At 39.1% G+C, this 144179-nt stretch overlaps 1 protein-coding gene and 2 pseudogenes across 26 annotated transcripts; all 3 read right to left on the reverse strand.

Moving 5' to 3' along the window:
- Positions 1–2500: 2500 nt before the first annotated feature.
- On the reverse strand, positions 2501–119985 carry MIA2 (MIA SH3 domain ER export factor 2). 26 transcript variants are annotated; one of them, XM_019010068.4, is made up of 30 exons: positions 119671–119985; positions 116843–116976; positions 113225–113311; positions 105724–106954; positions 100950–101168; positions 100745–100845; positions 76804–76935; positions 74595–74616; positions 74416–74504; positions 62806–62883; positions 61203–61229; positions 60529–60639; positions 59838–59909; positions 58879–58983; positions 54125–54247; positions 51748–51868; positions 50476–50522; positions 49621–49711; positions 45414–45552; positions 40555–40656; positions 39191–39251; positions 38275–38310; positions 35979–36046; positions 34700–34782; positions 32933–33061; positions 26954–27112; positions 7133–7255; positions 5385–5443; positions 4178–4412; positions 2501–3051 (listed from the first exon to the last, which is right to left on the reverse strand). In XM_019010068.4, the coding sequence occupies exons 1-30, from the start codon at positions 119783–119785 to the stop codon at positions 2885–2887; spliced, it is 4266 nt and encodes a 1421-aa protein (XP_018865613.4). In that variant the 5' UTR covers positions 119786–119985; the 3' UTR covers positions 2501–2884. The 26 variants fall into 26 exon arrangements, with proteins under 26 accessions (XP_018865613.4, XP_018865615.4, XP_055217946.2 ...); XM_019010070.4 differs by lacking the exon at positions 61203–61229; XM_055361971.2 differs by lacking the exons at positions 100745–100845; positions 100950–101168; positions 105724–106954; ... (1 more) ...; positions 116843–116976; positions 119671–119985 and adding an exon at positions 88440–88565.
- Positions 119986–138384: 18399 nt separating this feature from the next.
- LOC115930574 (YTH domain-containing family protein 2-like) lies at positions 138385–140289 on the reverse strand (annotated as a pseudogene).
- Positions 140290–142469: 2180 nt separating this feature from the next.
- On the reverse strand, positions 142470–143480 carry LOC115930595 (transmembrane protein 92-like; annotated as a pseudogene).
- Positions 143481–144179: the final 699 nt, after the last annotated feature.

Here is a 144179-nt window from a genome sequence, read left to right on the forward strand (position 1 = left end):
TGACTTGATCATTACACAGTCTATGCAAGTAACACTCACATGTACCTCACTAATACGTAAAATATTATGTGCCAATAAAAGAAAAAGAATCAGTGGAAGACGATGGGGTGGGGTGAAGGGGGACTGGGGAGATACTGGTCAAAGGATACAAAATTTCAGTCACGCAGGAGGAATAAGTTCAAGAGATCTATTGTACAACTTGAAGACCCTAATAACAATATCTTAATACTTGAAAAATCACTAAAAGATTAAATTTGAAGTATTCTCAATATAAAAAATGAGTATCCAAGGTAAAATATATGTTAACTAGCTCAACTTAGTCATTCTACATGCATACATACTTCAAAATATCGTTCTGTGTACAACATATACACTTCTAGTCAATTTAAATAACCTTAAATATGTAATTTTAAAATACAGTATAACAACTATTTATATAGCATTAATAAGTAAACTAGACGTGATTTAAAATATATGGGAAGAAGTACAGTTATAGGCAAATACTAAGCCATTTTATATAAGAGACTTGAGCACCCATGGATTTTGGTATCTGTGGGGGTCCTGGAACCAATCCCCCACAGATACCAAAGAGGTGACTATACTCCAAATTCTGACCTACAATTTCATACCCTGATAAACTAACACCAATAAAAGGAAGAAGGGGAATTGAGATTTTCAGACAAAGGATTCACATTTTTTATTGCATATATCCTTTTTTAGGATTTTACTTGAGAGTGAACTCCAACAAAACCAAAGACAAAATAAATAAAATAGAAAAAAGAAATAAAAACACCAAGATAGATGATTCACATGGAACAGAGAAGCAATCCCAAGAAATTAGTAAAAAGGCAGGCTCTGTTCACCGGCCAAGAGAGCAACCAGTATGGTTTGCAGCAGGCCTCCATGATGAAAGTATTCAACCAAAAAAAAAAAAAAAAAGCCAAAAACAATATTGAAGAGAATTTTTTTAAAATCTGGATATAATAAAGGTTAATTTGAGGAGACAAAAAAGAAGAAGAAAATTCATCAGAACAGTAAGAAGGGGAAATTGTATACCTGGCCTAAGTATAAAGCAAACTAAATGTATCATTAGCCTATTACTGCCAAATGAGGGAAGAATAAAATAAAAGGCAAAAAAAAAATCGGTCATTTGACTTTGATGTTTAAGAACATTCCCTTCTGAGTGACTCAGGAATTACGACACTGGATTTACTGAGAAAGAAATATAAACTGGCCAGGCGCGATGGCTCACGCCTGTAATCCCAGCACTTTGGGAGAACGAGGCAGGCAGATCATGAGGTCAGGAGATTGAGACCATCCTGGCTAACATGGTGAAACCCTGTCTCTACTAAAAATACAAAAAAACTTCGCCAGACGTGGTGGCGGGTGCCTGCAGTCCCAGCTACTTGGGAGGCTGTGGTGAGGTTTCTAGCTCCCTGCCTCAGAGATGGAACCTTCTTGCTGCATACTCCTACAAGGTGGAAGGGGTGAACAAGCTCCCTTGAGCCTCTTTTATAAGGGCAGAAATCCCATTCATGAAGTCTCCACCCCCATAACTTAATCACCTCCCAAAAGGCTACTTCCTAATACATCACACCTTGGGGGTTAGTATTTCAACATAAGAATTATGGGGAACACATTCAGACCACGGTAAGCACTAAATGTAATCACATTTTCACAGTCTTCATTTTACTTAATATTTTAACCAAGCATTCATTTCAAGTATTTCTTTTTAGTTTTTTGTTTGTTTGTTTGTTTGTTTTGAGGTGAGGGTTAGAATAGAAAGGGAGCAAAAGTACTTCACAAGATCAGTGTTCCAAACAACACCTGGGGAAATGCTGGCGTGAAGTGTTCCAGTTACAAATGTATCACTGCTTTATTCAAGAATATTTAATCTTCTATCTTTTGGCATTGAAAAAAAAGTCTAATACTAAAACAACCAACTGGGCAACGCAAGTATTGTGATGTTTATTAGTTATGCTTCACTGCCTTTCCTTCCACAATCATATTAATGTGCAAGAAGCTTAACATGACCTACAAATCTGATTTAGGGAAACACTAAAGATATTGAGTCCAAAGCTCAAACTGATGACACATCATTCACTACAGTTATCCTGTAGTAAATCTCAATATCCTCCACAGAAAATAGTAAATACCTTACAAAAGAAGAGGCGGGGAAAAAAAGCAATAAAGAAACCGTGCAAGAAACTCAGTGAATAAGAAGATCAAAATTCTACAATTCACCATTAGATAATATCCTGGTTATCTTTAAAATATAATCAATTTTGACTTTTAAAAGTGTATTAATTTGTTGCTTTGGGCCACTCATGTCTATTTACAAGAAAGAGAGCACATCTGTCATAATATAATTGAACACAAAAGACCCACATAAGTTTGAGTTTTGCACCTCAAAGTTATTGGTAAAAGGAAAAAAGTTAATTAATAGCGCCACAGTTATAGAAAAACTACTGATTTTATTATTATCAATGCCAAACAAATCTTTAAATCAACTAAAATTTATTTAAGCATAAAGTTACTTTCACATTTGTCCACAACCACAGTAAATACAGTTCTTGGCATAAAGACACAGACTTCAGAATTTAAAGCCTCCCCACCTGCAAGATTACATATATAAAACTCCCACTATTGTTTATATAATAGTGGATTAATCAAATTGAAATAGTTATACCGTCTAAAATAAAATTGAAATAATTTACTCATAAGATTCATATTTAAATCATCTTTATTTACAAAATACTATCCTGAGAATTATAATTCCATTAAGCTTCAATTTGAGCAAAAGTGTAATCACTTAAGTAACAGCAGTTACTTAAACTGAAAATGAGATCAGTCAAAATTACTTTTGAAGAGAGCAAAAATATTGTCAGGTTTCTTGCTGTGGTTCTGGATGTTCAGTAGCAGGCTCATTTGAAGGTGGAATCAAACCTGAGGGGAACTCACTTCTACCTTCAGAATGTGGGGGTGGGGGGAAAAATCCAGGTCTTGGGGGAAGGTAAGGAGGAAAACCCCTCGGTGGATAGACATTTCTCACTGTTCAAAGAGATTGGTAAAAGACATTTTTTAACTTTAAGAACCTGTACTGTGCCCTAATAAATCATTAAGTTTATAACTTCCAATACCTATTCTTTTATTTGAAAATTGACACTAGATAATTACTTGATCTAACAAATTAATTTTTACATTGAGAAAAACGTACCTCTTCAAATACAGATGATTAAAGGAAATATCATTAATTTTTTATGTAATTTTTGTCCTATCTTAACACCTGTTTTTTTAAAAAGGGGAATTATTTCAAAATATATAAAACTTACTGTAAAAATCACTTTTTTCTTTCATTATCAAAGTCCTTCTCAAAAAACATTTTCATGTAATATAATTTTCAACAAACTTAAAATTCGTATTAGTGATTCCCAATTCTAATTTGATATTATACTAAAACATTTCCAGTAATATCAAAGGCCACCTTAAAATTTCCCCAAACAAAATTCATTTTAATTCACCTTTAACTTTAAAAAGAGAAGAGAAACAAGGGAAGGAAAGACTATATGAGACATTCATAGGCAAAGCCTAGTATTTGGTAACCACATATTTATTCTGCAGAACCCTATAGTTCAAAACAGTAAAGTATGAATATAAAAGCAACATATTATTCCCTTTTTCTTATGTGAAGCTTTAAAAGAATTCAATAAATCCAAAAATTAGATCAAACGTATTAAATACATTTTAAGTTTTAAATAAGTAGGACTACATCAGAACTACTTATGAAAAAGACTTTAAAAAATATCTTAGCCAGTAATTTTAATGCTAGAATGTAAGTTATTATTTTCACTAACTGCCAGAATAACCAGTTGCTACCAAATAAGGTACAGATAATTTTAGTTTTATCATAAGACCTGCAAAAAGTCAATTATTTTCTTGACTGCCAAAATACAGAAATAATTCTATATTATTAAGATGAATCAAGCTGAAACCTCATTACAGTCCACTTATGGCTGGCTGCCTTCCCAATTCAGAAAAGTAATGGGAATTTTCAGATTCACAGAATGCTAGAAAAATTTTTCCTCCAATGTGTTACTACATTAACAGATAGTAAAATTAAATCTCCAATTAATAAAACACATATTGAGCTTTAAAAAAAAAGTTTAAAAAAGCATACTTGCAAACTGAGCATGTGGTGGACCTGGGAAATCCCTTGGTGGAAAATAATCTCGAGAAGCTCCAAACATGGCTCCTGGAGGAGGTGGGGGGAAAGGAGGTCCTCTTCTCAAGAACGGGCCTCTCGTATCCACTGGAAACAATGGACCTCTGATTGGAGCAAGAGGTGGAGGAACAAAGCCAGGGCCAGTGGCTTCATTTTCAGCGGGGAGAGATGAATCAGGCACATTTAAATTCTACAACAAATTGATATATGGCAGTCACTAAAACAGTAAATTTGCAATCGTTTTCCTGAAAATCTCAGGCTTAGAAGAAATCATCTAGACAGAAAGCATTCCGTGATAGTCTTAGAAAGCTCTAGAGAAAGATTCAAACAGCTTTCCACATTAATGTATCAGCTATCACATTTTAGTTATCATAAATATTTTATTAAGTCAACAGAAAACAGCTTTAACCAACAAAGTAACAGTCTGGCTAAAGATAAAACAGAAATATAACCCAAGAGCACTAAAATATATACTATTTTATCAAATATATACTGGAAAAAAAGAAAAAGCAAGATGTCTATGTTTATATTTTCCAAAAATCAGTATCTTAATAAACAAAAATATACTTTAAAATATTCAAATAAAAATCCAAGGATGGGGAGGGAACTAAAATCTTAAACTAACTCAAACTCCTAGTCTGCAAATTGTATTTTATCACCATAGGTTACCATCTACAAAAGAAACAGCTTTCACGCTAAGTAGAAAGTATATTAATCAAAAAGAGAAAATCAGCTTTATATCAAAACCTAGATTATTAGCTATATTTCTATTCTAGTAAAGCATGAGATTAGAAGGCACAGGCCAGGCACAGTGGCTCAGGGCCGGGCGCAGTAGCTCACACCTGTAATACCAGCACTTTGGGAGGCCAAGGCGAGCGGATCATCTGAGGTCAGGACTTCAAGACCAGCCTCGCCAACAGGGTGAAACTCCATCTCTACTGAATATACAAAAATTAGCTGGGTGTGGTGACACACGCCTGTAGTCCCAGCTACTCAGGAGGCTGAGGCAGGAGAATTGCTTGAACCCGGGTTGCAGTGAGCCGAGATAGCACCACTGCACTCCAGCTTGGGCAACAATAGTGAAACTCCATAAAAAAAAAAAAAAAAAAAAAAAAGAAGGCTTCTGAATACATGCACACAATTCCACTCTTTCAGTACTTACACCAAGATCATCTTTGGTATCATTTCTACCGGATTCCATTTCTGACGGCATTGACCCATCTAGACATAAAAGTTAAACCATGAAAAGTACATGATTTATCACTTTATTCCTAGAGTATCTCCAGATCACAAAATTGGTATTTTCCCACTCCCCTTGTTGGCACATAAACCAGCTGGACACCAATATCCTATATTGCGGCCACAAGAACAGCTTGAGGTCCCTAGAAATTCTGGCAGACTCAGAGTTCTATGATGGCATGTGGCAATGATTTCTCTGGCTAGTTCCTAAGCAATCCTGCTGGAGCAGAATGCTAAGAAGACATCTGGGAGGAAGCATCTCCCTCCTTCCTTCTTTTCCTCCTCCCTCCTTTTATGTTTGCCTCCTATCCTCTTCTCCTTCCTCCTCTTCTTCCTTCTGTCCTTATTCCTCCATTAAGTAAGAGAGACTAGCTACTGGAATTTAGCTACTGTTCCTAAATAAATGTTCCCGAACTTTGTTATCATCAAGAAATGCAATCCTCTCTGACCACAACTACCTCTCCTCTTGTAGCTTTCTCATTTATTCTCACTACATCTGTCCTTGGAAGTCACTGATGCTTCTGACCACTGAGTTTCCTCCCTCACTTCCTTCCCCAATTAACTAGACTCCAAAGTCCATGACTTCAGCCAGTTATAAATGTCCTTGTCTTACTTGTAATTTTTCACTTGTGCTTGACACAAGTGAAACCTCCTGGGTTTCTCTTTAACCCAGGAGGCGGAGGTTGCAGTGGAGCCGAGATGGAGCCACTGGACTCCAGCCTGGGCGACAGAGACTCCGTCTCAAAAATAATAATTAAAAATAAAATAAAATAAAATACTGATTTTCCAGGCTGAGCAAGGTGTCTCACGCCTGTAATCCCAGCACTTTGGGAGACCAAGGCAGGTGGATTGCTTGAGCCCAGGAGTTCAAGACCAGCCTCAACAACATGTCGAAACCTCATCTTTACAAAAAATTAGCCATGTGTGGTGGTGCACACCTGTAGTCCCAGCTATACTATATAGTCTACTATGTCAGAAAATCAATATTATTTTTAAAATTATATAAAACATTATTTATTATATATATTTAATAATATATAAATATATGTCCTTTCCTGAGGAAACCTTTTACCAATACATTTAAATCTTGACTTTAAAAAAAATGTTTATTTTCTTAATGTTGTGTACTTCTGGTTGATACATTGCATACATCTATTTCCGAACTTTAATGGGTTGCTATAAGGTAGTTTAAGTAAAAGACAGCCTGACAAATAGTAGATTGCTCAGTACATGTTAGTTATATCTAAGCATGAAATGTTTAATATAACTGATTACAATATCAACAGAGCATGCATCTAAATTGTTTTCTGGTGGGTTTTTATGTATCCATTCACATTTGCCTGGCTTATTTCCCTGATTACTAAACAGAACACATGTTAAGTGGACTAGAAAAAATTAGAAAATTATTCATAGAACAGAGTAAAATTTATCATCATAGGTATATGGAGTAAAACTATTTCCATGGTGCTCAAACCAACCCACCAACATATATTTGGATGCCATGTCTGTGTACAGTATAACAAGAAACATAAAACCAGGACATTTTCAGGAAAGAGATTTTGGCCTTAGGAACTACTAGAGATAGCAATTATATTGGTCTTTATTCTAACTTCCAGTTCTTTAGTGTGCCACCAAAATTTTTAAAGAAGAAAAGCACAAAGTACTTCTTACCCATTTTATCCAAAGAAGGCATATTAAAACTTCTAAGTTCTGCTGGTCCAGACAGCCTACCAGAATTAGAACAAAATCTGTCTTGCCTTTGTGGAGGAAGGGCTGAATCAGGATATGATTGTCCTAGAAAATAAGTTTTTAAAATGTCTTCATTAATGTAAATATAAATCAAGTTTACTTAAGTTTAACGTATTGAACTTACACTTTCGACCTGTATTCTAACACTTAAACTCATCATCTTCTTGGTTGACAACAGTAGACAATTTCAGAAGAATTGCATATTTTACTATAGGCAATAACTTTTATAGTAAACACAAGCATAATCTGCTACTTTGGATTTTGAAAGTTTCAATTACTATGTGTAAATCAGAATGTGTGAAAACAGAATTTAGTTTTTTATATATGTAAATTAACTTTCCATTTTAATAATGGATGGAAGTAAATACATCAATATATCAAAAAAGACCCAGGAAACATCTACTAACATAAGGAAAAAGTAAAGAGAAAAAATGTAAGCACAGCAAGAAATTTACCAGAACAGGTGATAATTTGTCATCAAAGCAGAAAGAGTATCATTCAGATGTCATCATTGTCAAACTTTCAGTAATATTGACATTTTGGAATTTAGTATCTATTCCAAACCAATGGAAAGAGACGGGTATGGTGGCTCACACCTGTAATACCAGCACTTTGAGAGGCCGAAGCGGGTGGATCACCTAAGGTTGGGAGTTCCAGACCAGCCTGGCCAACATGGTGAAACCCTGTCTCTACTAAAAATATAAAAATTAGCCAGGCATGGTAGTGCACGTCTGTAATCCCAGCTACTCGGGAGGCTGAGGCAGAAGAATCACATGAACCCAGTGGGGCAGAGGTTGCAGTGAGCCGAGATCATGCCACTGCACTCCAACCTGGGTGACAGAGCAAGACTCCATCTCAAAATAAATAAATAAATAAATGAAAATAAATAAAAAACAAACTAAATGGAAAGCTCTCTCTGACTCAACAGATGAGTACCACTGCTGAAACGAAGAACATCTGGAGAGACACAAATTTGGACACCAACTATCTCAAGTGCTTCTACAGCCACCCTCCTTTGTCCCCAGGGGTGATTTATGATGACAATATGGTATCAGGTTGGTGCAAAAGTAATTGCGGTTTAATAATTCCTGGCATGAGTTCCTTGTGGAACTCATCACTCTTGAAAAAGTATAGGTAGTTTCTCATTCTTGAAAGGTGATGGCAGACTGCTAGATTAGGCATGCATATGTCCAACTCCAAAAATAAGGAGAACATCAAAGAAGGTGAATTCTGTAACTTTCCCCTATCCTATTACAGATATACGTAAACAACCCCAAATTGCCTCTAATTGACTTTATAGAATCAGTGTTGGATATATCACTCCTCATCTGACTCTGCCACAGGGGACCTTATTGACACATCACCTCTCCTACACAAAACCAAAGAGACCACCTGGCATCAACCAGAGTCAATAAAGAGAATTATATTTAATGGGCTCCCAATGGTCGGGAGATGTGACTGAGGAGAGAAAGATCCAAATAGTTTGAAGGCTCATTTACACTCCCTTTCAAAATCCTAGGGAGGAGCTGTTTCAAAGGGTTTGAGTTAGCCTAATGAAAGAAAAGGTCAATACCAATCACTGAGATCTAAACTCAGTTTTCCCTTTCTACTTCAAACAAAGGATTAATTAAATGGTGGAGGTGGACAAGGCGATAAAATAAGGAAACCTGAACACCAACTCTTTTTTAATCAGGTCTCAAGATACTACATCATTATTTTGCTTCTAAATTATATCCCCACACATCAACAACCTCAGAAATAAAAAAATTTTGTTATAAATTTACTACTTTATAAACTACATGGCTATGTTGCCCTCCACTGGCAAAAGCAATTCATTCCTTAAATCTTACCAAGGCCTAATATGTGTCAGGCACAAACAATACAATGTTGGTCTTGATAAACCCCATGTCCTTACAGTCTAATTCTGATAGAAACACATAAATACCATGTGATTAATGTCTTAATAAACGGAAATATACATAATGTAAGAGGTAGACTATCTATTTCTGATTGCAGGAATCAGAAATGGAGTCAGAGGCAGTGAAGCTTGCCCTGAAAGAAAAGTAAAGATGAACAAGTAATCAAGGGTATTCTGGTCAAATGCACATATACATATACACACATACACACACACATATACACACACCCTCATATGCACATATACACATACACATATACACATAATAAGTTACAGCTATGTGGAAAGCATATGACCAATTAAAGACTGAACTGAACTACAGAAAGTAAGGACATGAAAGGTCCCTTTCTTTTTTGCTTTCAAACTTTTGTTTTCTATAATAGTATTCTACCCTTATAATAGAGGACATGATTAGAAAGAAAGAATGGAAGAAAAAAAGATAAGAAAAAAATGAATAAGGAGTGGGAATTACTGGGCATTCTGAAGCAGTTTTGCAAACTAAGAATTATACTGCAGAAATCAGCTACTCTCATATACTTCATTCACAGCTTCTGTTGAGGGCGATGGGGAGATATCTATTAAAACCAAAAACAGGCCAGGCATGGTGGCTCATGCCTGTAATCCCAGCACTTTGGGAGGCCAAGGCAGGTGGACTGCTTGAGGCCAAGAGTTCAAGATCGGCCTGGCCAACATGGTGAAATCCCATCTCTACTAAAAACACAAAAAACCAGCCGCCCCGTCCGGTAGGGAAGTGGTGGGGCGTCAGCCCCCCGCCCGGCCAGCCGCCCCGTCCGAGACGGAGGTGGGGGGGTCAGCCCCCCGCCCGACCAGCCGCCCTGTCCGGGAGGGAGGTGGGGGGGTCAGCCCCCCGCCCGACCAGCCGCTCCGTCCGGGAGGTGAGGGGCGCCTCTGCCCAGCCGCCCCTACTGGGAAGTGAGGAGCCCCTCTGCCCGGCCACCACCCCGTCTGGGAGGTGTACCCAACAGCTCATTGAGAACGGGCCATGATGACAATGGCGGTTTTGTGGAATAGAAAGGGGGGAAAGGTGGGGAAAACATTGAGAAATCGGATGGTTGCCGTGTCTGTGTAGAAAGAAGTAGACATGGGAGACTTTTCATTTTGTTCTGTACTAAGAAAAATTCTTCTGCCTTGGGATCCTGTTGATCGGTGACCTTACCCCCAACCCTGTGCTCTCTGAAACACGTGCTGTGTCCACTCAGGGTTAAATGGATTAAGGGCGGTGCAAGATGTGCTTTGTTAACCAGATGCTTGAAGGCAGCATGCTCGTTAAGAGGCATCACCACTCCCTAATCTCAAGTACCCAGGGACACAAACACTGCGGAAGGCCGCAGGGTCCTCTGCCTAGGAAAACCAGAGACCTTTGTTCACTTTTTTATCTGCTGACCTTCCCTCCACTATTGTCCTATGACCCCGCCAAATCCCCCTCTGTGAGAAACACCCAAGAATGATCAATAAAATAAAAAATTAAAATAAAAAAAACACAAAAAAAATTAGCCAGGTGTGGTGGCACAGGCCTGCGATCCCAGCTACTCGGGAGGCTGAGACACAAGAATCACTTGAACCCAGGAGGCGGAGGTTGCAGTCAGCCAAGATCACACGCCACTGCACCCCAGCCTGAGCGACAAAGCAAGATCTTGTCCCAAAAAAATAAAAATTGAAAATAAGACCAAAAGTGTGCATACCCTATTACCTAGGAATTCCATTTCCTGGACAATCTTGAAAGAACATATGTAAAAAAGGGTGCTAGCTGCAGCACTGTTAGTAATGGTGAGGTATTGGAGACACTCTAAATGCTCACCAACAGGAACTGGTTAAACATTTTGTGGTTTCTTATACACTGAAATACCATACCACAATTAAGGTGATAACCTCTCTATATACTAACATGGAAAGAATTCCAGTAGGTAAGGCTGATAAGGAAAGCTGATAAAACAGAACTTTAATTTTTTTTAAATCATTATTAGAACTGAAAGTTTACACACACTAAACTCATAGAATAGCTGCTTCTAGGAAAGGAAGGTAATATGCCCAGGAAAGGAAATGTAATAGTGTTCAATTCATGTATATAGTGTGCTTTTTCTTTTTATGTTTTATTTACACATTTACGCACACAAACACATATATACCTGAAGCAAATATTAGTACGTAAATTCTCAAGGGTGATATCCAGGATTGTGCTATAATATCTCAATTTGTTTCAACCATTGTGGAAGTCAGTGTGGCGATTCCTCAGGGATCTAGAACTAGAAATACCATTTGATCCAGCCATCCCATTACTGGGTATATACCCAAAGGATTATAAATCATGCTGCTATAAAGACACATGCACACATGTTTATTGCGGCACTATTCACAATAGCAAAGACTTGGAACCAACCCAAATGTCCAACAACGATAGACTGGATTAAGAAAATGTGGCACATATACACCATGGAATACTATGCAGCCATAAAAAATGATGAGTTCATGTCCTTTTTAGGGACATGGATGAAGCTGGAAACCATCATTCTCAGCAAACTATCGCAAGGACAAAAAACCAAACACTGCATGTTCTCACTCACAGGTGGGAACTGAACAATGAGAACACATGGACACAGGAATGGGAACATCACACACCGGGGACTGTTGTGGGGTGGGGGGATGGGGGAGGGACAGCATTAGGAGAGATACCTAATGCTAAATGACTAGTTAATGGGTGCAGCACACCAACATGGCAGATGTATACATATGTAACAAACCTGCACGTTGTGCACATGAACCCTAAAACTTAGAGTATAATAATAAAATTTTTTTTTTAAATCTCAATTTGTGTTGTTCACCAAGTTACCCAACCTTTCTGTGGTTTTGTTTCTTCATCTGTAAAATGGGAATAACAGAATAACACTCTTAAGAGTGTTAGAATGATTAATAAAAGGCATTTAGTCTGACATAAATACATTCTATATACAGCTTTATCAATATCTGATGATAAATTAAGCTTATTGTTATGATTATAAACTATATTAAAAATATAGTATTGACTGCTTTTCATTCAAATTTATGACCATAAATTTCAAACTGATGCTCAACAATGCCCTATAATCATACTACACTTTACTAATGTTTGAGTTCTTCCACTCTCCTAAATAGCTACTCAATACCTTTTTTTCTCTTCAGATCTGACAGTCCTCTCCTCTACCACCTGCTTCAGCTGATGATCTTGCCACATCAAGAAAACTGAAACAATTGGACACCTCCACTTACCCTCCACCCAATCGCTACATCTGTACTCACTTGTTCTGCCTTCCTTCTTTTTAGAATGGATAAAGTGACCCAGCTACCACAATTTCTGCAATTACACTCTGGATAGCATCTTTTGTGCTTAATATTCCAGGGTTTCACTTTTATAACCAGACCTTCTCCAAACATCATTAATTTCCCCTTCTAGCCTGAATTATTCCCATCAGCAAATAAATATGTTATATTATCCATCTTTTATTTATTTATTTATTTATTTATTTATTTATTTATTTTTGAGAGGGAGTCTCACTCTGTTGTCCAGGCTGGAGTGCAATGGTGTGGTCTCGGCTCACTGTAACCTCTCCCTCCCAGGGTCAAGCAATTCTCCTGCCTCAGCCTCCTGAGCAGCTGGGACTACAGGCGAGTGCCACCACACCCGGCTAATTTTTGTATTTTTAGTAGAGACGGAGTTTCACCATGTTGGCCAGGCTAGTCTTGAACTTCTGACCTCAGGTGATCTGCCCACCTCAGCTTCCCAGAGTGCTGGGATTATAAGCGTAAGCCACCATGCCCAGCCAATATTATCCATCTTTAAAAACCAAAACACCTCTCCCTCCAGCTACCATCTCTTTTTCATTCAAAGCGAAATTTTTCAAAAAGTTGTTTACATTTGTCCCTGTATCTTAATCTCTCCACAACCTAGTCTCTTCAGGAAGACTGACAAATTAAACACAGATTTTTAAAGTTTATAAAAACACATACAATGGCAATTTATCAACTGAATAATCATTAGAATTTATAAAGGATCATTATATAAGACATAAGTGATTAAGATATATATATTCCTAAAAAAGTGGCAGCCTAAAATTTAGGAACAACTTTAAGTAAATATCATCCTCTGAGAGGATAAAAGCATATATACCACGACTTTAGAACACCTTATTAAGTTTGGGAAGACCACAAGTTTTCATCAAAGAGATCAAAATGAGCCTTAAGACAAACTATAATTCTACTAAATCAGTCTTGTCTGAAAAAACTGTTCAGAATGTAGGACAATGGTCAGCATAAATGTCTATGAATCAGAGTCAGTGAAGTAAAAATCTATGCCTATGAATTCAAAGCTATCCAAGGTATTTTGATCTGCTTAGCACACTCTTGTTTCCCAAGGAAAGAGTCAAAACTGTTCTCATCAATTTAGCTGTACACTATATGTCTCTTATTTGTTCAGCTCTTTAAGAAAAAGAGTTTTTAAACATGCCAGGCTAGCGACCACACTTAACTCATGATTACACCACCAAGGTATGGTTGCTTAGTCTCTTTGCTATGCTTACATAAAATATATTATCCAAATCAGTAAAAGATAAGCACCAACAAAAATAAGGAGAAACCACATACACACTCCTTGTTCTTTTAAACAATGAAAACTAGGAATACTAAAGCTCAAAAAGGTACGGAGGAGGGCGTGGTGGCTCACGTCTGTAATCCCAGCATTTTGGGAGGCCAAGGTGGGAGGACTGCTTGAGCCAAGGATTTCGAAACCTGCCTGGGCAACATAGTGAGGCCCCGTCTCTACAGAAAATTTAAAAATTAGGCATTAGTGGTGCATGCCTATAGTCTCAGCCACTTGGGAGGCTAAAGCAGGAGGATCACTTGAGCCCAGGAGGTCGAGGCTGTAGTAAGCTGTGTTCATGCCACTGCACTCCAGCCTGGATGACAGAGTGAGATTCTGTCTCAAAACAAAACAAAATAATAAAGAAAATTAAATAAATTTTAACTGACAATTAAAATTCAATAAGATTAAAAATTCTGTTTCTCAAGTTGTACTAGACACATTAGGTATTTACTAGCCACATGTGCCTAGTGGCTACTGTACTGGACAGTATAGATATAAAACATTTCTATTATTACAGAAAGCTCTATTGGACAGAGCTGTTGTAGAAAAAGATCTGTTTCAGTATTACATTCATTTCATTATATTAACTCATCATTGAAATACATAACTACACCTTTTTAATAATTTATCCTTTTTTATCCCAACATCTTGAATAAGATGTTCAGTAGAAATTCTTGTAAAAATGAAACAAACTATAGCACATAGATCCTAAAAATATATTTAGAACAAAAAATACAGAGTTAACATTTTAACTCCTTCTCCTTGGGAAAGCTACTAACCCACTGTATCTCTCTATCTAAATATGCCAACAATTTTCAAACTATATATCCCAACCTGAGCTACAGTAGAAGTAGTTATCAATCAGCACCATAAGACAGGGAAATAAATAAATAAATGTATGTAGTCATCTACAGCAGGGGTCCCTAACCCCTGGGCTGCAGGCCAGTACCTTCCCGTGGGCTGTTAGGAACTGTTTGCACAGCAGGTGAGGAGGGCAAGCGAGCATTACCACCTAAGCTCCACCTCCTGTCAGCTGAGGCATTCTATTCTCATAGGAGTGCAAACCCTACTGTGAACTGCGCATGTGAGGGATCTAGCTTGTGCATTCCTTATGAGAATCTAACTAATGCCTGATGATCTGAAGTGAACACTTTCATCCCGAAACCATCCTCCTCCCTGCAACCTCCATGGAAAAACTGGGCTCCATGAAACCAGTCCCTGATGCCAAAAAGGTTAGGGACTGCTGATCTACAGGATAGTGACATTATCTACTTAATAAATTATGATACCTCACTTTCATTTCTAAAAGTGAAGACAAAACAAGCCAACACATACAACTTGAAAGTTTTTATGAGAATCACCTTTGTTACAGTTAACCCTGGCAAAAGAATTACATGGACAATTTAAACTACTTTCTTACCAAGTCTCTTTCATCTGTAATATTCTCATTCTAAATATGAAAACACTTTTGTGTTTTTTCTTAACAACTGAAGTGCGAGCAAGGTAAGTCACATTGATAAATTTTTGTTGCAGGTTAGTATTTATAAAGAATTTATAATGAACTGGTTATTCCCAGGACATATTTCTGTTAAAATTTTAATTGTGATTACTATATGATATGTGAATATTATCAACTCACTTACATTATTCAAGAACATTTTTTCTGCTAAAATTATAAATAAGATTTCTAATTAAACTTATGAAAAACCAAACTGAAAACTATCCCTTTATCTGAATGTTAGTTATATCACTGTGCTCAAATTGTGAAAAAAAAATCACATTATATGCTTAATACTTGTACTTCCCTGTAAGTGTATGATATACAATAAGATTTTTACTTTTTTATTTTAAAATAGATTCACAGAAAGATGCAAAAATACTACAGAGAGATCCTGCACACCCTTTACTCAATGTTTACGTCTTTCATAACTATAGCGTATTGTAACAGCCAGAAAACTGACATTGGTACAACTCGTGTCTAGTTCTACGACATTTTACAGCATATGTAGATTTATGTAATCACTACCACTCTCAAGATACAGAATTATTGTACCACCAAAAACATCTCCCTCGTGCCACCCCTTTATAGTCATACCCACTCCTCTCCCCACTCCTATCTCAAACTCTTGCATCCATCAATCTGTTTTCTGTTTCTATACTGTCATTTCAAGAATGTTATATATGGCCGGGCACAGTGGCTCACGCCTGTAATCCCAGCACTTTGGGAGGCCGAGGTGGGTGGATCACTTGAGGTCAGAAGTTCGAGACCAGCCTGGCTAAAATGGCAAAACCCTGTCTCTACTAAAAATTTTAAAATTAGCCTGGCCGGGCATGGTGGCATGCGCCTGAAGTCCCAGCTACTCGGGAGGCTGGGGCTGAAGGACAGTTTGAACCCAGGAGGCAGAGTTTGCAGTGAGCCGAGATTACACCACAGCACTCCAGCCTGGGTGACAGAGTGAGACTCCATCCCAAAAAAAAAAAGAATGTTATATACATGGAATAACACAGTATGTAAACTTTTGAGACTGGTTTTCTTCACTGAACCACTGAGATACATCCAAATTGTTGCATGTATCAATAGTTTATTATTTATAGTTTGATTCCATTGTGATCAAAGAACATACTGTATATTATTTCACTTCTTTTAAATGTGTTGAGGTTTGTTTTATGGCCCAGGATACAATCTGTCTTGTAAAATGTTCCACTGCTACTTGAAAAGCACGTGTATTCTGCTGCTGTTGGGTAACTTGTTCTATAAATGTCAATTAGGTCTTGTTGGTTGAGGGCACTGTTCAGTTCTTCTATGTACTTGCTGAATTTTCTCTTCAGTTGTTCCATCAATTGCCGAGAGAGGGGTGTTGAAGTCTCCAATTATAACTGGATTTGTCTTTGTTCCTCTCAGTGCTATCACTTTTTGTTTCCCATACTTTGTAGCTGCTGTTGGCATACACACATTTAACATTTGCTATATCTTGTTGACCTCATTTTCTTTCGATTAATGTTTTCATGGTGTATCTTTTCTATCCTTTTACTTTCCACCTACTTATACTATTATATTCGAATGAGTTTCTTATGGACTTATATGGTTATGTCACTATATAATATATAAGGTCCAAAGAAATGAAACAAGTTTTAAAAATCACACTAAAAGCCAGGCACGATGGCTCGTGCCTGTAATCCCCCACTATTCAGGAGGCTGAGGAGGGAGGATCACTTGAGGCCAAGAGTTTGACACCAGACTGGGTAACATAGCAAAACCTTGTCTCCAAAAACAATTTAAAATAAAATAAAAATTACCCAGGCATTGTGGCATGTACCTACAGTCCCAGTTATTTGGGAGGCTGAGAGGGGAGGATTGCTTGAGAACAGGAGTTCAAGGCTACAGTGACCTATAATCACACCACAGCACCCTAGCTGGGTGACAAAGTGAGAACCTGTCTCTAAAAAAAATTTTTAATAAATTTTTAAAATCACACTAAAAGATAAAGGAGTGAAAACCAGAAAGCAAATTTCTTGATTTCCAGTCCAAATGCTTTTTCACCTAAGCCAGTCTTGTTCTAAACATGCAAACTAATTAAAAGCACATATAAGAATGTTAGATGAACAGATACATTGTAGACTGTTCAACACTGTACAAAACTTTGTACACATATTATGCTTCAGCAGAATTAGCTCTTTCCTAATAAGGTAGCCAAATTTGTGTACTAACCTTTAATAACCATTTATATTCCACAGAGTTTTAAAAGGAAACTTAAAAGTTTTAAAATCCTTATTAGTTTATAAGATTGAGTCTGCTACTGAAAATAATGAGAATAAAGTGTTGATTACTTGAAGAAACTAGGTGTATACTTGCTAATAAAACCTTTAAGTAATAAGAATGTTTGGATCAAAACCACAATGAGATTCCACCTCACACTAGTCAGAATGGCTACTACTAAAAAGTCAAAATAACAGATGTTGCCAAGGTTGTAGAGAAAAGGGAATGCTTATACACTGTTGGTGGGAATGTAAATTATTAGGCCACTGTGGAAATCAGTTTGAAGATTTCTCAAAGAACTTAAAACAGAACTACCATTTGACCCAGCAATCCCATTACTGGGTATATATCCAAAAGAAACTAAGTCGTTCTACAAAAAAGGCACAAGCACTCATATGTTTATCGTAACACTATTCACAACAGCAAAGACATGAAATCAACCCAGATACCCACCAACGGTGGACTGGATAAAGAAAATGCAGTACATATACACCATAGAATACTACACAGCCATAAGAAAGAATAAAATTATGTCCTTTGCAACAACATGGATGCAGCTGGAAGGCACTATCCTAAGTGAATTAATGCAGAAACATAAAACTAACACATTCTTACTTGTAAGTGGTAGCTAAACACTAGGTACACATGGATATAAAGATGGTAACAAGAGACACTGGGGACTACCAGAGTAGAGCGAGGAGAGACAAAGGGAGGCAAGGGCTGAAAAACTGTGGGTACTATGCTAACTTTCTGGGTGATGAATTCAATCACGCCCCAAACCTCAGTATCATGCAATACACCCATGTAACAAACCTGCACATGTACCCTGTGAATCTCAACTAAAAGATAACATTATTAAAATATTTTTTAAAAGAATATCTGGAATAGGGCACATGAGAAAAGAGATAAGTTAGAGCAGTTTTTTCTGACTATATAAGCTAAGTAAAGTTTTCTCCTTTTTCAAAGTATTTAACGCTGCAAAAATAAATGATTCCTTGTAAATATGGAACTATTTCAAATCATTTCTGCTAACTCATCTTAAGTCAATGGAAATCTAAAACACTTCTTCCAAGTAGAAACATGTTAAGAAAATATATACATTTTATAAATTATGCCTAACAGACTAAATGACAGATAATCTCAAATGCAGAATCCATATGCTTCAGAAACTTAGTTATTTTAGTTGTCATATTTTTTTAACATAAGTATTTTAAACTAAAATATTTTAAAATTTAAGAAAAATCTTAAAGACAATTATTAGTGAGAAGGACTCTTCATGAGTCCCAATAAGTCAACCTTACATAAAAGAGAGGCAGATTACTTTAGAACATCACCATCTCTGTTTTACAGAAGTCACTATTTTGTTTGTTTTTTTGTGGAGACAGAATCTCACTATTTTGGCCAGCTTGCTCTAGAACTCCTGGCCTCAAGCAATCCTCCTGCCTCATCCTCCCAAAGTGCTAGGATTACAGGCATGAGCCACTGCACCCAGCCAGAAGACCATATTTTGAAAGAGAGAAAACCATGACAGGTAAAATTTATTGCTCAAGGTTACACAAAAAAGTAATAGCAATGATAAGGTTTAAAAAGCCTAGGCCAGGCGTGGTGGCTCACACCTGTAATCACAGCACTTTGGGAGGCCAAGGCAGGTGGATCACCTGAGGTCAGGAGTTTGAGACAAGCCTGGCCAACATGGTGAAACCCCGTCTCTACTAAAAATACAAATATTAGCTGGGCATGGTGGCACATGCCCTGTAATCCTGGGTACTCGGGAGGCTGAGGCAGGAGAATCGCTTGAACCCGGGAGGCAGAGGCTGCAGTGAGCTAAGATGGCACCATTGCACCCCAGTCTGGATGACAAAGGCGAAACTCCACCTCAAAAAAAAAAAAGCCTAAGTCCCCTCATTCATTATCATTTCGTTAATTGAAACACAACATAAAAGAAAAGAACCCTGAAATCTGTTCAGTGACCATTTTTTTATTTTTTTTCTGAGACAGAGCCTCTCTCTGTCGCCAGACTAGAGTGCAGTGGCGCAATCTCGGCTCACTGCAACCTCTGTCTACCAGGTTCAAGCAATTCTCCTGCCTCAGCCTCCCGAGTAGCTGAGATTACAGGCGCCTGCCACCACACCCAGCTAATTTTTGTATTTTTTGTAGGAACAGGGTTTTGCCATGTTAGCCAGGCTGGTCTTGAACTCCTGGCCTCAGGTGATCCACCTGCCTTGGCCTCCCAAAGTGCTGGGATCACAGGCGTGAGTCACCACACCCGGCCTGTTCAGTGACTATTTAAACAGCATGTACCAATGTACCAAGAGCAAACATAGAATATTTTTTAAATTTAGGTAGGAATGAAGCTAACTGAGAAATACATTTATCAGCATTACTCTAATTCATGCTAGAGCCTCAAGAGTCATTTAGCCCTTCTCACTCATCATAAATTTTGGAACAATACTGAAAATTCCTTTACTGTGTCTGTAGAATTACCCTTGTCTATGACATTGAGATTATAGTTGACACAGGTTGGCCCTCTGTCAAACCAAAGGGATCAGGTTCATTATTTGGAGATAACTCTGTAGAATGGACCATATCTCTTCTATGAAGGTATCAATTTAGAAGCTCACAAATTATTGAAAAGTACGGAGACCAGGTTCCATTTCTAGTATGGTAGAGTAAATTCAGACTGACTCTCCTACACATAACTATAAACTCCAGACAATATGCAAAAAAATAACTGCCTGAAGCCCTTAAGCATCAACAAAAGCAGGAGAACTTAGAAAAGAAGAGAGAGCTTGGAAGAAGAAAGGAGTAACAACCAGGTATGGGGTGAGTTTTACATTTTTATGTTTTAGCCTGATGGAAGACCACAGTGAGTTGCAGCACACAGCAGTCAAAACTCGATAAAACTTTCTTGCCTGAAGAACAAGTACACAGAGCCCAAGCCTGAGGCAATGGGATTGGGATATCCTAGAAAGGAGAAAGCCGCAAAGGTAGAGCCCAATATTCTGGGTACAATCTCTGCCCAAGTCTATGGCTGACTCCGGAGCAACACACGTGTATGGCAAATTTAAGCAGTTTTCAGCTAAGGCAAAAATAACTGAACTAATATTTGAGCTGTTCCCCACCACAGAAGGGAAAAGGCTGCAGTCTGAGCCCATCCAAGTTAACGGTCTTCTACAGCAAGACCAGTAACACTCTTAGAGGAATAGAATAGAATCCAGAATTGCCACAATGTCTAGTATCCAATATAAACTCATCAAGAAAGAGAATGTGACCCATCCTTAAGGGAAAATATCATCACTAGAGGCCAACCTCAAGATGACCCTGATGTTAGAATTACCATACAATGACTTTAAAGCAGTTATTATAAAACTAATATACTCAATGGTTTTAAAAAAATGCTTATAATGAATAATAAGATAAAAAACTCAGCAGATAAGTCAAATTATAAAAAAGAAATCAAATGGTAATTTTAGACCTGAAAAATATATCTAAAATAAAACTTTTACTAGATAAGCTTAATAGCAGAATGGAGATGACAAGGAAAGAGTCAGTAAACCTGAAGATAGATCACAAGAAATTGTTGATTCCCAGGCAAGACGTCCAAATAGGAACAGCTCCGGTCTTCAGCTCCCAGTGAGACCAAAGCAGAAGGCGGGTGATGTCTTCATTTCCAACTGAGGTACCTGGTTCATCTCATTGGGACTGGTTAGACAGCGGGTGCAGCCCACGGACTGCAAGCAGAAGCAGGGTGGGTGTCACCTCACCTGGGAAGCACAAGTGTTCAGGAAATTTCCTCCCCTAGCCAAGAGAAGCCGTGAGGGACTGTGCCGTGAAGGACCACGCAAAAACTCCATCTGAAGGTCACCGACAGCAAAGATCAATGGTAAATAAATCCAGGAAGATGAGGAAAAACCAGGCAAAAAGGCTAAAAATTCCAAAAACCAGGATGCCTCGTCTTTCAAAGGATCACAACTCCTTGCCAGCAAGGGAACAAAACTGGACAGACAATGAGTTCGACAAACGGACAGAAGTAGGCTTCAGAAGGTGAGTAATAAACTCCGCCAAGCTAAAGGAGCATATTCTAACCTAATGCAAGGAAGCTAAGAACATTGATAAAAGGTTAGAGGAATTGCAAACTAGAAAAACCAATTTAGAGAAGAACATAAATGACCTGATGCAGCCAAAAAACACAACACGAGAACTTCATGAAGCACACACAAGTATCAATATAGCCAAATTGATCAATAGGAAGAAAGGATATCAGAGATTGAACACCAACTTACTAAAATAAAGCGTGAAGACAAGATTAGAGAAAAAAGGATAAAATGGAATGAACAAAGCCTCCAAGAAATATGGGACTATGTGAAAAGACCAAACCTATGTTTGATTGGTGTACCTGAAAGTGATGGGGAGAATGGAATCAAGTTGGAAAACTCTCTTCAGGATATTAGCCAGGAGAACTTCCCCAACCTAGCAAGATAGGCCAACATTCAAATTCACGAAATACAAAGACACTCTTCCAGAAGAACAACCCCAAGATACATAATCGTCAGATTCACCAACATTGAAATGAAGGAAAAAACGTTAAGGGCAGCCAGAGAGAAAGGTCAGGTTACCCACAAAGGGAAGCCCATCAGACTAACAGCAGATCTCTCTGCAGAAACCCTACAAGCCAGAAGAGAGTGGGGGCCAATATGCAATATTCTTAAAGAATTTTCAACCCAGAATTTCATATCCAGCCAAACTAAGCTTCATAAGTAAAGGAAAAATAAAATCCTTTACAGAAAAGCAAATGCTGAGGGATTTTGGCACCACCAGCCCTGCCTTACAAGGGCTCCTGAAGGAAGCACTAAATATGGAAGGGAAAAACCGGTACCAGCCACTGCAAAAACACACCAAAACGTAAAAGACCATCAACGTGATGAAGAAACTGCATCAACTAATGGGCAAAATAACCAGCTAGCATCATAATAACAGGATCAAATTCACACATAACAATATTAACCTTAAATGTAAATGGGCTAAATGCCCCAATTAAAAGACAGAGACTGGCAAATTGGATAAAGAGTCAAGACCCATCAGTGTACTGTATTCAGGAGACCCATCTCACGTGCATAGACACACATAGGCTCAAAATAAAGGGATGGAGGAAGATTTACCAAGCAAATGGAAAGCAAAAAAAAGCAGGGTTGCAATCCTAGTCTCTGATAAAACAGAATTGAAACCAACAAAGATCAAAAAGTCAAAGAAGGGCATTACATAATGGTAAAGGGATCAATGCAACACCAAGAGCTAACTACCCTAATTATATATGCACCCAATACAAGAGCATGCAGATTCATAAAGCAAGTTCTTAGAGACCTACAAAGAGACTCAGACTCCCACACAATAATAGTGGAAGACTTTGACACCCCACTGTCAATATTAGACAGATCAACGAGACAGAAAATTAACAATATTCAGGACTTGAATTCAGCTCTGGACCAAGCGGACCTAATAGACATCTACAGAACTCTCCACCCCAAATCAACAAAATATACATTTTTCTCAGTGCCACATAGCACTTATTCTAAAATCGCCCACATAATTGGAAGTAAAACACTCCTCAGCAAATGCAAAAGGATGGAAATCATAACAGTCTCTCACACCACAGTGCAATCAAATTAGAACTCAGGATTAAGAAACTCACTCAAAACCGCACAGCTACATGGAAACTGAACAACCTGCTCCTGAATGACTACTAGGTAAATAACAAAATTAAGGCAGAAATAAATAAGTTATTTGACACCAATGAGAACAAAGACACAACATACCAGAATCTCTGGGACACAGCTAAAGCAGTGTTTAGAGGGAAATTTACAGCCCTAAAATGCCCACAGGAGATCAAGTGGGAAAAATCTAAAATCAACACCCAAACATCACAATTAAAAGAACTACAGAAGTAAGAGCAAACAAAGTAAAAAGCTAGGAGAAGACAAGAAATAACTAAGATGAGGGCAGAACTGAAGGAGATAAAGACACAAAAAACCCTTCAAAAAATCCATGAGCTGGTGTTCTGAAAAGATTAACAAAATAAATAGACCACTAGCCAGACTAATAAGGAAGAAAAGAGAGAAGAATCAAATAGATGCAAGGAAAAATGATACAGGGGGTATCACCACTGATCCCACAGAAATACAAACTACCATCAGAGAATACTATAAACAACTCCATGTGAACAAACTAGAAAATCTAGAAGAAATGGATAAATTCCTGGACAAACACACCCTCACAAGACTAAACCAGGAAGAAGTCAAATTCCTGAATAGATCAGTAACAAGTTCTGAAATTGATGTAGTAATTAATAGCCTACCAACCAAAAAAGTCCAGGACCAGATGGATTCACAGCCGAATTCTACCAGAGGTACAAGGAGGAGCTGGTACCATTCCTTCTGAAACTATTCCAATCAACAGAAAAAGAGGGAATCCTCCCTAGCTCATTTTATGAGGTCAGCATCATCCTGATACCAAAACCTGGCAGAGACACAACAAAAAAAGAAAATTTCAGGCCAATATCTCTGATGAACATTGATGCAAAAATCCTCAATAAAATACTGGCAAACCAAATCAAGCAGCACATTAAAAAGCTTACCCACCACGATCAAGTCGGCTTCATCCCTGGGATGCAAGGCTGGTTCAAAATATGCAAATCAATAAACGTAATTCATCACATAAACAGAACCGATGACAAAAACCACATGATTATCTCAATAGATGGAGAAAAGGCCTTTGATAAAATCCAACACCCCTTCATGCTAAAAAAAAAAAACCTCAATAAACTAGGTAGTGATGGAACATATCTCAAAATAATAAGAGCTATTTATGACAAACTCACAGGCAATATCATACTGAATGGGCAAAAGCTGGAAGAATTCCCTTTGAAAACCAGCACAAGACAAGGATGCCCTCTCTCACCACCCCTATTCAACATAGTATTGGAAGTTCTGGCCAGGGCAATCAAGCAAGAGAAATAAATAAAGGGTATTCATATAGGAAGAGAGGAAGTCAAGTTGTCTCTGTTTGCAGATGACATGATTGTGTATTTAGAAAACCCCATCATCTCAGCCCAAACACTCCTTAAGCTAATAAGCAACTTCAGCAAAGTCTCAGGATACAAAATCAATGTGCAAAAATCACAAGCATTCCTATACACCAATAACAGAGAGCCAAATCATGACCAAACTCCCATTCGCAATTACTACAAAGAGAATAAAATATCTAGGAATACAACTTACAAGGGATGTGAAGGACCTCTTCAAGGAGAACTACAAACCACTGCTCAAGGAAATAAGAGAGGACACAAACAAAAGAAGAAACATTCCATGCTCATGGATATGAAGAATCAATATTGCGAAAATGGCCATACTACCCAAAGTAATTTATAGATTCATTGCTATTCCCATCAAGCTACCACTGACTTTCTTCAAAGAATTAGAAAAAACTACTTTAAATTTCATATAGAAGCAAAAAAGAGCCCATATATCCAAGACAATCCTAAGCAAAAAATACAAAGCTGGAGACATCACACCACCTGACTTCAAGCTATACTACAAGGCTACAGTAACCAAAACAGCATGGTACTGGTACAAAAACAGACATATAGAACAATGGAACAAAACAGAGGCCTCAGAAATAACACAACACATCTACAACCAGCTGATCTTTGACAAACCTGACAAAAACAACCAATGGGGAAAGGATTCCCTATTTAATAAATTGCATTGGGAAAAACAGCTAGCCTTATGCAGAGAACTGAAACTGGACCCCTTCCCTGCACCTTATACAAAAATCAACTCAAGATGGATTAAGGATTTAAATGTAAGAACTAAAACCATAAAAACCCTACAAGAAAACCTAGGCAATACCATTCAGGACACAGGCATAGGCAAAGACTTCATGACTAAAACAACAAAAGCAATGAACAAAAGCCAAAATTGACACGAGATATAATTAAACTGAAGAGCTTCTGCACAGCAAAAGAAACTACCATCAGAGTGAACACGCAACCTACAGAATGGGAGAAAATTTTTGCAATCTATCCATCTGAAAAAGGGCTAATATCCACAATCTACAAGCAACTTAAATTTACAAGAAAAAAGCAAACAACCCCAACAAAAAGTGGGCGAAGGATATGAACAGACACTTCTCAAAAGAAGACATTTATGCAGCCAACAAACATATGAAAAAAAGCTCACCATCACTGGTCATTAGAGAAATGCAAATCAAACCACAATGAGATACAATCTCACGCCAGTCAGAATGGTGATCATTAAAAAGTCAGGAAACAACAGATGCTGCAGAGGATGTGGAGAAATAGGAACGCTTTACACTGTTGGTGGGAGTGTAAGTTAGTTCAACCATTGTGGAAGACAGTGTGGCGATTCCTCAAGCATCTAGAACTAGAAATACCATTTGACCCAGCCATCCCATTACTGGGTATATACCCAAAGGATTATAAATCATTCTACTATAAGGACACATGCACATGTATATTTATTGCGGCACTGTTCATGATAGTAAAGACTTGGAACCAACCCAAATGCCCATCAATGTCAGACTGCATAAAGAAAATGTGGCACATACACACCATGGAATACTAGGCAACCATAAAAAAGAATGAGTTCATGTCCTTTGCAAGGGACATGGATGAAGCTGGAAACCATCATTCTCAGCAAACTAACACAGGAACAGAAAACCAAACACTGCATGTTCTCACTCATAAGTGGGAGTTGAATAATGAGAACATATGGGCACAGGGAGGGGAACATCACACACCGGGGCCTGTCTGGGGGTGGGGGGCCAGGGGAGGATAGCATTAGGAGAAACACCTAATGTAGATGATGCAGCTGTTGAATGGCAGTTATTATCTTATTTCAAGATATTCTGTTGTGACTCTTCTGGTAAATATATTTATTTTGGTGAGATAAAATGGTCAGTGAAAAAAGACAATTACAAAAGAGGATGAATGGTACAACTGCACAGAGTGATTAAAAGAATTTGAACAGCTATGTGTATAAATGTATACCCAAAAAAATCTCTAAAAGATATATACCTACAACTAAATTCTGGGAAGGACACGCTAATATGACAAAAGGGATTTTTCACTTCTTTACACATTTCTGTGTTGTTTGGATTTTCTAAAGTAAACATGCATTATTACCTCTATAAGCAACAAAAACAATAAAAACATTCCATTTAGGGAGAAAACAGCTTTCTATAATATGAACAATTATCTCAAATCATTCTGTTTAGATTATTTATCATTGTTGTTTTCAAAAATGTACGATGATTTTTCTTAAGAGAGAACAAACATATACTCCTCTCTTCTTCCATTCCTGTGTATTCCACATCCCAGCTGCCTTTCAAAGAGAAATAATAACTATTGTCTTTACATACCTGGCGGAGGAAACATCATCCTACGGTCCTGGTCCCATGGAGGTGACAGAGACCCAGTGTCAGAGGGAGCCCTATGAGGATCGGTTAACCTATCACAGCTTGATTCTCCTCTTTCATTGGTAATCTGATGGTCCAGAGGATTCCCTGGGCCTCGTGAGCCTAATTAAAGAAAAAAACATACAAATCTGTTTCATCTTAAAAAGTCTTACATACTTGTTTTACACATAAAATCAGTGGTTAAATCATAAATTATAAATACAAAGTCTGAAAAATAACAGTGTAGAAAGTAAATTGCTATGATTCCTATGCCTGATGTAACAGGATAATTATAAAGTAATTATAAGAACTGATTAAATAAAAAATATAATATAAAATATAAAATATTTTAAATATAAAATAAATAAATGATTAAATAAAAAACATAAATGATTTTGTTGCTTAAACTAATATATCAATAGTCCAAATGCGCATGATTCCTTTAAAACAGTCATTTTAGCAGTTCTATATCTATTCTACTAATTTTGCTACTAAAGTATTTTTCAGAAAAACTCTTTCGGAAATGTACTCAGATTAACTTAAGAGCCATGTAAAAAACTGCATCTCAAAGTTAAAACATGACTCTCTACTTCTGCCCAAATTCACTGAATAGTGTTACGAGTCAATGAGAAGATAAAAAAGATAAATACTTCTACCCCAAAATGATTTTAAATAGCCTGATTTAAAACATTATGTACAACAGATAAACTGGCACTAAATGGCTTTTAGTAATTTCTAAATATCATATTCACATTCAAAAGAAGAATTCATAAGTTCTGAAGACAAGTCTAAAACGATAGTTTCAAAAACAACAGCACTGTTGAAATAATCACTTTAAATGAGCTAACATTCATTTGGATAAGAAAATCTGGTATGTTTACGTTTACAAACAGGAGTAATTTTAAAGTTCCCTTCTTACGACCACAGAAAAGATAGTACCTTAATTAAAAACCCATATACAGGGCTGGGCGCAGTGGCCCACGCCTGTAATCCCAGCCCTTTGGGAGGCTGAGGAGGGTGGACCACCTGAGATCAGGAATTTGAGACAAGCCTGGCCAACATGGTGAAACCCTGTCTCTACTAAAAGTACAAAAGTTAGCCAGGCGTGGTGGCAGGTGCCTGAAATCCCAGCTACTAGGGAGGCTGAGGCAGAAGAATGGCTTGAACTCAGGAGGTGGAGGTTGCAGTGAGCCAAGATCGTGACACTGCACTCCAGCCTGGGTGACAGAGTGAGACCCCATCTCAAAAAAAAAAAACAAAAAACAAAACCCATATTCAATTAAAATGGAAAAGACAAATATAAAAAAATTTTGGCCAGGCGCAGTGGCTCACGCCTGTAATCCCAGCACTTTGGGAGGTCAAGGCGGGCGGATCACAAGGTCAGGAGATCGAGACCATCCTGGCTAACAAGGTGAAACCCCATCTCTACTAAAAATACAAAAAATTAGCCGGGCATGGTGGCAGGCGCCTGTAGTCCCAGCTACTCAGGAGGCTGAGGCAGAAGAATGGCTTGAACTCAGGAGGAGGAGGTTGCAGTGAGCCAAGATCACGCCACTGCACACCAGTCTGGGGGATAGAGCGAGACTCCATTTCAAAAAAAAAAAAAAAAAATTTAACATTCAATAAAATATATTAATACCTCATTTATCTGTCATTGAGAGGGAAAAGAGGGGTCTTCTCAAAATTATATTGTCCAGAAAACAAAAGCTTATTATTCTCAAGGAATAGCTTAAAAAAAAAATTTTTTTTTTTGAGACAAGGTCTCACTCACTCTGTTACCCAGACTGGAGTGCAGTGGTGCGATTCTCAGCTCACTGCAACCTCCGCCTCCTAGGCTCAAGCAATTCTCCCACCTCAGCCTTACAAGTAGCTGGGACAACAGGCATGTGCCACCACGCTTTGTTAATTGTTGTATTTTTTGTAGATACAGGGTTTTGCCATGTTGCCCAGGCTGGTCTTGAACTCCTGGGCTCAAACAATCCCACCACCTTGACCTCCCAAAGTACTAGGGAGGTACTTGTTCACTGCACCCAGTGAACAATTTTTTTTCAATAGAAGCCTAACTAAAATAGCCAGGCGTGATGGCTCATGCCTGTAATCCTAGCACTCTGGGAGGCCGAGGTGGGCGGATCACCTGAGGTGAGGAGTTCGAAACCAGGCTGGCCAACATGGTGAAACCCCATCTCTACTGAAAATACAAAAATTAGCTGGGTACAGTGGCACGTGCCTGTAATCCCAGCTACTCGGGAAGCTAAGGAACAAGAATCGTTTGAACCTGAGAGGAAGGGGTTGCAGTGAACCGAGATCGTGCCACTGCACTCCAGCCTGGGCAACACAGTGAGACTCTATCTCAAAAAAAAAATAAAAAAAAAAGAAGTCTAACAAAAATGCTTACTCTATTTCAGTACCTCCTTTAAGAGAACAAAATTAATTTTAATTATTCTTGGTAACTTGTACAAATCAGCATAAGCATTCACATTTAATATATAGTAATCTTTAAAACAAATTTTCCATCTACTCCCTTTAGTAGAATCAGATCAACTGGCTTTTACATCGGGAGGTAAACTATCATTTTTCCTTATGAGTATACATTCTATTATTCCCCAAATCTTTCCTTCTCGCTTCTTCATCCTAATAATTAGCTCATTAGAAGAAGAAGGCTGGGAAAGCAGAAAATGTGCAAGTCGTCATTTAGGCTGAGTTCATCTGGAATGAAGCACAGAGATTTAAAGGAGACATTCAAAGGCTTTCCTTCCTGATTGCTTACTTCCAGAAGACCAAAGCTACAGGCCAACTGACTACCCAGTGAATATTACAAACCTAAAAGTTCTAATCGTTAAAGTTTTCTATTCAAACCCAGTTACATACAATTTACTCTAAGAAGAAATTGTTTTACTTGTACTCAATATTATTCAAATATACCACTCATCCAAACTTCAAATTAAAAAGATAATAAAAGTAAGGAAAAACAACAGGTACTCTCCATCCTCCTTTGGTGGATCACAGAAACTTTTAGTTCGGATCAACTCTGTAAGACCCGATGACAACTTACCTAGAACTTCTGTAGCTTTTTAAACAAATGGTAAAACACCCTTGCAGATAATCTAAACACACTGTATCTTTAAATTAAATAGGAGAGGAAATAGAAGAGGAGAAATCAAATGTAAATTTTAATCATTCCAAATATTCAATTGACTACAAGCAATCCTTGACTTATGTAATTCAATTTCCAGTAACTCATATTTGCAGTTTAGCCAATTATACCCTTATTTCTAGGGCATTGTTTTTTCAGACTGCTAGCTCCTACTCATTTGTGATGTGTGAAGTTTAAAAAATAATGCTAATTAAGATTAAATTAATGAAACAGGATAAAACTGAATAGAAAGCATCAAAACTGTAATGGTAAGTACTATTTCATGTAGCTGGTTTCAATTATATTTCAATCATATTTATGTTAGTGTACAATATGACATGATACAAAATACATTTCTTAGTGTAAGCCAAGGTAAAAAATGGAGGGGTGGGGGTGGACTTAGAGAACTAAGTCATAAGCTTGCAGCAGACATGTCAATGTCAAAATCAGTCTCTTTCCTGAAGTGCTCAATGCAAAGCCTCCCTAAGGCTCTACGTATCAGTCTATAGGGCAGTCCCTTTCCCTAGGAGCTTCCAGTTCAAAATCAACACAAGCAGAGGCTCTGTAGGGACCCCAGGCTGTGGCCCAATCTACTGGGGGGACTGGGAGGTGGACAGGAACAGTTCTAAGTGAAGCAAAATGAGGGTGGAGAAAGAGGATACAAACAGGATATGGGCAAAGAGAGAATATCTCATGACCATACAGTAGTAAGTTGATTTTCTCGTATTCTTTGAAAGCAATTCCAAAGGAAGAGTTCCAAAAATATTTGGAATAATGGCAGCTTCAACTAACAAGTACACAGACTTCCTGAGATATTGTTTAGATGAGTAATATCCATCTGAGTATATGAACTTTGATTTGTTGGATTTAATTTGGTGTTTTTATTTAGATTCATTACTTTATGTTCCTATCTCAAATTCAATCTGTTAAAATCACTGATACAAAGGGTGGGAATGTTTCACTGGTGAAGAATGCCATCAGCTCTTATAAAACACATACTTGGAACTGAAAATGTAAGACTTTTGATTTTGAAATAAATAGGGCCATATATCTTTGAATTTCGCCAGAAATTAAGAGAAAACTTTAAAGGAACTTGACAAAGAAAATATGGTGAGAGATCAAAAAAGGAAAACTCCAGGTACACAGGAGTTTTCAAAGGTACTAGGGCCTTTTGTAACACCAGCGTGATGCTGATGAGATAAATGTAGAATAGCTAATGATTAGGCCTGAGGTACCTATAAGGGGGTAACAGCAGACAATTGTGGCTTGGTTTCCCAATGTATTTTTTTTTTTTTTTTTTGAGACGGAGTCTCGCTCTATTGCCAGGCTGGAGTGCAGTGGCACTATCTCGGCTCACTGCAATCTCCGTCCCCCGGGTTCAAGCAATTCTCCTGCTTCAGCCTCCCAAGTAGGTGGGACTACAGGCGCCCACCACCACACCCAGCTGATTTCTGTATTTTTAGCAGAGACAGGGTTTCACCATGTTGGCCAGGATGGTCTTGATCTCTTGACCTCATGATCTGCCCCCCTCGGCCTCCCAAAATACTGGGATTACAGGCATGAGCCACCACGCCCAGCCCCCAGTGTATTAACAAATGATGTAGACCACAGTAAAGGTTCCCATCAAAAATCTGCCTACAAGAGCACTACTGATTTCCTTGAGTCTATAAAAAGATTATTTCACTGTCTAATTTTCTACAATAAAAAGATCATGATACTAATGTGAATTTTTTTAATTCCAAATTCTAATGCTTCATCAAAATATAATTTTATGGTGTTTCACACTTGTAATCCCAGCACTTTGGGAGGCTGAGGCAGGTGGATCACCTAAGGTCAGGAGTTCGAGACCAGCCTGGCCAGCCAATGTGGCAAAACAACCTTTTGTATTTTCTACTAAAAATACAAAAAAAAATTAGCTAGGTGTGGTGGCATGTGCCTGTAATCCCAGCTACTTGGGAGGCTGAGGCAGGAGAATCCCAGCTACCTGGGAGGCAGAGGTTGCAGTGAGCCAAGATCGCGCCACTGCATTCCAGCCTGAGCAACAAGAGTGAAAACAGTCTCCAAAAAAAAAAAAAAAATTACATATATATATATATATATATATATATACACACATACACATAGATAATTTTTATGCTAGGTTATACTGTTACTGTATTTCATGCAGTCTTATAAAATTTTATATTACATCATGTAATATATAGTTTTTAAGAAGTCAAAAATACGGTTTAAAAAGATACGGTATCAGGCCGGGCGTGGTGGCTCACGCCTGTAATCCCAGCACTTTGGGAGGCCGAGGAGGGTGGATCACGAGGTCAGGAGATCGAGACCATCCTGGCTTACATGGTGAAACCCCGTCTCTACTAAAAATACAAAAAAAAATTAGCCGGGCGTGGTGGTGGGTGCCTGTAGTCCCAGCTACTCAGGAGGCTGAGGCAGGAGAATGGCATGAACCCGGGAGGCGGAGCTTGCAGTGAGCCAAGATAGCGCCACTGCACTCCAGCCTGGGTGACAGAGCAAGACTCCGTCTCAAAAAATTAAAATTAAAATTAAAAAGAAAAATAAATAAAAAGATACACATCAAGTCCTTGATCAAAATGTTATCTAATATAGCACAGTTTCTAAGAGAAAAATACATCAAAATGAGATGTCATAGAGCTCCTTTTCCAAATAAAAGTTATCTACAGTAAGTGCAAGGAATGCCTGTATTTTCCAAATGTTTATTTTACAGATCATTTTTAAGGTAAGTTGAGATGAAAATATAAAGTAAGGAAGAAATCTAGAGTAATAAAGATGTTTAAACAATATACCTCTTCCTCCTCCCCCTGGAAGCAAAGGTGAGAGTCTGAGTGGACCCTCCAACAAAGTTGGAGGAGAGAGAAAAGCTCTTGTTTCAGATGAAGGCCAACCCAATGGTGAGGGACCATATGGGGAATGCTCTGGAATAATTAAAACAGCATATTTAAATTCATAGTTTCACTTAGCTACACTATAGAGTTAGAATCCCATTTCGACAATTACCATCAGGTCATCCTATTGCCAATTTAAGTTTAATCTATGTCCTGAATGTATCCTTTGATTTTGCTAATATAGAACAGAATTAAATACAGACCCTGGTGTTTTCAATATTTGTCTATCAAATAGACACTTTAAGCAATAAAAACATCAACGAACTGGGAATTAATAAAAAGATCATGATAAATAATCATTTATATTAAGCAAAGGATATTGGAGATATATCTTAAGAGTTATAGGAGCATAAAGTTAGATTTTTTTTTGGTTAGTTTTTACTGGCAGTATGCACCCAGACATTTCAGCTGGTGAGAGTTGCAACATAGAAGTACTCAGTTTAAATCAGGGCCAGATAGGCTGTATTGGGCCATGAATTGTTTAAATAATGCTCAGATTATGAAGAGGAGAAAAATGCATAAAATACTCTGAAGCAAGATCACAATTTACTTTTGATTCATTACCAGTAAAAAGTCAGTTTACAAATACTAATTTATCAACTAAATCACTTTATCTATAATCTATACAGCCAAGACACCTACCACTTTACAAACTTCACAACTCTCAAATAATGGTTTTGTTTCCAAAGTCAAAAATCAAAAACAAAATACAAACAAAAACCACCAAAATAACATTTTTAAAACATGTTAAATTTAAAACATGAGTGTAGCTGGTATAATATTCAAACCAGCTACAAGAAAAGATCAAAGCATTAGTTACCCTTCTTGAAATTTTGTGTTGGATTCAGACAAAAAAAAATCCTTCTATATACTTCACCCCAATCCAAACTTTGTTACTACCTGAAATTCGTAATAATCTATTATTTTTTAAATGTAGAAATAGACTTTCATTTTAATGAAATTTTACTCTCAAAAGTGATTTTTATAACTTTCCAAGGTTATTAAAATGGAATTCTACCTATATATAGATTTTTCACTACCTTAGAAGCTTAATTCCAATTCAACCAAAATTATTATGAAAAAATTTAAACTGTTTGCAATAGTTTGAGATCACTGCAGACCCTAACTCAACAATGGACAGAAATATTAAATATATCTTACAAAAAAAATTGGTCCTCCCTTGAGGGTAATTAAAGCAATCAAACCTCAGACTGAGTTTTTCCCACATTTTAAATTGATACTTTTAAATAATTAGAAACTATTTTTTAATTATTAAACAAGCAAATTCCAAAGTATAGTTAATATATAAACAGTCACAATGCTAGTCCATGTAAGCACTCCTTATTCATTCAATCTCACAGAAAATTGTTAATGAGTACCTTACTATGTGCCAAGCACCTAGCTTTTCAAGGAGCTCAAGGTACTAAATTTGTATCATCTTACAAAATCCCACTGAGAAATAAAAGCAACAATAATTTTCATTATTGCACAGGAAACAAAACCTAGAAACTTGTGAGTCTATGAGAAAGCTTAGTCTAGAACCTTGGTTCTAAAATCTAAAATATTTATATAAATCACAGTGTTAACTTACACTAATAGAAACTATATGTGCAATATATATATATGTAAAATATGTATTTTAAATGAGGGGTAAAAAAAAAAGACTACCTCTGCCAAATGCTGTATTTGGAACATCGAGTGCATAAGGATCTTTTTCTAAAAGTTCAAATTTAAGCTCTGTTTCAGTTAATCTGCAAATAAAGAACAAACATCTCTAAGTTACTCATCCAAGAGAAGCACCACAAGAAAAAACGCCTCTACCAACTACAAGCTACTCTTCACTATTTTAATATCTACACAGAACAAACAGATCCTCTAAAATTATTCTGACCAAAACACCTTTATCTCCCACTGCTTATTAACTAGGGTAATCAGTTTCTTGCTGCCCTAGAGATAGTGATGTTATGTGGAGCCTTACAATTGTTTTATTTCTTCTTCAAAACTAGACTACCATGAGTACTATATCACAGAATCCAAATTTTTGAAATACAAGAGTCCTCCAAGGTCAACCAGTCTATCATTTTACAACTAAGGAAACTGAGGCTAGGAGTTTAAATGATTTATTCACAATGAAAGTGCCTGGATTAAGACACAGGGTTCCTGGCTTTGAGTCATGTATGCTTTCCATTGTAACGTGACTCATGATTCCAGTTACAACACTGGAAATCCCATTAATTTGTCCTACTATCTTACTCATAAACTTTTTATCCTACAAACGTGACATTTTAAAAGAATCTTATTTCTAGTTCTTAATCATGAGATATAAAACATTTAATAATTTGATTTTAATTTCTGAGACTAGAAAAGACAAGCAAGAGCACTAAAAACTAATATTGGATAATGTTAACAGTACATTGTGACAAGAAATTATAACACTCTAGGAAGACTGTTATCATCTTCACAGAAAAGCACTTATTCTTCCCTGCTGTTGTACATTGTAGACTTTTATTCTACCTTTCATTTTATTATTGTAAAACAATGTCACCCAATACTACAAAACCAGGAAATGAGAGAAATTAATCAATATTATCCTATCTACTTATCCATTAAAAGAGGCTGATATTCTGGGCATTACTATGTCAGAGAGATTCACCCTTTCTCTTTCCATCCATTTTTACCTCCATCCATCTACACTGGTTTAAAAAAAATTCTAGTTATACTTTTTGCAGAATAATCTGTTAACAGTTTCCTCCAAGTGCCACTTCAGTGACCTAAGACAAGTACTTCAACAAACAAAACAAACTAGACATTCCTAGTAAAACTAATAGATATCTCACAAGATATGCTGGATTCACTGCAAGTTTTCTTACTTAACCTTATAAAAGTATTACCTAATTAATGAAATAACAGAATAACTAATTTTAAATGTTCCCGCTAAGATACTTACTTTTGTCTGTTGTGAGCATTTTCTTTCCTTAAATCATTGAGGTTTCTTTCAGCATTCCGAGCTGCCAACTTGAAGAAAATAACACATTTTAAAAATACATTTATATAAACTTTAAAAATAAGCATAAATGTCAGTATAAACATTCATTAAATTTCTTAAAAATATATATATATCACAACAATGGTATACAAATCATAATCACTGAAGTAAGAAAAAGTGTAAGACTTAGACTCTGAAAGATCAGAATTTCTATACCCACTCTTTACCCTCTAGTCACATGACCTTAGGCTGTTTCCTCATCCATAAATCTGGGATTATAGTACCAACTTTACAGAGTTACTGAGTAGATTGAACAAGTAATGTATGTAAAAGGCCTTTAAGTACAGTGCCTAGAACACAAGAGATTTGAATAAACATCCTTTTTGTGTAGTTGAGACTTTATTATCCCCCTACCCTCAAATCTCTAAAGTTGACAGTTTGAGCCATGTCCTTGTCCCCATCCACCCTGGGGTCAAACGTTCAGAACCTCATGGACTCTAAACTCAGCCAGCCTGGGTTCTATCTGATTGGGTGATTAGTTCATTGAAATGAACACTTTTTCCCTAAAAAACAAGTTAAACTCTGTTACCATGTGACTTTTCAGAAACTAATATGAGCCTCTCCTATTAACTGTCTTCTGCCCAGACCCCAGTCTGCTCCTGTGGGTAGCTCAGCTCTGGAGCGTGTGACAAGCTACTGCTCAGTGTCACTTTCATTCCCTCTACCAATCCCAATTCAGCTAAAAACACACCTTGTCTGTGGAGCTTCTCCCAAGTGACCTTCCTGATATATAATTCTTTAGCCTGTGGTTCCTTGGGTTTTCCTGCCTGCCCTGTGCTCTAGAACACATGAGGACAGATATATCCTAGGTGTCATCTGGCTGTCCCGATCTTTATATCCAACTGCTTAACTGTCTCTTTGTAGCCTCTACCCATGTCATCTGAGATAACCTTTATCTACCTTAGAAGACTTCACTAAATACGCAGCGGTGAGGGAGGGATGTGGAATTGTTACCTCTGGGCCTCAGCATATTCCCTTCTTGGCCATTGTTGTTTGTGGTTTTCACTCTAATCTTTACAAGTCAGTGTCTCTGTAAGATCTGTAAGATGTTCCTGCTGCCCTTCCAGAAACAGCCTGGTTACCGTCTTACCCTGGGACTGTGTGTGGACCTCTCCATCTTCAAAGAGTAATCTACATCTAAGTATTTTACAAGTGGTGAGCAGTGGTTAATTAAATTCATCTCTAAGCCCAGCTTAATTTAGTAACACATTTTCATTTGAACCCTCAATACCAAAGCATACAGAATCTTACAACTGAGGAGGACCTAGACATTCACCATACCTAATCTCTCACCCTAGGCTGGAATCTCCACTCCAACATGCCTAAGAAATATCTACCAAGCTTCACTACAACAGTAACAACAGTTAACATTCACTGAATGTATACTGTGTGTCAGGCATTTGGCAACAACCTTACATGAATTTAATCATCACAATAACCCTATGAAATAGGTACTACTGCTATCTCTATCTTACACGTAAGAAAACTGATGATAGGTGATGAAGCCAGGACACGAGCCAAGACAGCCTAATTCCAGACTCCATGTATTCACCCACTGTGCAAACTGCCTACTGTTGAAGACTCCTAGTGACAAGTACTCCAAAGGCCAGCTACTACAACAGTCCTATATGTTACAGTGTCATTCTTATAATTAGTCAAAATCTGCATCCTCATCACTTCCTCACACAGTTAGTTCCTCTGGAGCACAAATACACTATTTCTCATGATGACCCTTTTCTTAATGTGTACCCAGTAATTCAACACTGAGAATCAGGTAACAGAATTTTACGACTTTTAGAACTAGAAGGGGCTTCGAAGATCACTTAATCTAATCCCACTGTTACACAAATGAGGAAATAAGCCCAAAGAATTTTAAGTAGCTTGTCCACAACTAATTAGTGGCAATCCAGTGCCCTGGAACAATCAATCCATGAACATTATATCACCTTCCCCATGGAGTATAAACTCCTTTCAAAGAAGCAATGTGATAAAAGCAAAGAAGGAAAAATCAGATTTTTCTAATAACTGTGTTGGAACAAACTAGTTCACAAGGAACATAATTTCACTACTTGTAAAATTAAAAGAAACTGATTTTTTAGAATACTATATTTATTTTCATCTAATTTAAATAAACAACCTATCTTCTGAAAAAAAAATACAATTTGACAAAAGAGACTTAAGGAAATTTTAAACTTACCCAATTATCATGTGCTTTTTTCTCATGGGAAATAATCTGAAAAAGAAAGTAATTAAAATGCTACTGACCATTATTTTTCTTAAGTAAAAAACATTCACATCTACCACTATTATGTAATGCACAACTCAAAACTATCCCAAGCATCTCTGAAGAGTAGGCAACATTTTTAAAGCAAATTTTCATGTATACATAATCTATTATATTTTAAAACAAAAACTGAATGTAAAGACAATTAAATTTTTTGTCTAGTAAACTTTTACTTTATGTAATAATCAACAGGAATTGCCAGTTAACATATAACTAGCCTGACTGAGTATGAGACCCCACTGTTGATACACATTTATGTGATGCAATCTACCTTCCCAAAGCAGCAGGAGATATGGCAATTTTATTTATTTATTTATTTATTTTGAGACGGAGTCTCACTCTGTCACCCAGGCTAGAGTGCGAGTGACGTGATCTCAGCTCACTGCAACCTCTGCCTCCAGGGTTCAAGTGATTCTCCTGCCTTAGCCTCCCAAGTAGCTGAGATTACAGGCATGTGCCACCATACCCAGCTAATTTTTGTATTTTTTTTTTTTTTTTTTAGTAGAGACAGGGTTTTGCCATGTTAGCCAGGCTGGTCTCGAACTCCTGACCTCAAGTGATCCACCCACTTCGGCTTCCCAAAGTGCTGGGATTACAGGTGTGAGCCACTACACCCAGCCAATATGGCAATTTTAAATAAGATTTCTTATCTCAGAATCTTTGGCTCCTGGGAAATGTCCCACAGCCACATGCAACACCTCAAAAGAGGTATACAACTGGTCAAGTAATTATATTCCTGCATCAATTCAAACAAATCAGAATTGTTTTAAATTATATACACACACACACACACACACACACACACATATATATATATATATATATATACCTGCCCTTGATAAGAATGAATAGTTCTCTCCAATTCTTCTTCAAGATCTTTGGCTCGCTTTCTAAATGGAACGAATAATTATTCTACTATTAACATATAATATGAAATGACAGAACATACTCTTTACTAAAAAAATATTTATTAGAAAACCCAGAATGCTCTACTTCATGAAAAAAAAAAAAAAAAAAAAACTCCAGAACTCCACATTAAGAAATAATCACCTCTGACAGGTTCTACAGTATATTTTTTCCTAAACTAATTTTAACATTGATTACAACTTAATACTACTACTTGAGTTTACCTAAACCCAAAGTCACACAAATATTTACATGGTATATTGTGTTGTTTTTTTTTTTTATTTTTAAAAAGAATGATCCTAGAAGATTTATTCAGATGTTGGTGGTCATTTTTTTTTTTTTTAAACAGTGTCGCTCTTGTTGCCCAGTATGGAGTGCAGTGGCGTAATCTCAGCTCACTGCAACCTCCACCTCCAGGGTTCAAATGATTCTCCTGCACCAGTCTCCTGAGTAGCTGGGATTACAGGCACCCACCACCACGACTGGCTAATTTTTTGTATTTTTAGTAGAGATGGGGTTTCATCATGTTGACCAGGCTGGGCTAGAATTCCTGACCTCAGGTGATCCACCCACCTTGGCCTCCCAAAGTACAGGGATTATAGGCATGAGCCACCATGCCCGGCCAGATGTGGGTAGTCTTAATAGAATTCTAGGAAATTAGCAACCATTGTGAAGTAAAATGTTACTTGGTACTTTTATGAGATTAACAAGATAACTTATTTTGGATAAAACGCAAGCTTGCTCTTTCTGAGGTAAAATGAAGTATCACAACTATTTGGGATACTGCTGAATCTTTTTTTCTCTATATTTTCTATTTACTGGGATCTAGTAAGGATCAAACCAAGGTAAAATCTAGATTTATAGTCTTTTAAATACTTCCGAATGCTCTATGGCTCACTCTTCTTTTTGTGGCACACCTATTGATTCACTAATATTACATACATTCTTCTCAATTTGAACCAATGAGGAAGGACCTTAAAATTAATATCTATTCATATTGACACTAACATAAAATAGAATTGTCCATATTCAACTTTGAGAGATTTTAAAAATCACACAACCTGAAAGAAAAACATTTTTCCTCTTTATATTTTCTGTATAATTGCTCAAGACCAAGAAATCTGAATGAAAAGTGATGAGACAAAAATATATTATTTTTTTGTCTGTACCACCTGTCAGATTTTAAAATGTTTTCTGTTTTCATTTGATTTATTATTTTTTCTGGCATTAAGTTTTTTAGATACTCTTCCCATTCCAAAAAAGAAACCAGGAAAATGTATTTAATACCTATAGGTCTCCAGCTCTTCAGTGGCATGGCTGATCTTTTCATCTACTTTAGAAAGTTTCTCTTCTTTCTCTAACCGATAATTTTCCTCTACTGTTAATTTCCTTAAAAACAAAAAATGTTATAATTCTCTTAATACATGTCAAAAGATAATCAATTCTATATTTTTAATTGTGTCAAAACTGGTGATTCCTGTCAAATGATTTCTAAAATACCACTGAAAACATCACCTACAAGGAAAAAAAAAAGTATCTGTGTAAATATTCCTGGTGTTGAATTTAATATTATAAACCGAAATTGTAAAGCATTGTGTCTAATACAGAACTACTAATAGTTTCAAGAGTTTTCTATATAAATTTATCTTAAAAATAGGATCAAAGATATATTTAATAAAAACTATTATGACTATCACTTATCAAGTCTTTCTGTAGAAACAAGCATTACATTTGCTAGTAAGAAGTCACCAATTAATAAAATGTGTTTCGTTAATTTTTATATTGGTTAGTGATTAGGCTTCCAGGCAAGTAAACACACACACACACACACACACACACACACACACACACACAATTATAATTACAATGAAACCAAAGTAAACAGTAGTAGTAGCAGTCCTATTTACTACATCTAATTCTATTAATAATAATAATAGATAACTTATTGAGCCATTAGTATGTGCCAAAAACTGTTCTCAGACTTCTACATGTATTATTTAATTACCACAACAGCTCTACAAGAAGGGTGGTACTGTTATTCCCATCTTACAAAAACGACAATGAAGCACAGAGAAATAATTAAACCAAAGCCTAGAGCTCATAAGCAGTGACTCTTTTATGCTATAATACCCATGTTGTTTCATTTCACATACTATCATTAATATATCTTGGTCACCCAAGAAATATGTATTGAACACCACAGGAAAACACATTTGGAGTCCTAAATGGATATCTTCCCTTCTTCATGAACTTTGAGAAGAACAAGACAAACTACTGAAGAAGTCTTGCAGTGTGGCAGTAAATATTTTGTATTCTACACACTACATTACCTATTGCTTAGAAAGCATTCCCTAAGGTCAATCACTTTCATGGATGTTATAAAAAAATAAGTCACCTCCTTAGGAAAAGCACGAAAGTGCTACGGGCATGGATATGGAAGAGAGATGTGTTTTTACAGACTGTGTAGACTGAAGATAGCCAGAAATTCTTTGACACCTCTCCTGATAAAAGGTGAGGTTTATGTACCTTCCCATTGAATTTGGGTGGGCCTATTAATAGAAATTACACTGTGAAAGGAGACCTGATGATATGACTTAAAAATATCATATCTTGGCCGGGTGCAGTGGCTCATGCCTATAATCCCAGCACTTTGGGAGGCAGAGGTGGGCAGATCATGAGGTCAGGAGTTCGAGACCAGCCTGGCTAACATGGTGAAACCCCGTCTCCACTAAAAATACAAAAATTAGGCGGGCATGGTGGCGTGCACCTGTAATCCCAGCTACTCGGGAGTCTGAGGCAGGAGAATTGCTTGAACCCAGGAGGCAGAGGTTGCAGTGAGCCGAGATCGTGCCACTGCACCCCAGCCTGGGCGACAGAGCTAGACTCTATCTCAAAAACAAACAAACAAACAAACAAAAAAACCATCATATATATTTAAAGTAACACATCAAGGGCCAGGCACGGTGGCTCATGCCTATAATCCCCACACTTTGAAAGGCCAAGATGGGCAGATCACTAGAGGTCAGGAGTTTGAGACCAGCCTGGCCAACAAGGTAAAACTCCACCTCTACTAAAAATACAAAAAAAAAAATAATAATAAGCCAGGAGTGGTGGCACATGCCTGTAGTCCCAGCTACTCGGGAGGCTGAGGCAGGAGAATGGCGTGAACCCGGGAGGCGGAGCTTGTGGTAAGCCAAGATCGCACCATTGTACTCCAGCCTGGGCATCGCAGCAAGACTTCATCTCACCCCCAAAAAAAAAAAAAAAAAAAAAAAAAGCAACACATCAAGCTTCTAGGTCCTACCATTTCATTTGTTTCCATTATTAAATTTGGGAAAATGGTATATCAGTCATGAAAAACATCATGCCAACATCCAGACTGAACTTAAATTATACTATATGCAGCAAGAATATAAATTTAACACTTCACTGGTACTATCAACTCAATATTCTACTCTGAAGAAGTGCCAATGGCATAATTCATTGAATTTCAGTAATATAAACTACTTGCTAGTTAAATACAAGAAGCGAATGTAAAATATTTTAGGAATTTATAATAATTTTAAACTAACGAATGAAATCCTGTGAACAACACACACAACTAGGGTACTACTCAGTTTCCTATCCTTCCTTTAAAAATCTAAAGAAAATACCTTTTCTTTGAAATGTTAAACATTACTCATCAAAATTCTATAATCAACCATATACTTTTTTTATTCAAAAGATACACTCGAAAATATTTCTTTCACCTCAATCACTTTTATATGCAAGTTTTACTTTAATACCTTTCATTCTAACCTAAAAAGAAGGGCCCATTCCTAGGTATACTGGCTGAAAAACCCTGAAGTTATACTGTAATTCTTCCATTTTGTCAGGTTTAGTCTCTTGCATACCCTGAGCAGTCCCAAAGGGCCAAAGGTCCATAACAAATAACAACTTTTTAATTGTGAACTGAATCCAAATCATGACTGAAGTATAGAACTTGGCAGTGAATGAGCCAAGCACTACCCAGCATCCTGATCTCAAAAAAGCATTAGTACTCTCTACCAGTTTCCAAATATATAAAGTAGATTCTCATTATTTGTGCTAGTTTTGTTCCATAAAGTCACTATACATCGTAAATTAGCAAATACTAGATCACTGCTCCTAAGGGTAATACAGGGTTAGCTTCCTGCTACAGCCTCTGGTCACAACAATTTTATCAACCAATCAATATATAACCTTGTTTTTTTGTGTGCTTCTGTTTAAAGATACTTTAATATATATTGTTAATTTATTGACATTGAACTCACAGCCAAAAGCACTGTAATTCATGCCTAAACAAAGTTAATCTAACACATGTATTTTCTCCGTAACACATATCACAGCATTCTTGTGCTTAAAAACACTACATAGCAGTTCAGCACTATGCTTAGGGGGCATTTTAAACAGCTAAATCACCAGCAAAAAGCATAAAAATGTAAAAAATGAGGCACTAAATATACTGTAAAAAGGACACCTGTTTACAGAATGAGAGCTGAAACAAGAAAGCAGAGTGTCACCTTGTTTGACCTCAGCTGGGAACATGCACATTGGGCAACTCAAATTTTTAATCATTCTGAATATGTCCATGAATGGCTACAAAAGCTTTGCATGTACTGATCTGATTTACAAATAAATTTTAGCTAGTAAATCAATTCACAAATACAGATTCTATAAATAATGAGGAACAACTGTAATAACTATAATTAAGAGCCTAAAGGAACCTGAAAGTCTGTTACATTTTATTACCCTTTATGATAAAAAAAAAAATTACGTGCCATGGCACTATTTGAAAATCTAGAGTCTTCAGATATCTCAAGGGTCTTCAGTGTACTTAGGCATTTAGGCAACAGCATGTACACACACACACTCCTCACTCCAATATATAAAGGCACTGAACATATTTGTACATATATTCAACAAACATGTACTGAACAGTTACCACGCGTCTCGTAGCTTTAGGCACTGGGAATACAGAAGTGAAGAAAATAATTTTCTCTCAGAGCTTGTATTTAACGTAAGGAAGATAAAAGAAAGAAAAGCAATCAATCAGAGGACAATAAGAGCTATGAGGCAAAATAAGGGGATAAAGAGTAGCAGGTATTATTTTAGTTAGAGTAGCCTGGGAAGGATTCTTTGAGGTAACATTTGAACCCAGGCCTAATAAAATGAAGAACTGAGCCATTCAAATATATAAGGAAACATCATTCCAGGCAGAAGGAACAAGCACAAAAGACCCTGAGGTCAATGTGCTAAAGAGCATCAAAAAGGCCAGTGCTGGATGGAGGGTACTGAGAGGAAAAAGAACATGAATAAGCTAAAATTAAGGAGGTGGCCAAGGGTCCAATCCTGTACTGTCTTGTAGGCCAAGATATAAAAGCTGTGGGTTGAGTGTGATATAAAGGCACTCAGGGATTTTGAGCACGAGAGTGACCATACTCACAATTCACATTTTAAGGGTCATCCTGCATGTTGCAGAGAAAACACAGTGCAGGAGAAAGGGCGGAAAGAAGGAGACTACCCATAAGGCTACTATAATAAGCCAGGTATTAACTGTTGATGACTTGGACTAGACTAATATGGAAGATGGTAAAAAGTGGTCAGATTCAGGCTATAAAAAAGCTGACAGGATTTAATGACAGAATAAATAGGAGATATAAAAGCAAGAGAGAAGTCAAAAACGGCTTGAGGTGCCATCCTAAGTAACTAAGTAAAGGACACTGCCATTTACTAAGACAAGGAACACCTGGGCAGAAGCAACTTGCACAGAACAGAAAAATCAGTTTTACATATATCAGAGATGGAATTAATGGGCAGTTTAATCAACAGTGTCCATTCAGATTCCCTGCCAGTATTAGGAAGTTTAAGGCAATAATTTGCTGACTACTTACTAGGAGCTAAAGAGGATTCTGTTAACTAGCTTGGAAATTCCAACATCACTCACAATATTTTCTCTGTTGAAAAAAAGTGTTTCCAGATCAAATACCTTTCTTAAAAATAAGTTGATGAAATACAATCTAATCATAAATTGAGAACTTTCAATAATCACTATAGCTAACTATGTAACATATATCTCTAAAGCTATTTTACTTGCTGTTCAATGGAGTTAACATAATTTTTATTACCTGTGGAGTTTCATTTCATTTTCTTGATATAATTCAGTCATTACTTTAAGTTTCTGTTGAAGCTTCTGATTCTCATTTTCAAAATGTGTGTTTTCTGACTGCAAAGATGCTTGTTCAGTCTGAAGATTTTTAATATGTTCTATATAAAAATTTTAAGTCATAATTAAAGGAGTAAACATTTTGAGTTGCATATTAACATTTCAGAAAGATAAAAATTACCAAAAATAATAAATTATTAATAAACTAAACTCTTTTCAATAACAGAAAATCTATAAGGGATTTTGTTTACCTAAATGCTTTTATTGTTATTAGTTGATTGACACATAAAACTTGTACATATTTATGTGGTACAGTGTGATATTTCAATATAGGTATTCGATGTGTAATAATCCTATCAGGGTAATTAGCATATCCATCACCTCTAACATTTGTCATTTCTGTATGTTATGAACATTCAAAATCCTCTCTTCTAGCTATTCAAAAATAACAATATGACAAATAAAGTAGATCTAAGAAAAAGAAATATAAATATACCGTAAGTTAACTAGCCACTCTACAGTGCTATAGAACATTAGAAATCGTTCCACCTATCTAGTTATAATTTTGTATCTGCTAACTAACCTCTCCCTAACCCCCTACCCTCTATACTTCCCACCCTCATATTACTATTACTATTCCACTCTCTACTTGTATGAGATCAACTTTTTTAGCTCCCATATATAAGTGAGAACATGAGCCATTTCTCTTTCTCGTGTGGCTTATTTCACTTAAAATAGGCTCACTCATGTTGCCACAAAACAGGATCCCATTATTTTTTGATGGCTGAATAGTGCTCCATTGAGTGCATTAATATCTTAATTAAGGAACTATATAAATTGTTTTAATTTTGGCCGGGCATGGTGGCTCACGCCTGTACATCTCAGCACTTTGGAAGGCCGAAGTGGGTGGATCACTTGAGGCCAGGAGTTCAAGACCAGCCTGGCCAACATGGCAAAACCCTGTCTCTACTTAAAATACAAAAATTAGTCAGGCGTGGTGGGGCGTGCCTGTAATCCCAGCTACTTGGGAGGCTGAGGAAGGAGAATTGCTTGAACCTGGGAGGCAGAGCGTGCAGTGAGCCAAGATCACGCCACTGCACTCCAGCCTGGATGACAAAGGGAGACCCTGTCTCCAAAAAAAAAAAAAAAAAATTCTTTTAACTTTTGTTATTATTTATAGGATTCCCAACACCTTCAACATTCTAATTCTAGCATCTAATTTTCAATTTTAGAGCTAAACGCCACTAAAGTTCTCAGGAAGGTTTTGGAGATAAGAGTTTTAAAGGGAGATATTGTAGTTCAACATTCCCTGTAAAACTATTTCCAGGTGATGAATAATGCCTGTTTTTATCTAGTAAAAACTTTCTCTCTTAATAATAGTTAAATTCTACCTAGCCCTCCCTTTTAAGCTAAAATTTTGACATATAAGTCAAGCCAGAAATCTAGATCTTCTCATAACAAATGCCCAAACATACTCCTAGTTTAAAACAGATCAAGACCAGAGAGAAAAATACCAACTTTAAGCATTGTTTCAACCGCTAAGCCATCTTTTAAAAAATCTATAAAATAAAAATGAATCATTCTAAATAATTATGAATGCTTTATAATTTATGCATCAATTTTTTAAAAAACCTTGTTTCTCTTCTAACATAATTACCTCAACTCTGAGCTCCTCTAAAATTGAAGTACCAACTCTGAACATCTCTAACATTAAGGTACCAAGATAATAACCTCAACTCCTCTAAGATGAAGGAAAGCATCATCTCCTGTAACGTGTATATGAATCACCACCACAAATCTTAAAAGACAAAACTCACTTTGCCTAAAGAGGGAAGTTTTGGAAACAGTATTAACAAGCATGAAAATTTCAGTAATTACATGTAATGGTATTTAATTATTCTAAAACCCTCATGATATGGTTTGGCTTTGTGTCCCCATCCAACTTTCATGTTGAATTGTAATTCCCAATGTTAGAGGTGGGGCCAGATGGGAGGTGATTGGACCAAGGGGGTGGTTTCTAATGGTTTATCACCATCCTCCTAGTGCTGTCTCCCCCTAGATGATAGAGTTCTCATGAGATCTGGTTGTTTTGAAGTGTGTAACACCTCCCCCTTCACTCTCTTCCTCCTGCTCCCACCATGTAAGACGTGCTAGCTTCCCCTTCACCTTCCACCATGACTGTAAATTTCCTGACACCTCCCCAGAAGCAGAAGCCTGTACAGCCTGCAAAACCATGAGCCAGTTAAACCTCTTTTCTTTACAAACTTCTCAGTTTCAGGTAGTTCTTTACAGCAATGTGAGAACGGACTAATATAACCCATTAAACATACAAACCAAAAGAACAGTTTACATAAATACCTAAACATTAAATGATTAAATGTATAGGAAATTGTACGTAACTATCTTTCCACAGAAATTTTTTAATCTACATCAGAAAAAAAAAATTCATTGACCTAGGCTTTAAGCCACTGCCAAGAACAATCACGTAAAGAAATTAACATTGGGTATTATCTCTATTAAAATTTAATCATCCCTATTGTAAAACAAACAAGAAAACTACAACCCAACACTTAATTATTTAATATATTTATGTACTTTTTTTTTTTTTTTTTTTTCGAGACAAAGTCTCGCTTGGTTGCCTAGGCTGGAGTGCAGTGGTGCAACCTTGGCTCACTGCAACCTCCACTTCCCAGGTTCAAGCGATTCTCGTGCCTCAGCCTCCCAAGCAGCTGGGATTACAGGCATGTGCCACCACGCCCGACTAATTTTTGTATTTTTAGTAGAGACAGGGTTTCACCATGTTGACCAAGGTGGTCTTGAACTCCCCAGCTCAAGTGATCCACCCACGTTGGCCTCCCAAAGTGCTGGGATTATAGGCGTGAGCCACCGCGCCTGGCCATATTTTTGTACTTCTACTGTGTTTCAAATTGTAACATAAAGACCACTGTAAATGATTACCAGAAAAGGAAGAAACAGTTTACAGGAAAATCTTCATGCTATGAATAAAACATCAATTACAGAAATTTATCTTTCATGATCCATTAAAAAAACAAAGTTAGATTTGAAAGAAGAGTACAAGCAGACATAGGTCTCCAAGTATTAGTCTAAGAAAGAAACAAAGATTTGCCAGGAAACTGTATTAAGGAGTGGGATAACTGGTGAGCAAATTTCCTTGCCACTCTGGCACTTTCTACACACATTTTTTGAAATACAGCTTCCATGAAGGTAAGCTATCTTTTCCTTCTGTATATCTCCCATGGTTTTTAGTACAATGCTTTACATATAGCAACATTCTCTTAAACTAATACTAATGTTTCTTGAAATCCAAAAATAATCCAATTACTATAATCATGTGAGTAGGGATATAATTTTTTAATAACCTCTATCTTTGGTGGTTCAATCTTTTAAAACAGTATTATAAATGCAGTTCACTTACTGTAGAAGTTTTTGAAAATACAGATAAGTAAAAATATAAAAATCTGCCCATAATCCCATATTCAGAGATAATCATTGTTGACATTTGAGTATGTCCTTCCAGTCTTTTCTGATGCAAACGCATATGGTAAATCTTTATATTTTTTATTTTTACAAAATGAGATGCTATTTATCTCTCAACTTTAAAAATTTTCAAACATATTGACAGAACTTGTTTACTTTTTGAAAATACAAACACTATCAGCAAAATAAACATAAATGTTTTCAATTAAAACAAAACCTTCATTTCTACAGGTCTAACATCACTCTCGTATGTACTAATATACTACGTATGTACATTAAAGGAACGAATCATACTGCAAATAGTACCACTATTGAAGATCAATTTTTCAATTAACAAAGACTTTAAACATTAAGTTTCAATTTGCTACTTTTTAACATCTAAAACCATTCAAACACATAACACTGTAATTCGAAGATAAATACGGTTTTACATGTTTTTTAAAAAATTTCCTTATTTTAACTTCACATAAATACAGAGGAAATCGATATGCCTTTAGCAACAACGACAACAAAAACCAGGACTAATGTTTCACAAATACCCAACAAGAACAAAAGTTAAAAAAAAATAAAATTGGATCTTCCCAAAGTTAATTCAATTAATTTTTACCATTCTCTGCAAAGAGATGTACTTACTTAGAAAAACATTAAAAGTATGTATGTCAATGACCAACCTGTAAGCTCTTCCTTTGTTTTATCAACTTCAGATAACTGAATATAAATTTGGTTTCTTTCTCCTTCTAAGGTTTTTAAAGAAGCATTTAACTTTAAAGAAGGGAAGAAGGAAAAAAGTAACATTAATCAGTTATACAAAAAAAAAAAAAAAGACCGTAAAACCTCACTATGACACCCCTAACACTTTTTAAGCGATTTTATCGTTTTGATGAAATTATCACCTGGAATACAGAAACCAATAATGCAGCTTCCGTCTTAAAAAAACCAGCAAAGTCGTCAATGCTTGTAAGTCTCAGAACAAGGGATAGGGAAAAGTAGTGAATGCTTTTCACTGGCTGCTTAAGAAAGTGACTATTTTCATTCTATTTACTTTCAACAAAAGTTTTTATTAAAGCAGCCTTCAAACTACATTACCAAGACTTCACATAGATCAGCAAAAATGAGGATACCACACTACTAGGGTGGAAAAGAGAAGGAATAAACCAGAAAAAAAGGAATCTAGTATTTACTTAAAATAGGATATAGGGCAGAAGGGGTAAGAAAATACTGAGACTAGAAGAAAAAGAATGCACTGAGGGAACTACAAGATAAAATACAGGAAACATTTTAAATATAGTCTTATCTGAAAAATGAGTACAGAACTTGGAATTTTTTATTTTGATAAATTCCAAAAATTATATGAATTTCTAAAGCTAATAATTGAAAGGAAAAAGCAATTGATGAAAATTCTGATAATTTGTAAATATATTTATATGGGAACAATAAAATGGACTTTTTAAACATTTACTGGGACATGAGTAATCCACGTTCTTTTTCTTCCTCCTTATTCTTTTTAAGTATCTAATAGCACAAACCTTAGCAGCATGAATCAGTTTCTTCAAAGCTCCTTTTGGAGGATTATCTGCAGTGAAAACCAAAAGCACAACAATGATTTGGGAAAATAGTACAATACGACAATAGACATCAAAATGATTTTATCAGTTCACTAAACCAGAAACTTATAATCCCTCTTCTTGCTACAATAAAGAATTTGGTATAAAGCAGAATGGCCTTGGACCTGCTCCCAGGAAGCTAAACAATAAAAGCACTGAAGTGTCATACCATTTAACAAGGTTCTTCAGCTCTAACTCCAAGAACAGAGTTATAAGAAGGATTCGATATTCATCTAAATATAGACCACAATCATTAACTATTCTTGGATTCTTACAGCATTCAAAATATGAGTAAAATTATAACCCAAGTTAAAATAACATTAAACAAGCATGAGTTTTCTCAGAGAAAGGATTATTTTATATATAATAAAGTAGAAATGAAAAAGTACAAACAGAACTTTATATACTTATTTTAGGGATGTAATTTTTTCCAACATATTAATGTTGTCACGAAAAAAATTTTTAATCACACTTTTTCCTCCATAATAAATTTGTTAATTATGCAGGGGGCTAGGTAAGAGAACAGAAAAATGACATAAAAGTCTGAAGAACTGCCACTGGGGTAAAATGAGAGAGGGGTACATGGGACCTCTGTACTAGTTTTAGAACTTCCTATGATGCCATATTTCAAAATAAAAAGGTTTTTTTTAGGTCAAAGGAATTGGTGTGAGAATACATTAAGGGGCTATAGTGAAACTAAATTTGGCCACTTTTGCCAACTTCAGAGCACAACCGTCAATGGCAATAATAATTTGAATGGCTAACATTAAAAGTACTGTAACCATCTGAACCTCTGACAAAAGCAAAAGAAGTATCCTGAAGTATTTACAGAACACTTGTTTTTCAAACTAGTCATTCATCCATTTGATTAGCTTACAGTACAGGGAAAAACAGGCATTGAAATGATTATGATGTAATTTTGAAAATGGCTATAATAAAGATATGTATAATACACAAAAAAAAGGGAGGAGGCTGTAAGTGTGTCTGAGCAGCTGGAGAAAGACTTACTGAAAAGGCAGTGCTCCAGCTGAAGCTAAAAACTATAAGGGATGGTGAGAAAGGACAGTGTGTCGCAGACAGACAGAATGTGCCAAAGTAAAAGCATATAAAGAACATGGTGCACACAGGGAACGAAAAGGAAATAGAAGAGCTAGTCACCATTTTAGCAAAAGGAGATGAGTCATGACTTAATACCTAAGTAAGCACCATTTTCCGATTCACTGTTCATTTCTAATTCCAAGTTATCATCATCCGTTATGTCTTCTCCAAGCATAGCAGCCCAATCTTTCATCTTTAACAAGCGTTCAGTCAGAGTCTTGACATTGAACAAAGGGGAAAAATAGAGAGGGTAATGCCTTATGCTAACAGCTTTACAACTTGTGAATGTACAGTTATAGTTTAAAAATCAGTCCACATAAATAACAACACAAGAGCTCTTATTTTCCACCTCTTATTAAGATATTGTAAAGTCTTGAGAAATGGTAACATTTATTGACTATTAAACTCTGCAAGTAAAAACCAAAACTAGTTATTCCCAAATCAAATATAGTACATATTAATATTATGCAACTAAAAAGTAGCAAAATATTTTTGTATATGACATTTCTCACATGCCACAAATAACAGTGCCCTAATTAACATGAGAGTAAATTCTGTGTGACACCAAACACATCTGCAGTGAGATACATAATGTATAAAAAGATCGTAGATTTTTAGTTGATTTATTCAAGGAAACAATTAGCTGAGATAAAGACATTTATAAAAGAGAATTTGAATGGAACATTAGAGGTTTTCCAAAAGTACTTTTTGAATTTTGCTGAATAAAGAAATATTTTCTAACACTACAGATAATCAAATGACGTGTCATGTATTCCTCTGGAGGGACCCACCTAAAAATAATGCACTGATCTACAATTTTCACCCTTCGATCTCCTCCCTCTCTTCAGAGTTCCAGGCACAAATAACACGGCCTATACCTTTGAGCAGAGCTTGAGGTTAGCATCCCATTCTTGTTATCTTTAAAAGAATCCCAAAGCCTTTAGTACAGGAAGTTTAGAAAAAATAAATAAAACAATATGCCACAGCCAGATGCGGTGGCTCATGCCTGTAATCCCAACACTTTGGGAGGCTAAGGTGGGCGGATCACCTGAGGTCAGGAGTTCCAAGACTAGCCTGGCCAAAATGGTGAAACCCCGTCTTTACTAAAAATACAAAAAAAATTAGCCAGGCATAGTGGCACATGCCTGTAGTCCCAGCTACTCAGGAGGCTGAGGCAGCAGAATCACTTGAACCCACGAGGCAGAGGTTGCAATGAGCCGAGATGGTGCCATTGCACTCCAGCCTAGGTGACAAGATTGAAAGTCCATCTCGTATGTATGTGTGTGTGTGTGTGTGTGTGTGTATATATGTGTGTATATATATATGTATATATGTATATATGTGTGTATATATATGTATATATGTATATATGTGTATATATGTATATATATATGTATATATGTGTGTATATATGTATATGTGTATATATGTGTATATATATGTATATATATGTATATATGTGTATATGTATATATATGTATATATGTGTGTATATATATGTATATATATGTGTGTATATATATGTGTGTGTGTATATATATATATGCCAAATTCTGAATAAAACTCAGAAAGCTGGAATTTTGAAAATATTCTTAGAAGCAACATAACTGGCACAAATGTATCACTTTCTTTATACTTTTTATTATATTTTAAGTTCTAGGATACACGTGCACAATGCGCAGGTTTGTTACATATGTATACATGTGCCATGTTGGTGTGCTGTACCCATTAACTAGTCATTTACATTAGGTATATCTCCTAATGCTATGCCTCCCCCCTGCCCCCACCCCACAACAGGTCCCGGTGTGTGATGTTCCCCTTCCTGTGTCCAAGTGTCCTCATTGTTCAACTCCCACCTATGAGTGAGAACATCACTTTCAATATAACAAGATCCACATCACTGTGTAAATTATAGAACGTTAGTTTTACATATCATTATTTGATACACTAGAGTATCTGTATTTATTAGCATTAAGATTTTTTTAAATGAGTAGGAAAAGAAAAAAATCAAAAAATCCTTTTATTCTTACGACTGGAGTCAAGTTTCAATTAAATTTATTTTTTAAAAGTATTCCTCTCCATTAAAGTACATACACCAGTTAAATTAAAGATATTCAATTAATATATATAACTATACGTCCAATTTCTCAAACTCTTCCAACCTCCTAACAGGAGCAGATAGCATCCTGAAGAGAAATGGTAGAAACCATTATTTTTATTTCTTTATTAAATACCTAGGCTAAAATACAGAGAAGAAAAAAGGACACACAGAATATTCATATAAGTACGTGTGTGTGTATGTGTATGTACATATGACAAATCTGTAAGTCTTCAAGAAACATTTGAAAATCTGGCCAAATATGTTATGAAAATATGTTGTGAAAATAAAAGTTGCTAAAAACTAGCTTTCAAATTTCAGAGTTAGTGTAAAATTCTAGCCAACTTTATCACTAAAACCAGTAGAGCCATTTACCTTGATGTGACTTTCTTTATCATTTAGAACTTGTTCTGCATGTACTTTGGAGTCTTCAAATGTTACTTTCTGTTTATTAAGTTCACTCACTTGTTCTTTCCATACTTCAGCTTCTTGCAAAAGCTGAAAATGAAAATTTTAAAAATGCAACTCATCACACAAGTGAATCATTAAAAGATACCAAGAAGGCATTATGTAGCTACTTAAAAAAGAAAAACATGGCTCCTATTTTCAAAGAACTTTCAAAATGGGGTAGTGTAAAATAACACACACATTCTTCAACTAGTTTATATCATATATTTATATCAAATAAAGGTTTCCTGAGATATACTCTTAGATTTGATCATTTCTTACCATTCCTTATATCCCATATAAAATACCATACCTTACTTGCATTAAAATTTATTTTTTAAATCATTGTGCAATTTTGTACTTAAAATAACTAACCTTTAGAAATACCACCATCCTGGCCAACATGGTGAAACCTCGTCTCTACTAAAACACAAAAATTAGCTGGGCATGGTGGCACGCGCCTGTAGTCCCAGCTACTCGGGAAGTTGAGGCAGGAGAATCGCTTGAACCCAGGAGGCAGAGGTTGCAGTGAGCCGAGATTGCACCACTGCACTCCAGCCTGGCAACAGAGCAAGACTCCGTCTCCAAAAAAAAAAAAAAGAAATACCATTAATCTAGAACAGATCAGATTCTGCACAACAGTATTCTACTATATATACTTTTACAGGAAAGGAAAGCCTTTCTGAACATGACAAAAAGTAAAGATCATTATAAAAGGTAGACTTGACTACATAAAGCTTAAAAGCTTCACAAATCAAATATAACACAAATGACATTTAAAGATAAATAACTAGAAAGGAATTATTTCCTTTTTTTTTTCTTTTTTTTTTTTAGAGGCAGGGAGGGTCTCATTCTGTCATCCAAGCTGGACCACAATCTCAAACTACTGGGCTCAAGATATTCTCTCACCTCACCCTCCCAAGCAACTAGACTACAAGCACATGTCACATACTCTGCTAATTTTTTTATTTTTATTTTTTGTAGAGTCAAGGTCTTACTATGTCACCCAGACTGATCTTGAACTCCTGGCCTCAAGTGATCCTCCCACCTGGACCTTCCAAATCACTGAGATTACAGGTGTGACCCACTGCACCCCACCAAGAAAGGAATTCTCATAATATATGTAGCAAAAGGTTAATAACCTTAGCAAGCAAAGAGCTCTTAGATGTCAATAAGAAAAAATAGGCAAAGAAAAAAGAAGACTGAGCAGGCAATTCACAAAAGAAATGGCTCATATATATGAAAAAGTCTAAATTTATTTAGTCTTTAAAACTCTGTTCTGGCTGACTCTTTTCGGACTCAGCCCGCCTGCACCCAGATGAAATAAACAGCCATGTTGCTCACAAAAAAAAAAAAAAAAAAAAAAAACTCTGTTCTATCAAACAGTAATTATTGGATTTCTCCGCAAAACTAAGGCTTCATTAGCGTATTTCCGAACACATGAAAAACTAATCCTTTTATATATATATATATATATATATATATAACAGAATCAGATGATACAGGTAAAAACAAATGAGAATCCAAGAAAAAATTCACATTTGGTGATTAGGTCATCTCTCATGAGTTAGTAAAGAGACTTAAGTACACAGTATACAGTATTAAAACATTAGAGAAGGAGTGCATTAGAACATGGCATCAGTGAATACAGTTTGTTTCAAGAATTTGGATTACTACAAGGGAGTTAGATGAAAACAGTTGTAAAGAGTAAGACTGATCTAGGTGAAATATTTTCCAAGGTGGAAAAGGCCACTTTTGATCATAACATGGCAAATTTAACACAGGGTTTACCACCACCTTCTACTCAAATCTATTAAAATGGCAGAAAACAGATTTTTTTTTCAAAGGCATAAACCTACAAGGAAAAAAGAGAATAGGAGATGAGACAAAAAATAATTGTAGAAGTAGAAAATGGAAAGAAATGGAAGTGTGATAAAAAGACTCAACCAACTAGAGAGAACTTAAATCTAAGCCTGAAGGTAGGAACACTCAAAAGTAGGCTGATTCGATATACCCTAGAAAGTCTCATGATTTGAAGGCACAAATACCAGGGGTATAAGCAGGACTGGAAAAAAGGAGGACTGGCAAAAGTCTGTATAAAAAGCAGCTGGAAAGCCTCCCATGACATAAATATATACACATTCTTATTCTCATTCTCTCTCATTCATTCTCTATCTCCGTCTCTTTCACACACACAAACACACACACACACACACACGCAAAACCCTACAGGGTCATTCTTTGGAGAGGTGGAACCTGAGACTCTGGGACATCTATCCAGGTGAAGGTGGAAGTAACATACTGAAAACATAAAAGTATTAAGAGGAAACTGACTACTGAACAGTCAGACACCAGCACTCTTTACCTAAGTTGCAAGACTGTTGGCAAACAGGCTTACACCTCCCAAATGGGAAATGTGGAGGACTCATCCCTGTGGAAATGCTCTTCAGATACCAACAACTGAGAATCCTCCAATTAGAAACACCCTAACCTGGCCAGGCGTGGTGGCTCATGCGTGTAATCCCCGCACTTTGGGAGGCCGAGGCAAGCAGATCACTTGAGGTCAAGAGTTCAAGACCAACCTGGCCAACATGATGAAACCCCATCTCTACTAAAAACATAAAAATTAGCCAGATGGTGGTACATGCCTGCAATCCCAGCTACTCGTGAGGCTGAGGCAGGAGAATCACTGAAACCCGGGCAGCAGAGGTTATAGTGAGCTGAGATAGCGCCCTGAACTCCAGACTGGGTGACAAAGTGAGACTCTGTCACAAAAAAAATATATATCCTATAGAAAAGCCCACCAATAGCCGGGCGTGGTGGCTCGCGCTTGTAATCTCAGCACTTTGGGAGGCCGAGGTGAGTGGATCACCTCAGGTCAGGAGTTCAAGACCAGCCTGGCCAACACGGTGAAACTCCGTCTCTATTAAAAATACAAAAAATTAGCCGGGCGTGGTGGCAGACACCTATAATCCCAGCTACTCGGGAGGCTGAGGCAGGAGAATCACTTGAACGCGGGAGGTGGAGGTTGCAGTGAGCCAAGATCAGGCCATTGAACTCCAGCCTGATCAACAAGGCAAGACTCCATCTCAAAAACAAAAAAAAAAACAACAAAAAGAAAAGAAAAGAAAACCCCGCCCGTGCCCAGGCGCGGTGGCTCACACCTGTAATCCCAGCACTTTCGGAGGCCGAGGCGGGTGGATCACGAGGTCAAGAGATGTGTAATGATCTGTAATTTCAGAGAAGGGGAAACAATAAAAAGATATTAAAAGCTTCCAGGAGGAAAAAAGCAGATTTCCAAAAATGTCCAATTATCTGAATAGCTTCCGACTTTTTAAAAGCAATATTGGAAAGTCAAGACAATGGAGTGACAGTGTCAAAATTTTGAGGAAAAAAAAAATGCCAACCCAGAATATATTCAACCAAAATATCAACAAGTATGAGAAACAAGACATTTCCAGGCATGTAAGTTCTAAAAAAATTATCTCCTATACCTCTTCCTCAGAAAGTTAACCAAAATTAACCGCAAAAGGGCTCAGATATGGGAAATAAAAGATCTAACACAGGAGAAAGACAAGAGGAATCTTTAGGATGGGGGTGAAGTGAAATCTTAGGACACAGAACAGAACACACACCTACAGAATAAGTTCTTATGAAACCAAGAGAGGCCAAAGAAAAAACTGCTTCAAGAAAAAAAAAATGCAATTAACAGATTAAACAAAGCATTTGAAGGCATGAATAAGATATCTGTATCTCTAGAAGACAGCATACAGATGAACCAGATAAGTATACAAGAAACAAAACAATTATTAACCCTAAGGAAAATATTGAATAAGACAGAATATGTAATAACAAACCATGAGGCCAGGTGCAGTGGCTCACGCCTGTAATCCCAACACTTTAGGAGGCCAAGGCAGGCGGATCACGAGGTCAAGAGATTGAGACCATCCTGGCCAATATGGTGAAACCCTATCTCTACTAAAAATACAAAAATTAGCTGGGCATGGAGGCGTGCGCCTGTAGTCCCAGCTACTCGGGAGGCTGAGGCAGAAAAACTGCTTGAACCTGGGAGGCAGAGGTCGCAGTGAGCCGAGATCACGCCACTGCACTCCAGCCTGGCAACAGAGTGAGACTCTGTCTAAAAAATAAAAAAAAAAAAGAACAAACCATGTGGCTCTGGTGTGAGTAATATTTGGATAATTATAATAATTTAATCACTGAAAAATTTTCCCACTGAAAAGTTACAATTACATTGGCAAAGGAGAAGAAGAAATATACGTGGGAGTATCTATGTATGTGGGGGAGAGAGGGCAAATGTCACATCCTTATGTGATCTGCCACCAGAATTGCTTCTATCTTTAGACCCCAGATCTATAACTTCAATAATCCTCACTCATATTCTCTGTACCCCTTCGGCCTGGCTTTAAGAAGTTGGCTATGATTACCAAAATGCTAAATGCCCTGGCTTACTTTCCCTGCCCTGGGGTAGAGGGTGCCAAAAGTATACACTTTTGTATACTATACAAAAGAGACAGACACTGAAATATGTACGGGAGACTGTCCTGCTCTCATGCTCTCAAGGAAAAGCCTATACTTGTCCCTAGCATGGGTCAGTCATGAGGATGACAGGAACATCTATAATCACGTATTCACAAGTTGAAGAGTCCCTACGGAGCACAAACCTGTTTCTGGCTTTCCTGAAGTTGAGAATTTTCATTCAAAGCATCTTTTATTGCTATCTTCAGTCGTTCTTCATTCATTTGAAATATCTTGAAGGTCATTTTGGCCTAAGTGAAACAAAAAATGTCAAGTTTGTAACAATTAATTTAATATATAGCTCATCTTTACACATACTCCCTAGAACACAGAATTAAACAAAGACAAAACCATGCCAATATTAACAGCAGAGGCAGCATGGTGTAGCAGAAAAAAGGCTTGTCTAGAATCCAGGTCTAGTCCTGCCTTTCCCACTAACTTGCTACGATGTGACCTTGGACAAACCTCTTGTAACTTTCTATGTACCGTGCAGCAAATTTTGATAACTATTTATTCTGCCTCCCCTACTAAAATTTAAACTTCCTGGGGACTTTTTTGTCTATTAATGTTAAGTGTCAAGCAACCAGTCCTCAATATACAGTAATAGCTCAATAAACACTTGTCCATTGAAAAGATGAACTTTTCTGAAGCACTTCACGTAAAACAAAAAGAATACAAGCTGGGTGTGGTGGCTCATGCCTGTAATCCCAGCACTTTGGGAGGCCGAGGTGGGCCGATCACTTGAGCTCAGGAGTTCAAGATCAGCCTGGCCATCATTGTGAAACCCCACCGCTACTAAAAATACAAAACTCAGCCGGGTGTGGTGGCACATGCCTGTAATCCCAGCTATTCAGGAGGCTAAGGCAGGAGAACTGCTTGAACCCAGGAGGTGGAGGTTGCAGTGAGCCAAGATCGTGCTGCTATACTCCAGCCTGGGCAAAACAGCCATGCTAATTCATTTAGGTATTGTTAAAAAAAAAGAAAAATACATATCTGGGATCCCCTATATCCCAAATCCTACTATTGTATCTTATTTCTTAATTTTAAAAAATTAAACTAAAATTATTTCCAAAAGCAACAGACCTACTAGACTAATTCAACTTACTTCAGCTACTTGTGATTTGAGGGATTTTGACTCATCTTCTAGAGACTGTATCCTTTTTGAAATATCCACCATCTAGAAACACAGTATCAGGCAATTAATATTTACTAAACTCTAGTTTCCAAAATGCCATGTTTATTAGATATACTGTTAACCTAACACTTTAGCTCCATAAGTGACAGCTCAAATTAAGAAACCTTCTCAGTTTATTTAGCCATATGCTAAAAGGGATTTTATATGAACATTACATAACAACAGTATCTCATAACTTTAATATTTCATAACATTTAAGTTATATAGGCTCAAGATAAGTCCACTAACATGTTTTACTAAATAATCTCACATACATCAAGATTTTCATTAAGACAGGTTTTTTCAAAAGAAAAAGTTTTAATGTTAATATACATGTTAAGTAATTACAAATATACGCTATGGACATGACTATTCAGTTTTTATTTACATGAGCTACTTCCATAGTGCATACAGAAAATTTCTATAAAAATATGCAAGAAATTTAACACAGTAACATCTGGGGGAAGTGAAAAGAATGGATCTAGAAAATTTTGCTCTCTACAACCTTCTGTATTCTTTATATTTTTTACAATAATGTAATACTTTAACCAGTATCATATTAATTTTTTAAAGCTCAGTAACTTTCTTTTTCTTATATTCTCCTCAAATAAAAAAGCCTTACCAATTCATCTTGTTCAGAATGTTTGGATTTCTCTTCTTTTAACTCTTTTTCTAGACAGAGTATTTCATCCTCAAGTTCAGAATTGGACCTGTTCAGCTTTTCACAGGTTGCCTAAGAGAGAAAGCCAACTTTATTAAACAGATATAAGAATTTTTCATTAGGGAAATCAGACGAGCATAATAAAAAATATGTACTGTAAGTTAAATAACTTTCATTTATACATTTGCTCATTTTTATAATATCAAAATAACAGCAATTGTAGCAGTGGTCAGCAAAGTTCTGTAAAGAGCCAGGGAATAAATATTTTAGGCTCGTAGGCCATGCAGTCTTTGTTGCAATTACTCAACTATGCCACTGCAGTGAGAAACAAAAGCAATACCTACATAAATGAGCATGGCTGTGTTCCAAAACAATTTTTTACAAAAAAAAGTGGAGAGCCCATTAGGCACAGTTTGCCAACCTCTGCTTAAAAGCACTATAAAGAAAAAAATGAGAAATAAAGCTAATTTAATACAATTAAAGGCATGACATAAAAAATCAACTAAAAAAAATCAAGGCTGCTTCATGATAATATTCCATATTGAATTAAGACCTATTTTCTATGACCTTTTTAATTTAAAATGATTAGTTATTGGATTATTCCAACTGGATTTTAAATACTATAATAAACGTACCTCTGATATTTGTGATCCTTCAACAAACTTGTTAAAGAAAAATAAACCAAAAAATTCAAAGATTTTAATACAGGCCAAAATAAAAGCAAAAAAAATACATACTACATTACAGTGATTTAAAAACTTGTTTATACATATTACCCCAAATTTGAATATTTCATTCTAGGAATTCCCTGACCTGAATCAAAATTACTCTATTGGTTTGATTTTATCTACAGATTCAGCTATCATATTTTTTTAAATTGCATCACATTATAGTTTGAATTCAATTATGATTACTATTACTGAAAATACTATGCTAAAAAATTATTGAAATTGAAGAAAAATTTCCAAAATGTTGAATGCAGCTAAAAACTCAGCTAATTTTACTCCTATAATAATTCATTACCTTGAAAATAAATTGATGTGTAATATTTTATCCTCAGTATTACCAAGCTTGAGTAAATGTCTTTGCTACCTACTTTTTGCTCTTCTGATAGCATGCCAAATGCCTCCTAAAATTCTTTTATCAAACATAAATTACTACTGGGAGGGTAGTTAAGACAGAGGGTTAGCAAATAAAATATAATTTCAACAAGTTCTTGAAGATAGTAATAGGCAACAAATGAAGAAAACATTAAGAAACTTATTTGGAATCCAATTTATAGCTTCCTTTGGACTCTACTAGAAAATTCTGAATCATAACACATAGAGTTTCTGATGATTACGGAGAGCAGTGATTGAGAACTGCCACACTGTACTAGACGCTTATCAAAGGTACAAGGTCTACTGTTTTCTGTTTTAGTATCTGCAGACGCAGGTGTCCTCTGCTATCCTTTGTCACTACTGTGCTTTTTACAACACGTCCACATCTAAACAGTAGTAAGGCATTCCCATCACTTACCCTAATCTGTCTTAGTTTAGCTAAATTACAAATTACCATACTTTCCTTCCTTAAAATTAACCAAATCACACTTGGCTCAGGAAAGCCTACTTTAAGCATTATCTTCCCAGACTCCTCATTCAGTGACATCATGTTGGTAGCTTGAAACTGGCCATGGTGGAAGTATTCATACTACAGAACTCAGCAAATGCTACAAATAAGGCTGCTTTTTAAAAAAAAAGTTGTTAAACATTTACCAACATACACCATTACTTATAACGTAAACCTCTGGCCTAATTCTAGTTAGCTCTTAATATCCTCAGGATGAAAATAAAGCAAATACTGTCATAATTTACGTAAGTTATTGTTGCCAACTATTCCTAAGTTTGTAAAAATGAATCTTATTTCTCCTTTCTAGAGCAAACTGAGTCAAAAAAGGAACGATCACCTTAATACATTTCCCAGGAATGATAGAACGAAGTTTCTATACAGCTCCTGATTCCTTGAACATAAACATGCCTGACTCAAAACAAGTTAGCAATAAAAGCTCAAATTTTTATAATATTTTATGCTACCTACTATTGTCCCATTTCCTATATTAATTTTCTTCTTTAAGTTTTAACATCCAGAAATGCTCTTTCACATTTTTTCAAACAGTTTTCAGAAGAATACATTTTTAAAGTTTTTGTTACTTAGTATTTTTTTCCCCAGCTTTTAAAATTATACCATTTGATTTTCTACCTCCAAACTTTGTGCTTCTGTTGCCTCCTTCTCAAAGCTGGCATCCTTTAAAGATGACTCTACTTCATAGCCTTCATACTGAAACAAAGCAACATCACAAGTAAAAACTCTACCAATTGTATTCTAAATCTTATCTGGATAGATGCCTAAGAAGCAGACAGAATCCATTTCCACATAATACATTAAATTTACTTGGATTTACTTAGCTTTAAGTTTTTTAAATCTGACCACTATAACAAACAATGCCAGAGCAGCTAACACATCACAAACCACTAGCTCTGGCAACAAATGCCAGAACTTCACCTCTAAGAGTAAAGTCTGCTTCTCAGAGAACATAGGACTATAACTCATATTAGCATCTTTTACTAAAAATGAAGTAAAAATTCTAATGGTAAGATTGTACTAAAGATTATCCAAAGATTTACTCAAAGAGCGTATTTTTATGTAAGCTGTCTAATTATGCCCCAAACAAGTAAACCTCTTCTTTAAGCCTATTCATTAAAGAGAAATTTATAGCAACTGACCATCAAAACTTTTCACTTTTAATCCATACCATACAACAAATAAAGCAAGTGGGGAATATAAAAATCTTTAAAAGGTAGGGAACAACCATCAAAAAATGAAAAGAACAATAAAACATATAATGCTATAAGATTTGGCAAAATGCACTTCAATTATTCAAAAAAAGTGATTAAATTGAAGACTAGGTTGTTCTGGATCCACCTTTCTGGCAAGAACAAGAAAAGCTTGACGAAAAATACCAAAAAAAAAAAAAATTATCTGTCTGAAAGCCTCAGAGAGCTATCAAAACAGTGAGAATCTGTGAGAGAAGTGGGAATCCCCAGAAAGGCAAGTCTAGTATTTGACATTTCTATTCCCCCTAGAAGAAGAGGCTGATGGGCTAAGAAACTAAGCAGAGATTTCAGGAGAATCAGAAGCTGAGAAAAAAAACTTGGGAGTTCAGGACCTGCCAAGTCAGATGAACCCTGTGCTTGGCTAAACAATGACCTGTCCAAAGATGTCTATGTTCTGCTCCCCAGAATGTCCAGGTGTGATAAAGGATCTTAAGACGGAAAAAGCATCCAGAATTATTTTGGTGGGCCCAATATAAATGCCAAGGGTCCTTAAAAGAAGGAGGCAAGACGACCAAACTTAGAAAAGAATGATATAAGATAGAAGCAGAAATTGGGGTGATGTAGTTATGAGCCAAGAAATGTTGGTAGACTCCATATAAGACACAAGACACAGATTCTCTCCTAGAACATGTATAAGGAAACAGACTTGCTGCTATCTTAACTTTTGCCCCCAAGATTGGTTTTAAGGCTGGGCATGGTAGCTCATGTCTGTAATCCCAGCATTTTGGGAGGCCAACGTGGGAGGATCAGTTGAGGCCAAGAGTTCAAGGCCAGCCTGGGCAACATAGTGAGATCCCATCTCTACAACAAAATATTTTTAAAAAGATTAGTTCTAGACTTCTGACCTTCAAAATTTTAAGACAATAAATGTGTGTTGTTTTACACCACTACGTTGCACTAATTTGTTACAGCAGCAAAACGAAATTAATGTCCTTACCAACCAAAACTGGTACCTTGGATGGGCGCAGTGGCTCACACCTGTAATCCTAGCACTTTAGGAGGCCAGATCACAGGGATCATGAGGTCAGGAGTTCAAGAACAGCCTAGCCAACATGGTGAAACTCTGTCTCTACTAAAAATACAAAAATTAGCCGAGCGTGGTGACGTGTACTTGTAATCCCAGCTATTCGAGAGGCTGAGGCACAAGAATCACTTGAGCCCATGAGGCGGAAGTTGCAGTGAGTCGAGATCATGCACTCCAGCCTGAGTGACATAGCAAGACTGTCTCAAAAAAAAAAAAAAAAAAAGAATGAAAACCTGCCTACCTTACAACAAACTCGAAACTAAAAACAGACTAATCCTCTGAACTGAGGCCCAGCTTCCAAATATCTCAATCTGTTATTAAACTAATCTGACCTCCCAACAAAGAAAAGCCCAGGAAGAGATGGCTTCACGGCTGAATTTTACCAAATTTTCAAAGTAGAATTATTACCAATACTTCTTAAACTCTTCCAAGAAAAACGACAGGAGGGAATATTTCCTAACACATTTTATGAGTCCAGCATCACCTTGATACCTAAGCCAGACCAAGAAACCACAAAAAATAAATAAATAAACAAACAAACAAACCTACAGGTCAATATCTCTGATGAACACTGATGCAAAAATCCTAAATATCAGCAAATTGAAATTAACAATACATCAAAAAGATTATGCATTGTGATCAAGTGGTATTTATCCCTGGCATGCAAAGCCGGTTTAATATATGCAAATTGGCCGGCACAGTGGCTCACGCCTGTAATCCCAGCACTTTGGGAGGCCGAGGCGGACAGATCACAGGGTCAGGAGTTCCAGACCATCCTAGCCAACATGGTGAAACCCTGACTCTGCTAAAAATACAAAAATTAGCCAGGCACCTGTAGTCCTAGATACTCAGGTGGCTGAGGCAGGAGAATCGCTTGAACCCAGGAGGCGGAGGTTGCAGTGTGCTGAGATCACACCATTCCACTCCAGCCCGGGTGACAGAGCCAGACTCCGTCTCAAAAAAAAAAAAAAAAAAAAAAAAAATATATATATATATATATATATATATACACGCTCAAATCAATTAATGTGATATATCACATTCACAGACTGAAAGACAAAAACCACATGATCATACCAATTGACACAGAAAAAACATTCAACAAAGTTGAACATCCATTTTTTTTTTCTTTTGAGAGATAGGTTCTCCTATGTTGCCCAGGTTGGACTTGAATTCCTCGGCTCAAGCTATCCTCCCACCTCAGGCTCCCAAGTAGGTGGGACTATAGGCACACACCCTCACGTCCAGCCCAACATCATCTCTTGATAAAAACCCTTAACAGTTTAAGTACAGAAGTAAAGTTCTGGCCAGGTGTGGTGGCTCACGCCTGTAATCCCAACACTTTGGGAAGTCCGAGGAGTTCGAGACCAGCCTGGGCAACATGGCAAAACCACATCTCTACCAAAGATAGACAAATTAGCCAGGCTTGGTGGCACACACACCTGTAGTCCCAGCTACTCTAGGGAGGCTAAGGTGGGAGAATCACATGACCCCAGGAGGTTGAGGCTGCAGTGAGCCATGAGCATGCCACTGCACTCCATCCTGGGCAACAAAGCGAGACCCTGTCTCAAAAAACTAAATAATAGTGGCTCATGCCTGTAATCCCAGCACTTTGGGAGGCCGAGGCGGGCAGATCATGAGGTCAGGAGATCAAGACCATCCTGGCCAACATGGTGAAACTCCGTCTCTACCAAAATACAAAAAATTAGCCAGCCATGGTGGCGCATGACTGTAGTCCCAGCTACTCAGGAGGCTGACGCAGGAGAACTGCTTGAACCCAGGAGACAGAGTTGCAGTGAGCCGAGATCATGCCACTGCATTCCAGCCTAGTGAAAGAGCAAGACTTCATCTCAAAAAAATAAATAATAAATAATAAAATTTTAAAAATAATGAAAAAAATAAAAAGAAAGTTCCTCAACCTAACAAAAGCCATTTATGAAAAACTTACAGCAAATATCATCATCAGTGGGGAGAAACTGAAACCTTTTCCATTAAGATCTGGTACAAAGCAAGGATGCCCACAACCACCACTTCTATACAAAACAGTACTGGAAGGGCTGGGTGCGGTGGCTCACACCTGTAATCCCAGTACTTTGGGAGGCTGAGATAAGCGGATCACTTGAGCCCAAGTTCGAGACCAGCTTGGGCAACTTGGCCAAACACCATCTCTACAAAAAAAAATACAAAAAATTAACTGGGCGTGGTGGTGCACGCCTGTAGTCCCAGCTACTTGGGAGGCTAAGGTGGGAGAAACACCTGAACCCGGGAGGCTGAGGCTGCAGTGAGCCATGACCATGCCACTGCACTCCAGCCTGGGCAACAGAGTGAGACCTTGTCTCAAAAAACAAAAACAAAATAGTACTGGAAGTACTATCAAAGCAATTAGACAAGAAAAAGAAATAAAAGGCCTGGCATGGTGGCTCACGCCTGTAATGCCAGCACTTTGGGAGGCCAAGGTGGGCAGATCACTTGAGGTCAGAAGTTCGACACCAGCCTGTCCAACATGGTGAGACCCTGTCTCTACCAAAAAATACATACACACACACACACACAAATAGCCAGGCACGGTAGTGCACATCTGTAATCCCAGCAATTTGGGAGGCTGAGGTGGGAGAATCACTTGAACCCGGGAGGCAGAGGTTGCAGTGAGCTGAGATTGCACTGCTGCAATCCAGCCTGGGCAACAGAGTGAGAGCCTGTCTCAAAAAAAAAAAAAAAAAAAAAAAGTAAGAAGGAAGGAAGAGAAGGATAAGGAAAGAAAAGATATCCAAATCAGAGAAGTAAAATTATCTGTTTGCAGATGACATGATCCTATATGTAGAAAACCCAAAAGATGTCATCAAAAATACAGATCTAATAACTGAATTCAGTAAAGATGCAGGATATAATATCAAAACAAAACTATGTCATTTCTATACACAAATAACGACCTAGCCAAAAACGAAATCTAGAAAACAATCTCCCTCTCCCTCTCCCCTCTCCCCTCTTTCCATGGTCTCCCTCTGATGCCGAGCCGAAGCTGGACTGTACTGCTGCCATCTCGGCTCACCGCAACCTCCCTGCCTGATTCTCCCACCTCAGCCTGCCGAGTGCCTGTGATTGCAGGCGCGCGCCACCACGCCTGACTGGTTTTTGTATTTTTTTGGTGGAGACGGGGTTTCGCTGTGTTGGCCGGGCTGGTCTCCAGCTCCTAACCACGAGTGATCTGCCAGCCTCGGCCTCCCGAGGTGCCGGGATTGCAGATGGAGTCTCGTTCACTCAGTGCTCAATGTTGCCCAGGCTGGAGTGCAGTGGTGTGATCTCAGCTAGCTACAACCTCCACCTCCCAGCCGCCTGCCTTGGCCTCCCAAAGTGCTGAGATTGCAGCCTCTGCCCAGCTGCCACCCTGTCTGGGAAGTGAGGAGCGTCTCTGCCTGGCCACCCATCGTCTGGGATGTGAGGAGCCCCTCTGCCCGGCTGCCCAGTCTGGGAAGTGAGGAGCACCTCTTCCCGGCCGCCATCCCATCTAGGAAGTGAGGAGCGTCTCTGCCCGGCCGCCCATCGTCTGAGATGTGGGGAGCGCCTCTGCCCGGCCGCGACCCCGTCTGGGAGGTGAGGAGCGTCTCTGCCCAGCCGCCCCATCTGAGAAGTGAGGAGCCCCTCCGCCCGGCAGCCGCCCCATCTGAGAAGTGAGGAGCCCCTCCGCCCGGCAGCCGCCCCGTCTGAGAAGTGAGGAGCCCCTGCGCCTGGCAGCCGCCCTGTCTGAGAAGTGAGAAGCCCCTCCGCCCGGCAGCTGCCCCGTCTGGGAAGTGAGGAGCGTCTCCACCCGGCAGCCACCCCGACCGGGAGGGAGGTGCGGGGTCAGCCCCAGCCCGGCCAGCCACCCCGTCTGGGAGGGAGGTGGGGGGTCAGCCCCAGCCCGGCCAGCCGCCCCGTCTGGGAGGGAGGTGGGGGGTCAGCCCCCGCCCGGCCAGCCGCCCCGTCCGGGAGGGAGGTGGGGGGTCAGCCCCCGCCCGGCCAGCCGCCCCGTCTGGGAGGGAGGTGGGGGGTCAGCCCAGTGCCTGGCCAGCCGCCCCATCTGGGAGGGAGGTGGGGGGTCAGCCCTCGCCCGGCCAGCCACCCAGACCAGGAGGGAGGTGGGGGGCAGCCCCCACCCGGCCGCCGCCCCGTCCGGGAGGTGGGGGGCGCCTCTGCCCGGCCGCCCCTTCTGGGAAGTGAGGAGCCCCTCTGCCCGGCCACCACCCCGTCTGGGAGGTGTACCTAACAGCTCATTGAGAACGGGCCATGATGACGATGGCAGTTTTGTGGAATAGAAAAGGGGGAAAGGTGGGGAAAAGATAGAGAAATCAGATTGTTGCTGTGTCTGTGTAGAGAGAAGTAGACATGGGAGACTTCATTTTGTTCTGTACTAAGAAAAATTCTTCTGCCTTGGGATGCTGTTGATCTATGACCTTACCCCCAACCCTGTGCTCTCTGAAACATGTGCTGTGTCCACTCAGGGTTAAATAGATTAAGGGCGATGCAAGATGTGCTTTGCTAAACAGATGCTTGAAGGCAGCATGCTCCTTAAGAGTCATCACCACTCCCTAATCTCAAGTACCCAGGGACACAAACACTGCAGAAGGCCGCAGGGTCCTCTGCCTAGGAAAACCAGAGATCTTTGTTCACTTGTTTATCTGCTGACCTTCCCTCCACTATTGTCCTATGACCCTGCCAAATCCCCCTCTGCGAGAAACACCCAAGAATGATCAATAAAAAAAAATAAAATAAAATAAAATAAATAAAACAATCCTATTTACATAGCATCAAAAAAATAAAATACCTAGGAACAAATTCAACCAAGGTGGTGAAAGATCTGTACACTGAAAAGTATAAAACATTGATGAAAGAAATTGAGGAGCACACAAAGAAATGGAAAGGCAGCCAAAATCTCAATGGCATTCTTCACAGAAATTTTTTTAATCTAAATTTAATATGGAATAGCAAAAGATCCCAAATAGTCAAAGCAATTCTGAGAAAAATAGAGTTGGCAGCATCAGACTAACTCATTTTAAATTATATTCCAAAGCTGTAGTCACGAAAACAACGTGGTACTAGTATAAAAACAAATACACAGACCAGTGGAACAGAATAGAGAGCCCAGAAATAAATCCAAATAAATATGGTCAAATTTTCAATAGGGCACCAAGAACACACAATGCAGAAAGAATAGTCTCATCAGTAAATGGTACTGAGAAAACTGGATTTCACATGCAAAAGAATGAAACTGAACTCTTAACTTTATACAACACATAGAAATCAACTCAAAGTGGATAAAAGACCTAAACATAAAACCTGAAACTACAAAACTCCTAGAAGAAAACACAGGGAAAAAGCTCCCTGACACTGGCCTTGGCAATAATTTATTGACTATCACATCAACAACTTAGGCTACAAAAGCAAAAAATAAGTGAACAGGACTACATCAAACTAAAAAGCTTTTGCACAGCAAAAGAAACAATAAAATGAAAGTTCCCTTGAGGTGAAGCTGCAAGGTAAAAAAAAAATAAAAATATACACAAGTAAACACAATAAAAAGGCAACCTACAGATTGAGAAAAAATATATCAGATAAGGGGTTAATATTCAATATTTTAAAAGACCTCATACAACTCAACAGCAAGCAAACATACAATCTGATTTAAAAACAGGCAAAGGACTTAAATAGATATTTCTCTGAAGATGACATAAAAATGGCCAACAGGTATATGAAATGGTGTTCAATATCACCAATCATCAAGGATATGCAAATCAAAAACACAATGAGATACTACCTTGTATCTGTTAGAATAGCTATTATCAAAAAGACAAGAGAGATGACAAGTGAAGGTGTGGAGAAAAGGGAACCCTCTACAACAAACCCCCAGGACGCAAGTTTACCTATGTAACAAATCTGCACTTGTACCCCTGAACTTAAAAGTTACAAAAAAAAAAAAAAAAGGGAACCCTTTTTCTAGACAAGAAAAGAGAAAGGCATAGAGCAGGTCCTTTGTCCTTTGAATAACATTGTTTTCTTCAACATTGTTTCATTATAACATTGATGAGAAAAAAAAACTGAATTCAGTATACACTGTTTCACTTAAAGTCAATTTTCAACCATCTATCAAGGACATTAAGGGCTTACTGTACACTACTGGCAGGGATGTAGATGGGTACAGTCACTACAGAAAGTAGTATGGAGACTCCTAAAGAAATTTAAAATAGAGCTACTATATCCAGCAAACCTTCTTCCAGATATTTATCCGAAAAAAATGAAATTGGCACCTTCTACACACAGCTGCATGCCCATGTTCACTGCAGCATTATTCACAGTAGCCAATATGGAGACAACCTAGGTATCTATCAATGAACAAATGAATAAAGAAACTGTGGTATATATTTACAATGGAATATTACTCAGCCCTAAAAAGGTGGAGATCCTGCCATTTGCTACAACATGGATGGACCTACAAGACATTTTGCTAAGTAAAATAAGCCAGATATAGAAAGAAAAATATTGCATGATCTCGCTTATATGCGGAATTTTTGTAAAGGTCAAATATACAGAGATAGAGAACAAAACAGTGGTTAGCAGTGTTGGGTAGGAGGGAAGAAACATGTAGGTCAGAAAATATGGCCAGGCATGGTGGCTCACGCCTATAATCCCAACACTTTGGGAGGCTGAGGCAAGGGGATCACCTGAGCCAGGGAGTTTGAGACCATCCTGGGCAACATAGGGAGACCCCATCTCTACAAAAAATTTAAAAATCAGGCAAGCATGTATCATGTGCCTGTAGCCGCAGTTACTCAGGAGTCTGAGGTGGGAGGATTACTTGAGCCCAGGAGATAGAGGCTGCAATGAGCCAAGATCATGCCACTGCACCCCAGCCTGGGTGACAGAATGAGACCCTGTCTCAATAAAAGAAAAGAAAATATATGGGATGAACAAGTTAAAAGATCCCATGTACAACATGAGATCCATAGTTAATAATAGTGTATTGCATTCATGATTTTTGTTATATGAGTACATTATAGCTGCCCTGGAGGGGTGGGCAGGGAATGGGTAACTATGAGAGATAAAGAATACGTTAATTTGTTTCACTATAGTAACCATTTACTATACACGTATCTCATCATGTTTATACCTTAAATATATACAATAAAACTTATTTTACAAAAAACAAAATCAAAGTTATCTGAAATTTCTATACCTTAAATATACACAATAAAACTTATTTTACAAAAAAGAAGGTCAAATAAATAAAGTTATCTGAAATTTCCAATGTCCCTAGCCTAGCTGCCTATGAAAAGCAACAGTAAATCCTCACTGAAGAGAGACGACAGCACCCACAGCTTCAAAATTATCTTTACAATTTTTATTATATTATCACTGACATTTCATATAAAATAACCTGGCATTCAAGAGGACAAGACTTGACTGAGAAACAAGAGAAAAAATGAGCACCAGAAATAGACTACTGGATAATGCAGTAGTCATTAAAATAAGAAAGCATATTTGTCGGCAGCATATATTCTGAAAATCAGAAAATAAAAATAACACACAAATAAATAAAATAAGAGAGCATAGGCCAGGCATGGTGGCTCACACCTGTAATCCTAGCACTTTGGGAGGCCAAGGCAGGTGGATTGCCTGAGCTCAGGAGTTTGAGACCAGCCTGAGCAACACAGTGAAACCCATCCCTACTAAAATACAAAAAATTAGCCAGGCGTGGCAGCGTGTGCCTGTAGTCCCAGCTACTTGGGAGGCTGAGGCAGGAGAATCACTTGAACCTGGGAGGCGGAGGTTGCAGTGAGCCGAGGTCGCGCTACTGCACTCTACTCCAGCCTGGGCAACAGAGGGAGACTCCGTCTCCAAAAAAAAAAAAAAACCAAAACAAAAGAAAACAAAAATAAGAGAGCATAATGTGTAAATGGAATTAAAAAATAGAACTGTACCAGAGAAAAAGAACTACAAAAAGAGCCACAATAAAACTGCAGAACTGAAAAAGGCAAGAGATGAAATTAAGATCTCAATGGATGGTTTAAAAGATGATTAGGCATAAGTGAAAACTATTGGCAACATGGAAGTTAAAGAAGATTATGTCTAGACTGAAGTGTGGGCAAACAAAAAGATGGAAAGCCCGGAAAAGAACATAAGAGACAGATGAGATATAATAGGAAGTTAAAATACCCATTTTTATAGTCCCAGAAAGAAAGAACAAAAAAGGGCAAAAACAATATGTGGAAAAGTAACAATCAAGAGTGTTTCAAAACTAACAAAAAAACGTAGAGCACGGTGGCTCACAGCTGTAATCCCAGCATTTTGGGAAGCCAAGACGGGAGGATTGCTTGAACCCAGGAGTTCGAGACCAGCCTGGACAACATGGCAAAACCCCATCTCTACAAGAAATTTTAAAAAATTAGCTGGACATGGTGGCGCATGCCTGTAATCCCAGCTACTCAGGAGGCTGAGGTGGGAGGATCACCTGAGTCCAGGAAGCGGAGGTTGAAGTGAGCCAAGATCACACCACTGTACTGCAGCCTAGACAAGAGAGAGAGAGACGCTGTCTCAAAAAGAAAAAAAAAAAAAAAACTAAACTAATAAAAGACATTAAGCCACAGATTCTAGAAGCATCATAAACCCCAATAAGGACAAATAGAAAAAAACCACACCTAGACAAATCATAGTAACACTGCTGAAAGCCAAAACCAAGAAAAAATGATAAAAATAGCCACTAGGGTTTTTTTGTTTGTTTGTTTGTTTTGAGAAGGAGTCTCGCTCTGTTGCCCAGGCTGGAGTGCAGTAGCGCAATCTCGGCTCACTGCAAGCTCCATCTCCTGGTTCACGCCATTCTCCTGCCTCAGCCTCCCGAGTAGCTGGGACTACAGGTACCCACCACCACACCTGGCTAATTTTTTTGTATTTTTAGTAGGGACGGGGTTTCACCATGTTAGCCAGGATAGTCTCGATCTCCTGATCTCGTGATCTGCCCGCCTCAGCCTCCCAAAGTGCTGGGATTACAAGCATGAGCCACCGTGCCCAGCCGGTTTCCTATCTTATACAGTTAAACCATACCTGCCCTAATGCCCTAATGACTTACCAATTCCAATACTACTTATGAAGAGAAATGAAAATACATGCCCACAAAAAAAAAACTTGTAGAAGAATGTTCACAGTAACTTTATTCATAATAGCCAAGAACTGTAAATTAACCATACCAGATACTAAGGCTTGTTATAAAACTACAGGCTATAAAATGCATGTTATTGGCAAAAAACAAACAAGAAAAAGCCCAACAAAATAGAAGATTTAACAGAAACAGACTCACATATATTCAGTGACTTAAGAAGATGACACTACAGAACAACAGAGAAAAGATGGTCCTTCCAAAAAATGGCATTAACTCGACACGCCCAGGAAAAAAAATGAATCTTCACACACACACACCCTCAACTGCACCATCACAGATCTGATTTCAAATGGATCAAAGACTATTATGGACTGAATTGTGTCCCCACAAATTCACATGTTGAAGCTCCAACCCCAGTACCTCAGAATGTGACTGTATTTGGAGACAAGGCCTTTGGAGGTGGTCAAAATAAAATAAGGTTGTTAGGGTGGGCCCTAATCCAAACTGACTGGTGTCTTTACGAAAAGAGAACATTTCGATACACGAACAGATACCAGAAATGTGCACATGCAGAGGATGTGTTTGTGTGCTCGACCTCATCAGTCAGGAAAACTCAAAAGGAAAGCACAAGGAGACACCATTGTACACCTACTACAATGGTTAAAATTAGTAAGACTGGTTAAGTGTTGAAAATGAAGAGCAAGAGAACTCTCATACTCTGCAAACAAAGCATTCATAATCTTAAATTTACACAGAAGTACCTACAGTGAGAAGTATAAAGTTCTCTGACTCTAACATGAATATTATTTTCAAAAATATCTTACCTCTTTTTGAACAAGGCTAAATTTTTCAAGTAGTTTACTTTTTTCTTCAATTAGTCCAGAAAGCATTAGAGCAAGCTTTTTCTCTCGTCCTAAAAAAGTCAAGTCAATATTACCATGAGTAAATTATTATAAGTTTTTACATCACAACAATGAGAGTCAAAGCAGAAAAAAGAACTTACCCACATAAAGCCGACTCCTAACCTGAAACAAATTTTTAACAAAAATTACATTAAAACAAATACGCTCTCAAGTAAATCAATTTATTTAACGTCTACTGCCAACTTAGAAATACAGGTTTCTTATTGCCTTTGTATAAATACAAGCCAAAAGTATTCTGTTTCCAATGAGAAAATAAATGCTTTTTTTTTTTTTTGAGACAGAGTCTTGCTCTGTCTCCCAGGCTGGAGTGCAATGACGCGATCTCAGCTCACTGCAACCTCCACCTCCTGGGTTCAAGCAATTCCTCTGCCTCAGCCTCCTGAGTAGCTGGGATTACAGGTGCCCACCACCATGCCTAGCCAATTTTCATATTTTTAGTAGAGACCGGGTTTCACCATGTTGGCCAGGCTGGTCTGGAACTCCTGACCTCAGGTGATCCACCTGCCTGGGTCCCCCAAAGTGCTGGGATTACAGGCGTGAACCACCAAGCCCAGCCTAAATACTACTTATTAAAGACTCCCTATTGAAGATTCACATTGTGAATTAGCATATTAAAGACTCTGAAATAACTTTACTCTAAAGATACTTGTTTAATTTCATTTAACCCATTGCTCCCCAAACAAATTTGACCCTAAAAAAAAATTTCAAGAAGCCCTTGAAATTATCATATCATATAATATCATTATCATATCCCTTGATGCTAATATCCAAAATAAAACAGCCTGAGAAATGTTACCATAGGGCCATAGATCTGAACTGACTAAAGAAACGGTAAACCAAACCTTTTTCTTCCTTAACCTCTCTCTCAAATAATGAAGCAGGCGGGAATTCATTTGTAAAAGAATCAGCCTTAGGGCTGAGGTAACACAAACTAGTAGAAAAGAACTGAGGACTTCAATCATCTACAGAATATGGATAGAGATAAAAGGGAAAACCTTTAAAAGACAAGATACTCTACAATGAGTGTAGATGAAGAATAGATTTCAGTCCCTCAGATTAAGGAACTCTCAAAAGGTATAGAAAACCATAAAGAAATTGAAAAATAGAAGTTAAGAGATAGGGAAGTCAGAAGTAAAAGGGGCAACATCTGAAAAATAGCAGTCCCAAAAATGCATTAAAAATTTCCCAAAATTAGGCCAGGCGTGGTGATTAATGCCTATAATCCCAGAACTTTGGGAGACCAAGGCAGGCAGATCACTTGAGGCCAGGAGTTCTGAGCAACACAGTGAAACCTGTCTCTACAAAAAAATACAAAAATTAGCCAGGCATGGTAGTGCACACCTGTAGTCCCAGCTACTCAGGAGGCTGAAGCAGGAGAACTGCTTCAGCACAGGAAGCAGAGATTGCAGTGAGCCGAGATCATGCCACTGCACTCCAGCCCGGGCGACAGGAGTGAAATCCTGTCTCAAATAAAATTCCCCAGTATTAAAAAAAAGATGAAGCTGGGCAGAGTGACATGGACCTGTGTAGTCCCAACTACTCAGAAGGCTGAGAAAGGACTGCTTAAGCCCAGGAGTTTGAGGCTGTAGCGCACTATAATTGCATCTGTGAATAGCAACTGCACTACAGCCTAGGCAACATAGTGAGACCCCATCTCTTTAAATATATATATATATATATAAAAGATCTTACATTAAAAGATTCCAGTTGAGCATGGTGGCTCAAACCTGTAATCCCAAGACTTTGGGAGGCCGAAGCAGGAGGATCACTTGAGCCCAGGAGTTTGAGACCAGCCTGAGCAACACAAGACCCTCATCTCTTTATTTTTGAGACAGGGTCTCTCTCTGTCACCCAGGCTGGAGTACAGTGTCACAACCATGGCTCACTGCAGCATCAACTTCCCAGGATCAGGCAATCCTCCCACCTCAACCTCCTGAGTAGCCAGGAACACAGACGGGTGTCCTCATGTCCAGCTAATTTTTGTATTTTTTGTAGTGATGGGGTCTCACCGTGTTGCCCAGGCTGGTCACAAACCCCTAAGCTCAAGTGATCTTTCTGCCTTGGCCTCCCAAAGTGCTGGGATTAGAGGTGGGAGCCACAGCACTGGGCCTGACTCTCATTCCTGACCCTCATCTCTTTTAAAAAAAAACAAAAAACAAAAAACAAAAACCTCTGAATCCCTATGTAGTTTCTAACTTGTTTACTTAAAATAAAAAATATGTTTCTCATATTATTTGTTCAGCCCAGTGACAAAATGAACATTCTCTTAGTATAGCACTGGTTACTTACCGATCTAAAACTTCTCCACAAAAAAAAGAGAACAGCAAAAAATCCAACAACAGCTGCACATATCACCAATTCCCATGGAAAACCATAAAGATTAGAATCTGGTCTCATACCTTCAGGCAGTGCTGCCACAACCTTCAAGATAAAGAAAAGTAAGTTCTTAAAAAGGTACTTTTGGTAAAAATATTGATTACAAACATAGGTACAAGTTTATGTGGTCAACACAAAATGGGCTGACAGACTAACACCAAACAGAAAGTATCAGAGTACATTTTTTTGTCAACTTTCAATCACTATCGTCAAGTAAAGAACAGCAGTATGGTGAAATGCAATTATCTTCAAACTGGAGTTCTACAGAGGTGACTTAAAGCTTCCAAGGATGAGAATAAGAGAAGGCCAAAGAAAGAAACTGAGTGACCTAGGGTTCAGGTACTCTTACCCTGATTTCAACCAGTTCAGGTTTTATCTGTAAAGTATAATCCCCAATATACAATTTCCCTACAGGAAGAAAAAATCAATTTGCAGCTTTAAAAATAAAAAGTTTGATTCAAAGCCAGCCTGGGCAACAAAGTAAGACCTGTCTCAAAAAATAAAAACAAGTTTTGAACACCACTGATAGAGCTTTGGGTTTGGAGTTTGAATCTCCCCACCCTACCTCTGTGGGTCCCTTCTCTTAAGTGTAATGAGAATAATGCTGTTTGAACATGCCAGACAGGTGCTCAAAAAAGGGTAATTATTTCTATTATCTCCTCCAAAGACCCTGATCTTCTGACCATGGCCTTTCCACATTACTTCTCCCCACAGCAGACCTTCGGCACAACACAGCCTAAGGCTTTTGCTTCTATATTTCACCTTTCTCTGGGTCAGCTCATTACTCATCCTTACCTAATGGGGTTATTCTGCTCTTTGTTACCAGGCCCAAGATATTACTTGATCAAAAAGAAAAGGGGAAAGGTAAGCGGAAAAAAGAAAAATGCCATTTTAAGAACAATCTGAAGTATGATGGGGTTTGATTCTTTTCAGGCTTTAACCCAAAACCTCTACAGCAAATCTTCCTTTTAGGCCCTTTCTGCCTATAAGAACAGTGTTTAATAGTTATTTTCCTCTCCAAAATCTTTTATAACTCTAATCCAAATATGTACTCCTTCCAAGGTACTATCTATACTTCATTAACCTGTACCAAACAAACCTGATTATACTTCTAAAAAATATCCCTTTACCCTGATCTCTGCTTCTTCCTCTCCCTACATTACCCTAGGTACCAGTTCGCAGAAATCTAATATCATTACAAGCAATTAATGATAAAAAAAAAAAAACTTATTTTTGCCATTGGGGGAAAAAACGCATTCAATACACAATACCAGGGAGAAAAGTTTTCTTCATAGTTTACACATTTTCCAAGCATCTTACTTTTAGCTAATGTATTCAACACATAAGACGCACACTACCTCAAAAATTGTGTAATCAATATGACCTATGACACTCTACTTTAAAAGGCAATTCCAAAAGCATCTCTCAGATCAAACACGTAATTACCTTTAGTACAATAATATTTCTTAGATTCAATCACATTTTATCAGCTCTTCTCTTCTAAAAGGACATGGTAAATTCTAGTTTAAAGCATTGAGCTAGGGCCGGGCGCAGTGGCTCATGCCAGCACTTTGGGAAGCCAACATAGGCGGATCACATGAGGCCAGGAGTTTGAGACCAGTCTGGCCAACGTGGCAAAACCCTGTCTCTACTAAAAATACAAAAATTAGCCAGGCATGGCGGCAGGCACCTGTAGTTCCAGCTATTAGAAAGGCTGAGGTGGGACAATCACTTGAACCTGGGAGGCAAAGGCTGCAGATCGCACCACTGCACTCAAGCCTGGGTGACAAAACAAAACTGGACTCTGTCACACACACACACACACACACACACACACACACACACACAAAAGGATTAAGGAAACATGGAAATTAAGGAATAATTTTTTTAAAAAAAAATTTTTTTTTTTTTTTTGAGACGGAGTCTCTCTCTGTTGCTGAGGCTGGAGTACAGCGGCACAGTGTAGGCTCACTGCAACCTCCGTCTCCTGGGTTCAAGCAATTCTCCTGCCTCAGCCTCCCGAATAGCTGGGATTACAGGTGCCCACCACCATGCCCGGCTAGTTTTTATATTTTTAGTAGAGACAGGGTTTCACCATGTTGGCCAGACTGGTCTCAAACTCCTGAGCTCAGGTGATCCACATGCCTTGGCCTCCCAAAGTGCTGGGATTACAAAAAAAAAAAAAAACTTTAAAAAAATAAAATAAAATAAAGCCTTGAGCTGGTTAGATCTGGCAGACTGGAGAAAAGCAAAGAATCTGAGTCTTGGCCAGGCACGGTGGCTCAGGCCTGTAATCCCAGCACTTTGGGAGGCCAAGGTGGGCAGATCACTTGAGGTCAGGAGTTTGAGACCAGTCTGGCCAACGTGGTGAAACCCCATCTCTAGCAAAAATACAAAAATTAGCTGGGCATGGTGGCGTAAGCCTGTAATCCCAGCTACTTGGGAGACTGAGATACAAGAATTGCCTGAACCCGGGAGGAGGTTACAGTGAGCCAAGATAGCGCCACTGCACTCCAGCCTGAGTGACAGAGTGAGACTCCATCTCAAAAAAAAAAAAAAAAGAAAAAAAGAAAAAAAGAAACTGAGTTCTAAAGGATTCATCTCAAATTCATTGCTCTGGTCTAAATTATTCTGGCTTTCTCAAGGAGATTTTTCACCCTTAAATTTTATCTACAACATAACACCCTATCTCACAAAAACACAGAACAACCAAATTTCTCAAATATCAACAAATATAATACAGAATTACATGTAATCTGATAAACTGAAATTTAAAGGGTGATGGGTAACCCCTCCAAGAGTAACCCTCTATAAAACACGGTAGTGATTAATCACAGAACACTTAAAGTCTATTCCATTTCCAAAACATGAGTACTAAAGGAGTTCAAGATCAAGTAGCTTTAAAAAAAATCAATCAGGTTGATAAAATATACTAAGAATAAACTAAAATTGTTTTTCATCTAACTTCAAACATGATATATACTAATAACAAAAAGAATGTCAACATGCAGACTCTGTGAATACTTGACTATAACACAAAGTTCCATGAAGGTACACCTCTCCAAGATAAAACATTAACACCAATCACTCTCAAACTCTTCCCAAACATAGAGGAGGAAGAAATACTTCCTAACTTATTCTATGAGGCTGGTATTTACCCTAAAAGCCAGAAAAATACATCACACAAGAAAAGAAAATCACACACCAATATATGACTCCAGATGCAAAAATCCTCAAAAAAATATTGACAAACCAAATCCAGCAACATATAAAAAGGATTATGTACCATGACCAAGTGGGATTTATCCCAGAAATGCAAGGTTGGTTTAACATACAATAATCTTATAAACCATATTAAGAAAATGAAGAGAAAAAAAACGCATGATCATCTCAATAGACACAGAAAAAGCATTTGACTATATCTAGCACCATTTCATAATCAAAACATTCAACAAAAATTAGCCAAGCATGATGGCACATGCCCGTGGTCCCAGCTACTCAGAATGCCAAGGTGGGAGAATCACCTGAGCCCAGGAAGTCCAGACGGCAGTGAATCATGATCATGCCACTGCACTCCAGCCTGGGCAACAGAGTGAGGCCCTGTCCCAAACAAACAACAACAAAACAAAACACACTCAACAAAGTACAATTTGAGGGAATTTCCTCAACCTGACAAGGAACATCTATGCAAAACCTACAGTTAACATCATACTTAAAGATGAGGGGGAAAAAAAAAAAAAAAAAGCTTTTCTCCTAAGATCAGGAACAATAATGTCCGCTCTATCAACATGTATTCAACATTGTAATGGAGGTTCTAGCCAGAGCAATTAGGAAAGAAAAATAAATAAAAGGCATCCAGACTGGAAAGGAAGAAGAAAAACTGTTTGAAGATGACATAATGCTATTCTATACATAAAGAAAATCCTAAAGAACCTATAGAAAAACTATCAGAGCTATTAAGTACAGCAAAATTGCAGAATACAAAATCAACATAGAAAAATCAGTTGAATTTCTATACAACAGCAATGAGCAACCTGAAAATGAAATAAAGAAAACATTTCCATCCATAATAGCATCAAAAAGAATAAGATTATTAGGAATACATTTAACAAAAGAAGTGCACACTGAAACTACAAAATATTGTGGAAAGCAACGAAGGAAGACTTAAATAAATGTAAAGCCAATCCATGTCCATGGGCTGGAAGACTTCTTTGTTTGAGACAGGGACTGAGTCTGTCACCCAGGCTGGAGTGCAGTGGTGCGATCTTGGCTCACTGCAGCCTTGCCCTCCCCAGGCTCAGATGATCCTCCCACCTCAGCCTCCCAAGCAGTAGGACTACAGGCACATGCCACCTTGCCCAACTAATTTTTGTATTTCTTTTAGAGACAGGATTTTGAGAGTGGCAGGAGGCAGCCAAATGCCCAGGCAGATAGGGGCGGGTCCCTAGTGAAACCCCAACTTCAAGCCAAAGACAGTTTAAAGCCTGAAAGCCAAGCCACAAGTTAAATCCTTGGACCAGATTGAGAACTTGCCTTCTTGTTTGGCCCACTTTCCTCTGATTGATGCCCATCTTTCACCTATTTTACATATACCTACCCTTTACTAATAAGTTTTCTTTTTCTTTTTTTTGGGATGGAGTCTCGCCCTGTCACCCAGGATGGAGTGCAATGGCGCAATCTCAGCTCACGGCAACCTCCGCCTCCCGGGTTCAAGCGATTCTCCTGCCTCAGCCTCCTGAGTAGCTGGGATTACAGATGCACACCACCATGCTCAGCTAATTTTTTGTATCTTTAGTAGAGAAGGGTTTCACCATGTTGGCCAGGCTGGTCTCAAACTCCTGACCTAGTGATCCACCCCCATCAGCCTCCCAAAGTGCTGGGATTACAGGCATGAGCCACCGCACCCGGCCTCCTAATTAGTTGTCTACATTGTCACGCCCACCTCTAAGTGGTATCTTTGCTTTAACCTTTTTTGCATACTCACAAACCAATCAGCACGCACTCCCCATTCTGAGTCCACAAAAGGCCGCAGACCCAGCCACACAGGGGGACTTTCCTGCCTTCTGCTAGCGGAACCACCAGCATTCCCTCTTTGCCGAGAGCTTTCCTTTCACTTAATAAATTCTATTCCACTCACTCTCTGGGGTCCGCATGCCTAATTCTTCTTGGTTGTAAGACAAGAACTTGGACCTAGCTGAGCTAAGGAGCAGAAAGACCACAACAGTTTCACCAAGTTGCCCGGGCTGGTCTTGAAGTCCTGGGCTCAAATGATCTGCTCACCTTGGTCTCCCAAAGTGCTGGGATTACAAGCATGAACCACTGCACCCAGCTTGGAAGACTTAATATTATTAAGAGAGCAATACTCCCTAAACTGATCTACAGACTCAATGCAACCCCTATTAAAATTCCAACTGCCTTTTTTGCAGAAATGGACAAACTGAATCCTAAATTCCTAAAACTGAATTCCTAAAATTTATATAGAAATGCAAGGGACTCCACATAGCCAAAACAATATTGATAAAGAAAAAGAATGTGGATAAACAAAAACAACGCTGGGGGACTCATACTTCCCTACTGTATCTTACTACAAAGAAACAATAATCAAGACATTGGGTAAAAAAATGTTTTAAAGATAATGTAGTAATGGCATAGGGACAGACACAGACCAATGAAATAGAAATCAGAGTCCAGAAATAAACCCTTAAATTTATGGTAAATTATTTTCAACAGTATTAAGACAAATCAATGAGGAAAAAACAGTTCTTTCAAACAAATCATACTAGAATAAGCCAATAAACATCCACATGCCAAGGAATAAATCTAGACCCATTCTTCATAACATATATGGAAACAAAATCACTCAAAGTGGATCGAAGAACTTCCCGTAAGAGCTAAAACTCTTAGAAGGAAGCATAACTGTAAATGTTTGTAACCTTGTCTTAAGCAACGGTTTCTTAGCTATGACACCAAAAGCACAAGCAACCAAAGGAAAAAAAAGATAAATTAGACTTAATCAAAATTTAGAACGCTTACGCTTCAAAGGACACACCAAGAAGGTGAAAAGAAAATGCACAGAATGAGAGAAAATCTTTCTAAATCATTTATCTGGTAAGCATTTAGCACCCTAAATGTATAAAGAATGCTTATAACTCAACAATAAAAAGACCACCCATTTTTTAAATGAGCAAAAGGAAATCAACAGACATTTCCCCAAAGAAGATATAAACAATAAGCACATGCTCAACATCATTAGTTACTAGGAAAATACAAATCAAAACAACCACAAGGCCTGGTGTGGTGGCTCACATCTGTAAAACCAGCACTCTGGAAGGCTGAGGCAGGAGGATCCCTTGAGGCCAGGAATTTAAGGCAGCAGTGGGCTATGATCACGCCACTACGCTCCAGCCTGGGCAACAAAGCAAGACCCCATCTCTTAAAAAACAAAACAAACAAACAACAACAACAACAAAAAACAGAGTAAGGCCGGGTGCGGTGGCTCACACCTGTAATCCCTGCACTTTGGGAGGCCGAGGCAGGTGGATCACAAGGTCAGGAGATCGAGACCATCCTGGCCAACATGGTGAAACCTGTCTCTACTAAAAATACAAAAATTAGCCAGGTGTGGTGGTTAGTGCCTATAGTCCCAGCTACACAGGAGGCTGAGGCAGGAGAATCACTTGAACCTGGGAGGTGGAGGCTGCAGTGAGCCGAGATCACGCCACTGCACTCCAGCCTGGGTGATAGAGCAAGACTCAGTCTCAAAAAAAAAAAACAAAAAAAAAACAGAGTGAAATACCACTCACTTGTACACCCACAAGGGTGGCAATTAAAAACAAAAGAAAACAGAAAATCACAAGCATTGGAGGGGATGCAGAAAACTGAAACCCTCATAAACTGCTGGTGGGGATGTAAAATGGTGTGACCTCTGGAAAACAATTTGGCAGTTCTCAAAAAGTTAAATATATGGTAAATATGACTCAGCGATTCCACCCCAGGTACTTACCCAGGAGAACTAAAAACATATATAAAAACGTATACACAAAGCAGCATTATTCATAATAGCCAAAAAGTATTAATAATCCATATGTCCATCAACTATGACATAAATGTGATATAGTCACACAACGGAATATTTTTTCACCATAAAAAGAAATGAAGGGCCAGGCGAAGTGGCTCACGCCTGTAATCCCAGCATTTTCGGAGGCCGAGGTGGGCAGATCACTTGAGCCTAGGAGCTCAAGACCAGCCTGGGTAACATGCAGAAACCCTGTCTCTACAAAAAATACAAAAAAATTAGCCAGGCCTGGTGGCATGTGCTGTGGTCCCACCTATTCAGGAGGCTGAGGTGGGAGGATCACCTGAGCTGGAGAGGTCTAAGCTGCAGTGAGCTGAGATCAAGCCACTGCACTTCCCCCTGGGTGACAGGGATGAGACCCTGTCTCAAAAAAAAAAAAAGAAAGAAAAAAGAAATGAAGCTCTGTTACATGCTACAACATGGATAAGCCTTGAAAACATGCTAAGTAAAAGAAGCCAGACAAAAGGCCACATATAGTATGACTACATGACACATGCAGAATAGACATGTTCATAGAGACAGAAAATAGATTGGTGGTTGTCAAGGGATGAGGGGTGGGAATTAAGACTGCTAATCAGTAGAGTTTATTTTCTGGGGTAATAAAAATGTTGAGGAACTGTGCTGACAGTTGCATAACATAGTGAATTTAACAAAAAAAGCACTGAAATGGACATTATAAAAGGATGAATTTTATGTTGTGTGAATATATCTCAATACAAAATAATTTTTAAAAATAAAAAAAAAAGTTAAAGCAGAACAATGTTGCGCCATCCTAGCCCCCAGGCCAGGGTACTCGGCATTTAGCAAAAAAAAAAAAAAAAAAAAAAAAAAAACTGTGCAGGTGAAGATACAACGCACCAGACTAGAGAAAACTGCAAAATCTGGCTGCATTTCTCCATGTCTCTGTACATTGGCAGTCCTATAAAAACTAAATCTTGATTATTATTGTTTTTAGTGAAGAAAGGGAAATATGCTTCTCTTTCTATAAGCCCTACCTCCATGAATAAGTTACCACAGCCACAAACCTGGGAGTCCTTCTAGATTCCTTCTCTCTCACCCTTCACATGCAATCAATAAAGTCAAACATATTTTAGCTCTTAGAGGCTATTTCTCCACACAGTACCCTCTTTCCTATCCCTACTACTGTCACCTCTCCCTTAATCCCTATTTCAAGCTTTGTTTCCCTGACATCTCATCTACATGCTACTATCAAGAAGAGCTTAAATTTTAAACCACAAGTCTAACCACGGAAAAGCCTTCAACAGCTCTCCAGCACCTACAGCACTCGGAACGTACTTACATCTCCGGCAAGCATCACTGCACATCACTCCCTAAGCCCACTTTACACTCTTAAGTAATACAGCTCCTAGTTCCCTGCACTGTGTGTGTATGCTTAGGTAAGCACTTCATCAGTTTCTACTTTGTACTATTTTTTTTTTTTTTGTCTTCTCTCTCTTAACAGACAACATGATGCTAGTGGCCAAAACTAAGTCTTAGTCCATTTAGAATCTCCATAAAGGTGCTCTTTTCATATTAAATACATACATATGCGTATGCACTAGACAAACTATGAACTCATAAACACCGTGGCAACACTACCTTTAATTCACATAACAAGAAAACGTAATCGTAACTGCCTCAATAATTAAGTGGTCTTTTTAAAGATTTAATCCAGTTTTTAAAAACACGGCGACATAAATGCCCCTACACATGTCAACAAAGATACCTAGAAACACTTAAGGAGAAAAATCTCTACAACTTGATTATAAACTAGACCTGAAAAATAAAAAACAAAATTTGAACACTGGGAGTTTACTATCTCTAGACTGTACATTAACAAGACAGAAGCGAAGAACAATCTCACTCATGGTAAAGCATCTCAAAAGGGCATTCATTCTTTACCAAAAAAAAAAAAAACAAAAAAACGCAGAATCAAAATTTCAACTCCCCGCCCAACCTCAGGTGTTCTTTCAAGGTTCAACGAGAAGTTACATCAGTAAATGTAACTAATTTAAAGGAACAGTCCTCAAGTTTCTCACAGTCGAAGACACCACGTGTCTCTGCTCAAAATAAACAACATAGCGGAAAGGCTAATTAGTTTTAGGAATCGGGAAACATTTACATCTTTGCAAAGTCCAGCTAAGCAAGTGCTTTCTTCACCTTCCCAGAGCCCCAGGTCCTCCTCCATCACACAAAAACCACTCAAGCGCCCTACGAGCCTAACTACTGCCTCGAACACGGGCGGGAGCCGGGCAGCAGACGAGGACTGGCTTCGGGACCTCTGACCACGGCGGCTTAGACCCCAAAGCCGGTCTACTGCTTCCTTCCCCCGGCGGCTCCCACGACCCCTGGGCCACGTAACACTCATCGCGCCTGGGCTCACCCTGCGTAGCTCCTCCAGGAGCAGCCCGAAATACGGTTGAGGGGTAGCCCCGGGCTCCTCCATAGCGCCAAAGCTGCTCTCGTGGTCGCCACAGTAACCCCGGCCTGTCGGGGCCACAATAAACGGCGGAGAACACACAGCCTTCGGTCCGGAACCCGAATCCGCACCCGGCAACCGGAGTGGACCACTGCGGAGCCGGCTGCGGGGGGAGCTGGGGGACAGGGGCACCCACAGGCCTCACAGGCCTACGCTGCCCATCCCGACCCTCTTGTTATACTTTACATCCTGAGGCAGCGCAGGTCCGAGCCCGACCCGCACAAGCCTGCGACGTACCCTGTCCTCGCCACCCCACCCCTCGGTTTGGTTTCGGCCGGGCAGCCGCGAGAAGGCGGGGAGGCGCGGACAGCCGCAAACTTCCCCTTCTTCGCGCAAGCTTCGCAGACGTGTCCGGGTCGTTCGCTCTTAAAGGGGCCGGCGCTCTACCTGGCGAAGCCACCCAGCCCTGGTAGTGGAGAGGCTTGGGACTAGAGGATGGGATTCGGCCTCATACTCTGCGCTGTCGTGTGAGCCGCACAACCCCAAAGACCAGGGCTGTGTCCCAAGGTCACCCGCCTCGGGCGGCCGCGGTGGCGGCGGCGGCGAGGCTTCTCCTAGAGGCGTCTCGGCGCAACCCCCGCCCCCGACCCAGGCGCCGACGCCAGGCCCAGCCCCGACACCCAAGGCTTTCCTTCCGCAGCCTCGCTGGAGCCTGCTGTCTGCGCCCTGCAGAAGTCCTGACGGCGGCGTACCCCGGGAGACCCCGGCAGCCCCGAGAAGCCAGCCGCCGCCGTCATTCCAGTCAGAAAAATGGCCTACGGGGCACGCGCCGGTGCGCCCTGCCAACCATGTCCGGACTTTGGACTTTGGACAGGAAGGCGTCCCGGCTTAGCTGTGGTTTGGTCAGAGTTTAACCTGTCCCACGCAAGAGAACCTCGATCTGGTTTCCTCGCTTACCTGAGTCACCTGGGCACTTGTTAGGCCCAGCTGTCTTCAGTTCCATTAGCGGCCAGTTACCCAAATGCTAAATCAAATCCTCGTGGACCTTGGCCTGGCGCGGTGCGTGGTGTTTTCCTCCAAGAAGAGGAGCTAAAAGTAGCACCTTGCCTTCTAAATTTAGGACTCTATTTTTAGGACCGTCGAATAAAATGCCAAGTGCTGGATTTGTTCGTAGGAGACGGTTTTAGCTGACGTAGGTGTAAAGGATAACCCAACTCATATATATGTCTTCCTTGCCAGCATGATCATTCTCATTATATTCTGCCTTCTCACTCAAGTACTTTGGTGAAGCAACTCAAAAAGGAGCAGATACTTCCTCCTAAACAAATCACCCAAAAGAACTCAATAGATGAACAAAATCTTAAATCCTTAGGAAATTTTCCTGATGTAATCTCTTGTAGCAACGAATTGTTATGCCATTTAAAAAATCAAAAACTGGCCCAAGTTCACAGCAAGTGATTTTTCAGTACCAAAATGCGGCCTAGCTTTTCAGAACTCAGATTGCTATTTCTCCTTTGCCACATCAGCCTGAGGAGTTTCAGGAAATGCTAATATCAGAGTAGCCGAAATTGCTTAGTAATTCTCCATTGTTAAGGTATAAGGTATTACACAACTTCCATACGTGTTAGACACTGTGTATTAAAATTATGTGAATAGTTCATTAAAGTCAAAACAAGCATAATCAAACTTTTATCTTTAGAATTTCACAGACTCCTAGAACAATGTGTATGCCTCAATTAGAACACTGTATTACTCAATAAAAATTCTTCAATGTGTCTGAACATTTTCGGGAGACTCCAGAATCATTTTCAGGTTTTAGAACTTTCAAAAAACAAAAAAAAACCTCCCTTTGCCCTCCCTAAGTCACTCTATGTCGCACTCCAATTTTCAATAATTACCACTCCAAATATTAAAAATATTAAGGACAGAGGATAAAATGAAAAAAAAAGAAAAATCCAAGTTTCCCCCATAGCAAAAACACAGTAAAGCTTAACAAACTTAGTGCAAAATTCCAAACCTCATTTTTTTCAGTATGCTTAATAGTTATAAACTCACCTCTTCCTCTGGACTTTTCAATTCCATTTCTTGAAAAGCTCATGTTAAAATTTCCTAACATGTAAATAAAGTTCTACCAGGCACCTCATATCCTTGAGAAAGATTTCAGATTCTAATATATCCTGCACTCTCCTGTTTCCACACTGTGATCCCGTTTTGACATTTGTGTGGTAAAGGGGTGCTACAGGTGGAGTTGTGACTACCAACCCATAACCCAATTTCATGGACCTCACTCGTTGTTAAGTATATATATATATATATATACTCACACACATATATATGCACCTATATATGTTTTTTAAAAGTACATATTACTACCCTCTTACAGTCTATAATTGAAAAGAAAAATCCTGAATTTGATAACTGATAAAAACTAAAATGTTTTATTCTATAGCCTATTCATATAGAGTACATGATCTCTATCATTTAAAAGATATTCAAAGACTGTCCTCCATAAGTAGACATGGGATTTTTTTGGTCTTATATAGTACCTGTTTTAAAGCAGATGTTAGAACAAATGCTGTTAGTGTTTGTGATAGATACTAGAAAACATCCAAGAACATCGGAAACATGCTAACCAGAAAACTTTGTTCACAACCTAGACACTGATTTGCCTTATGAAGGGCCCCATTGCAAAGCTGTAAGTACTAGTTACTCCCTTTTAATTAAACAGGCAGTGTCACAGACTTTAAGATTTACTCTTTTGGAAGAAAATCAAAATTGTGGAGCCACATCTTTAATCTCTGTACTAGTGATGTAAGAGCTGTTCTCAGAACATATTGAATCAGGAACTACCTGTTGAACAATAGCTGGATAATTTCCATTGTATATTCTGTGAATAAATGAAGCATTCTACTTAAGAATATATAAACGTTAGAACTCAAAAGAGGCTCCTCAATTGTAAAATAGAAAAAAAAGTAGTGTTAAAAATAGAACTACCATTCGACCCAGCAATGTCATTACTGGGTATATACCCAAAGAAAGTAAATTGTTCTAACAAAAGACACATGCACTCTCATGTTCATTGCAGCACTATTCACAATAGCAAAGACAGGGACTCACCCTAGGTGCCCATCAACGGTGGATTGGATAAAGAAAATGTGGTACATATACACTATGGAATACTATGCAGCCATAAAAAATGAAATCATGTTCTTTGCAGCAACATGGATGCAGATGGAGGCCATTATCCTAAGTGAATTAACGTAGAAACGGAAAACCAAATATCTCATGTTCTCACTTATAAGTGGCAGCTAAATCTTGGGTACATACAGACATAAAGATGAGAAAAATAAACACTAGGGACTCAAAAATGAGGAAGGGAGCAGGTCAAGGACTGAAAAACTTCCCACTGAATACTATGTTCACTATCTGGATGACAGAATCAATAGAAGCCCAAATCTCAGCATCACGAAATCAACCCTTGTAACAAACCTGTACATGTACCCCTTGAATCCAAAATAAACATGGAAATAAGAAAGAAAGGAAGGGCTGAGCGTGGTTGGCTCACACCTATAATCCTAGCACTTTGGGAGGCCAAGGTGGGCGGATCACTCGAGGTCAGGAGTTCGAGACCAGCCTGGCCAACATGGTGAAACCCCGTCTCTACTAAAAAATACAAAAAATTAGCTGGGCATGGTGGTGTGCACCTGTAATCCCAGCTACTTGGGAAGCTAAGGCAGGAAAATCATTTGAACCCAGGAGGCGGAGATTGCAGTGAGCTGAGATCACACCACTGCACTCCAGCCTCGGTGACTGAGTGAAACTCTGTCTCAGAAAAAAAAAAAAGAGAGAGAGAGGAAGGAAGGAAGGAAGGAAGGAAGGAAGGAAGGAAGGAAGGAAGGAAGGAAAATAAAGGAAAAGAGAAAATAAGAGGGAAGGAAAGGAAAGGAAAGGAAAAGAAGAAAGAAAAGAAAAGAAAGATGCTGGGCATGATGGCTCAAGCCTGTAATCCTAGCACTCTGGGAGACTAAGGCAGAAGGATTCCCTTGAGCCCAGGAGCTCCAGACTGGCCTGGGCAAGATAGGGAGCTCTCGTCTCTACAAAAAATTTAGGAAAAAAAAAAAAAAGAACAATCCATCAAGATCAAGTTGGCTTTATCCCTGGGATGCAAGGCTGGTTCAACATACACAAATCAATAAATGTAATCCATCACATAAACAGAAACAAAGACAAAAACCACATGATTATCTCAATACATGCAGAAAAGGCTTTCGACAAAATTCACCAGCCCTTCATGCTAAAAACTCTCAATAAACTAGGTATTGATGGAACATATCTCAAAATAATAAGAGCTATTTATGACAAACCCACAGCCAATATCATACTGAATGGGCAAAAACTGGAAGCATTCCCTTTGAAAACTGGCACAAGACAGGGATGCCCTCTCTCACCACTCCTATTCAACACAGTGTTGGAAGTTCTGCCCAGGGCAATCAGGGAAGAGAAGGAAATAAAGGGTATTCAGTTAGGAAAACAGGGAGTCAAATTGTCCCTGTTTGCAGATGACATGATTGTATATTTAGAAAACCCCATCGTCTCAGCCCCAAATCTCCTTAAGCTGATAAGCAACTTCAGCAAAGTCTCAGGATACAAAATCAATGTGCAAAAATCACAAGCATTCTTATACACCAATAACAGACAAACAGAGAGTCAAATCATGAGTGAACTCCCACTCACAATTGCTACAAAGAGAATAAAATACCTAGGAATCCAACTTACAAGGGATGTGAAGGACCTCTTCAAGGAGAACTACAAATCACTGCTCATTGAAATAAAAGAGGACACAAACAAATGGAAGAACATTCCATGCTCATGGATAGGAAGAATCAATATCGTGAAAATGGCCATAATGCCCAAGGTAATTTATAGATTCAATGCAATCCCCATCAAGCTATCAATGACTTCCTTCACAGAATTGGAAAAAACTACTTTAAAGTTCATATGGAACCAAAAAGAGCCCACATTGCCAAGACAGTCCTAAGCAAAAAGAACAAAGCTGGAGGCATCATGCTACCTGACTTCAAACTATACTACAAAGCTACAGTAACCAAAACAGCATGGTAGTGGTACCAAAACAGAGATATAGACCAATGGAACAGAACACAGGCCTCAGAAATAACACTACACATCTACAACCATCTGATCTTTGACAAACCTGACAAAAACAAGAAATGGAGAAAGGATCACCTATTTAATAAATGGTGCTGGGAAAACTGCTAGCCATATGTAGAAAGCTAACTGGCTAGCCATATGTAGAAAGCTGAAACTGGATCCCTTCCTTACACCTTATACAAAAATTAATTCAAGATGGATTAAAGCCTTAAATATTAGACCTAAAACCGTAAAAACCCTAGAAGAAAACCTAGGCAATCCCATTCAGGACATAGGCATGGGCAAAGACTTCATGTCTAAAACACCAAAAGCAATGGCAACAAAAGCCAAAACTGACAAATGGGATCTAATTAAACTAAAGAGCTTCTGCACAGAAAAAGAAACTACCATCAGAGTGAACAGGCAACCTACAGAATGGGAGAAAATTTTTGCAATCTACTCATCTGACAAAGGGCTAATATCCAGAATCTACAAAGAACTCAAACAAATGTACAAGAAAAAAACAAACAACCCCATCAACAAGTGGGTGAAGGATACGAACAGACACTTCTCAAAAGAAGACATTTATGCAGCCAACAGACACATGAAAAAATGCTCATCATCACTGGCCATCAGAGAAATGCAAATCAAAACCACAATGAGATACCATCTCACACCAGTTAGAATGGTGATCATTAAAAAGTCAGGAAACAACAGGTGCTAGAGAGGATGTGGAGAAATAGGAATGCTTTTACACTGTTGGTGGGACTGTAAACTAGTACAACCATTGTGGAAGACAGTCTGGCGATTCCTCAAGGATCTAGAAGTAGAAATACCATTTGACCCAGCCATCCTATTACTGGGTATATACCCAAAGGATTATAAATCATGCTGCTATAAAGGCACCTGCACACGTATGTTTATTGCAGCACTATTCACATTAGCAAAGACTTGGAACCAACCCAAATGTCCAACAATGATAGACTGGATTAAGAAAATGTGGCACATATACACCATGGAATACTATGCAGCCATAAAAAATGATGAGTTCATGTCCTTTGTAGGGACATGGATGAAGCTGGAAACCATCATTTTGAGCAAACTATTGCAAGAACAAAAAACCAAACACCGCATATTCTCACTCATAGGTGGGAATTGAACAATGAGAACACTTGGACACAGGAAGGGGAACATCACACACTGGAGCCTGTCGTGGGGTGAGGGGAGTGGGAGGGAAAAGCACTAGGAGATATACCTAATGTAAATGACAAGTTAATGGGTGCAGCACACCAACATGGCTCATGTATACATATGTAACAAACCTGCATGTTGTGCACATGTACCCTAGAACTTAAAGTATAATTAAAAAAAAGAAAAAAAAAACAAGAAACGGGGAAAGGATCCCCTATTTAATAAATGGTGCTGGGAAAACTGGCTAGCAATATGTAGAAAGCTGAAACTGGATCCCTTCCTTACACCTTATACAAAAATTAACTCAAGATGGATTAAAGATTTAAATGATAGACCTAAAACCATAAAAACCCTAGAAGAAAACCTAGGCAATACCATTCAGGACATAGGCATGGACAAGGACTTCATGAATAAAACACCAAAAGCAATGGCAACAAAAGCCAAAATTGACAAATGGGATCTAATTAAACTAAAGAGCTTCTGCACAGAAAAAGAAACGACCATCAGAGTGAACAGGCAACCTACAGAATGGGAGAAAATTTTTGCAATCTACCCATCTGACAAAGGTCTAATTTCCAGAATCTGCAAAGAACTTAATAAAATTTACAAGAAAAAATCAAACCATTTCATCAAAAAGTGGGCAAAGGATATGAACAGACACTTTTCAAAAGAAGACATTTATGCAGCCAACAGACACATGAAAAAATGCTCATCATCACTGGCCATCAGAGAAATGCAAATCAAAACCACAATGAGATACCATCTCACACCAGTTAAAATGGTGATCATTTAAAAGTCAGGAAACAACAGGTGCTGGAGAGGATGTGGGGAAATAGGAATGCTTTTATACTGTTGGTGGGACTGTAAACTAGTTCAACCATTGTGGAAGACAGCGTGGCGATTCCTCAAGGATCTAAAACTAGAAATACCATTTGACCCAGCGATCCCATTACTGGGCATATACCCAAAGGATTATAAATCATGCTACTATAATGACACATGCACACGTATGTTTACTGCGGCACTATTCACAATAGCAGACTTGGAACCAACCCAAATGTCCATCAATGACAGACTGGATTAAGAAAATGTGGCACATATACACTATGGAATACTATGCAACCATAAAAAAGGATGAGTTCATGTCCTTTGCAAGGACATGGATGAAGCTGGAAACCATCATTCTGAGCAAACTATTGCAAGGACAGAAAACCAAACACCGCATGTTCTCACTCATAGGTGGGAATTGAACAATGAGAACGCTTGGACACAGAGTGGGGAACATCACACACCGGGGCCTGTCATGTCGGCGGGGGGATAGGAGAGGGATAGCATTAGGAGAAATACCTAATGTAAATGATGAGTTAATGGTGCAGCAAACCAACACGGCACATGTATACACATGTAACAAAACTGCAAGTTGTGCACATGTACCCTAGAACTTAAAGTATTAAAAAAAAAAAAAAAAAAAAAAAAAAACTAGCCGGGCATGGTGGCACATGCCTGTAATCCCAGCTACTCAGGTGCCTGAGGTGGGAGGATTGCTTCAGCCCAGCAGGCTGAGGCTGCAGTGAGCTGTGATAGGGCCACTGTACTCCACCCTGGGTGACAGAGCAAGACCCTGTCTCAAAAAATAGAAAAAAAAGAGAAAGAGAGAGAGAGAAAAGAAAAGTGCTAAGGGGAAATAAATTTTCAAAAGACATCCATTAAATTTTCAGATTACTCTTGCCAGGGCTCCTTGTGGAGATTTGAAAGAGATACTCTCCTTCTCTTTCCATTGTTGAATCAGGAGAGTCAGTATACTAGTAGCTGTCCAAAATCTGCCTCCTTGGCTGGGCGGTCTGGACTGGGTGGAACTGCTTCTCTAGATTCCTCCTCACTGGTCAGGGCATCTCTGAAGGAAAGGTAAGAGCCCCAGTTAGGGGCTTACAGACAAAACCCCCATTTCCCTGGGACAGAGCACCTGGGGGAAGGGGCGGCTGTGGGCAGAGCTTCTGTGGATTTAATCGTTCCTGCCTGCCGGCTCTAAAGAGAGCAACTGATCCTAACAAGAGGGATTCTATCAGCACAGCGCACCAGCTCTGCTAAGGGGCAGACTGCTTCCTCAAGTAAGTTCCTGACCCCCGCGCCTCCTGACTGGGAGAGACCTCCCAACAGGGGTCGACAGACACCTCATACAGGAGAGCTCCGGCAGGCATCAGGCCGGTGCCCCTTGATGAAGTGTCCAAAGGAAGGAGCAGACAGCAGTCTTTGCTGTTGTGCAGCCTCCACTGGTGATATCCAGACGAACAGGGTCTGGAGTGGACCTCCAGCAAACTGCAGCAGACCTGCAGAAGAGGGGCCTGACTGTTAGAAGGAAAACTAACAAACAAAGCAACATCAACATCAACATAAAGGACCCCCACACAAAAACCCCATCCAAAGGTCACCAGCCTCAAAGATCAGAAGTAGATAAATCTATGAAGATAAGGAAAAACCAGCACAAAAACGCTGAAAATTCCAAAAACCAGAATGCCTCTTCTCCTCCAAATGATTGCAAGTCCTCTCCAGCAAGGGCACAAAACTGAACAGAGAATGAGATTGATGAATTGACAGAAGTAGGCTTCAGAAGGTGGGTAATAACAAACTCCTCTGAGCTAAAGGAGCATGTTCTAACCCAGTGCAAGGAAGCCAAGAACCTTGATAAAAGGTTACAGGAACTGCTAACTAGAATAACTATTTTAGAGAGGAACAAATGACCTGATGGAGCTGAAAAACACAGCATAAGAACTTCGTGAAGCATACACAAATATCAATAGCTAAATCAATCAAGAGGAAGAAAGGATATCAGAGACTGAAGATTAACTTACTAAAATAAGGCGTGAAGACAAGATTAGAGAAAAAAGTATGAAAAGGAACAAACAACACCTCCAAGAAATATGGGACTATTTGAAAAGACCAAATCTATGATTGGTTGGTGTACCTGAAAGTAATGGAGAGAATGGAACCAAGTTGGAAAACACACTTCCACATATTATCCAGGAGAACTTCCCCAACCTAGCAAGGCAGGCCAACATTTAAATTCAAGAAATACAGAGAACACCACTAGCATATTCCTCAAGAAGAGCAACCCCAAGACACATAATCATTAGATTCACCAAGGTTGAAATGAAGGAAAAAATGTTAAGGACAGCCAGAGGGAAAGGTCAGGTTACCTACAAAGGGAAGCCCATCAGACTAACAGCAGATCTCTCTGCAGAAATCCTACAAGCCAGAAGAGAGTGGGGGCCAATATTCAACATTCTTAAAGAAAACAATTTTCAACCCAGAATTTCATATCCAGCCAAACTAAGCTTCAAAAGTGAAGGAGAAATAAAGTCCTTTACAGACAAGCAAATGCTGAGGGATTTTGTCACCAACAGGCCTGCCTTACAAGGGCTCCCGAAAGAAGCACTAAATATGGAAAGGAAAAACCGGTACCAGCCACTGCAAAAACACACCAAAATATAAAGACTAATGACACTATGAAGAAACTGCATCAACTAATATGCAAAATAACCAGCTAGCATCATGACAACAGGATCAAATTCACACATAACAATATTAACCTTAAATGTAAATGGGCTAAATGCCCCAATTAAAAGACAGAGACTGGCAAATTGGATAAAGAGTCAAGACCCATCAGTGTGCTTTATTCAGGAGACCCATCTCACGTGCAAAGACACACATAGGCTCAAAACAAAGGGATGGAGGAAGAGTTACCAAGCAAATGGAAAGCAAAAAAAAGCAGGAGTTGCAATCCTAGTCTCTGATAAAACAGACTTGAAACCAACAAAGATCAAAAAAAAGAGAAGGGCATTACATAATGGTAAAGGGATAAATGCAACATGAAGAGCTAACTATCCTAAATATATATGCACCTAATACAGGAGCACTCAGATTCATAAGGCAAGTTCTTAGAGACCTACAACGAGACTTAGACTCCCACACAATAATACTGGGAGACTTTGATGTCCCACTGTCAATATTATGACAGATCAACGAGACAGAAAATTAACAAGGATATTCAGGACTTCAACTCAGCTCTGGACCAAGCCGACCTAATAGACATCTACAGAACTCTCTAACCCAAATCAACAGAATATTTTTCTCAGTGCCACATAGCACTTATTCTAAAATTGACCACATAATTAGAAGTGAAAAACACCTCAGCAAATGCAAAAGAATGGAAATCATAACAGTCTCTCAGACCACAGTGCAATCAAACTAGAACTCAGGATTAAGAATCTCACTCAAAACCAACTTGATTACCGTTAAAGCTCAGATAAGTTTTCTTTCTAAAATTTCTTGAATTGTTGCTTCCTTCTCTTCATTTACCTTCTCTCCTTCTGGAAATTCTATTCTTGGCATAAGTCTCTTGGCTTGTTCTATATTTTCTTTTTTTACTCATAATTTCTATTTATGTTTATTTTTCTTTTTTAGATAGTTTCTATATTTGAACTTGCAAAACACTTATTCAGTTTTCAGTAGTGCTGATTCCAATTTCTTCACATTTTTGGAATCTTAAAAATTAAAAATCATTTTTTTCCAAAACCTTTTGCTTTCTCATAACTTCTTTGTTATATATTTTTTAAAAAGCTGCCTCCTTTAATTTTCCATTGCTTTTGATGTGATGGAATCATTTAAGAAATATCATTTTAATTTTCAAAAGAAAAATGTAGTGTTGATCCCTAGTACTTGAACATTACAAAGCAAGTATGTTCTGCACAAAATCTACCTGAAACTAGAATGAATTGGAAGAATTACCTAAAATATTTAGACAAGAAGAAAAGGAAACCTTTCACCTAAATGTAACTGGAAAATTGCTCAAATTTTCCATTTACTACAGCTATTCAAATTTATACTATGGGTGCTTAATAGATACATTCAGATTGTTAGAATCCTAGATCTAGCAGGAACTCTCAGCATATTTAGTCTGAAGATTATGAACTTAAAGCCCTGTAGAGACCAAGCAGTTGACATAAATGTAGGAAAATGAAGAGTCCGTGTCTATGTAAGCAAGCACTAACCAACTTGAGTTTCTTTTTGCTCCAGAAAAATTGGCAACTATGTATCACAGTCTTCTACTTTTTCAAGAGAACCCAGAAATTCAGATTTTAATATGAGCTCACCTTTTAAATGTTGACAACTGATTCATAATTTTCTTAGACAATACAAAGCCAGTTTTGACCAGCAGCCTGTGATCTCATCTCGGCTTCTGATATTGGAATTTTCAAACTGGAACTCCTTCCCAAACAATAAGTGACTTTCCAAGATCACAAGATAATTAACATAAATTTAAATTCAATATTTTCATGTCTAAATAATTTCAACCAAAATTGTCCAAGTAAAATGTATTTGACTATGTTTACTGAGTCCACAAAAATAAGCATATTTAGTATAGACTTGATTAAATAAGCACTTTATATAGAAGTGAGTATCATATGTTGATCAGCAAATTATCTGTTCAATTATTTAACTTCATTCATATAATTTGTGGAGGAGGGGGTTAAGAGGTCAGCAAGACATACCAAAAAGTAGAATTAATTCCATGGGGAGTTGAAAGTTTTATTATGGACTATTTTGTAATTATCATTATTGTTAGTTTTTCTTTTCTCCTAACCTGGGACAGATTTCTAACTTTTTCTGTTTTTGTTTTGTTTGTTTGTTTGAGACAGAGTCTTACTCTATGGCCCAGGCTGGAGTGCAGAGGCATGATCTTGGCTCACTGCAACCTCCGCTTCCCAGGTTCAAGCAATTCTTGTGTCTCAGCCTCTCAAGTAGCTGGGATTATAGATGCGCACCACCACGCCCAGCTAATTGTTGTATTTTTTGTAGAGACAAGGTTTCACCATGTTGGCCAGGTTGGCCTTGAACTCTTGACCTCAACTGATCGGCCCACTTTGGCCTCCCAAAGTGCTGGGATTACACTCAGGCCTGTAGGCCTGAGCCACCATGCCCAGCCTAATGAACGTTTTATAATCAACGTCTTCAACACCAAATCATGCAGAATAAATTAATGATTTCTCTGAGCTTATTTATCATGTAATGTCAACTCTCTTGAATCAAGCAAAAAAAATTAAGTGAGGAAGAGGCCTCTGAAAGCAAAATGATGTATGCTATTAAGCCCAGTTTTCACAAAGACTCAATGGCACCACCATCTAACAGGTCCCCCAAGCTAGAAACCTCATAAGTTATCAGGTCCCCGAGCTGGAAACCTGGTATCCTCACTTTTCCTTATAATTCTCCATGCTGCATTCAGTCAGTCATTAAATCCAACGATTCTGTCTACAAAAGATCTATCCAATTTGTCCTTCCAATCATTTCGACTGCCACCATCGGATGTTAGACCAGAGGCTAAAAAATGTGGTTAGTGGGCCAAATCCCACTCACAGAATATTTTTTCTGAACTGCATGGTGTTTTATTTTACTCTGAATATTTGCCAGTATTAAAAATTGCGAGATTTCACACACAAAAATCCAGATTTCCAGCTTTTCTTGAAAATCAGAGTATCTGGGAAACTAGGCTGAAGGCAAGTAGTACCTTTATCCTTTAGACAGCGCATACAATCTCTAGTTGGCTACAGTTCTCACCTCTACCCACACTTCACTCATTTCATTTGAGTTAGTATACCCTGATTTGGATTTTCGCTATTTCCTCATTTTCAGAACTAATGCAACAGCTTCTTGACTGGACTCCCTGCCTCTGGTCTTTACCCCTTTAATCTTTATTTGACAGCATTGATAGACTTTATAAATCAAACTTTTTCATTTTACTCCCTGCTTAAAATTCAATAGTGCCCCATCATCTACAAGATAGACTTGAACTCCCTATTATTTGACCCCTCTGTACTTCTTCAACTTCAGCCTATGTTCAATCAAACTCAATTGCTTATTGTGCTCCAAAAGTGCCATATTCTCTCCCACTTCACTACTTTAAAAGTGCTCTTCTCAACCTAGAATACCTATCCTTTCTTTGTCTGGCTAACTCCTACTCTTCCTTCAAAATCAGCTCAAATATGATCTTTTCTGGGACACTCTCCCAGGCTCCTTCTCCCCACCCTCTCTACCTAACACTCCCAATCAATCTACTAGGCAGCTACTCCTGCATATCAGTAGCACCCTGTGACTATTATAGCACTATATTAAAATTATTACTTTTTTATCTGTGTCCTCCAACTAGAGTGAGCTCCTTGAAGACAACCACTATTAAATTTCAGCTTAGAATATAAATTTAAAAAGTGCTTCCTCAATTATTTCTATCATAGCAGTAGATGAGAAAAGGAACATTTGTAAAAGATCTCTTATATGCCAAGTACTACAGCTAGTCCTTTTGCAATATCTCATTTAATAGTAAAATTTACAAGTGAAAATAGAATTTGGAATTTCAGTTACAGCTTGGTTAAATTTTGATATATTAGTTGCTTTTGTACTCCAACATTATACCATTTTGAGGTTACAACTCTCAACTGAATACAAACAAGTTGCTTTTCATTTTCAGTTTTTTTTAGTTTAGGTTTTTTTTTTTTTCTTTTTTAAGAGATAAGGTCTAGCTATTTTGCCCAGACTGGTCTCAAACCCTTGGGCTCACTCTTCCCTTTTATTCTCCTTGTTACATTCAGTAAAAGGATCCTCCTGCCTCAGCCTCCTAAGTAGTGGGAACTCCAGGCACACGCCACCACACCCAGCTCTAGTTCCTATTATTCCTGAGTTAACTTATTTAGTACCTAACTTTCCCTAATTTGAAAAATGGGGAGGGTGGAGTAAAAAGCAAACACCGCTCAAGATCAACATCAACAAAACTTAGGGAAATGTTTTTAAAAATCAATATCCATTTGACAAAACATTCATATAAAGAGAAATCTTACAGGTAAGATGTCATGGAAAGAGAAACATTATATAAACATTAAACAGGGAGGATTCATTCAAACATATTTTGTAGCTACTCTTATATTTAGCAAAATAGGTAAAATTATTGCATAAGGTTTAAAAGGCAAACTTACCCTTTCTGTAAGAATTACAAGTGGTGAAAATGCAGAATTCATGAAATCATAAACATCAATTTGGAATAAGTATTTCAGAATCTGAAACTCAGAAGCATCTTCTGTTGATTTATAAATAAAAATATGTTAGCATGATATTATATAACTTCTGATTCTAATTTCTTCCTTAATTGATGCATTAGAGAATAAATAACCTGTTTCTTACCTTTCTGAGAAATATAATTTTGAGAAGACAAAGAGTTATCAGTTGAAACCATCTGACTATTTAGCAGGGTATTTTCCACAGATCTGTCTATCTCCACCAGAGCAGGCCCTTCGGTGTCTACCGATGGTTTCGAATTTTCATCACTATCTTTAGAAGATGAGGGTTCAGAATATACTTCTTCATGAATTCTCGTAGGTAACTCTATGTTAGAGACCATATCTACAAATAAATAAAAAGAAATGTGTTTTTCCAAAATACTTGCTTTGTTGAGGGCTCCCCTTTTGTTTTCTAGGCAGGTCATTTTTGTGAACTTTTGTAGGTCATTATGATACTTCGTTAAAGAAAGGGCACACTAAAACATAAATTGTATCCTGTATTAGTTCCTATTGCTAGTAAGATAAATTACCAAAACTTGGTGGCTTAAACAATGCAAATGTATCCTCTTAGAGTTCTGGAAGTCAGAAATTCTAAAACCAAGGTGTTAAAGTTGTCAAGGCTGCATTCCTTCAGGAAGCTCTAGGGCAGAATCTATTTCCTTGCTTTTTCTGCTTTCTGGAGGCCTCCTGCATTCCTTAACTCATGGCCCCATCCTCCATTTTCAAAGCCAGCAGTGTAGCATCTTCTAATCTCTGTCTGTCTTACTCTGATACCCCTGACTTCCTCTTATAAGTAGCCTTGTAATTATATTAGACACACAAGGATAATCTCTCCATTTCAAGATCCCTAATCACATCTGCAAGGTCCTTTCCACCATGTAAAGTAACATATTCTCAGGGTCTGGGGGTTAAGATATAGATATCTTTTAGGGGGCTTTTATTCAGCCTACTACATAGCCTTTTCTTTATTCCTCAGCCAAGGAAGAATTACAAAAGCTATATATAATTCTATTCTCTATGTGCCTTTTTGTCCTAAAAATTACTTTTAAAAAACCCTAAAACTAACATAACTGTCAACAATTCTGTTGTACTATATATGTACATATATAGTATATATGACTAAAAATAAGGCAACACATTGATTCCCTTCAGATTTCATTCCTGCTATGTATGCATTCGTCAAACAGAAGGTGTAATATCTAAAAAAAAGTATCAGTGTGGTCCTGAAAAACAATAATAAAGAGTAGTAAGTGAATTGTTCAATGTTTGATTTTGCTCTTTGAGCTTATGAGTCTTAACATAGCACTTTGACACTTTCATTTATTTATCATTGTTTAAAAGATGAAAGTCCCAATTGAGCAAACACATACCAGTAATTTAGTAATAGCACCTGTGGATAATACTTAACAAGAGCATACAAATCAGGAGTCTGAATTCAAAGGGATTATTGTACATACAGGACTCAAGTAGTGATCTACAATAATGTTTTATGCTATAAGAAAAAAAGGATTATTCAATAATTATACTCAAATTTATATGTAGCTATATCGATTATTTTAAAATACTGTTTTAAACTGCATTTGAAATAAATATATGAGAAAAATGAATATTCCCTATACTATTTTCATATTTAATTATATTTTTAGACATTATTTACACATTTAAACCTAAGCTTTAAGATTTATATTAAATACAGATATGCTTTTATCATTGCTTATTAGCAGAATTTTAAGTCAAATAAAATAATAATTTTTAATATTTAACTGTACTGGGGAGACTCATTATTTAAGTATGCACAATTGGAATCCTTTTGTAAAATCGTTATGCACATTGTAATATAAATAACCGTTCCCTAGTTTACCCATTTTGTAAATTCCTAAATCAATATGTTAGTTTTCTATAAATGTGGTTATCTCAAGTCTGAGCCTTTCACATAGATTCAAGATCAGTGATTCATCTTGCTTATGCACTATAATTACAGCAAGTTTTCATTTGTTATTCCCTGAAAGAGTTGTTGGAATCTGAAAAGATTGGCTGTTTAACTCTTTCTCTAATATCCAGAATATAGGGCCTGTGGCTTTATAGAAATCTCTCTTTTAGGATGCTTTTTTAAAAACGAATTTTTGCATGATCTCGTGTTGCTTTTCATTCAATTTTTATTTAATATTGTAGTGTTTTGGAATAACCCACTTTGTTAATAAATGACGTCTTTTTTTCTGAAATTTAAAAGAATTTCTGAATATTTTCATAAAAGTTCCTCAAAACTAGTTAAAATTGCAGGAACATCCTATTGTCATTTAACTATTTACCAATTTTAGAAATTCTTCCAGTATCTCTATATAAAATGATAAATTTTAAATATATATATATATATATATATATATATATGCATTTTTTTTTTGAGACTGAGTCTCACTCTTTTGCCCAGGCTGGAGTGCAGTGGCGCAATTTCAGCTCGCTGCAACCTCCGCCTCCCGGGTTCCAGTGATTCTCATGCCTCAGCCTCCCAAGTAGCTGGGATTACAGGGGCACACCACCACGCCCAGCTAATTTTTGTATTTTTAGTAGAGACAGGGTTTCATCATGTTGGCTAGGCTGGTCTCAAACTCCTGACTTCAAGTAATCTGCCTGCCTCGGCCTCTCAACGTGCTGGGATTACAGGCATGAGCCACCACACCCCGCCAATATTTTCTTTAGAGAAAAAGTATCACTGTGTTGCCCAGGCCGGCCTAGAACTCCTAGGCTCAAGCGATTTCAGCCTCCCAAGTAGCTGGGACTATAGGATCACACCAACACTCCCAGCTAAATAAAATGTACGAAAGTGATTTTTTTGTGAAATCCTTTTGTATTCCTTGAGTTTCTATGATTGTGCTCTAAAATATTTTTATATATCAATCTTTGGAATCATCTGGATTTCTGGATCTAATATTGTTTGGTTGTAGTCTGTCTTCCTTCTAATTACTGTGATCTGCCTTTTCATAAATATTCCTTTAGGATCTAACAAGTTTAGAACAAGAGAATTTACCTTTTAATTAGCCTTTAACAACCTAAAAAGGTCTCTAAGCTTTTTAGTCATAAAAAGCATCACGCCTACACCTTTCTCATTTGGAAAAGGGTTAGAATCTAAATATCTATATGTTGGTTGAGGATGTTGAGTAGAGAGCTCACATTTTAGGGAATGTTAAAGTATTACGTATAGTTCTGGAAATTCAAAAAAATCACCTAATGGAAATGTGTTTCCTTCTGAGTTTGTTGCCCTCTTCCTGTGAAAGGTTTTCTGTCATTCTAGGGTTTGTTTTTGTATTATTGGTCAATATTTGCTGCATTTATATTCTGTCCATCATAGAGTCATAAGGATGGAGATGTCAGAAAGTCATAAAGTTTTCTACTTAAAATACCATCCACATGTTTTTAATCATAGAAGTTGCTAGATACCTGGACATCTAGATCTCAAAGTATTATCTTATATTCTGTTGCCCACTTTTGAACTCTCAGAATTCAGGGACTTGAGGGAGAAAGTTGAAAACTTTTTCCCTTTTTTTTTTTTGCTTGAGTTTTCTTATTACCTTGAAACTTAAAGAAAACCCTTGTTATCAGCTGGGCACGGTAGCTCATGCCTGTATTCCCAGCACTTTGAGAGGCTGAAGTGGGAGGATCCCTTGAGCCTAGGAGTTGGGACCAGCCTGGACAACATAAGGAGACCCCATCTCCACAACATATAAAAATAAATTAGCTGGGTGTAATGGTGCACACTTGTAGTCCCAGCTACTTAGGAGGCTGAGGTCGAGGGATAGGTTGAGCCCTGGAGATTGAGGCTGCAGTGAACTGTGATCGCACCACTGCACTCCAGCGTAGGTGACAGAGTGAAACCTTGTCTCAAAACAAAAACAAAAGAAAACTCTTGTTATCATAGTTCTTCTTAGGAAAAACAAAACTGCAGACCTAGAATAAGATCTAATTTAATAATCAAAACTATTTAATTAAACTTTCCTTTAGCTGGCCAGGCACGATGGCTCACACCTGTAATCCTAGCAGTTTGGGCGGCTGAGTGGGGCAGATCGCTTGAGCTCAGGAGTTCCAGACCACCACGGGCAACATAGTGAAACCCCGTCTCTACAAAAAATACAAAAATTAGCGGCTGTGTTGGCACGTGGCCATAGTCCCAGCTACTTGGGAGGCTAAGGTGAGAGAATTGCATAAGCCCAGGAGATCGAGGCTGCGGTGACCTGAGATCATGCCACTGCACTCCAGCTTAGACGATAAAGTGAGACCCTGTCTGGAAAAAAAAAAAAAAAAGTTTCCCTTAGCTTAGGTTTCTAAGAAAATCGTTCAAATATAGTTGTATTGGGAAGGTGTTATTGGGCTAAAAAGCGAATGTGAATGAGAAAATCCACACCTACCAGAATAGGAAATCAATAGACATTATCTAAAACAGGATAATCAAAGCAGGACAGTATAAAGATTCTATTTAGAAAACTCTTAAATACTAAAAAGATACTGCTTTAAAAACAAAAAAAAGAAAATTACTGTCTCTGGGAAAGCAGTGGGAGTGGAGGTAGATGGAGAGAACAGAAATTGCTTTTGTCAAAAAAAAAATGCCTTAGCACTATTTCAAATTTTAAACTATTTACATACAATATTCTGATAAAAATTAAAATTTATTGTAAAATACTTTAAGATTTTCTTGGAACATCTTTAGATCTCCAATCATTGTTTTTCTGTTGAGATTTTATTTTATAATATTAAGATCTAAATTCCAGAGTAAACTGGAAATTGATGAAAGAGCTAAGTATTTTGAAAAACGTGGATTCCTGGACTTTTTCATCTGATTTGCACTTACAAAAATAAATTATGTTTAAAAATAAAATAAATTCTAATGTAAATATTTTCATACCAACCTGACAGACTGTATGAACTTTTGAATATCATAACTTTTGTATTATCTGTGGGATAATTATCAATGGAAAATTCTTCAGTTTCTTCATTTTCAATTACATTATTTTGATCCAGTATCTGTTTGGGAAATGGCAATTCTGTTTCCTTTGGAGTGTTCTGGAAGTTCCAAGGGTTGTCAAAATTATACAAGAACTTTTTCAAATATGGTATAGTATCAGATTCATCTGTTTTTTCTGAGACTGGTTTCTTGTCTATTTGATCTTCCGTTTCTATAATTTTTATCATTTCTATTTCTTGTTCTTTTTCAGGGTCTAATTCACTTGTTAGAGGATGTTCATGTTCATCTGCCCCACCATCTTCTTCATTTTTCCTGTCATCTAACATAATTTTATCTTCCTTGGCATATGCAAAGCCTAGTATAGCAAAACCAAAATCAAACCAACTTGGCTTGAGACTCAAGCTATCATTAGTGATTGTGTCTTTTTTTTCTGTTAATATTCCTGTACATGGAACTGTGGCTTCTTTATCAGATGATATGGAATTGGGAAAATCTTGTGGTAGTGGATTGCTTTCTTCAGCTATTAATTCAAGCCCTGTATCCTCATCTCCAAAACCTAAATAACTTGTAAATCCACCACCAAACCAACCAGTGGATTGAGGTTTGGGAATGTGCTCTGACTCAGATGCTAGTTCAGACTGTGTCTTTGGCACTGAATCAATTTCTGATTCAGATTCTTGCTGATGTTCTGTTTGAGGCTCACCATTATTTAATTCCTCTAGGTCATTCTCATCTTCCACTGCTATTTTTCTACTCCGAAATGAGCTTTCTTGTACAGGTTCAATAGCTGATTCAAAAGCCTTCTCTTCAGCTTGTTCTCCTCCCAATCCAAACCATTCTTTGACTCCAGACACAGCTGAAGATGGTGGGACATGCACTTCTGGAATACGATCCTGTTCCGTACTTTCAACAACTACTTCTTCCCAGTCTTTTGATTCACTGGTACTTCCGATATCTTCAGGAGCCTCTAATGCTGGAACTTGGTCTTCAAACAAAGTACTTTCATAAGTTGCATAAAATCCAGGTTCTATCTGAAAATCACTTTCATATATACTAGATTTTTCATCTTTATCTTCTTCATAAGGATATATATTTTCACCATAATCACCATTTAATTCACTATCTTCATTGTCAAATGTGTAACTTACTCCAAGAAGACAAACAAAGTCAGATTCCTAAAAGGAAAATATATATATATGATTAACATGAATGTACTAGAGCTCCTTGTTTCTCCCTGAGTCATTTAAAATGGATGATCGTGATATTCCCAAGACACATGACTAGCTCAACAGCAGAGCAAAAACTCAAACACTTGTATCACAGCTGACTTCAAGGCTAATTATGTAAACCTAAATGAAAAACCTTTTACATTATGGTTTTTTGTTTCTTTGTTTGTTTTTAGAGACAGGGTCTTGCTCTGCTGCCCAGGCTGGAGCAGAGCTCACAGCTTGCTTGAACTCCAGGATTCAAACAATCCTCCCTCCTCAGCCTCCCAAGTAGCTGTTACTATACCCAGCTAATTTTTAAAAATTGTGAAGATAGAGTCTCGCTATGTTGCCCAGGCTGAACTTGAACTTCTGGCCTCAAGCAATCATCCTGCCTCAGCTTCCCAAAGCACTGGGATTACAGATGTGAGCCACCACCCTAGGCCCATTATGATTTATTTGTTATTAAATAGTTGAAATTTTGGGGCCAGGTATGGTGGCTCACGCCTGTAATCCCAGCACTTAGGGAGGCTCAGGCGGGTGGATTGCCTGAGCTTAGGAGTTCGAGACCAGCCTGGCCAACATGGCGAAACCCATCTCTACTAAAAAATACAAAAATTAGCCAGGCATGGTGGTGGGCGCCTGTAGTCCCAGCTACTCAGGAGGCTGAGGCAGGAGAATTGCTTGAACCCAGGAGGCAGAGGTTGCAGTGAGCCAAGATCGCACCAATGTATTTCAGCTTGGGTGACAGAGTGAGACTCTGTCTCAAAATAAATAAATAAATAAATAAATAAATAAATAAATAAATAAATAAATAAAAATTTTTAAAAATAATTGAAATTTTTGAGAAGCAGAGGCAATCAATGCTTTCAGTGTATTCTGCAAACAAAATCTGATGAAAAGGCATGCATATCCACAAAATCTTGTACCTCCTAAGAACACACTGACTGAACACATGTGTGTTTGCCTTGATTTGAGGTAGGGTTCTATGGTTTGACTGTGTCCCCAAAAACCATATATTGGAAACTTAATCCCAAATGCAATATTGTTGACAGGTGAGGCCTGGTGAGAGGTGATCAGTCCATAAGGGCAGAATGGGTGGGATTAATGCCATTACTGCATGAGCGGGCTTGTTATCACAGGAGTGGGTTCCCTTATAAAAGGACCACCAGTTCAGCGCCTGTCTTGCTCTCTCTCTCTCCCTTTCTCCCCATCTTGCCTTCCAGTATGAGATGTTGCATCAAGAAGACTTCTCAGCCTTCAGAACTGTGAGAAATAAATTTATTTTCTTTGTAAGGTATCCAGTCTCTGGTATTCTGTTATAGCAGCACAACATTGACTAAGAGGGGAATTTCACAGCATCTGGTTATAGCTCAGACAGACCAGAGACTCTAAAGCAAGCTTGTCCAACCTGCAGCTTACAGGCTGCATGCAGCCCAGGATGGCTTTGAATGTGGCCCAACAAAAATTCATAAACTTTTAAAAAATACTATGGGATTTTTTTTTGCAATATTTCTTTTTAGCTCATCAGCTATATTAGGGTATTTTATGTGTGGCACAAGACAATTCTTCTTCTTCTAGGGTGGCCCAGGGAAACCGAAAGATTGGACACCTCTGCTCTAAAGCATGAAAACCTTGTTAAAAGTTGCACCAAAAGGCTGGACACAGTGGCTTATGCCTGTAATCCCAGCACTTTGGGAGGCCAAGGCAGGAGGAGCGCTTGAGCCCAGGAGGTCAAGCTGCAGTGAGCCATGATTGCACCACTTCATTCCAGCCTAAGCAACAGGGCAAGATCCTGTCTTTAAAAAAAAAAATTAGCTAGGTGCGGTGGCCCATGCCTGTAATCCCAGTGCTTGGGGAGGCTGAAGTGGGCAGACTGCTTGAGCCCAGGAGTTTATACCCAGCCTGGGCAACATGGAGAACCCCTGTCTCTACAAAAAAATACAAAAATTAGCCAGGCATAGTGGCATGCACTGTAGTCCCAGCTACTCTGGAGGCTGAGGTGGGAAGATCACTTGAGCCTGGGAGGTTGAGGCTCCAGTGGGCTATCATTGCGCCACTGCACTCCAGCCTGGGTGACAGAGTGAGACCTGTTTAAAAAAAAAAAAAAAGTTGCACTGAAACAATTTGACTTCATTTATTGAGATATTGCATACAGCCAATGGAAGTGAGGATCTACTTGCTCATCTCACAGAACCACCAAATCATTAAGAGGAAACATGATGAAGACTTTTTTTTTAATACGAATGTTAGAAATAGCGATGTGTGCTGCCTTTGGATATTACCATTATGAAATGAGAATAAAGTTTAGATTTTTTAAAGAATAAGCTTCAGAATTGCAATTTTACAATATATACTTGGCACTGCAGTCTAGTACATGATTAAGAACAGACTCTGGAGTCAAACCCTTTGGCTTCAATGCCCAACCCTGCCATCTACTACCTCTGTGACCTTGGGTGAATTTTATGATCTTTCTATGCCTCAATCTCCTTCATCTGTAAGATGGGGATGTTGGGGCTCAGAAATACCCCTGAAATGAAGGCATCAGAAGCAAAATTATTTTCTGACCTTCTCCTATTCTCCACCTCTCAGTCTCATTTTCCCCTGAGGCTAGTCATAGAAAGTAGAATCCCTCTTTCCCAAGGCAGGTCATAGAAACCAGAACCCCTTTTCTCCAAAGCCAGCCATATAACCTAAAATTATTACTCTAATTTTTCCTCCTCTTTTCTATGCAAAGCTATTTATAAATTATCTGACCTACCTTATTTGATTGTAGGGCATAAGACCCCCATTCCAGGGAAGGCCCTGCCCTATAGCCAGAAAGATGCAATGCATGCTCAGCAAAGTCAAGGAGAATCCAGACAGACAGGCTTTTCTGGGTTCCCCCACTCAGTCTACTGCATTAGATCATACCCTTTTTGTTCAGTCATATCTCTACAGGGCTATCCATACTTTATTGAAGCTAAGCATAAAAATGGACAATTTCCTCTGTATCTTCGGGTCTTCATTCTTTTTTCTGTTTGTTTTTTGAGATGGAGTCTCGCTCTGTCGCTCAGTCTGGAGTGCAGTGGCATGATCTCCACTCACTGCAACCTCTGCCTCCCGGGTTCAAGCAATTCTCCTGTCTCAGCCTCCCAAGTAGCTGGGAAAACAGGCACATGCCACCACACCTGGCTAATTTTTGTATTCTTAGTAAAGACGTGGTTTCACCGTATTGGTCAGGCTGGTCTCAAACTCCTGACCTCAGATGATCCACCTGCCTTGGCCTCCCAAACTGCTGGGATTACAGGCATGAGCCACCACCCCCAGCCTGGTTCTTCATTCTGAAGTTTCGTGTGTCACGTAAAATTGTGATCAAATATTTGTATGCCTTTTCACTTATTAATCTTCCTTTTGCAAGTTGACTTTTCATCTGACTTTCAGAGGGAACTTTCCTCCTCGAATCCTCCAGGGAAATTGACAGTACCTATTTTACCAAGGTGTCATGAGGATTAAATGAGTCAAGTGTTTAGAATAGTAACTGTCTCTAGTAAATACTCCCATATCCCAGCCCAAAGTTACAGTACCCCAGATACAATGAGAAATGTGGGGATAAAAGGCCCAAATCGTCTTGCCTCTCTCTCTATTAAAGACAACTCCAAAGGGCCATCGCAGCTCCAGAGCTCCTTAGGAAATCAACTGAGACCTTCACTGCAACTACATCACAATTTGACTTCTCTGTCTGCCTGGTCATGCTTCTTTTTTCTTTGTCTTCTTTTTTTTTTTTTTTTTTTTTTGAGACAAAGTTTCACTCTGTCACCCAGGCTGGAGTGCAGTGGAGCAATCTTGGGTCACTGTAACCTCCGCCTTCTGGGTTCAAGCAATTCTCCTGCCTCAGCCTCCCAAGTAGCTGGGATTACAGGCGTGCACCACCACACCCAGCTAATTTTTGTATTTTTAGTAGAGACGGAGTTTCACCATGTTGGTCAGGCTGGTCTTGAACTCCTGACCTCAAGTGATCCGCCCATCTCAGCCTCCCAAAGTGCTGGGATTACAGGTGTGAGCCACAGTGCCCAGCCAAGTCCCGCTTTTTCTTTTGTTCTTCACAGGTGCTATTCCCAAGAGTACTACCCAGCAAACTTCTTGGATGCAAAGAGTCATCTCAATATCTGTTTCCCAGGGAACTTGACATAAGAATTTGAGGCATCTGTGTGCTACTTTGTGCCTGGCACTGTGCTAGGTGCTGGGATTCTGCAGTAAACAACAGAAAAAACTAATTGTAAATTGCAATAAATGAGGACAGGTGTGGTGGCTCACACCTGTAATTCCAGCACTTTGGGAGGCTGAGGCAAGTGGATCACTTGAGGTCAGGAGTTCGAGACCAGCCTGACCAACATGGTGAAACCCCATCTCTACTAAAAATACAAAAATAGCCAGGCTTGGTGGTGGGTGCCTGTAATCCCAGCTACTTGGAAGGCTGAGGCAGGAGAATCACTTGAACCCAGGAGGCGGAGGTTGCAGTGAGCAGAGATCATGCCATTGCACTCCAGCCTGGGCAATAAGAGGCGAAACTCCATCTCAAAAAAAAAAAAATGCAATAAGTGCTATGAAGGAAATAAACAGAAAGCTGTGATTAAGAAGCAATAATTCCTTTAGAATCATCATGGAAGGCCTCTCCAAGGCACTGGTTTTTATTTTTAATTTTCAAACTCAGCATCCTTTCATTTCAGTTTTATTGAGGTATAATTGGTATACATAAACTGCGTATAATGAATGTATGCTTTTGAACAAATGTATACACTTGTGTTACCATCACCACAATCCAGATATTAAAACATATCCTTTGCTTCCAAAAGTTTCCTAGGAGGCACTGATGTTTAATCTCAGGCCTAATGGATAAGAAGGAACTAGCCAAGTGAAGTATTTCTTCCAACCAGAAGAAATAGCCTGTTTGGGTCCCCAGGCTGGGAAAGAGCCTGGCATGTTCTAAGAACAGTCAAAAGTCCAGATTAGCCAGGATCATGGTGAATGAGGGGAGAGTGGCACCAGAGACAGGGTCAGCAAAGGAGGCAGGAGCAGATCATGTGGGACTGCGAAGCCAGGGTAAGAAGTCTGGGATTTATTCCAGGTCCAGTGAAAAGCCACTAAAGGGCTTTAACCAAAGGAATGACATAATCAGATTTTTTGTTTTTACAAGATTCATTACTGTTTGGAGAATGGATTGAAAGAGGGCAAAAGTATAGGCAAGAAGTGTAGTTAGAAGGCTATTTAGTATTCTATTCAATAGATGAAGCTGCTCGTGTTGGCACACCTGTAGTCCCAGCCATTGGCGAGGCTGAGGCGGGAGGATTGCTTGAGCCCCAGAAATTCTGGGCTGTAGTACAGTTTGATTGTACCACTGCTTTCCAGCCAAGAGATGATGGTGCCTTGAATTAGGGCAAAAAAGGAATTGAAGAGAAGACAATATACTCCAGATATATTTTAGAGATAGAACTGACAGGACCAATTATTATACAGTAAATAGACAGCTAATCCCAGAGTTTGTGATGGGAAAGAGCCAGAAAATAGGCAGTTTGTTTAACTAGATAGACTCACTTCTAGCTGACCTTATTTAAGGTAAATTGGCTTAACCCAGAATCTGAACTAAATGAGCTAACCAAGTTTATTAATTGAAAAGTCACCTCCTGATTCCCTTGAAGCCCAACATTATCATGCTCATGAAAAACTCCAACAGCAAAAGAGGATGTACAGATATGAGACTAAGGAGTGTGGTGGAAAATAAACTTTTATCTTAGTAAGACAATAGCATTAGTAATAATATATAACACTTACTGAGCACTTAGTGCTGTTCTATGTACTTTACATATACTCATTTATTCTTCAATATATGTAAGGTAGCACTATATTATACTCAGCACCCCCATTTTACAGATAAGGAAATTGAGGCATACCAGGCCACATAGCTTGTAAGTGGTTGAGTCAGACTTTGAACTCAGTCCATCTCCAGAATCCATGCTCTTAACAATTACACTCTACTGCCTGTCTGTTAATTGTTCAGAAAGCAAAATCTTTTACTGTCACCTAATTTGTCTTACTTAATTCTATTCAAATATTCAAGCTATTCCTAGAGTAAGTTCTCAGGCCAACTATTTTATGCATTTACTATAAAAGGTACATAACCAATAGGCACTGATACCTGGGAAAACCGTTTTAACCAAGAAATTTTAAATTCAATTAACAACTGAGAATGAGTTTACTCACTTTCGTTGACATCTGAATTTCCTCAGATATGAACACCTCTTCAATCTGGACTGCATCTCTGGGAAAATATCCAAACTCCTTTCCTTTCTGTCAAAATGAAGAACAAAGATTATCGAGGAAGAATGATCAAAGCAATAATAATTATTGAACCTAATTTTGTCCCAAGTCCTTGGCTTTCATCTACTCTGAATCGCAAACATTACTCGACTATCAATTTCCATATAAAAAAGAGTGAAATAATGTTCTTTTGTTATTCAAAAGAAGAGCATTTATTTAAGGAACAAAGAGCCAAATCGTAAAATGTCACTGTTTCAAACTTCAGAAGGAAACCTGTTCCACTTACTCATTTTATTCGTTTTCCTGTTCTTTAACGACCTTTCTTGTCCAGGTCAACTGCAGATTTACACTAGTAGACCTCAGATATCAAAAGGCAAGGCAATGGCGGCGGTAGCCAAGCTAGATGGAGTAGTGATATATTCAATGTTTTCAGGATGTTAAAATCAGACAGGCGGTTTAAACTCTGAAGGGCCACAGATGGATTCATCATGATAGTAAAGGTCTACAAGTCCTTCAGGGAGGATTTGGTTCCATTCTACTTTTCTGGGGCTGCCTTGATAACAGAGATCCTCTTAACCCAGTTCAAGCACAGGCAGATTGCGCCCCAAGGGTGAAGGCTTACCCATCCACCCTCAGCCCATTTCCTAACCCTGTTAAAGTTTTAAAGAACATATTTCTTTTGGTCCTCTAATCCAGCACCATTATACCTCAACTGTGATTTGTCCAGCTCTCCAGTTGCCATAACTATTTGGAAACTGACAGACTGTGGGTCCACAGTGTGGTTCCTTAAACAGCTAACTGCATGAACTAAACATCAAATGCACAAAACTAAATGTGCCTAAAACTTCACCCTGGATGCACACATTAAACACTGCTTTTGTGTGGAACCATTATTTTCACGTATAGTAAATAAAAAAGAATGCTTTCTTTGCCTTTTATGACACCTAAGATGTCAGTTTTTGTATGGCTGCATTAGATGCCTCCAATGAATTCAAGATATAGATTTTTTTTGTTTCTGTTTTTGTTTTTTAATAGAGACAGAGTCTTGCTCTGTTGCCCAGGCTGGAGTGCAGCAGTGCAATCATAGCTCACTGTAACCTCTAACTTCCAGGCTCAAGCTGTCCTCCTGCCTCAGCCTCCCTCAGCCTCTGAAGTAGCTAGGACTACAAACATGTACCACAACACCCCACTAATTTGTGTGTGTGTGTGTGTGTGTGTGTGTGTGTGTGTGTGTGTGTGTGTGTGTATTCTTGCTATGCTGCCCAGGCTGGTCTCGAACTCTTGGTCTCAAGTCTTCCTCCTGCCTCAGCTTCCCAAAGCACTGGGATTATAGGCATAAGCCACCACACCTGGCCTTAGACTGGCATTTTAAAGGCACCAGAAGCAGTAGGGAAAGTTGGAAACTGCAGAGGCCAGACAAGCAATTCTGGCCAGTGACAATTAGAAGTCCAGTCCTATAGCCCCTGATGGGAAAAGCAGAATTTTTAAATAAAATATGCTCCTTCAAACAGTGACCACAAAGGCTATACAAAAAAAGAGGTCTGGTGCATATGTAATATGGAAGTGATATATGTATCAAGTCGATCATGCTTGTTCAGCTTGGGAGTAAAAGTACTTATCATAGCACCTTTTCATTATAAACCATAATGATACAATCAAAGACAAACCTTTTTTCAATGGAAAGTATTAATCATTAATTTTCCCATGTTATATATTCAGAGATGATTTAACCTTCTAGGAATTTCAGCATACTAAAGCTTCGGGCCAAATAAAAAGCTCTATCAGCTGGGTTTTTTTGTTTTTTGGGGTTTTTTTTTTTTTGAGACAGGGTCTCACTTTGTAACCCAGGCTGGAGTGCAGTGGTACAATCATGGTTCACTGCAGCCTCTACCTCTGGGCTCAAGCGATCCTCCCACTTTAGCCTCTCAAGTAACTGGCTTTACAGGCATGAACTACTACACCCGGCTAATTTTTATATTTTTAGTAGAGATGAGGTTTCGCCATGTTGTCCAAGCTGGTCTCAAACTCCCAGCCTCAAGTGATCCGCCCACTTTAGCTTCCCAAAGTGCTGATATTACAGGCGTGAGCCACCGAGCCTGGCCCGAGCTGTTATTTTTTTCTATAAAAAACTTATACACCTAGGGCCGGGCATAGTGGCTCACGCCTGTAATCCCAGCCCTTTGGGAGGCCAAGGCAGGCGGATCACCTGAGGTCAAGAGTTCCAGACCAGCCTGGCCAACATGGTGAAACCCCGTCACTACTAAAAATACAAAAATTAGCCAGGTGTGGTGGCAGGCACCTGTAATCCCAGCTACTCGGGAGGCTGAGGCACGAGAATAGCTTGAACCCGGGAAGCAGAGGTTGCAGTGAGCTGAAATCGTGCCACTGCACTCCAGTCTGGGTGACAGAGTGAGACTCTGTCTCAAAAAAAAAAAAAAACTTGTACACCTAGCTTCCCTAGCTACCAACCTTTCTGGGGATCTCTTCAGTAACAACTCAGCCCTTCATTTGCTCAGAAAGACATGTCTTTGAATCTGATTAACTAAAACTTTGCAGTCTCTTTAAAACTTGACCATTGGCAGGGCGCAGTGGCTCACGCCTGTAATCCCAGCTCTTTGGAAGGCCAAGGCGGGTGGATCACCTGAGGTCAGGAGTTTGAGACCAGCCTGACCAACATGGTGAAACTCCATCTCTACTAAAAATACAAAAAGCAGCCGGGCATGGTGGCACACGCCTGTAATCCCAGCTATTCGGGAGGCTGAGGCAGGAGAGTTGCTTTAACCTGGGAGGCAGAGGTTGCAGTTAGCAGAGATCGCGCCACTGCACTCCAGCCTGGGCAACAAGAGCGAGACTTTGTCTCAAAAAACAAACAAACAAAAACCTTGACCATTGGCAGCACCAAGAAATGACTGGGGTTGCCTAGCCATCCCATAATATGAAGTCCCTCCAAATAAATATAAAAATCTAATTTTAAAAACAATGCATGCTATGTAAAAATAAATCCAAGGCATTCTCTTAGCCCTCCATCCCAACCATACTGCCTTCCCAAAAAGCCTCTTTTATAGAAATATTGGAACCACCACTGAACATGATCATTTTTGTTTGTTTAAATACATTAAGGGTTCTTAATATATAGACAGTGTTTTGAAATTCTTAACGTTTCTTTAAAGATGAAAAGCAGGTATCCTTGGGCGGGTGTGGTGGCTCACACCTGTAATCCTGGCACTTTGGGAGGCCGAAGCAGGCAGATTACTTTAGCTCAGGTGTTTGTGACCAGCCTGGGCAACAGAGTGAAATGCTGTCTCTACCAAGAATACAAAAATTAGCCGGGCGTGGTGACACACACCTGTAGTCCCAGCTACTCAGGAGGCTGAGGTGGGAGGATGGCTTGAGCTCAGGAGTTGGAAGTTGGAAGTTGTAGTGAGCTGTGATCACACCACTGCATTCCAGCCTGGGCGACAGAGCCAGGCCCTGTTTCCAAAAAAAAGAAAAGAAAAGGAAGGAATCTTTGTGCAAGTTGGTCATTTATTCTGCATTCAATTTTTAAAAGTAGTTACTTACACTTCCTGCCCACAAATCTTCCCTTTCTCCTGCAAGTTTAACATAAACAGATATCTCTTCTCCCTTAGTGAAGTTCAGGTATCGGCAGTCAGGTCCTCTATAATCTCTCATGGCTGAGACTCTGTTTATTAAAGCTATGTAAAACATGTAAAGAAAAATACACACTTTAAATTAAAATGATATTTCTCCCCCTTTCATCTTGCTGTCCTTCAATCCATCCTATATGTTTCCAAATGCTAATTTCTTTATATCATTTATGGCCTCAAAAACCTACATAGCCTTCCCACTGCATGCAGAATCGAGTCTAAGCCTCTGGGCCTGGTATCCAAGGCTGTCCATAACCTGGTCCCCTTTCTCTATTTGAAAGGACCTCTTCCTATCCCTTCACACAGACTTGGCTACACTCAAGCTTGTTTATCCGTTGTTCCTAGAACATATCATTATCATTCTCTAGTCTGTAGGAAAGGACAAAAGATAATCATTTTTCTTCCTGGCACTTACTATATTCTAGGCATTATGATAAGTGCTCTCATATTTTTATTTTATTAAATCCTCAAAACAGATCTATGAGGTAAATAATTTCATCTCAGTCTAATAAATGAGCCTTTAGTGAAGGCTCAGAGAATTGGTCACATAGCCCTAGTGGAGCCCAATTTGCCCTGAGGTTCTTCTCACTGCAAAATCCTCTTCCTTATTCTGAGCTTTTCTTTCTGTCCTTTCCCCAACCTAGACACCATTTTGCCCATGCTTAAGTCATGTCCTGCTTCCTCTATGAAGCAGCCTGATTATTCCAGCCTACTGCAATTGCCCTTTCTCTGAACTTTAATATTGCCTATTATCCTTACTAGGCTGCATCACTATTTACTGTTTCATTTTAACCTGTCTTGTCATCGTTCACTAAAATTAAATTTTCTGAAGGGGAAGAAACTTATCTTACATCTCATTTTATTCCCCTTACATGCATAGCACCTGCCCCCCGCCCAACCCAACTTGTAGTAGGCCCTCAATAACTATGAACAAATCACAGCCACATATGCCAGATTCAGCAGTTCAACACATGAATATACACACCATATTACCTATTATAATTATACAAACATATGTAAAATAAGATATTTTTATTGTCATGCAATTAAAGTTAAAATAACATTATAAATTTCTATAAATTTGAATGTTCCCTTTTCATGTTCTATATCTGGCCCTAAGGAAACTAAAATGAAGTTGTAATATAAAGAGGGAAAGAAAGATTTTTTTTTCTTTATATATATTTTTTTGAGGCAGGGTCTTGTTCTGTTGCCCAGGCTAGAGTGCAGTGGCATAATGATAGCTGACTGCAGCCTCCACCTCCCAAGTTTAAGCCATCCTCCCACCTCAGCCTCCCTAGTAGCTGGGACTATAGCTTGTGCCACCATGCCCAGCTAACTTTTTTGATTTTTTGTAGAGATGAGGTCTCACTATGTTGCCCAGGCTGGTCTCAAACTTCTGGACTCAAGTGATCCTCCCACCTCAGTCTCTCAAAGTGCTGGGATTACAGGTGCAAGCCACCACACCCAGCAAAAGATTATTATGATAATAAAACATCATCCAGTAAACTTCTCTATGTATTACATTATATGTCCAAAAAGTTAAGGAAGAATGTTTACTCAAAATTATTACTTATAATTTACTTATGTTTATACTAATAACATTTTTCTTTTTTAATTTTCATGTTGCAAATTAGAAGTAATTCTCACAGCCGGGCGTGGTGGCTTATGCCTGTAACCTTAGCACTTTGGGAGGCTGAGGCGGGTGGATTCCCTGAGCTCAGGCTGGGCAACACAGTGAAATCCCATCTCTACTAAAATACAAAAAATTAACCAGGTGTGGTGGCGTGCGCCTATAATCCCAGCAACTCCGGAGGCTGAGACAGGAGAATCACTTGAACCTGGGAGGCAGAAGTTGCAGTGAGCCAAGATCATGCCATTGCACTCCAGCCTGGGTGACAGAGCAAGACTCCATCTCAGAAAAAAAACAAAAACAAAAAGGAAGAATGTATTTAAAGCAATTTTTGATTCTGCTGAGAGAGAAAAAATATGTATTTATTATAAAATAAAAACAAAAGGAAAAATAACTTATTTAAAGCAACTCTAATATATTGGGATGTAATTTATTTTACACCATAAAACTAATAACAGAAATAAGTTCTTTAACAATAGAATGGAAATTAATTTCCACTTACAGTAAAGAAAGCTTTATATTCAATGACATAAATAAAAAATTTATATTCTAGCCCTGATTTCAGTATTTTTACATAATAAATAACACAGAAATGATTAACATTTGGTAAAGTTTAGAAGAATAAATCACGATGGTTTGAAATAAAAACACTTTTTAGGAACGTCATGAGAATCAGAAAGTTCTGAGTGTGAAACAGAAACTAAAAAGTAAAAGGCCTTCATAAATAAAGGCCTATCAAATTAGCCTGATATCTTTTTTTATATGAATCAATTAGATTTATCTTTTTTTTTTATAATGGGCAGTCTTCTGAGCCAGAATAGGCTCAGAGACTCCTAGATTTATCTTTAAAAATAGTAAAAGGACTGATTAGTTTTTTAACTTCTGATATATTTCTATAGCAGACTGATTTTTGCTATTTGTATATTTGTATTAAATACTACCACAAAATGCTTTGCTTCCAACATTTCTTTTTTATACCAAGCTGTACTTCATAATCCAAATATTTCTCAATGATATCAATACTCATTTTTATCATGCATGACCACAATAAGATTTTATGTCATTGCAGAGCCTCAATTTAGGAGGAGAAGAAGCGGGGGAAGCAAACTTACTTTCACATTCCAAGTCACCACATTTTTTAAGGTCTGCCAGCAGTTTTGTACTCTCCAGACACTTTGTCAGAGAAATAGCCAGAAGAAGGATTCTGTGAACGCCAAATTTCGCCATGCTAAAACAAGCAACCGGGAATCCCAAGTGAGGTTTAAGCCAATTGTTCAGGTTGTAGAGATGTCAGCCAAAACTGGAGATATTCTACTCTCTTCACTAACTATAAGAGAAAAAGGGTTGAAGTTTTAAAAATCTCTTGATAACTACATTTTTCTATCGGCTTGTTGGTTTAACTTGAGAGACAAACACTGTCTGTTTTCAATCTGCAGTGTCAGGTATTCCTGTAATACCTAAGGGTTTAATAATTAACAAGGATTTTTAGTTGGACTAATGTGTTATAAAGGAAGCCCATGTAAAACTGTCTCACTTAAAGGTAACTTGTGTTCAACAGGATAGTTTTTAAGTAGGTCTCCGCAAAAGGGTAGTTACCTGCAAATACTAATTTCAGTGGATAACGTATATAGTTGTGTGCAAAAAGAGTAATAATTTATGTTAAAAGAATGGCTTTGAAATATGGTGAAAAGTATTTTTAAAAAGATTCCACTTTTCTATTTAAAAACCCCTTATTGTTACTATGAAGTTAAAACTTATTTAGTTAAGAACAATAGTTGAAATGTAGTAAGTACTTACTATGTTCCAGGTACTGTCTTAAGTACTTAAATATATGATCTGATATAACCTTCACACCAACTCTCTGAGGTAGGTAATATTATCATCCCCACTTTTGTATATAAGGAAACTGAGGCACAGAGAGATGGGTTAAATCACTTACTCAATGGCACATATGAGTGGAAAAGAAATGTTAACCTAGGCACAACGAGACCCCATACTTACAACCAACCACTTGCTTCACCACCAAGAATCAAGTCATCTGCCATTGAAAGAGGTCACTCTGTCTACAACAATACTACTCCAGAAACAGCAGGTAGAGTATTACTCCATGCTTTAAAAACTGTATGCATATTTCTTTAAGTGGACAGCGAATGAAAGAGAGATATCTGAACAAGTGCCCTCCCACATGGTAGAAGTATACAGTGTGATTTCCGGCGGTATTTATTTTCTTCTTTGTAGTTTCCTATATTGTTTGGCTTTCTTTTTTAAAAAAGAAAGCATATATCTTTTTTAGTTTTGTTTTGTTTTTGAGACAGAGTCTTACTCTAGCCCAGGCGGGCCTCCCAGGCTTGAGCAATCCTCCCACCTTCCCTTCCTGAGTAGCTGAACCACAGGCATGCGGGACACAGCTGGCTAATATTTTATTTTTAGTAGAGACGAGGTCTCACTGTGTTGGCCAGGCTGATCTTGAACTCCTGGACTCAAGTAAACCTCCTGCTTCAGCCTCCCAAAGTGCTGGGATTACAAGCATGAGTCACCACACCTGGCCCGTATATTATTTTAAAATAAAATAAATCAGCTGGGTGCGGTGGCTCACATCTGTAATCCCAGCACTTTGGAAGGCCGAGGTGGGTGGATCATGAGGTCAGGAGATCAAGACCATCCTGGCTAACACAGTGAAACCCCGTCTCTACTAAAAAATACAGAAAATTAGCCAGGAGTGGTGTCGGGCGCCTGTATTCCCAGCTACTCGGAAGGCTGAGGCAGGAGAATGGCCTGAACCTGGGAGGCGGAGCTTGCAGTGAGCCGAGATCGCGCCACTGCACTCTAGCCTGGGCGACAGAGCGAGACCCCGTCTCAAAAAAATAAATAAAATTTAAAAATAAAAATAAAAAAATAAATCAGCCGGGCCCGGTGGCTCATACCTGTAATCCCAGCACTTTGGAAAGCCAAGGCAGGAGGATCACCTGAGGTCAGGAGTTCAAGACCAGCCTGGCTAACATGGTAAAACCCCATCTCTACTAAAAATACAAAAATCAGCCAGGTGTTGTGGCAGGCACTTGTAATCCCAGCTACTTGGGAGGCTGAGGTAGGAAAATCGCTTGAGCCCAGGAGGCAAAGGTTACAGTGAGCTGAGATTGCGCCACTGCACTCCAGCCTGGGCAACAGAGAGAGAGTCCATCTCAAAAAAATAACAATAATGAAAAAATAAATAAATAAATACTAAAATAAAGCTATGAAAATCCAGTCATTTGAAGGTTACTGTCACTCAAAAAGGATCAAAATCCCACATTGGAAATTTTTGGGTAAAACTGTAGGTCTCAGTCGATTTTCAGAAACCATGGTTGTCCAATTTCATTCTTGGGAAAATATTTGTCTAAGCCCTCCTTTGCTGTACTTTTTCACTGTATTTGGGCATATCAGTGAGCACACAGTTGGTCTTCTGATTCTTAGGGCAGAACCCAGCACTTGTATGATGTCACACTCCCCTCTAGTGCCTGACACAAATAGGACAAATACCCAGCCCCCGAGCAAGCTAAAGTGAAGGAAGGACTTTTGCTTTCAAGATCCTAAGTAAAGGAAGTTTGTTTGTTGGTTTGTTTTCAAAAAACAATGATCAGTAGGAAGCCCGCTCTCTCAGAGCTAAGATTTTGATATCCTTCAAAAGAATCTGATAGAGCATGCATTTCAGGATAATTTGGCTTGCAACAGAGCACTGCATAGTTGTATGCATACATACACAAAAAGGTGTAGGTTAGGCCAGGTGCCTCACAACTGTAATCCCAACACTTTGGGAGACTGAGGCAGGAGGATTGCTTGACCCCAGGAGTTTGAGGCTGAGTGAGCTATTGTCACACCACTGCATGCCACCCTGCGTGACAGAGTGAGACCCTGTCTCTATTTTTTTAGAAAAGATGTAGGTTAGTTTCTTGAGTACCTTTGCAAATCTACAAGCTGTGTTGTTAAGGACATTTAAAGAAGGATCAGCTCTTCAGCGTCAAAATTTAGCTCAGGGTTATTTGCATATTTTATATTACCAAATCCAGTATTAAATCAAGAACATTTAGTAATTAATGTAGTTTAACTCTCCTTGTTTTTGTATTAAATATTAAAGACAATATAAAGAATTTATGGATAAATTCAGAAGTAATTGACTTAATCATGTTCTAAGTTAAGAATAGCAAGGGCCCAGCAAAATCTAAATTTGGTATTCATTGGCCTGAGGGAGATTTCAGTCAAGAAAAATTTTTGCCTAAGATGCCGGTCTGGAGAGATTTGCTCCTATTAGAAATGCTCCCACACTCGTGCTACTTAATGCATTCAGATGATCTCATTTTATGTTCAGATCATTATTTAAATTATAATTTAACAAGATATCTGAAAATGTGGTAACACAATGTTGATGAACTATCTCTAACAAACTGGATGAGGAGACGGCACATGAAAGGGACAAGAGCATTTGGTTAAAAGAAACTAAAGTGTGACTTTCACTATGAAAAATAGTCATATTAACTTAGCCAGATATTATCTAATTGCTGATGCATTTTGCAGAATATATCAAATTCATCAAATGTAATGTTAAATGTTAGTACTGAGGAAGGCGTCATGGTAACACAACTCAGCCAGGAATACTGATTTGGAAGGCCTATACTATTCTTTACAAACCATATGGGAAGTAAGAGTACTTACTGCATAATGCCAAAGAATGAATCATCAGCCAGCCATGGCGGCTCATGCCTGTAACCCCAGCACTTTGAGAGGCCAAAGCAGGAGAATCACTTGAGCCCAGGAGTTCGAGACCAGCCTGGGCAGCCTGAGCAACATAGGGAGATCACATCTCTATAAAAAAAGAAAGATTAAATGAGCCAGATATAGTGGCACATGCTGTAGTCCTAGCTACCTGGGAGGCTAAAGCAGGAGGATCTCTTGAATCCAGCGGTTCAAAACTGCAGTGAGTTATGACTGTCACTGCACTCCAGCCTGGGCGACAGAGCGAGAGTCCGTCTCAAAAATAATAATAATAATAATAATAATAATAATAATAATGAACCCTCAAAGCCACACATATTCAGTACCTAGACATAGAATCACAGAGCAACCCTTTCCATGAGAATATAAAGACAGAATCATGAATGCTGCCCTTCTACTGCTTGGTGATGTTATTTCTGATACTATGTATATAGTACAGTCTTCTCTCTTAGTATTTCAGATTTCCTGAAGTGGGAACATATTTCCTCCAACATCTGCCTGTTACTCTGGCAATTTATAAGTCACAGAAATTTAATTAGAAGGTACTGGGATAAGGAGAACTGATTAATCTAGAGGGATTTTACTATGGATGAGGATAGAGCCTTTGGAAACAGTTCCCATGGTATGATGTGTGTGTAGTGAGAGATAAGACCCAGGAGAGATTAAGATTTTAGACTTGTGGGGAAGACATGGAGATGGCCCTCCACATCCGCTCGCCAAGATAGGACTTTCTGCCCACCTACAGGGAGTACAGTTAGTAAACAGCCTCCACTGGCAGCTATGTCAGGGCCTGCCTCAGCTACAGAGACCTATACCAGCACCCACAGAGACAAATACCCAGCTCCTGAGCAAGCTAAAGTGAAGGAAGGATTTTGCTTTCAAGGTCCTAAGTAAAGGAAGTTTGCTTGTTTTCCAAAAACAATGATCAGTAGGAAGCCTGCTCTCTCAGAGCTAAGATTTTTATATTCTTCAAAAAAATCTAATAGAGCCTGCATTTCAGGATCATTTGGCATATGACCTTACCCAAGATCACCCCTTCCTGGGTGATCCAGTGAATCTAGTGAATAAACAAGAGGGTACAAAGGCAGAGTCATTTCAGCCTCATGTGGGACAACCTGATAGGCATTTCTCACCTAGAGCTTCCTGTTGGGTTGACTGAGTCTTTGCAGGGCCTGCATTGCAGTTTGACTTCCCACTCTGCCCAATCCTGCTATCTGCCACTTCCTTTCATAGGTTTGATTCTTTGAACCCCAAACTCTATCTCAGCATCCGCTTCTAGAGGACCTAACCTCAGAAGCTGGTGATTCACAGGCACAAAAAGAGGAGATGACAGAACATGCACATTTTGACTTGACACATCATCTGTGCTAGTCATGCCACGGCTTTCCTTTTTTTTTTTTTTTTTTTTTTTGGTTTTGAGACAGAGTCTTGCTAATTTTTGTATTTTTTTTGTAGAGACGGGGTTTTGCCATGTTGGCTAGGCTGGTCTCGGCCTCCTGACCTCAGGTTATCCACCCACCTAGGCCTCCCAAAGCACTGGGATTACATTTATGAGCCACCACGCCCGGCCAATGGCTTTTCTTATGTTTGTTGTTTTGTGTTGTTGAAGACCACATTGTAATTCTACCACTTTTTCCCATTCTATCTCTATCAATAAGAATTTTACCAGGAAACAGATGGACATTCAATTTTAAGGGGATAGCACTCCTCAATGATTTAGGAGAATTTAATAAAAGGAATATTTACAAAGGTGGGGACACGGTTAAGGGAAACCAACAAAGGATGTAACATCCCCAGGCAGGCAGGAATGTGACCACTGACTGGAAAGAGCTTAGGAGAGGACGGCTGAACAGGAACTTGAAGTCTTCAGTAAAGGAACTCAGTCAAGATAACCTCACCCTGCTCCCACCTTCTGATCTCCGGATGGAGCCTCCCACTTGCCAAACCCAGCCAAATGCCAGCGAATAATGGAACCCACTGAAGCAGTCCTAAAGGTCTGTGTTCCAGGGACACCGAGCAGAGTGGCAGAATGAAGAGTGGACTAGGAAGAGCAAAAAGAGAATACCCCCACACATTGTCATTATTCCTTTACAAGTTGTTTCAGAATAACAGTATGCAGCATTCTTAACATCCAAGATATGTGTGTGATTTTTGCTGATCAGGGAACCAAATTGATTAGTCTCGTCAATAGGCAGGAAGGAAAATTAAAGTTTGTTGAGCACGAACTTTGAACAAGTGAGTTTAATATCTTGCATACAAATCTCACCTTCCAGGATAGGTATTATTTGTTGAATGCCTATGATGTGTCAGGCATTCTTCTAGGGACTGGAGATACAGGAATGAACAGGACAAAGTTCCAGCTCTCACGGACCTTGCATGCTTATGAAGGGAGACAGACAAGAACAAGTAAACAAATGAACAAGATAACTTTAGGTAGTGATAAGTTATTATGGAGAAAAATGTCTACTTAGATAAGGTTGTCCTGGAAGGCAACACTGGAGTGACATTTGACTTAAGACGGAGGAGTGGGGAGACAGAATTACTGTGCAGAGGAAAGAATTAATGAGGAGGTTATACTTCATTGTCTGAAGCTTCATTACCCCAGATTTAAAGAAAAAATAAAGAAGGCATACAAATGCATTACAGTATGTCAGAAAAAAATGGCCTTGGCTGGGCACAGTGGCTCACGCCTATAATCCTAGCACTTTGGGAGGCCAAGGCGGGTGGATTACCTGAAATCAGGAGTTTGAGACGAGCCTGGCCAACATGGTGAAACCTCGTCTCTACTTTAAAAAAAAAAAAAAATTAGCTGGGCATGGAGCGTGTGCCTGTAATTCCAGCTACTCAGGAGGCTGAGGCAGGAGAATCACTTGAATCTGGGAGGCAGAGGTTGCAGTGAGCTGAGATTGCTCCACTTGCACTCCAGCATGGGCGACTCTGTCTTAAGGTAGAAATGAACTTGGTCTTTATATTCAAGAAACATCAAGGCAAGTGAAGAGTAATAGGAGATGAAGCAAGAGGCACAGACAGGAGGAACCCAATCATGCAGGGACTTTTTGCTGTGGGAGTGTGGAGTGTGAGTTTTATTCTAAGTACAATGGGAAGCCATAGGAAGTTTTAAGGAAGAAATATGATTTGTGTTTTTATCATATAACTTTTTTTTTTTTTTTGCTTTGGTAACTCCTACTTATTCTTTAGGTGTCTTAGGTTCTTAGGTTAAATTACTTAATAAATAGGGTGGGGCATGGTGGCTCACGCCTGTAATCCCAGCACTTTGGGAGGCCAAGCCAGGTGGATCACGAGGTCAGCAGTTTGAGACCAGCCTGACCAACATGGTGAAACCCCGTCTCCACTAAAAATACAAAAAAATTAGCTGGGCGTGGTGGCGGGCACCTGTAATTCCAGCAGCTTGGGAGGCTGAGGCAGGAGAATTGCTTGAAACTGGAAGGCGGAGGTTGCAGTGAGCTGAGATTGTGCCACTGCACTCTAGCCTGGGCAATAAGAGCAAAACTCTGTCTCGAAAAAAAAAATTACTTAATAAATATATCGCTCAATAATTTTTTACTGAATGAATGAATACATGCATGAATGAATAAATAAGTGATTCCTTTTCAAGAAGTCATACCTCATGACTAAATGAAATTCTGTACTGAGTTGGGTAGCTCAACTGCTCTCTCTCATTTCAAAAAAAAATTCAGTTATATCTTTTGATTAATTTTTTTCAATCAGATCTAGCTTTTCCCATATTCATCTTTGTCACTGGATTGATTTTAGCAGTAGCAGTAAAAGTCCAAATATCCAGCATGCAAAGCTAAGAAAAGTCTTTGGATTCCCAAGTACTTCAAGGATGTTACAGGTTCCTGTATATGAATAGGTTAATGAGCAACAGCTTAGAAATATTTAATATTCCTACTAATTCCCAATCATCAATAGCCTAGATGTCTATAAAGAACTCAGATGGGCTGGGGGCGGTGCCTCATGCCTGTAATACCAACACTTTGAGAGGCCAAGACGGGCAGATCACTTGAGCACAGGAGTTGGATACCAGCTTAGCCAACATGGCGAAACCCCATCTCTACTAAAAATACAAAAATTAGTTGGGCATGGTGGTGCATGCCTGTAATCCCAGCTACTCAGGAGGCTGAGGCAGGAGAATCACTTAAACTTGGGAGGCGGAGGTTGCAGTGAGCCAAGATCATGCCATTACACTCCAGCATAGATGACAAAAGCAAAACTCCATCTCAAAAAAAAAAAAAAAGAACTCAGAAGGGCCAATTTAAGATACTCTTACACCATTCTCTCCCGAATCATCCTCCTTCACTCCCTGTAGCCATCCCTTTCTCATTTATGTACCCTTTCCTCCCTCTTGCCTTTTTGGTGTCCACAGTACTAGATACCTTGTGCTCCAAAGTTTCTTTAAGAAAAAAATTAATTTACTCACAAAAAAAGTCAGAAATTTAATATTTACGCCTCCCCCAAATAATTTTATATATATATATATGTACTTTTTTTTTTTTGAGACAGTGTCTTGCTGTGTCACCCAGGCTAGAGTGCAGTGGCATGATCTCAGCTCACTGCAACCCCCGCCTCCCGGGTTCAAGTGATTCTCCTGCCTCGGCCTCCCAAGTAGCTGGGATTACAGTTGCCCACGAATGTGCCCAGCTAATTTTTTTTTTTTTTTTTTTTTCAGTAGAGACGGGGTTTCACCATCTTGGCCAGGCTGGTCTCGAACTTGTGACCTCGTGATCCTCCCGCCTCGGCCTCCCAAAGTGCTGGGATTACAGGTGAGATCCACCACACCCGGCCAATAATTATATTTTTAAAAGCATGTATTGCATAAAATTTCTACTTGAAAATGAATAGATAAGTTCTTTATGATTATTTATTTTATCCATTTCTTTCAAAGATGTACAAAATGAAAACAAATTGAAAGCCGGGCGTGGTGGCTAATGCCTGTAATCCCAGCACGTTGGGAGGCAGGAGGAATGCTTGAGCCCAGAGACCAAAACCAGCCTAAGCAACACAGCAATACCCTGTCTCTACAAAAAAAAAAAAAAAAAAAAAAACCATAAAAAAACAAATAAAAATTAGCCAGGCATGATGGCACCTACCTGTAGTCCCAGCTACTCAGGAGTCTGAGGTGGGAGGATCACTTGAGTCTGGGAGGTGGAGGTTGCAGTGAGCCCTGCTTGCACCACTGCACTCCAGCCACAGTGACAGAGTGACACTCTCTCAAAAAAACACCCTAAAAAAAATCTTGATCTGATACTATTATTTTCCTTCTTCTTCTTTTTTTTTTTTTCTCTCTCTCCCTTCTTCAGACTTCCCTGGGACATAGAAATAAACAACCCCTCTGCCAGTGAACTCATGCTAGGTCTTGGCAAACTACTTAGCCTCTTGTAGCTTCAAAGTACATTCCATCTTGGGGTCCTCCTGCCATTCTAGTTGATTTTCTTATATTTGCACACGGTAAAATTAACTCTTTGTGGTGTAAGTATAAGTATACAGTTCTATGGGTTTTGACAAATGCATAGTCATGCACCCACTACCACTATACCATACAGAACAGTTCAAAGTCATTATTATTTTTTTTTGGAGGTGGAGTCTCACTCTGTAGCCAAGGCTGGAGTACAGTGGCACAATCTCAGCTCACTGCAACCTCCTCCTCTTGGGTTCAAGCAATTCTCCTGCCTCAGCCTCCTGAGTAGCTGCGACTACAGGCAGACGCCACCATGTCCAGATAATTTTTATTTTAGTAGAGATGGAGTTTCACCATGTTGGCCAGGCTGGTCTTGAACTCCTGACCTCAAGTGATCCACACGCCTCGGCCTCCCAAAGTGCTGCGATTACAGGCGCGAGCCACCGTGGCCAGCCCGAAGTCATTTTAAAGTTAACATTTAAGTTGAAAACGTATCTGAATTATGTGGAGAATTCTTACTTTGCTGATTCTCTTCATAAGGCTTACTAATCCTTTAGCAGAATAGAAACAATATATAAGATCATTGAAAGCAAAATAGACATATATTTGTTTCTTCATCTCTGCAAGATAACGCTCCAATAAAGGTTACCTTTGAGCCTTTCCACCAGTTCAGAAGCAAGAAAGCTTAAATAGATGTATCCTGGTGGCTTTTTGTCATTAGTGAAGAATCAGATCAATCACATGAATCTGACATTGAGGGTACAAAAAAATGCAAAATAAAAACAAATTATTAGAAGCCTCAAATGTGTTAAAATACATTTAAAAACAAAGTAACTGCTTTTTAAAATGTTATTTCTCATGAAAATAATTTCCATGACTCATTCTGGTCCTAATACATTGCCAGGTAACTGTCTGTCTGCATTTACGTAACTGTCCTCCAGCTAGGCTTCTCCTAATAAAGTCATGGCAGAGAGGGGCAGTGGGTAGGGAAGAGAAGAGCGTGAGGAAGAGAAGAGAGAAGAGGAAGGTGAGGAAGGGAGGAACAACAGAAGCCTCAGTCTCTGCAGCCTCTGGTGAGGGCGGAATGAGGTGGGAGGGTACAGTGGGGCTCTGGACTGTGAATACTGGCTTCACCTCCCCAGGTGGCTTCACGGAGCAGACGAGAAGGGAGATGGAGTGGATTCAGCAGGTGGTGCTCTTATTCAAGCACTCATGGTTATTAATATCTTCCATTAAACCTATATCTAGAGGATAACACTCAATGACCCACTAGACACAAGCCTACCTAGTTTTAAAAGTGACAACAAAATGTACCCTCTGACTAACCTCAAATATAAGCGTGACATCATTTTTAAATGAGGTAATAGGCTTTATCATCTCCTTTCTTATGTTGCAACAGCACACAATATTTCTCAGTTTTAATTCTTTTTTGTCTTGAATGTATGATATTATTTTAATTCATCAAACTCTTACTGATTAACAAGATACTACTGATGGGCCGGGGCGCAGTGGCTCACACCTGTAATCCCAGCACTTTGGGAGGCCGAGGTGGGCAGATCACGAGGTCAGGAGATCGAGACCATCCTGGCTAACATGGCGAAACCCCATCTGTACTAAAAATACAAAAAATTTGCCGGGCATAGTGGCGGGCAACTGTAGTCCCAGCTACTTGGGAGGCTGAGGCAGGAGAATGGCATGAACCCAGGAGGCAGAGCTTGCAGTGAGCTGAGATCGTGCCACTGAACTGCAGCCTGGGCAACAAAGCGAGACTCTGTCTCAAAAAAAAAAAAAAAAAAAACAAGATACCACTGATGATAACAAAAAATCATTTGAGAAGGTGCTTTCCAATGCTTTGGCCACCAATAAAAATGTACTCCACTAAACCCTCTATGATTATACTACTAAATACACCCATCCTTTTACACTTAGGAGTAACCACAACTTCACCTCACAATAGCTGCATAAAAGGCAATCACATAACAAATGCCTCAAGCATTTTTTATTACTATTACCTAAGAGTTTATTTTACGTTTCCTCAAGACTCAAAATATTTTCAAACCCTATTTACCATTTATGTGTATGAGCCTACATTTTTCATTACGAGATGTCACAAAACAATCTTCTTAAGTATATGTTTCCTCCACCAAGTAGTATTTTACTTTATATGAAATCATCAGGATCCAAGGCAATTTTTACTGCTTTACAAAACTTCCATGGGGCAAGATTGCTAGTTGAGATCCATGCCATGATGTCATCCTGGTCAGTCAATCTGAGCAGTTGACTGTACACCACAAGTTATAATTTCTTCCCAGGTCCTGTGGGATTATGCTTTGCTTCTTCATCTCCTACAGTGTGGTGAAAGAGAGATTGGAAATTCCTCTTTACAAGCCACACTATGTCAGGAGTTTCTGGAATTATCTGAACATTGTGATTATTGTAGTTGGTTTAAGAATGACAAATTCTCTTCCTACATATAAATTTAAAAGCTTGTTAATTATGTTCTTGTTCACTTCAAAACTGATATTCACTCTAATATCTCTGAAGGAGACTCCAGAGGGTCTCCACTGTTCCATTAACTTTACTATTCCTAATAATTTTTTTCTTCTACACAAGTTTTCCCTCTGCATTTAGCAGTCTTCTATGACTGGAAAAGCATCAATATTAACTCTCAGGTAACCTCATTAACAATAAAAATAATTGATTAATTTATATTTGGATTTGGAACATACGATGAAATCCTGAGAAATAACTGTCATTACTTTTCCAGTAACATATTTCTTAAACTTATATTAAAATGAATTTTTATTTCTCTGTACAAACGCAAACCGATGACAAGAAGGACCAGCTCCAAGGTATTCCTGGGAGCAAGGGAAATTGGCTAGGATTTAAAATTTCCTGCAAATAATCAAAGAAGTCAAAATTCATGTTATAACCATTACATATTATGCCTAGGCTTGATTCTATTATAACTTCCAATACTTTTTTCTCAAGATCTCATTCCCAAAGGCCACAGGGTAGAAATTTTGTACCTTTCAGGATTAAAAGCCCCTGTGACTAGTCCTCTTACGTTTTTAAGCATGTGCATTATTAGAAACAGCACAACTGTCCAGTAATCCCAGCACTTTGGGAGACCAAAGAGGGCAGATCACCTCAGGTCAGGAGTTCGAGACTAGCCTGGCCAACATGGTGAAACCCCATCTCTACTAAAGATACAAAAAATTAGCTGGACAAGGTGGTGCATGCCTGCAGTCCCAGCTACACGGGAGGCTGAAGCATGAAAATTGCTTTAACCCGGAAGGCGGAGGTTCAGTCAGCCGAGATGGCGCCACTGCACTCCAGCCTGGGCGACAGAGCAAGACTGTCAAAAAAAAAAAAAAAAAATCATATCTGAAGACCATGATATTGCCACTAGTATATAGCTGTGAAGTGCATGATTCCGTAACTCACCTCAACAAGACAAAGTATGAAGATATCCCTCTAAAGTCATGGGCAAGTAATTCATTGCTGTAGAGATGACTTCTGTTTGATTATCATTCTTCACAGCCTTTATTCCCACCCTCCCCTTCAAAAAAGTATAAGTTTGGCTTTGTGAAGCACTGGTAGCACTGGTATGAACCTAAGATTCTGGATCAAATGTTATTTGATATCACTATAGTCAGGTGATAAAAATATAAAGATGAGTTTTATTTGGGTGTGTGTTTTTTTTCACCACAGAATATGTAGTAGTATTCATGTATTTCCAAAATAATTTTTAAAGAATAGACTCATCAACTTGTCATAGTGTAAATACTATATAGACTATGGAAAGCTGCAGTAATAGAGTCAGCTTTGATTTATAATTAAAATTCTTATTGGTTAAAGAATAAATATGCGAAACTCTCCCTCTCCCTCTCCCTCTCCCCCTCCCCCTCCCTCTCCTCCCTCTCCCTCTCCCTCTCCCTCTCCCCACGGTCTCCCTCTCCCTCTCTTTCCACGGTCTCCCTCTGATGCGGAGCCGAAGCTGGACTGTACTGCTGCCATCTCGGCTCACTGCAACCTCCCTGCCTGATTCTCCTGCCTCAGCCTGCCCAGTGCCTGCGATTGCAGGCGCGCGCCGCCACGCCTGACTGGTTTTCATACTTTTTTGGTGGAGACGGGGTTTCGCTGTGTTGGCCGGGCGGGTCTCCAGATCCTAACCGCGAGTGATCCGCCAGCCTTGGCCTCCTGAGGTGCCGGGATTGCAGACGGAGTCTGGTTCACTCAGTGCTCAATGGTGCCCAGGCTGGAGTGCAGTGGCGTGATCTCGGCTGGCTGCAACCTCCACCTCCCAGCCGCCTGCCTTGGCCTCCCAAAGTGCCGAGATTGCAGCCTCTGCCTGCCCGCCACCCCGTCTGGGAAGTGAGGAGCGTCTCTGCCTGGCCGCCCATCGTCTGGGACGTGAGGAGCCCCTCTGCCTGGCTGCCCAGTCTGGAAAGTGAGGAGCGTCTCTGCCCGGCCGGCCGCCATCCCATCTAGGAAGTGAGGAGCGCCTCTTTCCGGCCGCCATCCCATCTAGGAAGTGAGGAGCGTCTCTGCCCGGCTGCCCATGGTCTGAGATGTGGGGAGCTCCTCTCCGCCACCCCGTCTGAGAAATGAGGAGCCCCTCCGCCCGGCAGCCGCCCCGTCCGGGAGGGAGGTGGGGGGGGTCAGCCCCCCGCCCGGCCAGCCGCCCCGTCCGGGAGGTGAAGGGCGCCTCTGCCCGGCCTCCCCTACTGGGAAGTGAGGAGCCCCTCTGCCCGGCCACCACCCCGTCTGGGAGGTGTACCCAACAGCTCATTGAGAACGGGCCGGGATGACAATGGCGGTTTTGTGGAATAGAAAGGGGGGAAAGGTGGGGAAAACATTGAGAAATCGGATGGTTGCCGTGTCTGTGTAGAAAGAAGTAGACATGGGAGACTTTTCATTTTGTTCTGTACTAAGAAAAATTCTTCTGCCTTGGGATCCTGTTGGTCGGTGACCTTACCCCCAACCCTGTGCTCTCTGAAACATGTGCTGTGTCCACTCAGGGTTAAATGGATTAAGGGCGGTGCAAGATGTGCTTTGTTAAACAGATGCTTGAAGGCAGCATGCTCGTTAAGAGCCATCACCACTCCCTAATCTCAAGTACCCAGGGACACAAACACTCTGCCTAGGAAAACCAGAGACCTTTGTACACTTGTTTATCTGCTGACCTTCCCTCCACTATTGTCCTATGACCCTGCCAAACCCCCTCTGCGAGAAACACCCAAGAATGATCAATTAAAAAAAAAAAAAGAAAAAAAAAAGTAAATATGCGAAACAATGAAAACAATAAACAAAGCAAAAACAACACAGATTTGCCTTTATTCTTCAAGCTTCCAAAATATCCAGAAATGCTCTGATTTAACAATGTGGCTACCCAGAAGAATCTGGGAGCACAGTTAGAGATAATCAAAATTCAGTTGAAGAAGCACTTTCTATTTGGGAAAATGCTAAGACCCTGAAATTATAAATAGAAACAGGAAAAGAGACGTCTTTTTGTTTGTTTTTGTTTGTTTGGAATTTGTAAGTATTCCGTTTGAGGTAGAGTACTAAACTACTACTTCACACAACTATAACAAAATTGATTGATCCTCTCTCATACGAATTTAGGAGGCATCACACCAGCTCTCTAGGACACAAGAACTCTTTCCATATTTTTGCATTAGATATATTTCAAGAACTGTTTACATGTTGGATGATGGGCATATGTACTTTGCAAATTATAACAATTATGAGTAATTGGACAGTGGCTCAGGCCTGTAATCCCAGCACTTTGGGAGGCCAAGGCAGGCCAGATCGCTTGAGCCCAGGAGTTTGAGATCAGCCTGGGCAACACAGCAAGGCCCCCTCCCTACAAAAAATAAAAAATTAGCCATGTGTGGTGGCACATGCCTGTAGTCCCAGATACTTGGAGGCTGAGGTGGGAGGATCACTTGAGCCTGGGAGGTCAAGGCTGTGGTGAGCCATGATCGTGCTACAGCATTCCATGCCTGGGCAACAGAGTGAGACACTATCTCAAAAAAAAAAGGTAATTGGAGATAAATTTACCTATGAGTTCCAGAAATAAACAACTCCTAAAAAGTCATTTATTTATTTATTTATTTACTTGCACTTTTATTAATATTATTATTTTGAGACAGAGTCTGGCTTTGTTGCCCAGGCTGTAGTACAGTTTTGCAACGTTGGCTCATTGCAGCCTCCACCTTCTGGGCCCAAGTGATCCTCTCACTTCAGCCTCCTGAGTAGTTGGGACTACGGGCACGTGCCCAGCTAATTTTTGTATTTTTATGATAGAGAAAGGGTTTCACCATGTTACCCAGGCTGGCCTCAAACTCCTGGATTCAAGAGATCCACCCACCTCAGCCTCCCAAAGTGCTGGAATTACAGGTGCAGCCTAAAAGTCTTATTTATTTATTTGAGACTGAGTCTTGCTTTGTAGCCCAGGCTGGAGTGCAGTGGTGTGATCTCAGCCCACTGCAACCTCCATCTCCCGGGTTCAAGCAATTATCGTGCCTCAGCTTCCCAAGTAGCTGGGATTACAGGCGTGCACCACCACAGCCCACTAATTTTATGTATTTTTAGTAGAGACAGGGTTTTGTCATGTTGCCCAGGCTGGTCTCAAACTCCTGGGCTCAAGCAATACACCCGCCTCAGTCTCCCAAAGAGCTGGGATTACAGGCATGTAATTTTAGGCGCCCAGCCCTAAAAGTCTTTTTTTTTTTTTTTTTTTTTTGAAATGGGGTATTGCTCTGTCATCCAGGCTACAGTGCAGTGGTGTAATCTCGGCTTACTGCAACCTCCACCTCCTGGGTTCATGCAGTTCTCCTGCCTTGGCCTCCTGAGTAGCTGGGATTACAGGTATGCACCACCACACCTGGCTAATTTTTATATTTTTAATAGAGACGGGGTTTCACTATGTTGCCCAGGCTGGTCTCAAACTCCTAACCTCAAGTGATCTGCCCACCACGGCCTCCCAAAGTGCTGGGATTACAGGCGTGAGCCACCACACCACACTAAAAGTCATTTTTAAATAGAAATATATTAGTTAGTGTAAGCTAAGATATGCTGTGATAACAAACAAAATCTCTGTGACTTAAAACAACAATGGCTTACTTCTCACTCACAAAGTCAGTCATGCAACTTTCCTTGTTGACTTTCTTTCCTTTGGTAACTCAGGGATCTGGAGTCCTTCCATTTTGTGACTTTGCCATCTTCAGCATGTGGCCCCTGAGGTCATCACAGAAGCAAAACAGGATGTGTAGACAATCACGCATGGAATTTTATGGTCAGGTCTGAAAGTACATTCCCTCTGCCAACTCCCACTAGACAGAACCCAATCACGTGGCTATAATCTAACTGTAAGAAAGGCTAAAAAATATGTGTGCCCAGGAGGAAATGCTTCTACTACAAAATCTCTATAGTATGGCTTTATGCAAATATCTACCATTATTTCTGAACTAGGCCTGCCAAAGCCATGAAATGCTTATCTTTGCCTCTGTAATTTCAGCAGTTATCATGACTTTGTTTTTGTTTTTTTTGTTTGTTTGTTTTTGAGACGGAGTTTCATGGTGTGCCCAGGCTGGAGTGCAGTGGCACGATCTCAGCTCACTGCAACCTCTGCCTCCCAGGTTCAAGCGATTCTTCTGCCTCAGCCTCCCAAGTAGCTGGGATTTGTTTATTTATTTATTTTTTTATTTTTTTATTTTTTATTTTTGCATTTTTTGTATTTCACCATGTTGGCCAGGCTGGTCTTGAACTCCTGACCTCAACTGATCCACCCACCTAGGCCTCCCAAAGTACTGGGATTACAGGCATGAGCCGCTGTACCTGGCCATGACTTCTTTAAATGAACATTAAACTGTGATTTTTTTCACATTGATAAGTACTGAACAAACAACTGTGAGTCTGAGGTCATGTTCACTGACAATATGTAGACTGTAACTTTCTATATGGCCTGTTAAGTGCTGAATCATATACTTTTAACTCTTAGCAGAGGAGAGGTAAGACTGATATTATCTTATGAAAGGTAAGGAGTTCAAGAGGTCAAGTGACTAAATAGAAAGTCACTTCCCAACTCCACCTTAAAAGTAAGCCAAAGGAGCACTTGGAGACAGCCCAAGAATCTTCTCAAAAAGTAATTTTGCTTTTGCTCCAACACAAAAAGATCAAGCCAAAAACTTCTAAATCAGCATCGTCCGATAGAAATAGAGAGTGATGAGAGGCTGAGGTGGGAGGATTGCCTGAGCTTGGGAGATTGAGGCTGCAGCGAGCTACGATTGCGCCACTGCACTCCATCCTGGGTGACACAGCAAGACCCCGTCTCTAAAGAAAAAACAAAAACAACAAAAAAAGAGAGAGACAGAGTGAGCCACATATGTAATTTTCTAGTAGCCACATTTTACTTTGTGTGTGTTTGTTCCTTTTTATTGTTGAACTGTAGTCCATTTGTATGGATATACAACAGCTTGTTCATCCATTCTCTAGTTGACAGACTTTTGAGTTATTTTCAGTTTTCGGTGATTATGGATAAAGTCCCTACAAATATTTGCATACAGGTTTTTTTCATGTAATTTTTTAAATAATAAATTTTGGCTGTACAACTTAGGAACATACCACTGGGGAATTTTTCTCTGCTCTTTTAAAAAATAACTTCAACTTTTATTTTAGATTTGGGGGAACGTGTGCAGGTTTCTCACATGGGTATATTGCGTGATGCTGAGGTTTGGGGTAAGAATGATCTCATCAACCAAGTAGTGAGCATAGTACCCAATAGGTAGTTTTTCAGCCCTTGCCCCCTGATATGGTTGGGCTGTGTCCCACCCAAATTTCATCTTGAACTGTAGTTCCCATAATTCCCACGTGTCATGGAGGTACCCAGTAGGAGGTAATTTAATCATGGGGGTGGTTACCCTCATGCTGTCCTCAAGACAGTGAGTGAGTTCTCATGAGATCTGATGGTTTTACAAGGGGCTTAAACTCTTTTGCTTGGCACTTCCCCTTGCTACTGCCACATGAAAAGAATGTGTTTGCTTCCCCTTCTGCCATGATTGTAAGTTTCCTGAGGCCTTCCCAGCTGTGCTGAACTGTGAGTTAATTAAACCTTTTTCCTTTATAAATTATTCATTCTGGGGTGTGTCTTTATCAGCAGCGTGAGAACGGGCTAATAAACCCACTTCCTTCTTTCCTCCCTCTAGTAGTCCCCAGTGCCTATTGTTGCCACCTTTATGTTCATGTGTACCTGTAAGTAGCGGCTCCTACTTATATATGAGAACATGCGGTATTTGATTTTTTGTTCCTGTGTTAATTCATTTAGGATAATGGCCTCCAGCTGCATCTATGTTGCTATAAAGGACATGATTTCACTTTTTTTTTTTTATGCTCAACAGGATCTCACATTTATTGAGAAGTGATTAATGGTAAAAAGAAAGGCAATGCCCTTTCCTCATTGGCTGAACAAGAAACTGAAGAAACATTCACTACACGTTTTACAGTATTTTTCTCTTCCAAAATGCATTTCTGTAAACAAGTTTTTACCACTGTTCTTAGCTTTGAAATCAAATTAATCCTGACTTAATCAGTATAATGTACTAGAACAGAACATTTCTTAGGACTCCTAGTACTTTATTTTGAGTAACAAAAGATCAGAGAAAATGAACCACCCTTAAAGACACAAGCTTGGGTAACACTGTTATATTCTCCTAGACAAAAATTCTTCATAAAAATGTTCTTCCAGTTCGGAAGGATAAAATCAAATTCCCACTTTCTGGGGTGGATGCCCAAAACCTTCACAACTCAAGTGTTCTCCAAGTGCAAATGTCAAAATGGGAGGAGGAAAGGGTTTAAAAATTAGAGAAAACTGTATGCACTTACGGACTTAAAAATCCGAAAAACATAGTAAAAAGACAAAAAAACAAAGCATTATGCTCTGAAATCACAACCAAAGCCAAAATAAAAGGGACATTTTTCACCTAAACTACCTAGAGGGATTTTTTGTTTAGTTTTTTCTTTTTCTTTTTTCTTTTTTCATTTTCCAGTTAAGCCCTATGTCTTTTGTGAAATTCCAGTACTTAAACTGCAAGTCTGCAATCGTCACTGAAGTCAGTGAAATTAAGAAAAAAGTCCTAATTCTCTTGAAGGTCATTTTTTCCTCTTAGGATATGCAGATGCAACCATTGCTGCAGTCTGTGTAGAACTGCCTTTTATTTCCCATGACCTTGATGTTCCTTTTTAACACTTTCTTCTTCCTCTTGGCGTTTCCCATAGTGTGAGAAGTCATCAAAAATGGAAGTGGTGTGCTTGTAGCTGGCTATAACTTTCAACACCTGCTTAGCCTTTTCCAGAGGTACTTCCTGAGTGTCCCTAGAGTTGGTCACTGGTTTATTCTCGTTGTTCTCTAGGCGAATGTGTCGCAGTTGGCTATTGGGAACGTCCTTCACAAAAATCCACCTGACATCAAAACGACCCTTCCATTTGTCCTGGGACCACACACCTGCACATGTGTTGTAGTCCACAGCAGATTTCATTTCTGCAATGCCACAGAAGTGTCCACTGCCGTTGACACTGAAAAGTAAGTAAACGGAGCCTTTCCCGTTCATGGAACGATAAGCAGCATCCAGTCTCTTGTTACCATGTTCTGTGCTGCACCAAATATTATACTTAGTGAAATGGTGAATATCGTCCTCAGAGTAGCTCTTAATGATGAAAACCCGGCCATGTTTCAAATTCCAGTCAAAATCTTTGGGGTTATAGTTATTAATGGACCGAAGCTTCTCCAACACTGGGTGGGGTTCTGAAGGAGTAGATCCAGAACCAGCCTGAGACTGTCCTACTCCGTTACCACCCATCCCATTATGACCAAACCCACTGCCACGGTTCCGAGGTGCTACCCAGCGGGTTGGCTGAGCTGCCTGTTGCTGGACTGAAAGCTGGGCAGGCTGTGGTGGAGGTGGAGGCAATGGCTGTGTCTGTTGCCCTACTGATGCCTGAGCCACTGGTGGGCTATTGTTAGCCTGCTGACCTACAGGCTGAGGAGACCCCTGGGTTGGCTGACCTATATTCTGAACCAAAGCCTGTAAGGGGGCTTTTGCAACAGACCCTTGTTATCCCAAGTTCCAATATCCATGTTATGCTTTATCGGGGGTGGCGGAAGACTCGACCCTGCAATGCCATTCTTGGTCTTCGGTTTAGGTTGCTGTTTTTCAGGCTTGCTAGCAATATCAGCCCAAGATGCTGGTTTTGGAGGAGCAATGGTGGCTGGAGGCAAACTATTGGAAGCACGATGTTACTAGTAATGGACCCGCTACCAACAGCAGAACCTACAACTTTTGGAACATTGCTTGCAACTTTCTGTGCTACCCAACTTCAGTGCTGCCATCCCTTGGTCTATAGCATTCATGCCAGGAGCCTTACCGAGGGTCTCATTGGCAAAAGCTGACTGTCCATCAACCATGGCTCCACCTAAGGAGCTAGGTGCAATTTCACTCTTTTTTATGGCTGTGTAGTATTCCATGGTGTATATGTACCACATTTTCTTTATCCACTTCACCTTTGATGGATACCTAGATTGATTCCATGTCTTTGCTATTGTGAATAGTGCTGTGATGAACATATGAGTTAGTACCCATATTTTTCAAAGTAAAAAGAAACAGGTGAAATCAACTTCAACATTATATTTTACTTAATATATCACTATATATGAGATATTATTTAATATCATTGTATTCATTGTCTATTTGCTGCTGTAACAAATTACTACTAACAGTAGCTTAAAACAAACTTATTTGTTTATTCATTTGGGCTTTTTTGTTTTAGTTTGTTATTTTGGAGACAGGGTCTCACACTGTTGCCCAGGCCGGAGTGCAATGGCATGATCATGGCTCACTGCAGCCTCAATCTTCTAGGCTCAAGCGATCCTCCCATCTCAAGCCTCCCAACTATAGGCATGCGCCACCATGCCTGGCTAATGTTTTCTTTTTTTTTTTTTGGTAGAGACAAGATCTCACCATGTTGCCCAGGCTAGTCTTAAACTCTTTGGTCTGAAGTGATCCAAGTGGTCCACCTGCCTGGGCCTCCCAAAGTGCTGGGATTACAGGCATGAGCCACCACGCATGGCCCATTCATTTGTTCATTCATATTTATATAGGTCAGAAGTCCAATATAGGTCTCACTGGGCAAAAACCAAAGTGTCAGCAGGACTGCATTCTATTCTAAAGTTCTAGGGGAGAATACATTACCTGGTATTTTTCAGCTTCTTAGAGGCCCCCTTCTTCTATCTTCAAAGCCAATAGTGTTGCATCTCTGTGTCTTTTTTCTTTTTGGGGGGCAGGGTCTGTCTCTGTCACCCAGGCTGGAGTGCAGCGACACAATCACGGCTCACTGCAGCCTCAACCTTCTGGGCTCAAGTGATACTCTCACTTCAGTCTGCTGAGAAGCTGGGACTACAGGTGGGCACCACCATACTCAGCTAATTTTTTTTTTTTTTTTGAGACGGAGTCTCGCTCTGTCGCCCAGGCTGCAGTGCAGTGGCACGATCTTGGCTTACTGCAAGCTCTGCCTCCCGGGTTCACACCATTCTGCTGCCTCAGCCTCCCGAGGAGCTGGGACTACAGACACCGCCACTACGCCAGGCTAAATTTTGTATTTTTAGTAGAGATGGGGTTTCACCGTGTTAGCCAGGATGGTCTTGATCTCCTGACCTTGCGATCCGCCCGCCTTGGCCTCCCAAAATGCTGGGGTAACAGGTGTGAGCCACTGCACCCAGCCCCATGCCCAGCTAATTAAAAAAAAATTTTCTGGAGAGACAGGGTCTTAAACATCTGGGCTAAAGTGATCCTTCCACCTTGGCTTCCCAAAGTACTAGGATTACAGGTGTGAGCCATGGTGCCCAGCCTCTATGTCTTTTTTCTGTAGTCACATCTTCTTTTCTACTGTTAAGAACTCTTGTGGTTGTATTGGGCCTACTCAGATAATCCAGCATATTCTCACTGTTATAAGGTCAGCTGATTAGCCACCTTAATTCCATCTACAGCCTTGATTCCCCTTCGCCATGTAATATATGAAACATATTCACAGGTTTTCAAGATGTGTACATGGAGATCTTCAGTGGGCCATTATTCTACCTACTATGATTATCAGTATAAAAATTATTAAGACATTTTTTCCTGCTATGCCTTTGAAATCTAATGTATTTTATACTGACAGCATTTCTCAATTCAGAATAACCACATTTCAGGTGTTCAATGGCTACATATAACCAACGGCTACATATCAGACAGCATAGTTCTAAATAATAACTAATATTTATGAGCATTTTTGTAGAATAGTGCTATCCAATAGTACTTTTTATATTACAGAAGCATTCTATATTTGTGTTATCTACATGGTTATTTAAACTTAAGTTATTTTAAATCAGATAAAATTTAAAATTCAATTCTTCAGTCAAACTAGCCACAAATCAGAGGCTCAATAGTCACATGTGGCTAGTGGCTACCATATTGAATAGCACAGGTACAGAACATGGCAGCAACATTTCAAGTCTTAAAAAGTGTTAACCAAATGCTCATATCAGTCATTAATTTTTTTCATATGAGCATTAAAGCAACCACAGAGCATCTAACTTGAGCAATATATCTTTCTAGCATACTCTTCAGGATAAGAAGAGTTGCAAAATGTACACTTAAGCAACTGAATGAAGTGACTTTCTATATAGGTTTAACTGTCAATTCATTGAAAGTGGAAGAGCTAGTGTTTTTAATGGCTTTATAGTTTATAAAACATTTCACATAGATCAGAGATTGTTTTTTCAGTGAGGATGTGTGTTTATCATGTGTTGGGGGTGGGTACAGTGAGTTCTCTATTCAGGTAGGATTGGAAGCTGGCTCAGAGCTCATCCAGTCCAGTCTCCCACAGGTATAGAAGTGCCCTGATAAAATTTCAGAGCTGACTGTCCAGTCAAGATTTGCATACCTCCAGAAATGGGGCTCTTATTACCCCTCACAGTAGCCCATTCTGCTGTTGGGCACCTCCAATGGTTGGCATTTTCCTTCCAGCAGCCTCTTTCTTGGGTTGGGGGGTGGGCAGATACTGTCACTCCAGCCTAACCCTCAGGACAAGAGAGGCAGCTGGGTTGGGAACAGAGGCAGAAAAAACAATAAGTTAAATCCAAGAATGAACAGAGACATGGCAGGATGGGCAAGGACATTTCTGGGGTGCCAGCAGTCTCTAGCTTGATCCAGGAGGCACTGGGGAGGAGGTTGCTGATGGCAAGATTCTAGGCAGGAGGTGACTCAGAAGGCTGGGTTGTCAATGGCCCTCTGATCCCCAGTATATTTTTCAGGCCTGAAGCTGTAGGGAGGGGGTGGCTCTGTGGGAGTCTGGCCCCGGGTAGGCTTCAGAATCACTCACTGTAGGGGGTGGCGGAGTAGAGAGGGGTGCTCTGACCCTCTCTAGGGGGATGATGGAGGGCAGTTCCCGGGGCCCCCGGCAATCCTTCAGGACGTCTGGGTCCAGGTCTCTGCAGTTGGGACAGAAGCGCTTAGCCAGGCCACAGATGCACAAGAGGGGCAGGATGACCAGGAAGATGATGACGAAGATCTTCAAGGGGCCAGGGAAGAACTCGTTCTCCTGGCAGCAGCTGTCGCCACAGCATTTGAATCCTTTGGGGCAGGCGAAGGAGAGACCACATTTAGCTGCAACATTTTGGGGGCCAGCCAGCAGGTTGAGCAGCAAGGCGGGCATGAGGCCGGGGACCCCAGATATTTTTTCTTTTTTTTTTTTTTTGAGATGGAGTCTCGCCCAGGCCGGAGTCCAGTGGCATGATCATGGCTCACTGCAACCTCCACGCCTCCCCGGTTCAAGTCATTCTCCTGCCTCAACCTCCCGAGTGGCTGGGATTACCAGTGCACGTCGCCATGCCTGGTTAATTTTTGTATTTTTAGTAGAGACAGGGTTTCATGATGTTGGCCAGGCTGGTCTCGAACTCCTGACCTCAAGTGAGCTGCCCGCCTTGGCCTCCCAAAGTGCTGGGAATACAGGCGTGAGCCACCGCAGCTGGCCAGAGATTTTTCTTTTTTTTTTGTAAAGTCTCAGCCTGGGCGACATAGGGAGACCCTATCTCCACAAAAAAAAAAAAAAAAAAAAAAAAAAGATGGGCATGGTGTCATGTGTCTGCGGTCTCAGCTACTCATGAGGCTGAGACAGGAGGGTCACCGGAGCCTGAGAGGTCAAGGCTGCAGTGAGCCGAGATTGTGCCACTGCACTCCAGCCTAGATGACAGAGCAAGACTCTGTCGCAAAAACAAAACAAAACAAAACAAAAGTCCTGTCAATTTCCTCAGTTTTTCTCAAGGAAGACATATAGGAAACAGCACAAGGAGATAGAAATTGACACAGGCACAGGTTTATTTTGTCCACTTCCAGGGCGCCTACCCATGCTGGG

The sequence above is a fragment of the Gorilla gorilla genome, chromosome 15 (genome assembly GCF_029281585.2).
Source record: "Gorilla gorilla gorilla isolate KB3781 chromosome 15, NHGRI_mGorGor1-v2.1_pri, whole genome shotgun sequence".
Classification (NCBI taxonomy): domain Eukaryota; kingdom Metazoa; phylum Chordata; class Mammalia; order Primates; family Hominidae; genus Gorilla; species Gorilla gorilla.

Bases quoted from the DNA above. Each gene is read 5' to 3' on its own strand.
- MIA2 (XM_019010068.4), bottom strand. From the start codon at position 119,785: ATGGCGAAATTTGGCGTTCACAGAATCCTTCTTCTGGCTATTTCTCTG. The intron at 76,936-100,744 runs GTAAGTTTGCCT...TTTATCTTGAAG, and splicing joins TTGTAATTCTTACAGAAAGG to GTTGTGGCAGCACTGCCTGA. The intron at 33,062-34,699 runs GTAGTCTTTTTT...TAATTATTCCAG, and splicing joins AAATACAGCATTTGGCAGAG to AGCATTCCCCATATGGTCCC.